At 33.6% G+C, this 121,896-nt stretch overlaps 3 protein-coding genes and 1 long non-coding RNA gene across 6 annotated transcripts; 2 read left to right on the forward strand and 2 right to left on the reverse strand.

Moving 5' to 3' along the window:
* The first annotated feature begins 40,888 nt into the window (after nucleotides 1–40,888).
* LOC148601777 (uncharacterized) lies at nucleotides 40,889–45,396 on the forward strand. The gene is made up of 2 exons (XR_015917183.1): nucleotides 40,889–40,998; nucleotides 44,841–45,396. It is a non-coding gene; the product is annotated as an uncharacterized LOC148601777 (long non-coding RNA).
* Nucleotides 41,744–53,173, reverse strand: LOC148601778 (uncharacterized). The gene is made up of 4 exons (XM_088555775.1): nucleotides 53,018–53,173; nucleotides 44,907–45,395; nucleotides 43,377–43,638; nucleotides 41,744–42,207 (listed from the first exon to the last, which is right to left on the reverse strand). The coding sequence occupies exons 1-4, from the start codon at nucleotides 53,058–53,060 to the stop codon at nucleotides 41,790–41,792; spliced, it is 1,212 nt and encodes a 403-aa protein (XP_088411901.1). The 5' UTR covers nucleotides 53,061–53,173; the 3' UTR covers nucleotides 41,744–41,789.
* A 12,982-nt stretch (nucleotides 53,174–66,155) lies between these two features.
* On the forward strand, nucleotides 66,156–106,737 carry LOC148601779 (lewis-type alpha-(1,3)-fucosyltransferase-like). Of its 2 annotated transcripts, none has more exons than XM_088554954.1 (3): nucleotides 66,156–66,253; nucleotides 103,043–103,062; nucleotides 105,553–106,737. In XM_088554954.1, exons 1-3 carry the CDS (start codon nucleotides 66,228–66,230, stop codon nucleotides 106,662–106,664), a joined length of 1,158 nt encoding a protein of 385 aa, XP_088411080.1. In that variant the 5' UTR covers nucleotides 66,156–66,227; the 3' UTR covers nucleotides 106,665–106,737. The 2 variants fall into 2 exon arrangements, with proteins under 2 accessions (XP_088411080.1, XP_088411079.1); XM_088554953.1 differs by lacking the exon at nucleotides 66,156–66,253 and adding an exon at nucleotides 84,533–84,621.
* Nucleotides 106,738–114,439: 7,702 nt separating this feature from the next.
* Nucleotides 114,440–120,541, reverse strand: LOC148601780 (uncharacterized). Of its 2 annotated transcripts, none has more exons than XM_088555852.1 (4): nucleotides 120,394–120,541; nucleotides 117,299–117,518; nucleotides 116,064–116,200; nucleotides 114,440–114,646 (listed from the first exon to the last, which is right to left on the reverse strand). In XM_088555852.1, the coding sequence occupies exons 1-4, from the start codon at nucleotides 120,494–120,496 to the stop codon at nucleotides 114,621–114,623; spliced, it is 486 nt and encodes a 161-aa protein (XP_088411978.1). In that variant the 5' UTR covers nucleotides 120,497–120,541; the 3' UTR covers nucleotides 114,440–114,620. The 2 variants fall into 2 exon arrangements, with proteins under 2 accessions (XP_088411978.1, XP_088411977.1); XM_088555851.1 differs by having other exon boundaries at nucleotides 116,055–116,200.
* Nucleotides 120,542–121,896: the final 1,355 nt, after the last annotated feature.

Below are 121,896 nucleotides of genomic sequence, written 5' to 3' on the forward strand. Positions count from 1 at the left end.
ATGGTGGAAAATTGATGATTTTATTGTTCAATGAATTTTCCTAATATGAGATAAAACGTGATGAATTTCAATATAATTGGAATATATATTTGAATGACAAAAATATTCTCTTGCATTATAGTTATTGGAATTGTTTTTAAATCGTTTGTTCGGGATAATCAGGATTTTTTAAGGGGGCAACTAACTGTGAAATATCAATATACAACACACACACACACACCCATCATTATCTCCTAATACAGTGAAACCTGTTTAGAACAAACCCTAAAAACCGGAAACCTGTCTATTCTACATTTTTTTCAATCACTTCGTGTTTTGAACATGCATAAACGAAACACATGCATAAACATAAATCACAAACTTTTTTATGACTTTGTTTAAATGTATTTTGCAACCAGATACAAATATGTAGTTCTTGGTAGAGATTCCTCACTTTAAGTAAAAATCAAATCAAATCATCTTCAAAATATACCGAAGAAGATGTTTTTAAAATGCTATAATTTTTTATCGACAACATATTTGTCCAGTGTGGTGGACGCGTTCTTCAACAAACGGTCGGAATCCAATGGAAATAAATCTTGCTCCTCTACTTGCTGACCTATTCCTTCTTATAAGATTGACTTTTATGTGATCTGGTCCAAAAGAAAGAATATTGCTGATCTAGATCCTTTAATCTCAGTTTCCGCTATAAAGATGGTGTATTATCGTTAAAGAATTATAAATTTGGAGATTTGATATCTACCCCCAAAGAACTTGAAATATAGGATACTACGGACACCGTGAAGTCAGCCTCATATCTTGACCTACCCCTATAGATCGATGGTAAAGGAAAACTATTGACCAAAGTATAGGACAAACGCAACGACTTTCCGTATAGTCATTTTCCTTTCATCTGCGGCAACATCACTATAGCACCTGCATATGGAGTTTAAATATCACAATTCAATGGTTATGCCAGAGCGTCTCATAACTTCGTAGTCTTTCTTTTTTCTCTTGCTAATTTACTATTGCTACTTTGTATGTGTTATTTTGGTTATTATATTTTATTTGTTGTGTGTGTCTGTATTCTATGTCTGGTCTTCATTTCCGGATTACAGTTTTTTTTTTAATTTCCGCAGGAATTTTGGTTCCCTAGATAAGTATTTTTGAACCTGAGTTAAGAAAACCCCTACATGAACCGACCAAAGTGTACACTCTAAAAGAGTTTGGTTAATACAAGTTGAACTATACTGGCAATATCGAATTCTGCATATTTGATAAATGCTAGTATATTCTTTTTAAAATTGTCCAAAAAAAATATTCTCTGATTACATTGGATATGATGAATTTGTTGAAAATGTTATTTGAAAATTCATGAATTTATTTGCGCGTTGTTAATGACTTTTGATATACAAATGAGATCCTTTCAAATTAACAAATGACAACACTTGTCTAGTTTAGTATTCTATTTGAACTAAAGAGATACTCTTTCATATTTAATGGGCAAAAATTAATTTGACCAAAAAATGAAATAGTACATAATGTAATTGCATAACAGACATTTAAAGGTTTTGGGAGATACCAAAAATGGCATTTAAAACATTGCTTTTTGTACCGATGATTAATTGATTATATGTATACCAGTCATATAAATAGCATTATTTTAGTAAAATAATATCAAATTTAGTGTTCTAAAATTGACTTAGATTACTCTCCTTTAACAATGTAATGAAAATGCCCACATGAGTACAAAAGATGACGACCAAAGTCTGTTGGTAATTTACAAAGATTAAATGATGAATGAATAATGAAGGGTAATAACACAATTACCGAACTGATAAAATGTAGGCAGAAGTAAAAAGGACCAGTCAAACGTAAACTATGTATGACAAATGACAATATCTGGGTAAAACCCAGGACGTTAGAAACCATTGCAATGGTCCTGACTTGTTATTGACATCTGAAAATGAACTTTAATAGTGTGCTTAACCCCCGCTTCCATTTCGGTTCATTCAATACAAATGGTATTAAAGTTCAAGATGAAATAGTAATGAATAAGTAAAAGCTAGAGAAAATAGATTTGTTGACATTATGAGAATCCGCCATCCATAATCTGTTTGTCAGAAACAAAACATTTTTTTCAAAAAGAACAAAACATTCTTTATAATAGCCATCGTTGCCTATCCGTGACAACATGAAGCAGGCGTTACTAAGGATGTCCACAACTATAAATATAGTTTGTAATATAAGTATTTTTACCTGAAAATGCAAGAAGTAATTTGGGAAAATCGTACTTCATTTTTTATTAATTTACAACCTGCAATTTTATCAAAATATCGATAGAAATCAAGTAGACATTCTTCTATGCCAGGTAATGTACTCGGATTTTAACATTGAAAGTAGCAAAACGTTTGTTTTTGCATTATTTCATATAGTAATAGCACAATCCGTGAAATAACGCGAAAACATTTTTTCCTATTTCTTTTTATTTTATTTTTCTTTTTGTTTTGTTTTGTTTTGTTTTTGTTTTATTTTTGTTTTTGTTCTTGTTTTTTTTGTTAAGATATTTCAGAACATCAACTGCCACTGTTCTCACTGTTTCCTCAGGAGTCTGTCGAACGGAATTTTTCGCTGGAGAATATATATGTTATGTGGGTTTTTCAATGGCGGTTTATCTCTATTTGGAGAGCGTGCCTTGGTCGTTGATACGGGGACGACCTTCCTATGTTACATGAACACTCGTAGATAATTTTTTTATTCATGTAACTGCTTGGCTATTATAAATCTATCATTTTTATTGAGGTAACTGTTTGGCTATTATAAATCATGTATATATATTTAGAAAATAATAAATACTGTCAACGTTTTAATTTTCGTGGTGTACATATTTTCGCTATTGTCGTGGTTGACAAAAAAATAGCACCAACGAATTACGCTGAAAAATGCTTATTAATATTATTACTAGATTTTTTGAATTTTACTAATTGTAAAAAATGTTCACTTGATAGATTCTGCGAAATTCAGCAACCGCAAAAGTTCCGACGTGAACAGTGAATCCTGGGCTAATGTGCAAACTAAAATCGTCTGCTTGCGTATTGTAACAAAAAATGTTGAACATGTGTTAGAATTTAGTGAATACTACACTATCGTAATGTATACCTTTCAACTATATGACATGAGTCAATTCCGTTCTAAAATATTCACGATAATAACAATTTAGCTTAGGTACCATTCTGTGTAAGAGGGGTTACACATCATTTTTCTCAATTAAGTTTCTTCTGTCTATAATACATTCAATAAATCTAGAAAACAACCGAAAACTTAAATTTATAATTTTTTCACAGTACGTGCATTTCAACTGAACATGACGAATCAATATCTTATGAAGGCAAACTTTTATTGTTATTTCTGAGATAAAAATACTTGGTAAATGCAATAAAATCTCTGCGTTTCCTTTCTTTATATGCCAAACCTTATACATATTTTGCCTGACTTTTAAACAGAGAAGTACTTAATTACATAAAAACATGTGTGGTAGAAAATATAAATGATATATGATAGATGAAAGAGCGAGAGCAGGCGTGTACGTTTCTTTTCGGCAGATAATCATACACAAATGAAACATAGCTTTGAATTTCATTTCATGCGTAGATATCATTCTATCAGGCATTTTGTTGTATGGTAAGGAGAATCCATCCAAATTTACTTTTGAATGCCCGTAACTAGGCCAATTAGAGTTCTACAAAAAAAATAAGCTAATTAAAACAGTACAAGAGTCCGTAAATTATCAAAATAATGAGGAAAAGACGTGAAAAGGTGCCATATAGTCTATTTTTGGAAATGCTTACTCGTTTATGTAAGTCATAACTTAAAAGGAACTAATAACTAGCTATCTTTATGGAATCACTAAATCAGCTTTTAGCAATTGTTTAATGTCAACCACGGAAAATTGTTATATAATGCATATTTTTCAACTTAAAACTAAATGATACATATCAAGTATTGTCAGACATTATAGATAAAAATATATTATGAACTAAAAAAATCGCACCATATATTATTTTAGTCGTCAATAAGTTCTGTAATTATCATATGTCAATTTGTTTCTCTTTTATTCAAATGTAGGTTCCGACCCATTAACCACACAGCACGCCGAAAAGAAAGGATGTAAGAATTGAGGTTTCACAAGTCACAATCCACAACATTCCTTGTCGAAACGATTATTCTTTGCATTCGTTCTGGAACTGTCCTAAGTGCATCCTATTATGTCATTCAACACAAAAGCACGTGTCATTTTGTGGGGGAAACTATTTAAAAACAACATATTTTAAAGTGAATCCTTTTTCATATTGCCGACCTTGGCTTCATATTTAAAAGATTTTAAGCCAAGGGAATAACTTTCTACAAATTTGTCATCCATCGGACTGGTTTACTGTCAAATTGGAGCAATGGACAGCAGTTGACTTCAAATTCAAATATTTAATAAATAAAAGCCGCGGTAAGTACTTGGATAATTTTCAATGATTTATTTCAAACCATTCAGGTACTTACTGAAATGAAAATAGTTTAAGTTTCAAAGAATTTTTTTACTGTTTTCCCTTTCCCCAATATGACCGCCAACCAGGTTGTCGACTATTGGTGGGTTGCGCCCCTTTGAAAAAAAAAAAACTTGCTTAAATGGCTTACATTCCGTAAATATGAAAAAAAAAACGATTATTGCAGTTCACATAAATGCCAACATTTTTTATCATAAGTACGTGTACAATTGTCTAAACTACTTTAACCGACACATTGGATATGAAGGTTACAGATATTCACTTTTCGAAATACAGACATATTTTTGTGCGGACGTTTTTATGCTGTGTAAATTTTTTCATATCATTTTTTTTTCGTTTAGTATTTAAAACGTATGGTGTATTTCAATAAGAGTTACCAACAGACATGATAACACACACAAATACTAGTACTTAAAAACACAATGTCAAACATTGTCTGTGTACTTAACAGCAATACTTATGCCTGTTTTTTGAAAGACATAGAACAAGCGATTTTTATTTTACTTGTTATATCATGTATGTAAATCGTCTTTATTTTCTGTTTTCATGTTCAATTCACAAACACAAACGCGGAAACGGGAAACAATGGCAATCTACATATATAATATCGCTGACATGATAAGATTAACTGAAATTTGGATTTTTGCGACGTTACTAGACTTCCATGTGATGCAAGGCGTTAAATTATAATTATTTGTTATAATAAGTAAATATGAATATTTTAAAAAATTGTGAGTTCATATATATATATATATATATATATATATATAGAAGGGTCTGAAAAATTCCCAACGATGTTAGCACTGTCAAATTTGCGATGCAAATTTTTGGTCGTTCCCTCGGCGGGACTCGACCTCGTACCGCTGTGACATCTATGGCAACACCGCCTGCACTTAATCCAGCGCCCTAGACCACTCGGCCAGCTAGGCTATATAAAATATAGCTTTCGCTGGCCGGGTCATCCCTCCTCGTAGGATTAATCTAGGGCTGTAACTTAGTACACGATGTATGGTAGTACGGGACAGTTCATCTAGGTGTTATTATGTAAGATAGAGGATCAAATTAATGATGCATGTCACAACAAATCAATATTATACAACGTCTCAGAATGTGACGACTCTATTCGCTATACTGCTCCATCGGATCAAATTGATACAGGGAAGATAACGTAAACTTATAGAAGGGTCCGAAAAATTCCCAACGATGTTAGAACTGTCATATTACTTTAGAGGAAACCCAATGAATTAGACGAATAGATCAATTACAGTACACAATGATAACATTTTATCGGGTGGTGTCGACAAAACTAAGACAGTATGCATGGGGATATTTTTTTAAATATGAAGAGGCAGTACATTTAATCAATCTGGATTAATGGCACGCATTATGATTAAATGTTATCATTAAATTTTTATGTAAATTTTTAAAATTTAAAAGTAAATTCCTATAAACAATGATAACAGATGCTCGTCACAAAGATAATATTCTGGAAATGAAGTTTATTTGCGATGAATAGAACTTTCCGTACACTTTCTTATTCTGAACGACTCATAGATTGCTTCAAATGGACTTGAAAGTAAACCGCTTGCCGGATTATCTCCAGGCACCCAACAGTAATTATATTCTTTCATGTACGTCTACAAATGTACATATGATGCCCAAACCATGCTAAAAAGAACATTAGAGTCCATTTTGCAGCCTAGGGGGAGTTGCGTTTACAGGTTTTAACATGTTAAACCCTTAAATTGGATTATCTTCCTTTGGGGTCACCCGAGATTTATTATTTTTGTTTTTGATTTTTGTTTTTTTTTTGTTTGTTTTTTGTTTGTTTTTTGTTTGTTTTCGTTTTTTTTTTTTTTTTTTTTTTTTTTTTTGCAAATTAACATATAAAACCCAACCTTCATCAAAAATTCCATTAAAATCCTTTCAACGGCTTACGAGGTTTTAACAAGTAAAACCATAAATTTCATGAACAAATTTCTACAAATGTACATATGATGCCCAACTATGCTAAAAAGAACATTCGAGTCGATTTTGCAGCCGAGGGGGGGGGGGTGCGTTTACAAGTTTTAACATGTTAAACCCTTAAATTGGATTATCTACCTTTCGGGTCCTCCGACAGTAATTATATTATTTCATGCACATTTACATATAATCCAAATGTACCTTACCGTCATTTAAATTTAAATCAGAATTATTTGATATGTTAAGGAGGAGTTGAACTTACAAGAAATGTGGACAGACGGGCGGACGGACAGAGACAGACAGGATTATTTCTATTTACCCCAAAATGTGTTTGCGGGTAATAATAATTGCACGAATTGATGAATACTGCATATATTTTTAAACAGATATGAAATTGTTCAAACGGGTTGCACTGTAGCCAAGTTAAAAAAAACTGTCATGATGTCGTTACCATTTTATAAGTATTTTAGAGTTTATTTTCTTGCTAAAGCATAATTACGGTTTAATAGATCTAAATATTAATTGTGCTATATGGTTAGTCATTCATCTTAATCTAATTTTTACTGTCCTGATACACGATCAAAGTTTTTTTAGTATTAAAGTTCAAAATTATGTTAATTGGCGAATGTTCATGTTTTGTTAGCGTAAATAATTGGAAAGAGTGAATTACTAAAATACTATCACGAGTACCGAAGAATGCATAGATTTAACGAAAGTGCGGAACTTGTTCCCCACACGAGTTAAATCCCCAAGCGTTCTTGGCACGAGTGATAATATTTTGTTTATTCACGATAACCGACGCCCAATATCTATTGATAAGGTCCTTCTAAATTATGACAGCAACCTATTGCAAAATACACTTGCATAATATTAAATTGTATATATTGGTCAATGTTAGAGGTTTTCATGATCGAGAATCTATAATGCATTTTATGTTTTAAGTTTTAAAAACCATTTCATATAAACTTCAGACACTGCCAATGGTAAAGTGATTCATGATCTAGAAAATCCCGTGGATCAGACGATTCTTTTTTGGTATACATAAGCTATATTTTCATGAGACAATAGTCCTTTTTGTATTTAGATCTGTACATTTGAAAAAAGTACACTTTAATATCCCACTAAAATCAACCAAATCAAATAAAATCAAGACCGATAACTCGTGCAAAGTGCTAATTTCATGTACAATCTATATAATTTTTTTCTCAAAAGCGCAACCCCCAAATGAAAAACTAAGACTGGTTATGTGATCTATAACGGTTTCTGAACAAGAAATAAAACTGAATTCGGTGAGATTCTGATATGCATGAATTACCTCCAGTCTAATTTTTATAAAGGCTGCTATTTAAATACTGCTTTTTAAACATGGTTTAGCATTATAATAGGTAGTGCTGTATGGTTTTGAATCTTTCTGTATGCAAATCCACTTTTTAATTTGTACGCCATGCCTAAAGTGCACAAGATGGTTCCTTTTAATTAGTTTTTTTATATTAACTTATTTCTTGGTTGATGATTCGTCTTTTTGTCATTTGCACTAAACTTTCGACAAAAAATAAGTCAACCACTTTACGTAATCTCATCGCCTAAACTACAATTTCCAAAGAAATGTCGGATAGTATGAATGATAAACTGATTTTCTACATTGGAAAATAACTTGCTTTAGTTTTTTCCTGGAAGAAATAAATTATTAGTTGAGTTCTGTCAACCGACTTCACATAAATCAGTCAATCGTTAATTTCTATTGCTGATTACAAAAGGACATAATTTTAATTTTTTTTCTAAATTCGTATGAATGTTTAGTTCCAACGCTGGAACCGATGCAACGTGGCAGGATTCGCCCCCTTCTCTGCTCTGACATCTATGACAACAATCCAACGCTCTGTACCAATCGGCCAACTAGGCTATATAAAAACAGCTACTTTTAATCGGGTGATACTTCCTCCTAGGTAAATCTAGAGCATGAACAAAGCACATGATGTGACTGGGTATGACAACCTCTGGTGGTATTGGGTCAGACAGTGGAGCATCTGCAACAGTATACAAATACATTCACACCAAGTAATATACATATAATTAGTTTGATGGAATTTGAAAACTCTACCATATTACTTGTTATTACCTAATTATCAGGTTTTATCTTGTTTATTAAATATACACATATTTTTCTCTATTTTCAAAATTTATTCAGGACAGGGCGATCTATTGTACTGTCGATGTACTTTTGCACGGTGCAATAGTCTCCTTGAGGAGTCTATTGCACTGACCCCATAATGACCTCTATATAAGCCTTTTGATTGGTTGAACTTTTTTAAGCGCTTCATTGAATTGGAATTTACACACAAAAAACTCGTGTGTAAAAACGTAGATGTGACTCTCGTCTGCCAATTAGTAAACATGGAAAGGTCGATTTCCTATTCCTGGTCGAATGGTTATCTCTTTGACATATTCCCCATTTCCATTCTTTATTATATCTCATAGACAAATTATGTAATAAAACAGTTATTAAATGGGTTGGATGCAATTGACCAGAACATTTGATCATTCTCAGTACCTCAGGACAAATATTCTGGTCTATTGCATCCAACCCATTTAATAACTGTATATTAGTACATTACTATTTAGACATATGACATATAATACCATGAACAACGTAGTATACAAGGATTCAAGTACATATATAAATAAATATAAATACAAAGTTCTTCATACATCAAGACAGAAATGTTTTCATAAAAAAACGAACATGCGCTTTTTTACTATAATTCAAATATCGTTAATTTTGATGTCACGACGACTAACTCATGTCGATTGTGTGTTAAATATCAACGGACATATTGATCTTATATATTATGAAAATATAAACGTTTTGTGAAAGAGTAATCAAGGGAAACAATGTAATAGCGGTAATCAAAATAATGTAATTTCAGGCACAAAGACCAGACATGAAAAACAGACACACACAACAAAGAACATAAAGTAACTAAAATCATACATACAAAGTAACAAAAGTAAATGAGCAACTCGGACTCCACTAAAAACTGGGAGCATGGACCAGGTGCACAGGTAGGGTAAGCGTCCTCTGCTTTTCTAGAAACACCCGCCGAGTTGCTCATAAAAAGTCAAGTCCGGGGTAGACAAACGAGGAAAGGAAAACTATGACCCGTTGAATAAATCAGTTTTCATGGTGCAGATGGATACATCATAACGATCCACGAGTTCATGATGACGACCATAAAACTTCTGTAGTGATGACTTCAATCTTGTAGCAACATAACCCTGAAGAAATGGATTTAAGAAGTCAACATCACTAATGTATCTGCTAGGAAAACTGTATCAATAAAATTAAGGGTCATAATTTTTATATTAGGTCCTACAAAAGTTTTAAAACCATTTACAACTGTAATAAAAATGATACATCATTGGTACCATTATAGATGGATTTCGCTATACGGTCGACAAAAGGGCCTTTCGATTTCTAGCAAAGGTTCTAACGAACAATACATAGCTAGTAAATGATTCATGAATTCAAAGTGTGGTCATATTATAATCGTAATAAATAACTAGCACAACTGCTCTAGGTGAAGGGTAATAACAAAACTACCAAAATTGATAAAATCGCGACAGTTGTAATAAGGAATAGTCCAGGAGGACAGTCTGTTTATTAATAAATGACAATATCTGGGGTAAAGCCGGGTTAGAAAACCACGGCAATGGTCCTGACTTGGCACATGTATTTCAAAATGAAAGGTGGGTTAAACAATGTTTTATAGCGCGCTAAACCTATTATCCATTATTGTTCATTATTTCTGGTATATTTCAACACAATTTGACAACAGTCAATATTGGTAAAACCAGTAGTCAAAACAGTTTACAGAAGATATGAACAATACATAAGTGATAGTAATTAACTTAATACATAATAATGATGTACAATTATATTAAATCCTAGCCCATGTTTTAAACAGTCTTGAACTTTGAGTGGAAGGAGTGTCAAGTTCAAGATCAAATAGTACCAAAAAGTACAAGAAGAAACTACAGAAAATTAATTTGTAGAAATAATGAAAATACATCTATAACATGTTTGTCAGAAAAAGGATATATTTCGATAAAACATCAGATATAAAACTTTTTAGGCAGCGTAATGAGACGTATTTTTTATAACCCTGGAAAAAGACGATGAAATTAGGATAACAACAAAATTACCGAACACTATTCCGATTCATAATCAAGTCAAGTCCAAAATAAATCTGGCAAAATAGATATTACACTACCGGAGCAGCTGGTACCGCAATGGTCCTGACTTGGTACAGGCATTTCAAACGAAATGTTGGGTTAAATCTAGATTTTACAGCGACTTAAACCTCCCTCTTCCCATGAGGCGTGAAATTCCATTTGTGATTAAATAGCATTTGCATACTATTCTGTTATAATCGGTTAATCAGCGGTCACATCATTAATCATTATTTTAGAAGAAACTGAGCATTTTCAACTACGAACTAATATCTTAATACGAATTTGGTAAGAGACCTTTTGAGATGCATATCCTCATACCCCTGATTCACGAGTCTGTTAAGCATATACACTCAGCACAAAGTTATAAAAATGGGATTTTATACAACTGTTAGTTTTATGGTCGTCATCATAAACTCGTGAATCGCCACGGTGTATCCATCTGCGCCATGAAAACTGATTTGTTCAACGTGACATAGTTTTCCTTTCCTTTTTGGTCTACCCTGGACTTGACTTTTTATCAGGAACTCGGTGGGTGTTTCTAGAAAAGCAGAGGACGCTTACTCTGCCGGTACACCTGGTCCATGCTCCAAGATTTTAGTGGTGTCTGAGTTGCTCATTTGCTTTTGTTACTTAGTATGTATGATTTAATTATTTTGTGTTCTTTGTTGTGTATGTCTGTTTTCCATGTCTGGTCTTTGACCCTTGATTACATTCTTTTGATTACCGCTATAACCTTGAGTCCCTTGATTACTCTTATTGATATGTACAAGTTTCGTTCGTGATGCACTTACACAAATAAGAATTCCGTTTTATATGTTGTAAAATAAATCTCAACCTTCAACGCTTCATTAAAGAACGCTTATACATTCTACTCCTTTTATTGCCCGCTTAGCTTTTATGGTTGACTTTAGGTAAATAAGGTGAAAAATAAGAGATATCATTAATCGAGTATTTCAAGAGTCATTATTATCAACCTCTGAAGAGACCAAGGGAAATTGCTTGTTTTTTTGTCGTCGTTAAATCTCCAGATAAATACATAAAACGGAAGCTACTGGTAATTATCTTCATAATTTGTCCGGTGTTTCCAATTTCACAGACTATTTTTTGCCGATTTTACTATAAACTGTAACTTCAAGTTGTTTAGAATTATAGAACGACTTCAAAATATAAACGGATTAAATTATTTTGTTTATATCCAACACAGACCGTAGACGTGCGGAATGTATGTTAAGTGTAAGTATTTGTAAGTATCAGGCAAAATGGGAAAAATCCGAAACATGCAAGTCAAAAACTCTCTGGTCCGACAATATAATTTTATGTACGGGTGACTTCTCTAAATGAAAATTATTCTCTACATCAGAGTTCAAAACTGTTGTATTCAGTGTGTACCTGACATGATAAGCTTTCAGATTTTACCCAGTTTGCATATACTGGCTAAATCCTAAGAACTACTTTGGTTTTTTTTACGGACTACTTTCTGGTATGTGCAGGCGACTGGTTCTTCTTAATAGTGGTATTATACCTAAACGCTCTATTCATTTTTTTATCTATAAAGTGCAACAACCGAATGACACAATATCACTGCTTATCAATTTTAGAAATAATAGTGAATTCTCAGGGGCGGATCCAGGATTTTAAATTAGGGGGCGTGCATAGTAAAAAGTAACATTTTTTTAGTTTAAATTTTTGAAATATTCTTGTACAGTGGGTGCAATACAGATATTTTTTGTGGTACAATTAACAAGAAATTAAAGTTTCAACCTAAAACCGCCCAAACCTACCCTGTCTACCCATGCTTTGCAAATTTTAGGGGGCGCACGCCCGCCACGCCCCCGCCTGAATCCGCCTTTGATTCTGTGGGTTTTCCACAAATATTAACTGCTTTACAATACATATAAGAAATCGTGTTGTTTTTTTAATGTATTAAAAGAAAATTCACGAAAGCTAATTCGTAAATCTCATGGCATTTTAATTTGACAACATAAGCAGTTTACTTTATCAGTTTGGTGTCATCGACAGTAAACAAATTAATCCCTTATCTTCATGTGTTTTCTGCAGTCATGTCACTGTTAGGTGACATTTATCAGATTGACGTTAGAATTTAGAAGAAATGTAATGAATTAAAATGATTGATTAAATACGTAATTAAGACAGCAAAACAGATTATTCTCAGGAAGGCGAAGTACAAACAAATTAACATTCTGTAGTTAAAGTTAAATATCAAGATAGATAAAAGTGAATTATTTACAAAGAATATGGTGCAATTATGGGATATAAGATTTACGCATGACACTACAATCAGTCCCTGAAAGATAAATAAAGAGTCCGAATTGAGGATTGCAGAAATCTTTCGTTTTATCAAGTAAAATGCAATTCCTGTAGTTCATTGATCCATTTGTGTAATTTGTAATGTTTTGCCTGCTTTATCGTCGTCTTTTCCTTGTCTCCATATAAAGAATCTACTGTTCTTTGTTCTAAACATGGTATCATTATATATAGTGTCTCCAAAAAATAAAATAAAACAAAACAAAAATAACAATACAAAATAATACAAATTTGGATTTGATGTATTCATACTTCTATCTACAGACATTCCGTGCCAATAACTAAGATACATTTGACAAGTGCAAATACAGGAATAAACTAAGGCCTTTAGCATAAACACCTATATACTTCCTGACTGTAGAAGAAATGAGTTCAATGATTCAGACAAACGCGGCATGAAACTTTAATACGGTCTGGATAAAAACGAAACATTTCGATTATTTGTGTTGATGAACAAAACCACACATAAGTTACCGGAAAGGTATCTACTGAGATGTTTCGTGCTTCCGTGCCGTTTATAATAGCGAAATCCAAGTCAATAGAATAATATCTGGAAAGCACCGCGTTCCGTGCCAAAAAGTACATGTACCAAAGCTGTAGGGAATGTAGTGTGAAGAAGTAAAATGATAAAACAGAGCAGAACACCTCCTTTCAGACACAAATTACCACAATCATTGTATTGAACATCATTTAATATCGTGTAAGAAAGAATTTCGGATGCTCATAGCAACACTTCTATTGCTTGGTGGTATCCTTTACTGAAATGATATAAGATTCTATGTCTAACCAATTGCCAGACACTAAAAGGTGTTTGCATAATCTTGTTTGTATTCGTTAGTTTGTGTTAAACATATTAATACAACCCTAGATCATATGTAATGTGCTCAAACCGTACTCTCTAAAGAAGCGTTTATGTTTTCTACACCCTTTAAAATTGATTAAAACATATATGTTTAGCTTTAATCACAATGCATTTTATACATAAAAAAATTCATGTTACTACAAAGAATGAAGTTTAATATATAATCTACTTTTGATATGACTGGTGTTGATTATTTCTACATTCGTGATGGACCTTAATTACCATACAGTGTAATTTAAGACAATGGTATGGGAAACGGAGTCATTAATGAAATATGAAACCGCTTACTAAAAATGTAACATTAATTGTTGTGTAAGTAGAAAAAAATCTTTTTTTTACACATACATCGTTTGGGATATCGATTTATGCATTAAATTACAACTGAATTAAACATTTTAGTCAAATAACTGAACAGACGAATATGACAAAGGTTAATTATTTTTCGATTCAAAAATATCTTGAAAAAACTACTGACCAAACGTTACGACAAACGTGATGATTTTTTTTCATTCAGAATTGTCAACTTTCATCTGTGACAACATCCCTTCAGCACCTGGGTATGGAGTGTTCATATCACAACTCATACGTTATGCCAGAGCTTGCCGAAACTACACAGACTTTTTGTATCGCGGTAGAATTCTAAAAAAAAATAGGCTTCTGGAACAAGGTTATGTTGCTACAAGACTGAAGTCATCACTACAGAGGTTTTATGGTCGTCATCATGAACTCGTGGATCGTTATGGTGTATCCATCTGCATCATGAAAACTTATTCAACGGATCATGGTTTTCCTTTCCTCATTTGTCTACCCCGGACTTGAATTTCTATGAGCAACTCGGCGGGTGTTTCTAGAAAAGCAGAGGACGCTTACCCTCCCGGTGCACCTGGTCAATACTCCCAGTTTTCAGTGGATTCCGAGTTGCTCATTTGCTTTTGTTACTTTGTATGTAAGATTTTAGTTACTTTATGTTCTTTGTTGTGTATGTCCATGTCTGGTCTCTGTCCCTGGATTATATTCTTTCTGCTTACTCTTTGATACAAGTAGATATTACAGGAAAGAATTATTAGAACTAATACACGACGACAATAAAAATGATGATCGACTTATTGGTTTAAAACAAGTTTAAATTTCGTTAGATTATCCTGTTGAATACAAGGAAAAGAAAAATAACTCAATTATATATCGAAATATGTGCTTTAGAATTAGAAGACTTTCTGCCAGGGATTATCAACCTGGTGTATGTATACCAATTTCCTGGCAATGATCCAACCTAAACATACGTGCAGATGCGAACAGAAGTAGCCATTTCTAATAGAACTTGGAACTAGTCAGTCGATTCCCATGCATTTTTTTACCAAGCGACCCTACACTAAGACAAACATGTTTGTACTCAATTCGTATAAATATTTCTGTCGTTATGTTACATCATATTAAATGACCTTTGAGGAAATACCTTTCGTTCGCTTTCTGGAATTATCTCTCCTTTCCCTTCAACCACGTTCAAAACCGATCTATACGGAGTTAACACTTGAAATGTCTGCAAAGATAACACATTTTAACTAAGTCTGGATATTCACAGAAATTCATAAAATATTGAAGAGTGAGAAAAGTAAGTTAATTCTGACATAAGAATTGCGATGCAGTGATACTAATCATGTAATGGGAATCGAACTCATGCAAATACTCCATAGACTTCTTCTCATTTTGTATGGTTGTAGTTTCTTCCACTTCTTTATATTACAGATTTACTTGTGAATGTGAAGTGTATTTGTACCTGCATAAACGTAATACATTTCAACTTACAACTGAATTTACGTGAGTTTGATTTAAATCACCTATTTTATCACTGTATTCCATGCCTAGTCTTTGTCACTAGAGATTGCATTCATTAGATTTCCGATGGAGTTTTGCTACATTTTGTTACTCCTTCAACTGAAGACTGGTTATTGTATTATAGATCTAGTCTGAGAACAATTATTTAGCAAATATGCTCAGATTATTAACATGCATTTAAACGAGTGTATATGTGAAAAAAAACTTAAAATTCAATTAATACAGATCTATACACTATTTATGGTATTTTTGTTTTATGTTAAAATTTTACAGTATGTTCCAATTAAAGTCGTCTTTAAGTATTATTATGATCTGCCTTAAATGGTCTTCACAAATATCAGAAAGAAATACATGCATGTCAAAATCAGCAAACTTATCATTTTCTAAATCGGAAAGTGACAGGCCATATAGTTCGTCGTAGTTTGATATTCAATTGTTGAATTTTATATACATCATATAAATTGTACATGTAGACTGCAGTTTGAAATATTTATTGATGAATGCATGATTGTTACCAAACTACAAAATGACCTGCAATTACTATAAATTCGGTCAAGTATGACATATGTAGACCATTGTTTGTTGATTTTTTTGCGTCTGGTTTCGCCGCTGTCTTTGTTACCGTCTGCATTTTACAATGGTTGGTACTTAACAACTTTGTAAATATATGTATACATAAATTACAAACACATATATTCATATACCACGATGCAGTAAAGCCAAAGTGTTAAAAAAATATCTGTCATGCCTTGGATTTTCCTAAATGTCTCCTACAGATAATAAAAATTACACTGTAAATTGATTAATGACTTCTTTTTAGGATACAAGTCTTTTTCTTCGTTCCTTTTATCGACGTCTAGACTCGCATCTTTTTGATGATATCACATTCAGAAGTTAATACATCAGCCTTAGTTCTCTTTGAAATAATGCCATTTAATTCTTTATGTTAACCGACATAGTATCACTCTTGGAGTAATAAAGATAAATTGTTTTCTTCAATGTTCAAACACATCTAGACATTGTTTTGTGTTGGCAAAATGTAACTAAGATTTGTCTGGTGTTACTATCGCAAAGCATTCGGACGAAATCGGAGATGTACCAAGGGGGTTAAATAAATATAATTATTTGAAAAAAAGCTATTTACGTCTAAGCTTTTCGTATACAAAAGTGCAAATCACTGTCTACGCTTCCAAACAAATCAGTTAATATTCTCTTCTCCTGATTAGATAAATGTTGGAGGTGTCTGTTGTCATTAAATATTATTTTTCTGAAAGGAAAAATGGTTTGACAGAATGCAATCTAATCAAAACACCTACACTCAACTTTACTAGAAATAAATAAACAGGTTATTAAAAAACTTAGTAGTATTCAAAATATATCATTAACAAAGGTATTTATGAAAGTGAAATAAAATGCTATAGAATAATTCGATTTACATTACTTGTGCTTGTGGTGAGATTTCACTCAATTTTTTCCTGTAGAACGATTCAGAATTGTACTGCAGTTTAATTAACATTTGTTTAGTAAAAAAGCACTTTGTCGCAGGCCATGCTTAATTGCTGTCCCTTAATCAACTTTTGGTAAATCGCAACTTATTCCCATAGCATGTACTCACGCCCCTCATGATCTACCATAGATTATGATCCAACCCTACACATTATTGCGTTTACTTAGAACAAACACTTTTTGTTTACGTTGATCAGAATCATTTGTTTTACTATTTAGCTATTTGAACTTAATTGAAGGATTAAAAGGGCGCCAGTACTATACCATCCGTAGAAAATGTCCATTGTCATTTTTTTCTCATTAGTTAAATTGAGTTTACAGTCATCAAAAGAATAATGTACTTATAAAATGACTTCTTCATTCATTATATATTTAATGTGTATGCCTGTTTGTATATATTTCCGGCGAATTTCTAATGCTCTTCCGTTTACTTAAGACAAAAGTTCTTGTTTAATTTTATAGGAAGTGCCATTTTGCCTCCTTGCAATCTGAGTTCAATATTTGATAGCAAACAACCTGGGTTACCATATATATTGTTTATGACAGAACTTATTGTGTCTTACATAGATGTTGTCAAAAGGAACATGTAAACCTTGTATTTATTTGCTACGGCAGATTTCCCCATACTTTATTTTCCTTTCCCCTTTCTTCCACCCCGATCTTGACATTTTACAGTTGCCCTTTTGGAACATCTGGTCCATGATCCCAGTTTTTAATGGCATCCGAGTTGCTGATTCATTTTTGTTCCTTTTAAAATGTTATTTTGGTTATTTTATGTTCTATGTTTTGTATGTCTGTTTCCCTATCTAATTTTTATCCTTTTTATATATTCTTTTGATTTTCTCTCGAATCTTTTTTCCTTTAATAAATCTTTAAAATATGATGTTTCCGTGCTTTTAAGTTCTGCCTGGTGTGAATCAAAATATAAGAAAGGTACAAGCATGAAACTTATACGAACATAACGAAAATGAAAAATGACACCAATCATTTATGCAGTTTCGAAAAGATATATGATACTTTTTAAAGAGGAAAAAGACAGGACAACAATAACAGGGAGAGAGAAAAAAACAATGCATACACTCGATTGCAAAAGTAACCAATTTCAACCGTCTGTGAAATGGCTTCATTAAATACGAACCTTTCGTACTGTTGCCTGTGTTTATCGATTAACTATGATTAATTGATTAATTGTAGGGGTTTAACGCATGAGCAGCAATAGTTCCGCTATATTCAGGCGATGAACATGAAGTGGATGATATAATGACCATGAAATGATGATGAAATGAAAAATGGGATGGGACACAAGGATAATGGAGTCGACAAATTTTGATTGCCACTGAAAAAAGGTGGGTAGGATCGGGCAATTTATCCTCCTGTGGTGGAGCCCTATGGTTCCTACTCCGGGAGAATACCACAGTAGGGTTCTTTAACGTCCGTGGAACGTGGCATCTTTCCCATCACGGTGCACCACTATTGTTTGCGGTCAGGTTTTCCGTATTATAGCCTGACAACCCCAGCATGTAACACGCTAAGGGTACCCCATTCCAGAACCTTGGCCACACAACCCAGTTGCTCTATGGGCAGAGCACTATTTAGTGGCCTTTTACGACAAGCCTACCGCTGCCTGGCCTATGGGCTCGATTAACTATGTATATGTTACATGTAGGGAAGCCATCGACGCATTTCTTTTCTCTAAAAATGTCTGGTAGTTTATGCAAGCATTCAAATTATAACTATTCACTATTGTATATGTAGATCATATCTCTTTAATGTGTTCACGTTCAGGAAATGTTTAGTTTTTATTATTATTTTGACGTGTTTGAATCATCCCACTGCCGTCGCTAGAGATTTTTGTCTTGGCCGAAAAAAAAGAGTTTTGCAAAAGCCAAATAAAGTAAATATCATACAATTGTATCAAGCTCTAACGACCCACCCGTCTATAAATGATACTTTGATTTAATGCTTATGGTGTACATTTTGTTACAAACGATTGGGCGTACTATCCAGTTTTTAATGTGGTTAGAAAAGTGTGTCGTCGACCTCGAACTTTTAACACGAAACTTCATTAAAGAAACATGAGGATGAGTACTAAGTTAATACAAACCTCTTCAGAATGCAAGCAGTTTGACGCCTAATTTCTTTCAAATAGTTAATTTACGCTGCTTTGAAGACGGACTTATTTGCCCATGTGCTTAAGATAATTGGTAAAATCGATCGTTGTAAACTAATTTTTCAAGCTTCTAACTTCTATTCGCATCATTGTACTTAGAGTCGAAATCGTGACATTGGATAAATACGTAACAAAATAAAATGCAACAGAGTAATTAAAACATACTCAAAAATACATTGTAAAAAAGAAATAACGAAATAATTATCACGCACAATGTCACGTTCTGAGCTGTTGTGACAAGTGAAAGTCCGAGAGTAAAATGCAGAATAGAATCACATGTGAATCATCAAAATTTATTACATAGGGAACATTCAATAATTGGTTAATAATTGTTTCTATCTTATATCTGTTGTCATTCAAAATATGCTCAACAGTCCCATTTTTAATAAATCAGGTGTATGAATGATGAATGGTTACAGCCAATGAAAATATTCACTCACTTAGATGAGTTACGTAATTTCAATATAGAGATTGTTCAGATCGCAATAATATGCACTTAAGAACGACAGTAATACAGACTGAATCAGATCTATATTTTAAGATCTCGTTTTATTTCCAAAACAAATTAATCACATGCCTATCCGTTAATGATCGGAAGCTTCTTCACATCAGTCTTCGGGTATGACTGGATAAACATTTTCGACAATTAAGACAAACTGTTCTTGTGATGTTTCATTAAAAAACTCAGAAATGAACATACATAAAGCAGTATTCTGATTTGCATCAGTATGTAACAGTACTACAGTCATATACATAGAAAAACAAGCAAATAAATCATACAAAAACACTTTAAATAATATAATAATCTTTTGCTATTTTACAATTATTCGGTTCATCACATTGTGTATTTAGATCGTCTTTATTTCATACGTTCACATTTATGCCATACTTTTGGATTTCGACTGATTTGAAATATCCCATCCCTGTCGCCTTGATATTTCTTTGCAAATATGATTACTAAATAACACAAAAAATTCTAGTAAATGAAATCGTAAATAAATCATTAAACTTTAAACAGTAACGTGAATGTACTTTTAATTCGTGGATTCAAATTTTCGTGGATTAGGGAAGTAACACAAGTTCGTGGATTCTTGAATTCGTTGTTTGGTGGTTTTCAGTTTATATATCAATGGAAATCTTTCTTTTTTGGGTAACAAAAATTCGTTGTTTTATCTACCCGCACAATCCACGAAAATTTGTACAGCACGAACAATAGAATTTTCACAGTACTTCATGGAATAAATGAAATCAGTTCAATTCAGTCTTATTACATCTTTCTTTTTAAGTAGCACTCCAGCTAATGATCATGCAAAATGTGATTCATGGGTAAAAAGCCTATACTCGGCGTCACATAAATAACATACTGTTAAAATTTGAATAAGAATATTTTCTGCGACTTTATTGACACCTACCGTCGTTTAAATTGTCTTAAATGACTTGCTCATTCGTTTAGCCAAACGGCTTCTCCCTAAAGATTGAATCGTTAAATTCCGGTCAGATTTTAATTCTCGGTGCCAATATTTACATTGTAAAAAGTCGGCCATGTTTACAGTGATCGGGTTGCTAGGAGATGTTGTTTACGTTTAAATGGTTTGTCCAAAAGCCGAAGAACCCAGAATGCATTTCGGCGTTATTTCGGATATCTCGGATTTATTTTAGGCGAACAACGTACAATACCGAGAAGTTGATCAAACAGACGATTGTCACCGGAGTTCGACGGGAACTTACGAACTTCGTTTGTAAACAAATCGCCCCGTAATAACCAACATGGCGGATATTAGTATGGGATTTTCCCGTAAGGATTTGTTACACACGATTTAAGCTAATAAGCGACTTGTTTAGGGAGAAGCTGTTTGGCTAAACGAATGAGCAAGTCATTTAAGACAATTTAAACGATAGTTGGTGTCAATAAAGTCGTAGAAAATATTTTTATTCAAATTTTAACAGTATGTTATGTATGTGACGCCGAGTATACATATTTTTATTTTTGATCTTTTGATTGAAATGTCATAGTGAACAGAAATTAACATGTGGTTTTTCATATGACCCGTGCTCTTAGGAGATAAAAATTGTATAGAATGCACTGTAGATTTCAAAATTAAGGGAGATAACTCTGTAAATGACGCTTAAATACAATAGAATCTACTGGATTTTTAATGTGGATTATCTCCTAAGAGCAGGTAGATTTGAATGAACAATTACACATTTCATTACACAGACCCATAAAACAACTTAATTACAAAAATAAAAATATGTAGCCTTTTTTAGGGTGTATCACATTTTTCAGATTTTGCATGATACTTACAAAGACAGCTACTTAATTATGTAGTTTTCTTGTTTTACTTTTCCTTCTTCTTGATTATCATCCTTTATCGAATAATTTCTTCTATACTTGTACTTTAATTTATTTTGCTGTCTTTCCGTATGTGCATGTAAATCTGATTTATGGTTTGTCCTCTGCATAAATGTTGTTCCTATGATATGATTACTGTTAGGTCATTCCTTTATTACTGCTTACTTATATATTCAATGTTATTATATAGAAAGCAGTGTTTTATCGAATGTTCCCAGTGAAATAAATGTCGATAATTCACAATGTGAAATAAATTCAGTAATTTCACCCTCGGACTTTCTCCCGCCAAAACGACACAACTTTGAAATCAATCCGCCGTTCACAAAATTCGAAATATGTGGTGAATATAGCAACAAATAATTGAGGAAATCTATATAATAAATAGGATGATCAATTGGTTATCGTGAATTTATGAAAACAAAAACAAAACAAAACAAAATAAAAAAAAATACATACACGTGTTATATGTTCCTGTCCCTGCGAACTTTAGATACTTAACGCTTTTGATCACGATTTATTCATTTAAATCTAGCTGTTTTGCAAATCATTATGATAACAAAAAACAATGCATACACGTGTTATATGTACCAGTCCCTGCGACATTTAGAAACTTAAGCCTTTTGTTCACTATTTATTTCATTCCTGATGTTTGGCTAATCGTTAAGTGAAAAAAGACTTGCCTGGCATATTGGCTGAGAAAAATCTTCATTTCTGGGCATCAGTAAAAATGATGTACATGTATACATAGTTTCGTTTCATCAATCCTGCGTTAATAATTTTTTGTTGTATTTGAAAGAGTAATCAAGGGAACCAAGGTTATAGCGGTAATCAAAAGAATATAATCCAGGGACAAAGACCAGACATGGAAAACAGACATACACAACAAAGAACAGAAAGTAACTAACATCATTCATACAAAGTAACAAAAGCAAATGAGCAACTATAAAGAATTAGAAATTACTTTTAAAAAAACCAAGAAAATGAAGTTGAATATTGCTTATTATTTTCCTTTACAACAATATTTCCTTCATTAGTTCGGGCCTTCAGATAATCGTACCAAATATTTCTAGAAGAAAAATTTTCATAGTTTTTCGGGAATATTACATTGAAAAAACATAGTTCTTGAAAACATGTCATCGAACTATTTTTTTTTTTTTTTGTAATATAAAAAACTAAATATTCTCTTTACATTTCTATGGAATATTTTCCCGCCAATTATCTCAACATAAAAGATGCTTTGTAAAATTATTGTTTGTAATTTTACCATACAAATTTTTATGACAAAACTTCTTATAAAATAATTGAAACATACTGTTTTACTGTGAGGTGAGCTTATAAGTCAGAAGTAATTATTTTTGTTACTTTTCTACATTGAGTAAAACTATGTATTCCCAAGAATCAGAAAAAATATGTTTTGTTTGATCGACTTTAAATTATTCATATTGATCTAAGGGGCACCAAGTCAAAATTGTGACTAGTAAATTAGCACAAACATCTTTAGAATGTAAGCAGTTTTACATCAATTTCTTTCTCTAAGAACTAAATTACTGAGCTTTGTAGAAGTATTTGTTTGCCTTTTTACTGTAATCAATCTTCATAATTTGACTCGACCTATTTTAAGTCCTATCACAATCTTTCAATTTCCATTTGTGGCTGTGAATTCAATGTTTAAGTCACTTCTGAACCTAACATTAAAATCTAACTAAACGGGAAAATTTAATAGCAAAATGCAAAATAGCAAGCTATCTTAATATTACAGCAAAACGTTTATGACAATATATTGTGATGACATTAAATTTCACAATGTAACGATTAATCAAGGGAACAACGATTCGAGCGGTTATCAATAAAAAAATGTATATTCCAAGGTTGACGATTAGACAGGGATAAATAGGCACACACAATAGCGATCATGAAATAAGAAAAAAACACGGACAAAGAAATAAATGTAAGTGAGCACGTTTCGTCTTGAACTTAATGAAACATATCATCAATTTGATTTAATTTGTAATAAGCCTTCTGATTGATAAGGTCTCATTCACCATATGTATTAATTCAGGATACATTGTGATTGGGTACTCCGAATCAATTAATGTCGATTGATCCACAATTTGCAATTCAAATAAATGTTTTAATTAAAGATCTCAATCTTGATTTTGACTGGACTCGATAAGAAATATACATATGGATTATTTAAAATTCAAGACGAAGTTTTGATTGTATAACCAACTTTATGACAATTTACGCATTTTTATATAAAAGCGGAAACGTAAACTCTCCTGTAAAATTAAAGATGAATATATTGTATAACAAATTTTCGGTTTTTGAAGCGTTAACTGCCTCAAAGTTTGTTTTTCACCATAAAGTTGCTTTTAAGAAATTTGAAGTCATGTAGTGTATTTTTGTCTTGTTTTATACGATGTTTGAATGCTATAATGTTATAGAGAAGACAGGTTTGTTCCCTCGTGACCAGTGAAGCCTCTGTATAACTCCGCCTGTACAATGTGTGTCCCATGAGTTACATTATAATAGCTAAAAGTGAAGGGTCACAGATTACATACACCAGAAACTTCTGATGACTTATCTCTATTGTATTGCCACTTATAACATTCATTAATAAGATTATATGTTTCTTTGTCAAAAAATCCCCATGTTCACACCTGATATTACTCCATTGTCTCCTTGCATCAACTCAGGGACAGTGATTTTGTGAAAGGTACTACGCAAAACAGTAGATATTTAAAACCGAAATGACGTACAATTTCGTTTGTATGCAGAAAAGTGTGGTAAATACACATTATTAGACTCATTTTCTTAATATAATCAGGTTAGTTGCTTCTGGGAGTAAAACCATCAAAATGAATTAGCTATTGTCATTGAAAATAATACATAGTTCATGGTTGTTACTTCTTTATCAGAGTGTTTCAACTCTTTGTCTGCACTTGTAAGTAGAAAGTTCATACTTGGTGCGTCTATGTGTTTCATGCTAAGTTGGCCATACTTCTGCTGACTGGCCATAATGATTTAAGAATGTACTACCAAGGCTAACTATGGTCTACCCGTCATTTAGAATACCGAATTAAGCTAGGAATAATCATATTTGTGTAAGTTGTAACTTAGCCAAGTATTTAAATCTCTTGTTTTCGTTTTGAATGTGTCCTCATTATAATTGGTATATCAGTTGGCAAAAAGTCATGAAGCTATGAAGCATCAAAACAAAAGGACAATAAACATAATGTGTAAACAAGAAACGTTAAAAACAGACGTGAACAACAAAAGAAATCCATTCACATAAAAGCTAAATATAAAGGAAAGAAAGACTTCGCACGGCAAATAAAGTTCTTGCAATGTCAAATCCAACATTTATATAAAACAGGATCCGGGATTAGTATCATGTCCTCTATTAAGTATTAAAAGTAATAATAATAATGTCCTGCTCGACCAGCAACACCCGTCACATCGCAAGTGGGTAAAATCCAATAATCGTCAGATTCAGTGCACTTTCCACCTGGTTAGATGTGAACATTAAAAAAAGACATTATATCGGTCAATCGAAGTGACGACCATAAAACAAAGATGACAGAACATAACCATATGTTCGATTGTTTTACTACAGAAACTCAGTGTAGAAGTCAAAAATGGCACAACAAATTCGACAGTAACAGATCAGTTGCGATATCTATAATCCATAGCTGAGGATGTTGGTATATTGCCACGTATATAAGAATGTAATTTATTGCAATTATCTGTTGAAACACCTGTCCTCCACAATGTTGTCAACCAGGTCCCAACTGTTCAAATAAATTATCCGCTGGACAAACGAAATCAAAAGTAATCATATGTATTTATCTAGTACAAAATATAAAAGTTATCCAGAGGATAAACATTTATCCAGCAGATAAAGTTCTGGACAATTAGGCCAATTAATTTTACCAACATCTGACTCATGATCAGTCTTATTTTTCAATCAGTGTGTTATTCTTTTACATAATGTGCCTTTCCTGAAACTTATGCTAGATCAACATATCTCTTTGTCCCCTGTGTTACATAGAAACGTAAATGAATAAGATTCCACAAAACAAGCTTAAGCTTATAATGTGGAGCTGTGGTATATAAGGGCTAAATCTAGTCTGAAGACAAATAAAACGTAAGGCTACCAGAAGAGCGACGCTAGGTCTTTTAAATCCACAAATCATTCACGCAACTAATACTGAGCATCGCATGCGAGGCTAACCATATACGTCCAGCCATCCATAATAGGTATCACATAAGTCCGCAAAAGTGGGTCAGTAAGTGCCTTACTCATATTAGTATAGTTTATCCAATAATGTAGAATGTACATCAACACTTCAGTGATGACAGGACTATGATTGAATCACGGAGAAGGGCAGACACAACTAGATGATTAAGAAATAAATCACGGAAACTCCATTTTGTCATTGTTTTACCACGGTCTTGCCATTAATGTTGCATCGTTTAACCACGAGCGATAGCGAGGGGTAAATAACGACATAAATGGCCAGCCCGTGATTAAACAATCAATAGTTTTGAATAGACACAGCCTACACTGGCAAATGTGCCACACATGAAAATCATATGGGTTGCATCGTATGATTATCACATAAATATAACACCATATGGTTATCATATAAATATAGCACCATATGATTATCATATAAATAGAGCACCATATGATAATCATCTGTTTCTGTTTGCATATGATAATCATACTTTTATCACAAACATATTAGTGTCATATGTTTTCAAGCCAAAATTAACATCTGAAAATCATATGATAATCATATGACTATCATATGTTAAATATTGTATGATTGTCATATGATTACCATATGATTATCATATGAATCGAGCACCATATGATTATCATATGTGGCACATTTGGCTGTGTATGTGTTTGGCGAAAGGTTGGTCATGAGTTTATCATTTTGTTACCATGGATGTGGTCTAAAGAGCTTTAACCCACAACATAGAAGAACTTGTATTCAGTCATCAGGTTAGAGATCGGAAAGAAATAATACTTTCTATTATTCAATTTAGGGGCTGCTATTTGCTGAAGTATATGAGTTGAAATGGTTGTTCGTTGAAATATGGAGACACTCCATACTACTAGTAACTCAACATTTTTACAGCAGGTTGAGTATGAGAGGGAAATATGAATTTCAAAACTCCTACTCTGCAGTACATTTTTACACAATGCCTTAGCTTTTGTGTCAGTGTACTTGGTTTCCTTGTTAACCGCCATCATCTTTTAAATATATGTTGCCACCAACCTAGCAGTAAGACTTGTCTGACCCAGAATTATATCATGTATTATTTATCAAAATTTGCCGTAATACAAACTTCAAAATTCTTTGAACACTTAGGCTTCATTCCTTATGTTGAGCTTTGAACTCCTTGTTGATTGAATTGGCTGCCTATTTCGATAGTTTTGATTTCGGATGCTTCTTGTATGCAATAATTGTTTTGGATAAGGATGTATTTGACTTAATTATTATGGATGAGAATTTACTCCTTGAAACACGTGTACAACATATCGAAAATTTGAACATTGTTTTGGAGGTACAGTAACTCGACATTTTTTGCGATCTTCTCCAAAGTACTGTGGTATTTTCTGTCTGTAATCTGATTCCCTTGTCAATATCATAAGCAACCCCTGGATCACTACAAATAAAGACTCAGGTCACCAGCGACGAATATGCACATTATGTGAGTAAATGCCACTTATGAAATAAAGTGAAAATCAAGATGAGATTATTTAAATTAACTTTTAAATTGTGTATTTATATCAAAAGAAGATAAAAGTAATTTGAAAAAAATATTTAAATGCATTTTTATTTAAATTTGAATATTAAAACCTTTGAAAGTGAATAAAATAACGTCTTATTCGCTCAGCCAATTGAAAGACAGAATACGTCAATGGTGACCAGGGTATATATTTTAGACAAACTTGTGGAACGAAAATAATACCCGGGCTTCCAGGTTATTCTGTCTGCTACTCCTTTGGTGGTTTCAAATAATATTGCCTCTTACGCTTATACCACGTGAACCACATTTCACGAAATCTTATCAAGTTCCAATCTTTATATAAATATCACACAGGAGCAAGTTTATTTCTCATTCCGAACCAGCAACATGTTGAAGAAAAAAATATTGTTACATAAAATTATGGTGATTTTGGATTAAAAAAGCATTGCTTCTGTGAGGTTTCCTGTACTTTGAATCACTTCTGATATCAGTAGTGTTTAGAATTTGTATGCCTTGGTACTCTATTAGAGGTGTAGTACCCAAATCTACAATAGGAAAGGACGACGGACTACATTGGAAGTAGTTTTTTAGCTATCCAGTAAAATACCCCGTTTTGTTCTAATTTTTAACATTTTTGACAAGAATTTCAGGCATGGCATGCCGTATCAGGAGCTACACTCCTGTTCCTACTTTTAGCTCTTTAACTTGCTTTTTATCTGGTGATTCTTCATATAGTTTTTTCTGCTATACCTAGATCAGTGGTGTTCCTTTTGTATAATGAATCATAATATTTATAATTATGCAAACTTACGTTTGTCAGAACATGTATTATCTGAATGAGGTTTTTATACAGAATGGTGTGAGCAAATAGTAATTTCAATTAAACCAATTCGAAAATAATTTCCAATAATCATCTCTTCTGAACAATCAACCAGAAAAGCGATAAAAAGTCATTCTATAGTTATTTATCATGTCTTGAGCGTGTTTAAACAGATTTTCTGTTCAGGATTACGGGGATAAAGCCTATAGTGTCATATTCATGTCAAAACAAATAGCTATAGAATAATTAATCTTGTTGGTTATGTCAAAACTAAATGAACTTTACAACCAAAATATCGATATTTGAATGTAATTGGTTTAAAAAACAGCACAACAATTGTCAACCATCCATTTGAACACGAAATAATTTTAGTACAATTGATGCACAGTTTTTTTTTGTTTTTTTTTTGTTTTTTTTTTTTTTTTGCATAATGCCATCAGAAGGAAAATGATGTTACAGAATTCTTTTGAATTTAAAGTACTTCTGTTAGATAATTTAATCTTTTATTGTTTGTGTCGATCCTCGGAAAATGAGAAAATTTATAAGCGTTTGCAACAAAATTGGCAGACAACCTAGAGACAACGTGTTACGTTCCAGGGATAATGATATTATACCCTGAACTTTGACCTTAGATTCATATGTTTTGTGTTATGTTAAAATAACACATATCGTCTTTTGGGTAATATTTATTTTCGTTTTCCAAGTTATCTAAATATTGCAAGTAGGTAGACAACATCAGTTATTTGTGATTTATACCAGAGTTTGTGTCATTGACCTTGAAATTACAAAAAGGTTATTGCTTTTTGGGAGGTGATAGACAGATAATAGGTCTAAATTGTAATAATAGATAGAATTGAAACATTAAAAGTAGACTGATATTTACTTTAGTTAATATCTTTAGTTCTTTTCCACAGATGTACCTATAGTATGGACAAAACACAATGATTCACCAATGACTTTACTTGGCATGCGGAAGTGTTCATTGAGTTACTGGAAAAATATGGATATGTTTCTTTTGTATGATTACTTCAAAATTTGACTTTTATAGTAACATTTTTGATTCGAATATGGAATAAAAAGTCCGGGGTGGAAGAAAGAAGAAAGGAAAACAATGACACGATGAACAAATCAGTTTTCATGCTATATATAAATATTACCTTTTTTATTTCCCTTCCCTTAAGAATATATTTTAATTTCAACTTTTTATTCTTTCAAATTATATACCTGCCGCTAAAAGCAAATAATAACCAATTGTCAGTATGTGATTGACTACTGTACTTTATATATGCTAAAGATAACGAGAATAGGAATGGTGAATTAATGTTGTAATTGTGATAAATAAACAAGAAAAAAGACTTTTTAGTTAAATTTTGTGAACTTCTAGTATGAAGGATAATCAAGGGAACCATGATTCTTGCGGAAATCAAGACCAAACAGGCGGAAAAGACACACACAACTAAGAACATAAAAAAATAACAATACGTGTAAAGAAACAAAAGTAAATGAGCAACTCAATTGGATTTTACTTAAAACTTGGAACATCGAACAGGCGCACCGGTAGAGTAAGTGTCCCTCTCTTTTCTAGTAACAACCGCCGAATCGCTCATAAAATGTCAATTCCGGGGTGGACGAAAGAGGAAACTATGGCACGTTGAACCAATTGGATGGATCCATTTTCAGTAGGTATCGTATCAGTCTTGTACTACATATTCCCGAGCGGATATACGTCAAAACGTGGAGGCTAAAAGTACTGTGAGCCTTTTTTTTCTTAAATAGACCTAAAAATTGTTTTAAACATTTCCTTAATGGAAAATCATGGTCAAAAGTTAAATTGAAACTTCTTGTCTACTTTTTAAAAAAATATCATGAAAATTTAAGGTTTACTATAGAAGCCTATGGGGCAAAGAACACAAGACTGATACCTGTAGTGATGACTTCAATCTTGTAGCAATATAACCCTGTTCCAGAAGCGTAATTTCAAGAAGTCTATCGCGGTTCAAAAAGTCTGCGTAGTTACGGCAATCACTGGCATAACGTATTGGTTGTAATATGAAAACTCCATACACAGGTTCTGAAGGGAAGTTGCTATAAATGAATGGAAGTTTAATTGTCGATACGGAAAAAAGGTCGACGCGTTTGTCGCATAGTTTGGTCAATAGATTTCCTTTTCCATCGATCTTTAAATGTAGGTCAAGATATGAGTCTAATTGTGAAAACAGTCTTCAGATAATGTGTGCTTTTCATTTTTGTTTTTGTTTTGTTGTAATGAGAGAGTAATCAAATGAACCAAGATTCTAGCGGAAATCAAAAGAATATAATTTTTGGACAAAGACCAGACATGAAAAACAGACATACACAACAAAGAACATAAAGTAACTAAAATCATACATACAAAGTAACAAAATCAAATGAGCAACTTTGACTCCACTAAAACCTGGGAGCATGGACCAGATGCACCGGTAGGGTAAGCGTCCTCTGCCTTTCTAGGAATCATTCTTTGATCATTTAACAGATCATGTATACAGCTTAACAACGTTTTAATTGCAGTGTGTGAAGCATTATGCTTTAATCTTTCACTTTGGACGTAGTTAGACAGTAGTTACAGACCTTGCAAAATAAATGACATGTGTTCCACCCCATGAGACTAATTATGGTTCATAAACAAGTTTTTTTTTTAAATTAAAATCAAACCGCTTGATGGTGTAGAATGTATTTAATTTAAGCATAGTTGACTTGCCTTCTATATGTAAAATCACGCCTTAAGCTTAGTTTAAGGTGTCCTTGATTTTTATGCAAAATTAATTTCTAGGACGACAGCATGAATCATTTCAATTTGGAATATATTGCCTTAGGTTATTAACTCAACTTTTAATTTTCAATTATATATGAGTAGTAAATTTAAACATATAGACGATCAGAGAAAAAACACCCAAAGTCTTTCTGATCAGATTATACCAGATGGATAAACAAATATCAATGCATTTAGGAGTGACAAATGGAATACGACCACTTGAACAGTAGAATATGCTTATCCAGTACACATCCTCTTGGTTGCTCATTTTTCTAGCGCTTTTCTGTTAAATAAAGTTATTTTATGAGTATAACGTCTCCGTTTTAACCCACATAAACTGTTTGGAATTCCGCGAATGTTGTGCTTTTGCACATTTTAACGTTTAAGTCATAAAAACCCAGCTATCTTCTCTGTAACTACTGGACAATAAAACTTATGAGGATTGTTTCTAAGGATATTCATCATAAAATTTATGCTTCAGTTATTGCTACCTGGAAAAATCGGTCGCCGTTACTAAAATTAGAACATGGGGCCTAATAGCAGTTTTTCACAAGTATCTCTCAAACCGTTAGGTTTTGTGAAGTCATATTTCCTGGTAATATGTTCAATATAATGTCATTGTATAATCATTTACGCAACTGTTCACTTCATCTGTCATTCTCCTGTATTAAAGATATGTACATCTGCCATAAACGCAAATAGATTCAGTTCTAAAAGGTTGTGCTGATATTTATTTGTTTAAATGAAAAAAGTTCGTTGACAACATTTTTATTTTTATTTTTGTATTCCCCATAACCGCAGTGTATCAAACATTTTCAGTTGGTGTAGCCAGTTTAATTTACGACTCAAGACGGATGTTTTGCATGAAGGGATGAACAATCGAATCAATAAGAGGTAAGGATTCAGCAGAATTATAACTAGTGAGTATTTACCTCATGGCAGGGCGAAATGCCAAAACAACTACAGAATTATAATGATAAAAATAGTAATATAAGCAAAATTACATTGTATGATGTATATTTTGTTGGTTTTAGGTGAGAAAAGGTTGGCAAATTAAACTAATATTTTTTTCCACAGCTGGACGTTGATGACTGTTAGATGATACTTAAGAGTTATCCATCTTAAGTCACTGAGTTGCCATTGTCGAAGAAAGAATGTCAAAATAAAATTATAAATAAAGAAAATATGTTTCTACCAAGTAGAGAATATCGTGCTATTTTCATTTTTCCTATTTATTTTTTACTTTGATTGTTCTGTCATAACCCTTTTAATTCCTTCCAGAACATATATTATTTACTAATTGAACAAATTGTTTTGTATTCAAACTGAATAGTTTTTTTAATACAAAAATACCAATCATATCGCAATTTCCTATATGTTGCACAAGTGTTTCAAGGGATAGCATTACACTCAAATATCCAAATATCTCAATCCAAGCCTTAATTGTATGAAAGAAGTACTCAAAACCAAAATAACAAAATATGAAGCCAAATCCATCATTTAGAGGTTATAGCATGTGCAATGCAAGAATGGAGTCTCAGTGTCTAGGTATTTTGAAATTTGTCATACTGCAAATTTGGATCAAATATGATAAATAAAAGTTTTATTGACTGAGTTTTGTTGTTGTCTTTATTCTATATTTAAAAGAATCAGATGATTTGGGACGAGAAAATCTTTTTAAAATATTTTTCTTCGAAGTTCCATACTACAGAAGCCAAGTGAAAACAAAAACAGTGTAAGTTTTGAAGTCTGTTTTTTATTTCATTTGAGGCCAGGATAATTGATTTGAACAGTGAAATGAAAGCCACTATTCATATACGCCATATTTTATGCAGTTTTAATGTTTTTTAAGAAACAAATGTTCATAAATGTTTTAAGGCCAGTCAAAATCTGATATATAACTTTATATTTTCTATGTTTCTATTTGTTCATTTTGTTTTGTTTTGGTTTAGGTTTCATTCTATTCTACTTTATTTTGGTAAGTTTCTCTTATCATAAATAATTATTTACATTTTGATTTAGTATAGATTTGAAAAAATAAAACAATAAACTTTATTACCAAAAAGAGATAATCATCCTGTAGATTTCAAAGGGTTGAAATAAGCTATTGCAACAAATTGTTATTTGAAAAAAAGTTCATTGGGGTGAACTTGGACGTATTAATTTTGGGCGTAAAATCTATCTGAAACAAACAAATCCTATGTATTGGTAGTGTAACATGAAAGAACAGTTAAGAGTAAGTATTTGTAAGAATCGGGCAATATCAGGCGAAATCCCACCTATCTGACATTGTAATATCACTCAAAGATACTTTCTACATTTGAAAAGACCATTATTTGATCTCTGCATCATTGGTTTTGCTCAGATATTTTTCAATAGAATGTTAGAAAAACGAGCTAGGTTTTTGACAGAGTAACCTGTCCTTGAAATGTGTATTTTCAGTGCATGTCAATGAAATTAATAACTCAACATGATATTGAAAGCATTGTCTTTTTTTTCCTTGATTCTGATGGTGCAAATAGTCAAATTACGCTGTCAAAATGATTTTTTTTCATACCATGCTTCACCCACTGCCTGATTCTCATAGAGACTGACACTTATCAGACTGTTTCGATATTAGTAATTTCCTTTTTTGTACGTAAATGAAACCGTAATTAGAGGTATTTAAGCCTCGGTGGGGGGGTAGTTTACTTCCTATACATCAGGAGATAGGACGTACCGCTGGTATTATGTAGGTACCGTTTGCCAGCTTTCAAAATGTGTGATTAGCAGGAAGAAACAAACAAAATTATTTCAATAAGTTTATATTAAGAATTACATGTATAGGAAAAGGGAGCACTTCTTATATGGAGTCATAGACATGTTATTTTCTGACACAATATATGAAAAGGTCTACATTTGTTTTTCAAAAGCAAACAAAATATGAATAGGGTGTGGTCACAGAATACAAGCTGCACCCTCTATCGAAAAAGTATTTAGTATCCCCCCCCCTTAAACCCCACCGGAGATTATTTAAAGCCGATATGAAAAGGTCTACATCTGTTTTTTTTTCAAAAGCAAACAAAACATGAATAGGGTGTGGTCACAGAATCCAAGCTGCACCCTCTATCGAAAAAGTATTTAGTATCCCCCCCCTTTAAACCCCACCGGAGATTATTTAAAGCCGATATAACCACATTCGTACACAGGCAAATAAACACGTAAATTTCACATGAATACAAGATGACTTTAATGTGATATTCATGTGACATTCACTTAATTCACATCTATTTCGTTACAATATTTCACAGGAACTCTTTCAGAAGATAAGCAATAATTCAATCAAGGAAAATTTCAGGAATTTTGAAAAGGAGGGTTCCAAGTTAGATGTATTTATTGCTCATTTCGCCCAACTTCGGATTCGCCACTGTTAATGTTATAAGCTCATTGCATGCAATTACATACAACATTCATTATACTCTGTTTACAAACAATGTATGAAGACAATTGTTTTCTGTAAATGGTGTCATGAGAGATTTGTGTCTTTAAGATATGTCCATGCAGCGTCTTTACCAATGAATAAATCTGTATAACAACATGTTTTAGCTGAAGTGTTTTTGCTGTGTCATATATTTAGTTTTAGATGGTATAATAGTTGTTTTGTGTACAAGATGTATGGTATACAAGTGTTTCATTTATGTTGTTTATTTTTTATATGCAGTAATGTCATTTAAGAGAGTGTTTCTATCTTTTTATACTTTAAATCCTTGTGTTCTACAGCGTGATTCAACTGTTACTGTAGTATTTTGTGTTTATTGAAAGTTGACGTGACCCAGTTTTGATGGAATGAGTAGCAGTAATATCTGAGCTGTAAAATAAAGGGCAAACACCATATGGTAGACATTCTGTCATGTTCTACCCAAGTCCAACCTACAACCTGTTCTCGCGTCAGACTCTATCTTTGTCCAACCAAAAGTTAGTGCAGTGCTATTTTTCGACGATATTGGTGTAAGCACCTGTTTTAAGTAAGGAGACGCCTTTACGATGAAAACAGCTCGTACGTAATCAATCCAAGCCTTGTGATTGGAAACATTGAGAAAGGGTTTTCGTTCGGAAATTCTTTATTTAACCACAGGTTATGCTACCCATATCAAATATGCATCCCCACTACTACATGTATTATGGCAAGCCGCTGTGGAATTTCTTCCCCATTTATTGATTTCAATAAATTATTTATTGATATCAATAAATTATTTATTGATATCAATAAATTATTTACTGATATCAATAATTCATTTAATTAATAAATGAATTATTGATATTTAGGATTAATTATTGATATTTATATCAATTGGTATTTATTGATATCAATAAATCTTTCATATTTATTACCTCCTGTTAATAAATATATATTAATATCAATAAATGATTTATCAACATGTTAATAAATATTTATCAACATATTGATAATTAATTATTGATATCAACAAATTGTTCAATTTATGAACATGTTATTAAATCATTAATTGATATCAATAAATAGCTGAATTAATAATTAATGTTGATAAAGAGGGTGCCACATACGCTCTTCAATCGTGATTAGAAAAGTGTTTGTAATTCTTATCATTTACAAGGTAAGCGAGCGGTTATTTGGGTTATATACTAGTGGGCTTCATAGTTTACAGTTGGAGCAAGCCCCTATGATTTAACGCGGATGTATTTATCGGCAAACTGTAACTCGCTTTTAAAAAAAAACTATTTCTTTTGACAATTCTATGTACAAATTTCTTTTAAAATACTGTATCAAATGACATGCAAAAGGTATTATTATATTTATACTGCAATTGTTCTCGTTCTGTTCGATCAACCACAATGCGTTGACAGTATATTTGTTATGATATTGATTGCAGGATATAGACAATAACAGTATATTTACTAGAAATAAACATGAGTCAGTTATTTGTAAATAATTAGCACAATTTGTCGCACTCCAAACGATCGCGAATAGATGAACAAATTTACACCTGTCTACGTCATCTATATTTTTACACCCGTGTGGGAGGCGCCATACAAGGAACTTATACATGTATTTATTTCGTATTGGGAATAACATTCCCATTCATAAAAAATATTTTTATTGCAGTATAAACACTATAATAATGTCTAGATTGAGTGCATGGTTCTAACCTTTATCCCTTGTTAAAAAAAATATCAGTCAAATGTGCAGAACAAAATAATCCATGGTGAATAACGGTCTTATTTATTTGGTTAATTTGAAGGGGGTTGCAATTAATACATATAAGTTATACTCAGAGTAGTGTGATCACTTTGAGTCACTCGTTCTCATCCTGAACTGCCTTACATGTAAATATTGCCATACGATTGTACAAATGTAAATCAATAAATATATCAATAGAAATTGTGTCTTTGTGGCGTAGTCGTAATAAATATCTATTTTTTCTTGCAAAGCTGTAAGCAAATTATGCTTTCTTGGTGATACATGTATCCCCTCTACTTCCTTCCCAGAATATAAATAATAGGTGTGTAATGGCATTATGTGTTAAAAATTGTGGACGTTTCGATAACTTTTATAAGGTGGTGTCAGAGGAGGTGGAGAATAGAAGATAGACGTACCCTTATCGACCGTGAAAATACAGTCCATGTATTGCTCAAAGAAACCCCACATAGGTCATCCAGATGAAAATACGATATAAGAGGTGAAAAATGGCATCGTGTTATGAAAAATTTGGAAAATTAGAACAAGTTCACGTTATATTCTGCCATTTTAAAGGCCTTTGTTCGATCAATGGCTGAAATTGTGAAAGCATAATTTATTGTCCAAATATGCAAATATGGAACTTAGTTCCATGGATTATCTTAAGTTATGAAAACCCTCAACTCCTTCAATAGCGTTATAGACATGTATGATTTTGTAAATCTCAAAAAGACCTACAACACAAACTTCCAGCAGAAACAAATATAAATATATAAGTTTGACATTTTTGCAACAGTTTGAGAAATTTGACATTTTTATTACATTTTGCGGATTAACGTACAAATTCTTTCCTTTTTCATGAGAGACTGACATACACATTTTATATTTGCTTAATTTTTGTGAATCGGGCCGAAATTATTAAATTGTATCTGTCCCAACATTGGTGTTTGCAATTGACCAATACGGTAACATGCCATATTATGAATTACAGACTAATTTTTTATCGAGTCGCAGCCTCTAATTCCAAGAATGTAATTTCATTATTCATGTTGGCCTGTATATCATATGAAACCAAATGCTTTGCTTCTGGAAGCGAAGCAAATGCATGTTGACCACTGTCAACCGATTCTAATCATAATTCCCATTTTTACTAGCGAGAAAATATACAACAGTACGAAAAAAAAGGCTACATATTTTTATTTTTGTAAAATCATAATTCCCATTTTTACTAGCGAGAAAATATACAACAGTACGAAAAAAAAGGCTACATATTTTTATTTTTGTAATTAAGTTGTTTTGTGGGTCTTAACTATGAAATGTGTAATTATTCATTCAAATCTGCCTGCTCTTAGGAGATAATCCACATTGAAAATCCAGTAGATTCTATTGTATTTGAGCGCCATTTACAGAGTTATCTCCCTTAATTTTGAAATCTACAGTGCATTCTATATAATTTTTATCTCCTAAGAGCACGGGTTATAAGAAAAACCACATGTTAATTCAAACAAAATATCAAAAATAAAAATGTGTAGGCTTTTTACCCATGAATCACATTTTGCATGATCCTTAGCTGGAATGCTACTTAAGTGGTGAAATAAAAACTGAAGATTTTTTGTTATAAGGATTCCAAATCCCATTCGTAAAGATAGAAACAGACATGGCAGGGGTGTGGCTATCTATGTCAAGAACAGTCTACATATTCGTGAGAGACAAGATTTTCATAATACTGATCTTGAGATTATTTGGGGTGAGGTTAGTACTACATCATCTAAAATTATGATTGATGTTATGTACAGACCACCAAACTCACAGGTGTCATATTGGCAGACCCTTGAGAATAATTTACAGTCCATTATTGATATGAACATACTTATTTTTCTGGGAGGGGATCTAAATGTAGATATGTTAACGAACCATTCTGGACTTCTTGGAAACCTTTTGAGTAGACTTAACTTAGAGAATATTGTTCTTGAACCAACAAGGATCACTGATACATCCGCTACATGTCTATATCTACTTATTACGAATCGACCAAATCTTATCTTATCTGTTAATGTTCTACCGAACTTCTGTAGTGACCACTGTCCTGTAAGTGTAGATATAATTTTTTTAAAAATCAAGTAAAAATGCTACAAACGTACGTTGCGTAGATATGACCAAGCAAACTATATTGCTATGTCAGATGATATACAAAGGAATGATTGGAATATACTTTTTGAGAATAAGACTGTAAATGAAGCATACTCAATTTTGCAGTCAAAACTTATGGAGGTTTGTGACAATCATATTCCTACCAAAACAGTAGTTATACGTCCAAAAGACAAACCATTTATGAATAATTCCATACGGCGAGCAATTCGCAAACGTGACCGAGCTCACTATAGGGCAAAAAACACAGATAACCCAAATCATTGGGCTTCGTATCGACAACAGCGAAATGACGTCATTAAACTTGTGAGAGATGTTAAGGCATCGTATAAGCAATAGTTAACATCGCAATTGACTGATAAAAATATTCCACCAGGCAAATGGTGGCGTATTGCGAAGTCTGTATGTAAACTTAACAAGTGTGATAATATTAGTCTACCATTAGTAAACAGAGGACGGATAATTATACACCCGTCTGAAAAGTGTGATATATTTAATGATTTTTTCATTGGCATTACACAAATTGAAGACGAGCCGAAACTCCTAGCTGAGATTCAGGAACCGGTTAATGAATAGCCGGATTTTGTAATTGCTGAGCAGGAAGTTAGAGATCAACTTAATATATTAAATATTACAAAACCAAGTGGTCCAGATGGTATTGCACCAATTATACTTAAAAATATTTCAGAGTCGTTGGTGCTTCCACTGACATTACTTTTTAATAAGTCTCTACATTCTGGTCCGATCTCATGTTACACCCATTCATAAGAATAAAGGGTCTTTATCTGATGTTTCCAATTTCCGTCCTATTTCCTTAACATGTGTTCTTTGTAAGATGGTGGAAAAGATCTTGGTTAAACATATGCATAACTTTGTTCTAGAACATCAACTTATAACAGAACATCAGTATGGATTCATGCCTCAACTGTTTATCAATTGTTAAATATTTATAATACCATACTCAGTAACTTAGATGTAGGTAGGGATGTTAGATTTGTATTTTGTGATATATCTAAGGTTTTTGATCGAGTTTGGCATCAGGGACTTTTACTCAAATTACAAAAAATGGGTTTTCTGGGAATTTACTTAATTGGATTACCGATTGAGAGAAAGTAGAGAGTGGTATTGGATGGATATAATTCTGGATGGGGAGATATTGATGCAAGGGTCCCCAAAGGTTCTGTTTTAGGTCCTTTCCTCTTTCTTATCTATGTTAGCGATATTATAGAAGGTGTAGACTGTCATAAAAAACTTTTTGCAGACGATACATTACTATTTGTTATGGCTGATGATCAAAATTACAAAGACGCTGCAGAAAGGTTATCGACAGACTAATCACATATACATAATTGGTCTCGAAATTTGGCTATAAAATTTAATCCGTCCAAGACTGTCTTTGTTGTTCTCTCGAAGAAATGTAGAGAACCATTCTGTATATTTTGGGGTCCGGAAAACCAGGTAAATGATGCCAATGTACAAACACACCTGGATCTTGTCTTTCGGAATAATGCAAAATGGAATAGTCATGTAAATAAGATCTACAAAAAGGCTTGTGACAGACTAAAATTGCTTAGAATGTTGAAGTACCAGGTCTACAGGAAATCTATGATTAATATATACTTTTCCTTTATAAGACCAGTCTGGAATATGGGGATATTGTTTAGGATAACTGTACACTATATGAATCGAATTTGCTCGAGAATGTATTTCAAGTAGAGGCCGGTAGAATTATTACTGGTTTGCGGATCAATTCCTCAAAAACAAAGATGTATGAATAATTAGGGTGGGAACCATTATATAAGCGCCGTGAGAAGCATAGGCTAATCTTTATGTACAAGATAATTAACGGCCTTGCCCCAGAGTATTTATCAAACATTATACAGCCTTACATCCTAAATATACATGATTATAATCTCAGGCAACAAGTCAACAGTAATAACATACGTTTGCCAGTTTGTAATACTATGGCATATTCTAAGAGCTTTATACCCTTGACTATTTGACTCTGGAATCAACTTCCTACACCAACAAAAAATAGTCCCTCTGTTGATGTTTTCAGACAGAGGCTAAATTCAGCCAACCCTGGAACTCCTGAATACTTCAACACAGGCAACAGAAAAGAGAATATATGGCATTGTCAGTTAGGGTATGAGGCTAGCAATATGAATCATCATTTGCAGCTTCATCACCCAACTGACAATCCAAAACTGCCCACACTGTTGAGACATGATCGAAGATAATTTTCACTATTTTATGTTTTGTCCACATTATCAAATTCAGAGGTGGTCGCTGCAGAACGTTTGTGCTGAACTACAGATCGATTTTAACTTACATAACATACTTCATGGTAATGAACACCTGATATTTAATAATAATGTCAAGGTGGTGTCAGCTACTCAAAATGTTACTAAGAATACTAAAAGATTTCAGTAGTACACAATTGTAATGTATAATGCTTATAGTGCTGTGCAGGTGGTAATTTTGTTGACAGACTCAGGTATATATTGCGTTTTCTATTATGTTTAATTAAAATTATTTTTTGTTTCATAATAACAAGAAGAAATTTTGATACACTTTTTCCAAATTATTTCCTTCCTGCTTTTTACATGTATTTAGATGACAAAGTGTAAAAATTTAAAGTTTTAAAGATAAATCAATTTGGCATACATATATTCACAAAATTTTTATTCTTTTAATTTATGCGATAAACAATTTTAAATTGTAATTTAAAGTAATTAATTATTTATTTTAGAAGAATAATAATAGTACGATAAAATTATTAGCCAACTTCCAAGAGAAACAGAGTTATCTTTCTTTCTATGTATTCTTTTCTAAATGTGTTATATGTTATACATTATGCCATCATGTAAATGCCTTGTATGGAGATGATATATACAGGCCTAGCCTGCTATTCAATCTTATTCATAATTTGTGAATAAAATATGTTTAAAACATAAAACATAAATATATTTACATGTACAATTGTCATTCATTGTCATCTACAGTGTATTTAGACCCCAAACTTTTATTTCTATTCATTTAGTTGATCTTCTTTGAAAGCTTATTTATTATTGTTTTTTTTTATTATTATTATTATTATTATTTTCATGATAAATGACTCGAATAAGTTTTCATAATCTCCCAAAAAAACATTTTTTGTTAAATTGCCGACAGCAAAAATGAAATGAGCAAATAATTGAATGGTGATGGTGCAAAGGTCAATGAAACAATAAAAAGACAAATGTTTTGGAAGTTCATTATTTTGTTTTGCAGTTAACATTTAAAATGTCACACGTTCGTCTGTTCATCCTCCGGTTCCGAACCTGAAAGTTCAGGGGGAGGTAAATCATCGTCAATATCCGACGATTCACTTTCTTCATCACTGTCTTTATCCCTGCCATCCTTCTCGCTCATGAGTTTATCGGTTTCCTTTATTTGTTGAAGCGATTCAACAGAATCTCCTGAAGATGGTTCCATTTTTATTCCTATCATCGCAGCCAGATCTTTGTTTTCGTCCGATTCCAACAAATGTTTTTCTGATTCATTGTCAGTCAAGAGGTTGTTCGTTGACCCAGCATCAGCAAATTTAAGTATTGGTGGTTCAACTGCTTTTATTTCCTTCTTTGGTGTACCAATAGTGCTCGCTTTGGTATCAATTTCATCGATATTTGAAAATGAAGTTACCCCTGCTCCGCCACTGATTTGTCTAGAATGAAAAATTATACGACCGTTTAACTTATATCATATGAATTATAATTATGACTATTTATATTATTAACTTGTGTAGTCTTGTCTTTTTTCTTATGTAAAAGATTGAAAGTGCACAACAACCACATTCAATTACAACAACATTACAGATGACGAAGTCCCCATAATGATACATGTAATCAAGATGAGTTTAACCTATCCCCTTAAAAGGACTTATCTCAACGATGAACCAGTCGGTCTGTTGTGTGAGTTATTTTCCTTTGCATGAAATATCTAAGAACTTGTAACTAGAAAGTGACTATTAAAGTGGATTAAAGGATGTTCGTACATTTACCAGTCAATGAAAATCGCATTACTAGATGTGTGTGACTATCATGATAGAATACATGTCAATTTAACCAAAATTATGACCTTATAAACATTGCAAGCCTGATTTTAATCTGACACGAAATTACATCTTTTAGAACTATTCAGGTATTATCGTTTAGGTGTCGCTGCAATGGGCAATTAATTCCGAATAAGTCATGAGAATTTACTCTTGTAACCAAGTGGCTAACATTAGAATGCGTAGTAAAAAAAACCCAAACGCCAACCTCTAACACCGATCTTTACTAAATGTTTGTAGTTTCGTTTCTGCAACAACAAATGTTTATACAATGTAGCTCACTTCTTTAAATTTTGTTAACTTGAAATGGAGATTAATAATTATTATATAGATACACTGTAGCAGTGTTTTATGGAATGTTCTCGGTGTAATAAGTTTTTTTTATAATTCACACTGTGAAATAAATTCGGTAATTTCACTCTCGCGCTTTCTCCCGACAAAACGTCACAACTTTGATATCAATCCGCCAATCACAGAATTCAAAATTCATATAAAAATATTGATAAATTATGAAGAAAATCTATATAATAAATAGGATAATCAATTGGTTATCGTGAATAACCAAAATATGATCACTCGTGCCAAGAACGCTTGAGGATTTAACTCGTTAAATCTAGGCATTCTTCGGCACTTGTGATCATATTTTGGTTATTCACTCCTTCCCAATAATCATAATATTAATCTTTGTTAATGTTAAACTGTAAAAAGAATATCATTTTTTTAAAATACTATTACATTCGTCTCCGTCCTACTTCGGGAAACATTTTGCAAATAAATGATACCTTTCATCATTATCTAGATCTACTGTCTCTAAGTTGTCGAATCCTCCATTGTTTACTTGAAAGGACAAGTGTCCATCGTTATTTATCCTCTTCGACCCTTGTGCTTCACCTGTCAAGTAGGTTCCTGACTGTCTTCGATTTCTGTAGATCACCAGGATTAAGGCAGTTAATAAGATAACCGAGATTGCGAACATGACGCCAAATAAAACTAACCCAGAACGCCCAAATTCTGACTCCTCGGGTGTTCCTCCTTCATTAGGCTCTGTAATTGAAATAGTATTCGTTTATTATTCATTTGAGGATCGTGTGAACCCCGATATTATAAAATTAAACTTTCACAACCACCATCTTAAGCGATCGCGGTGAAGTCGGTGTAGGTAAATACAATTATAGCGTCATAGTTCCAAGGAGAGTCATTTTAAAATGAAAAGAATGAAAATTTTAAGAAGGCATTTGAACATTTTTTTCCTATAGACTCAGTCACTATATTTTTGGTAACTATTTCGCTGTCGTCCTATAAGATTGTTGGCGATCCATGACATTTTAAAATGATATATTGGTTTGTAGTAAATAACACATATATCAAGGACGCATTCCGATCATTTGGGCTGGTATTTATCATGTCTTAGGGTGCCTTAAGGTTCAATATTGGAAACACCTATCTTCAATGTATTTTTGATTGACACCTTTCATTTTATATAACTATGCAGACGAAAACCTTGCTTATACTCAATGTTACACTATGTATATCAAATGCAGGCCAACCCTGACAAATCGCCAATTGACATGAACCCAACATTAATTGACGTGCAAAATTCAAAATTGACCTGAAAAGTTTTAAAACTGCTCATGTGTAGTTAAAGGGTTAGACCCATTCTTCTCTTGGTTAAATAAACTTATAATTTCTTACACGTTAATCATTTTAATTTCTGCCGTTTGGCATTGAATGCTTGCTAAGAAACAAATTGATTGGTGATGACGATCGAAAGATCGTTCTGGGCGGCCATTTCCTCGCTAATTTATTTTACTTCAAGGATAATTAGTTAATATAGTAAACATGGTCTCCTGACATGACTGGTGAAGATGAAAATGTTGGATAGCCATGGTTTAACTTCATTTTATGTTTTTTTTTTTCAGCAAATGTATACTGGGCTAATGGCCCCTTCAGACCCAGTGAATTAATAGGGCATAGGGGGCTCTTGCCCAATTTTTTTCCCGAGGTTCCAAAACACTTTGAAGGCATTTCCAACATTTTCCAGTGCATAAGTACTCTTTTGAACTTACACCATTCATCAATATATGCTCCTTTTCAGCATTTTTTGTCGAATATGGTAGATGTAACAAAGCATGATAACTTTACTTTCTTAGTTAATAGGGTATGGTTTGCCAGGTGATCGATTCAGGCTCTTCGAAAGCCTCTTGTTTACATTTATTTCTTTTGTAATTTATTTTGTTTCGTTGCAGTTGTGATCTGTCTTTTGAGCGAAACAGATCACCCATGCAATTCTAGTATATAAAAGTGCTTCCTACCAGTTGGTTCGGGTCTAGGTGCAGGAGTCATCGTGACGGTAGACGTCATCACAGCACTGCTTGAAGTCGGCATGATTCTAGATGACGGGCCCGCACTAGTTGTTGAACTTATTTGACTTTGTGACGTCGGCATTGTATCGGAAGTCGTCATTGACGTTGATGTGGTTTGACCTGTTGTCATCGAACTTGACGATGGTGTACTAGTGGACAACGACGACATCGTAGACGACATAGGCATAGAACTTGACAACAAAGCAGTAGAAAAAGAAATAACTGACGATGACATCTGCATCGAAATCGATGACATCATCATGGAACTTGACGGAATTACCATGGAAGAAGTTGTCATCTTTGAAGAGGACATCGAAGACATCAACGAAGTTGTGATTGCAGATGAAGCTACCAGCGAAACCGACGATGAAGGTACTTGGCTGGAAGTAGCAACCAGGGAGGTTGAACCGTTTGTGGCATGTCTGCTAACAATGACACCTGTAAAAAAATGCTATATATTAGAGCAGCTTGAGGACAATTTTGAATATAGTTTCAGCCGAAATTCAAGAACCAGGATTTTAGTTTATCTGTCTGAGTGTATTAAAATGCGGGACAACAGACTTCATAGCGATTTTAGTTTTAACATTGAGCGAAAATTGTAAATACAAAAAGATCTACATTACTTGCAATGTTTCCAATTACGCAGTTGGAATTGATTGATCGATTTGACATCACATACGTGACATCAACATTATGATACTTAACCATGGCAACCTGTGGACGTACCTTACAGCATCGCATTTCACTTGACAAATGTAATAGCAACCTTAAAGTTTAAGGTGGCAATGGTGTTGGAATCTTTTCGATCATTTGTATGTATTGAATAATCTTTTATATATTGAATAATTGGTAATAGTTTACTTGTCGAACCTATGAAATACGAAACATAATACAGTGATCACACAGTTCACCAAATAAAATCTTAATCAGATTTGGGAATAAACAAAACGAGCATATGCGTCGGCTATCTTTTTTCAAAATAGTTGACTAAGTACTTGTTTTTTTTTCTTCTTGTTAAGGAAAGGAATTTCATGCCAAATAGTATGAGGAAATAAAGGATAATTCATCAAAATTCGTTAGTATATGTCAACCACCTACATATATTTCTATTTCAATAATTTTGGTTTAATGAACGTCTTATATACATTAATACCCTTTCTATTTATTAGATTCTAATGCTGCTGATGAGAGGTTACTCCTTAAAACACGTGTACAATATACCGTTTGTTTGTTTGTTTGTTGGGGTTTAACGTCCGAGCATACAACATATCGAAATTGGCAATTATATATATTATACTTCATACAAAAATCTTGAATTCTGATTGGGTGATGGGTGATGAGTTATTTTAGTCTATTCCCTGAACATCCTTACTTGCCCCGCCCTCACTGAACAGTGATTTGTGGATTGATATATCACCGCGACGGCAGCGATATATCACGCTATATATTACCATCGACGTCACGATTTATCACCCTCAACATCATGATATATCACACTCTCGTATTCATTATAATAAAACACATACTGCCTGTAGTAGAGGATGTTACGCATCGTATCACACTCTGTAAATATATCGCCCTCGACTTCGTCTCGTCTGATATATTTACCTCGTGTGATACTGCAGCGTAACACCCTCTACTACAGGCAGAAAGTGTATAATATCATACAACGTATGATTGATATATTAGTATATTTTTTTACCACTTGGACGGTGTCACTGCGGGTGGAACAAAGGTCCCGAGGGTAATCATTAGTGGCGGATCCAAGGGGTGAAGGGGGAGGACACTCCTCCTTTTTATTGGAAAATTTGCTATTTTCATGTGTAAAATTGACAAATACGGTAAAATAATATCCTACCACCCCCCTTTTCCCTTGAACCCCGGCTGGCACCCCTCCTCTTCTAAGTGTATGGATCCGCCTCTGATTACTAACCCTGTAGTCAGATTTGTCTGACCCTGAATTGTATGTACATGTATATCAGTTTTCGTTCATTATATTAATCAAAATTTGCTGATTAAATTTTGAAAGCACTTATATCTCTGAGGCTTAATCCATTGTATTACACATGGTAGAACCTCTCAGTGATGGATTTGGCTTCCTATTTCGATAATTTTGCTTTTGTGTACTTCTTGTATACAATGTATTTTGGATTGAGCTCTTCCTATATATTTGATCTTAATGCTGCTGAGTAGAGGGTACTTCTTGAAAAACCATGTACAGCATATCGGAATTTGCAATTTATGAATACAATACATGTATATTGCCGGATAATGTCAAATTTATTTGACAAGCTTTATGAACAGTAAGATCGCAAGGGTTCCCCGAGCCATCCTGACCCCGAGCTAGTACAAATAAACATGTTGAAATTTTCGGCAATGTTCATGTACAATTTTTATACTGCATTCAGATTTTCTAAATTAAACATTGGAAAATTGCCCACAATAGTTGATTTTTCAGCAAATTTTTGAGCGCAGTGGTTGGCTCGTGACCTTTAAACTCGTTACATGTTTCCTGTTTTTGACGTTGTTCATAACTGAAAAGGTAACCAGGAAACGTTATTCTGAACAAGCGGATTTTATAAAGCCTTGCGTTTTTCGACACCCTTTATTTGTGTAAGGCCTTGCTGCAGGATAAGTGATTGTTTTTTTTATCGATATGCCAGTGCTGGTGGATCAAAGGTCACCGAGTGTATCCACCAATCCTGTAGACAAACTTGTCTGACCCTAAATTATATTAGCTTTTATTCCTAGTTTTTATCAACAGATGCGGGTAAATGTACACACTGTTGTACAGTATTACATGTACAAATTTCAAAATACCAAACATAGTGAGGCTTTATATCTTGTATTGCACATAGTAGAACCGATCAGTGATGAATTTAGCTTCATGCAAAATTTGACGTTCTACGGGAGAAAACTCATAGACAATTAAAAGTAAACCAACTAAATCTAAAGACCAAAAATCCACCAATCAGTGGAAAGATAGACAGAATGAAATATACCTCTGATACCAAGTCATATTAAATATAGTCCATTTGATTTCTACAGGATTATGAAACTATTCTTTAAAAATCCAATTTTGTCGAAATTAAAAAAAAACTTGGCTAACACATTTTCAATATCATACATACGAACTCATGCATCATCTACTTAAACAGCGTGTACATTTACATGAAAAGGAAAACATCTAGACAAACACATGTACAGTAACATATACAACAAGAAAGAAGTTCAGTTCATGAAATGAAAATCATCATAATTATAAATTATGTACTACATAATTTAAAGTTTATGTAATAAAAGCTATATCGATTTAGTCTATTATCCAAAGGAATCCATTTTGTAATAATTTTCTCTTTTTGTGTAGGGGATAGGTAACAAGTAGAATATATAACATTCTTAATACAGTGTTTTAAGTATTCTATTCCACCATTAACACACGGATTAACATTTTTACATCTGCACTTAAATATATAATACTTCAAAAACAGTAGCTCATGGTTAACCATATTTTTAAGAGGATGTTCCTCATCTACGGTAACCCCAAAAATAATTTCTTTTGCATTGAAAGGTATTAAAATATCTAGCTCATCAAACCATTTTTTTAAAAGAAAGCCAAAAGTTTTGAACCACATTACACTCCCAAAAAATTGGAACAAGTTTCTCTTTTGTCTCTGAGCAAAAAGTACAGAGCTCAGTTTCTTTTAAGTTACATTTATATAAAAACGAATTACATGGAAGGATCCTATGAAGTAACCTGAACTGGAAATTTTGTACAAAGGATTTTTCTTGTGGCTAAAAAGGCCATGGAATAATAATTATGCCAATCGTCAAGTCCAGAATTCAAATCATTTTCCCATTTTTGTTGGGAATTAATATTATTGTCCTTTTTCTTCTCTAAATATAACTTATAAAAATATCTACATTTTTTGGGCATTTTTCTTGATAAACTCTAACACTTTATCTTAAATGTTTGGCAATTTATTACAATTACCAATTAATGCTTGACATGTGCCAAGGTATGGCACTGATAATTCCATAATATTCTAAAAGGTAACATTACATTGTATTCCCTTTTAAATTCATCATAAAAATAAAAACTATTCTGATTAGATATTAGATCATTTATGAAAAATATACCATTCTGAACATTGCTAGTGAAATACATCAGTAAACTCCCTGAGAACTTCAGGTTAGGGACGGCGTTAATAAAACTGAAGTTCGAGGTGAGCGAAACAAGAACACTTTTCAGGGTAGAATAACATTCTTCCAAATTTGAGAACATGTGTCCGACGCATTGCAGTTTCGCTGGATCCGTACAGGACACAGAAACAAAACGAAGGTTTATGTTTTCTACCAATTATTTACTAAATACATATGTAGCTGATTTAAAATGGATGTGTGCACTAGATACATTGAAATGGGCGGATCCAGCCACTTTGAAAAGGAGAGGTGCCAGCTGGGATTCCTCAGAAAAATTGGGTGCTAGGACATTATTTGCCATTTTTTGTCAATTTTGCACATGAAAATGACAAATTTTCCTATCGAAAGGAGGGGTTTCAACCCCCTGCACCCTTCCCTGGATCCGCCACTGACTGAACAGCAATGAATATGCAGTTATGTTTCCATATCAGGATCTACATGTATCATTAATTTCATGTAAAGGGCAGATTTTCGTACATGCTAATAATCACATTTTTATCAATATTATAAACAAACGATACTTATGTTTCTAAGTAGGGTTATCTAAACAGTCAATAGGCTTGGCTTCCGACACGGAAGTTGAAAATACATAACCTTACACACAAATGCTCATACTGTCTATTCTCGTAAAGACGCTCATTAGTTATTCATTCATTCATGTCTTTAATTCCTCAATAATGAGATGACAATGAACATAGATATTATAAAATCAGCATAGCAAACAACAAACCAAAAAAAATTGAATCCATACTCATGTATAATCCAGACACTACCAACGGTAGAGCAGTTCTAGGTGGTTTATGGTGTTGAATAACAAGCCCAACAAATGATGCCAGTTAAACTCTTCATAGATTACGCCATTACTAAGCATTAGCCCTTCCAGCATACAAATTTGCATTTTGGAGATAACCGTGTTTTCACGTCTCACTTTGAAAAAATCAAATCAAGAACGGTAATTCTTGCATAGTGACAATTTTTTGTTTAATCTTAAATTTGGAACAACCGCGTGGAAAATTACAAGACTTGTAATGTGGCATGTAACTGTTTTTGAATGGGAACGATAAGTGAATTTGGTTGGTTTTGACGTGCATAAATCATCACCTATCTGATATTTATATACTATATAAATATCAGATAAGGTATTCTATAGACTTATCACGTTTGTTTTGGGTAATTGAAACATGACTATCATGTGACCATCCAAAAAGAAGCATGTGGCATTAACTCTATTCTGGGAGTAACTAAAGGAAGGAAGTTGTGGTCAAGACTATATTTGAAATATTAATTTCTTAAAAATATTGGATTCTCATTTTTAAATGTGTGGCATAGTCGGATGTTGTTATATAGAAAGAAAAGAAAGTGGAAGCAGATATCCCACCAAATAGTAAAAAAATCCCTTCAAAGCTATCTTTACGGTGTGTTGACACTATTGTCGTTGAAGACTTTCTGGTGACCTCTGAAGGTTATTTACTCTATAGGATTAAAGAGTCATACGTTGATTCATTTGTTGCGTCTTTCCTGTTTCAAGTTTTGGCCATTAATTTATATTTTGGATGTCTCTGAATTAGCCTTCTAGTTTATGCCTTTTTTGCAAGTGATTTCTTTGAAGAGGCTTTAGTACATACCATTATTGTTTCGGATAAAACTTGCTTCACTTCATTAATTATTTGAGACACGTGTGATGTTGCTTATTATTTAAAAGAAATTGTCATTGGGCAGTTGGGATAGAAATGATTGTACAATTAGTCATAACTGATGCATAAAATTTCTAACTAATTTTAGGCGTTCCTCTACTTATGAATGCTTATATATAATTCTTTTGATGATACTTCAGTTACTTTACATGTCTGTATTTGTCCAAAAAATGTGTTTAAAACTACCAAATCCTACTACTTATATAGAAGGAAATTGACATACATGTGTATTAACTTCCCCATAGTTTCGAATAAAACATGCATCATTTAATATCATATTTGGGCAATACTTATCGTAGAGACACGGGAAGAAAACATATTTTTGAAAATATATAAAACCTTCTTTCCCCCATTCAGCTGGAAAATGTACACCATTATGCATACATGTACACGCCTCTTTTTTCGAACGATCATCCCGTATATCTTTACCCCCACCCCAACACAACACAACCATTCTGGCCCCAGCGCCACTAAAGTAAAATAATACTTAAGTCTGAGAATATTCTTAACTTCCATGATCTTGATATTGATAACGTCTCAAACAATTAATAATTTCCGCAGACATAAGTAATGTTTCAAAGCTTTGTAACACTCGGCCTGGTGTGTATATGGTGTCTGAAAGATGCACGTACATATACACTTTGTTTCAAAAATGTGAATAAGGCGAAAATGTATCCAAGACTTCTTGTCAATGTAACGGAAGAAACCTACCAGTCCACATAAATTCAGACGCTACTAATGATAAAGTGATTCTTCGTGTAAAAAAACACCATACAAACGATGCTTTTTTCAGTTTATATATGCTACACATTGACATAACGATAATCATTTTTGAATTCAGATCTGCACTTTTTTGAAAATCATACATTTACAAATGTATATCCTAATCAACCCAATGGAACCAAATCAAGAACTCTTGCAAAGTGCAAATTTCATGTACAATCTATATAATTTTATCTCAAAAGCGGAACACCCCAATGAAAACTTATGACTGGTAATGTGGTATATAACGGATTCTAAATAAGAAATAAAAGTGAATTCGGTTGAATCACCTCCTGTCTGAGTTTTATAAAGACTGCTACTTAAAAGCACGACCCAGGCTGACCGAATAGTTATATATGAGCATAGACGTCATAAATCCTCCATTACTTTCAGAATGACCAAAGCAAGCCCTGGCATTGAACGTAGAATTTTGTAATTTTGCCATGGCAGCGAAAGGGCTAGTATAACAAAAGTAAACAAGAGACACTGTTTATTACGAGTTTGGACATCGAATAGAAAAACAATTATAAAAGACTGATTTACGAAAAGATTTCATATAATTGGTGCACCAAGAAAAATGCATAACATAATCCAAACGCTGAACCAGGTCTTGCGACGCCGCAATCAATTTACCCTTCTCCCTTTCCCCACTGCATATGTCGCATAAATAATTTCTATACAAAAAATGTATTTCTCATCAAACAAGAGGTCTAAGGACTTCATGTTTCTCAATTCCCCAAACTGATTGAAAGTTCATTGTATAAATTAATTCAAAACTCTAAAAATTGTCATTTTCTTATAATGTTGAACTAATTGTTTGGACACACATGTTCATGTATAAATTTGAAGCATACTTTTTTCAAATGGAATATGTCAGTTGATCCAAATTATATAACATGTAGGCCCGTCATGATCGGGAAATTTTCGACGACATCCAAACCATCCATTGGAAGCAAAAGAGTTTTAAAAACTGTTTAAAAAGATCGCTGACTAACATTGTAACAAAAACTACTAAAATTAAAAATTGAAATGTTATCCTAGTCAACTCCTTCGGACTCTTCCTATGATACTCTGGCTACTGCGCATGTAGGCCTGACCTGCATCAATGAAGAGTACATTCATGTTCTTGGGCTACTACATACTGATTGTAAACTGATTTTTATCAAATATCAATTCAGAATATTATAGACTGATCTGATAAACATTGCTTAAAGATCAGATTCTTGTGACCTTTGATAGCCCCTCGAAACCACTTGAACAATAAACTTGCTCCAAAAGCCTTTCGATAGTACATAGTAATACCACGTGAACTCTTTACACACAAAGCGTTGTGTTAGCGTTTTATACTTTGTTAAAGAAATAGAAAAAATGCACCAAAAAATGTAGTTATCTTTTACTTACCAAGAAAAAAGATGATAAAGCACAATTTCCTATAGTCTCTCATATCGCTCGTTCTTTACAAACCATTTACAGATTTAAAAAAGCTTCCGCCTTGGAAAAAAAAATCTAGCAAGTACAACTTAATGCAAGATCCTTCAAAACCGGAAGTTGCTACGAGCCGGACGCTGAGATTTGTAGATATACATACCTAATCTTATATATTTTACATGTATATTTTGATTGAAAATAAACATGTTTACAAGTACTTGTGGGATACAAAATCCAAATCATGCTTCATGAAAATAGAAACATGATTTTCTTTGTCCGCAGTGTGTATATATACACTCTCTGTTACTGATATCCATTGTTAGATTTTTTTGGAAAACATACATGTACACGTAGTTGAAATCTCTCATTCTGTCTATATATATATGCCTTATTGTTAAAGTCCTTTTATGATACTTGTTCTACATATATTTGATTGAATCCGACAAGGGACTACGGAAAAGATTAAATGAATGGTAAAGTGTAAGGGAGATAATCAATTATGACCAAAATACATGTTTTTTTTTTAAGACCGGTAAATTATTGATTTCTATGGGATCAATGATTTAAAATAGAAAAATTGAATCTTTAACAGATTTTAAGAAAGCACATATGACTCAGTAAATATAGGTTATTAATTTTAATAAAACAATAAAATAAGTGAGTGAGTTATGTATAGTTCAATGAATAAGACTACTCAGCTTTCGAACTACATGTACTGTAACATATGTACATGTATGTATGCAAGCATACGGAGCTATAAAGTATTGAGTTGATTTGAAATTTCATGCTTCTGTCTGGTTTACTGTTAACTCTGGTTTAAAACAAAGATTATTATCATTCACAGATATATGCTATATATTTTTTTGTTATCAACAAATGAATTCATATAATTCTAAGAATTCAACTTTAGTTAGGGGAACAACCATTTTAATTTAAAAGGGGCATTGGAAGAATTTACTTTAAAGATGGGAGAAAAAATATTTTGATCTTTTTAAATCACTCTGATTCAATCAACATGATGCTTTTGTATAATGAAAATAAGAAATGTACTTCGAGGTAAGTCGAAAAAGAAAAGCAACTGTTTGATCCGAACAAATCTACCAACTTGTACTTTCCAATTTAAGGACGTAGACCTGGGATAAGGGACATAAATCAGTGATACGTTTGTATCATATTTAATTTCACTAAAGCATATCAAGATTTTATTCGAAACAAAATAGAATCTATCCAAGTTACTTCGATGATTACATTAAATTGATGTAAAATGCTGAATACAAACGTACCAATGATTTGTAAGAGTTGTGTCCCTTACTATAGTCTTACCTCCTTAAAAAAGAAAATGTTTGTCCCAGTGGAGCATTGCACTTAATGTATCACTATAAGTCTTCAAAGTATTCTGAATTCTATTGAAAACAAAAATTAAAAAAAAAGATTCAATACACAAAATGTACCTCAATCAAACCTTCTCTAACACTACGTGATCGATCCAAAATTAAATGCAAACCATATATTTCTTAATTTTATATAGATGGCTGTGTTTTCTCGAATGTTCCCAGTGTAGTAAATATCAATAATTCACACTGTGAAATGAATTCCGCGCTTTCTCCCGCCAAAACGTCACAACTTTGATATCAATCCGCCAATCACAGAATTTTAAATTCATATTGAAAATATCGATAAATTATGAAGAAAATCTATATAATAAATAGGATAATCAATTGGTTATCTGAATAACCAAAACATGATCACTCGTGCCAAGAACGCTTGAGGATTTAATTCGTGCGCGGAACAAGTTCCGCTCACTCGTTAAATCTAGGCAATCTTCGGCACTCGTGTAATATTTTGGTTATTCAATCTTTCCAATTAATTATCTCAGACGAATGATCTCCACAGTTAACTATTTTAGCATCTAAATAGTAATGCCTTTTTAATCATCAATGAGCACTCGAAAAAGTATATGCTAAATCGGTTAAACTACGGCTAATCATTGGGTATGAAAAAAATACTATCGGCTTCGCCTAGAGTAAGCCCTTTAGACACTGATTTGTTTACATGGAAACGATTGATGAATTGATTTTTACTATTTTCTGCATTTATTAGCACTTAAAATTGACTGCATGTCTTTATGTGGAATATCAAAGCAGAGGTAGACATATTAACTCATGTTGGGGCGGGAATAAAATTAAATGCTGAACTAAGGAATGCAAGAAAATCTATCGGGCAGAATTTGTGAAAATTCTTTTATCCCCAAATTAGGGGATGCGCGTCAGGCACGACCCTTATGAATTCGCGCCCGCACAGTGGAGGACTCAGATGCATCTTATTTTAAAGATTGGGATATCATGTTATCTTGTAATCCCTTTTGTCTGAAATTAACAAAATGCTGCGAAGAAGTTGATTTCAAACCCGTAACACTTCCTAGATCTACTACGGCATGTGAATTCATTTAACTTATGCAAGGGCGGATCAAGACATGTTGGAAAAGGGTTGCAGATAGGTTCCAGAATATTACAAAAATGTTTATGCACATTTATGTCCTAATTTTACACAAAATTAACATATTTATAACGAAAGGGTGTCAAACGCCGAAACCTGGCCTCAGCACTGGAATATGTCAAGGGAATATCATGCAAATTATTTTAGCTAGGCGCTGAAATATCTGTCGTCGTCAGGTCAACTTTCCAGATTAGAAATGATAACTATCAATGAGGTTACATGTACCTGGACTTTGGAAAAATTTTAATTCTTGATCGACAACATATTTGGCATTCCAATGGGTACAAATTGTGCTACTTTACTTGCTGACCTATTCCTTTATTCTTATGAGGCTGATTTTATAGCTGTTCCAAAAGAATGAACATCATTTAACTAGATCTTTTAATCTTAATTTCCGCTATATAGATGACGTATTATGTACACTTAGAGATCGATGGTACAGGAAAACTCTTCACCAAAATATACGATCGAAAAACGCGATGACTTTTCATTCTGTATTATCAACTTTCTTTCCATCTGTGGTAACATCCCTTCAGCACCAGCGTATGGAGTTTTCATACATTATTCCATTATTATTGCCGTAACTACGTAGACTTTTAGTATCGCGCTAGACTATTTACAAATAGGCTTCTGGAACAGGATTATGTTGTTACAAAATCGAAGTCATCATTTCAGAAGTTTTATAGTCGTCATCATGAACTCGTGGATCGTTACAGTGTATCCATCTGCACCATGAAAACTTATTTGTTTAACATGTCATATTTTTTTTCTTTTATTCTTGCGTCTATCGTGACCCTGACTTTTTAAAAGCAACACGACAAGTGTTTCAAGAAAAGCAGAGGACGCTTATCCTATCGGTGCACCGGTGTTTGTTTTCCACGTCTGGTGTTTGTCCCTGGATTACATTCATTTGATTTCCGCTAGAATCTTGGTTCTCTTGATTACTTTTATTTATTGGTTGATATAGCGGCATCAATAATTAATAATTAGCTACAAGTTGCGACAAGAAGCTACACGTTTTACTTAATCGATATTTTTAATTTGATAACGATGAATAAAAGGGAATCATTTAGCAGTTTACAGTCTAAAAACAAGCAGTAGTAGTAAATTGCCAAGAAGTCCACCGCGTACTTATAATACCAGATACCTTACAACTAGCTCCCATTTACGGATCAATTTACTGCCAAAGAACATTCCGGGACATATCTACCTTATTCTATGACTTATGATGTACTCTGCTTCTCAAACCCGCATGGGAAGAATCGGGATTGATTTTACATACGATGAGAGCATAACTTTGTGGTTTAAACTGGTCTGTAGCTAACATGTCAGTTAACTGCTAGTAGTTGTTTGTTTGTGCTTTTGTGTAACGTATAATCAGTTTTTTTATTCCTGTTTCACAATGGATTCGTACCTTTTCGGACTAAATTTTAGGTGCGTTTATTTGTGTAGTAATTTTTCAACTGTGGCCAGATTAAAAAGATGTAGGGTTGTAATTACGCCGGGAATTTCTCGCCTCTGTACGTCTTGCTTCGTTTTCGCTTATGTCACTGGAGTATACAGGAAAACTATTTCGCTGTATCTGTGTAAAATATTATTGGGGGCAGCTGCAGCCTGCCCTGTGGTGTGAGGGTTTCCTTGTCGTTCACTGAAGACTTGAGTTGATATTTTCATCCCTTTGAGGTCGTTGTGTCCTTGACATAATCACTATATCCATTCTCGTTATATATTGTGTCAACAATTTGTTGATGCAATTTGTATAGACTGTAAAAGATTAATCCGGAATAATCTTCGCTGTAAATTGATTCGTAAATGAGAGCTAGCCTTATCGTAATTAGGAGTTGATGTGTGTGTGTGTGTGTGTGTGTTGGGAGTATACAAATGTACGATTGACCCCTAGGCCATGGGCTACTACATATCTCTTTTAGATTTTAAAACTGTTAAAAACTTTCTTCTTAATCAAAATATATACAGTTCGTAACCGAAATAAAAATATCGATTAAGTAATACGTGTAAGTATTGTACATGCACAGCACAGTGACCCTACTTAACCCGAACAATGAAGGAGTATAGGCTATTACTTTCAATTGTCAGAATTAAGTGTCAGTGTCTGTTGGTTTTTTTTTTTTTTTTTTTTTTTTTTAGTTTTTTTTTTTTGTATTCGGATCTGAAGCTTCTTGTCGCTAACTTATGATACCACTATCAGCCAAACTGGACGATAATACCCATCAGAGCGCCTTCTATAGCATCAATGCAATCGGAAAACCTCGGGTGACTCCGCTACTGGGTACGGATTCAGCCGAAGTTGCGTCGACGGAGCTTCAATGCATATTGATATAAAAAGATGAAATATTAGTGCAAAAATTTTACATATCAATAAAAAGATTTTTTCATTAATATTATAATAAAACAATCTTCCAGATTAATGAAAAAAATCTTACATACATGTATTGATAACCGATTCTTGCACTATGATAACAGAATCTTGTATTTTAGTGAAAAAATCTAACATGTTAATACATATTCTTGCATTTCAATAAAAACAAAATCTTGCATTATAATAAATAATCTGGCATATTAATGACAAACTCTTACATTTTAAAGAAAAAAGATATTAATGAAAAAAAACACTGCATATTAATAAACAAAATCTTGCATTTATTAGAAAATATTGAAAAAGATTGAAAAGTGGTGAATTTTGCAACTCTTCAGTTGCCATACGGCCAGAGACAAAGGAAAATGATCGCAAACACTGCCATGTTCACCAAATTAAGACATCAAAATGATATTCCATAAAAAGGTGAAAATAAATACATATATGTAACCCTGATAAATGTTTCGTGAATCATCTCTCTGGTTATTTATAAGTGATGCTCATGTAGATGTAAGTACGTCTGTCTAGTATACTATTGGAGCCTTGGATACATGAATGTAACGTGGTCCTGTTTTCTTCCGTATCGGTAACTTTAAATGTAAATATTGTTTGATGCGTCTTAACACGAGTAATGTGTGCATAATGAAAAGTCAAATGAACACTTTATTGACTTTACATGACTTTCAATTAGTAACTTCTCAGTAATTATGAAGTTATTCTTGGTTTGGCTCAAAGGCTCTTAAACGGTACTCTATCATAAGACATGTTAGGTTCCTTTGTAGAAATGGGCTACATAATTTGTAACCTGGAAGCCCGGACAATATTTTCGTTTCACATGTTTCAATCTATATTTTTTAGCGATTCTAGGGTCGCTTATGATATATATTGACCAGGGAACCAGATTACATAATTTGATGTTGCCTTTATTTTGCCCTTTTTAATTTCATGTGAATTCCGATCTTGCAAAGTACTCCTTGTGTTACATGTATGAAGACTTAGTTTGGTTTGCTTGTTATGTGTAAGTGTTTGTAGGAATCATTCAAAATGGGAAAAATCAGAAACATGCATGTCAAAACCCCACCGATTTGACCATATAAATTCGCTCAAGGATGCTTTCGCTCTTTGCAAAGACCATTATTTGATCTCTACATCACTGGCTTTGCTCAGATATTTTCCAAAATAATGTTACAAAAATGAGGTTTTTGACAGTGTTATTTGCCCTTGAAATGGTCATTTTCAGTGTATTTCAATGAAAGTATAACTCAATTTACCATAATTATATGGAAAATCTTCTCATATTTTCTGATGGTGCTTACAGTCAAATTGCACTTTCAATTTAGTGTTTTAACACCATGTTTCACCTACTATCTGATTCTTAAAAAGACTTAGAGACTTATATCTTAAAATGTAACTAAGACATAATTCATGGAAGGGGTAGATTTGTACTCATTTTAACATGATGGGTACTGCATTTATATTCGATTATTTAACATCGAGCGATAGCTAGGTTTTAAATGAGAAAATAAATGCCAAACCCATGTTAAAATGGGTACAAATCTACCCACAGAAGGAATTATTTCTTTTCTAATATGACAAACACGGTAATTTTTGTGACAAAGCTTTCCCTAGGCGAAGCCAAAATAACGGCTGTTCCATTTACCCCCGCCCCCCCCCCGTATGGAAGTTGGATTAATTAAGAAATGAACCACATATCCAACTAAATCATCTATTGTGTAAATGTCAGTATCACTATAGTATTAGATAACCTCTCAGCCGTTAAATCATCGCGTAAACGTTTTTAAATGAGTGTTTGTCTCGAAGCGACAGCGAAAGAAAAGAGACAGTGCACAGGTGCTAATGGTGGGGTTGTACTGACATATACTGTTTCACGATACGAAGACGTCATATTAGAAGTTGAAATAAAATTTAAATAACATGTATTATGAACTTCGACTGTGACGACTTGTTTATTCGAGTGAATGCATTTAAGGGATAATCGGTTAAAGGTCATTTTTTAATGAGATCGTTATTATATCAAACCAATTGTTTATGTTGTACATGTAAATTGATGCTGACGTTTAACGTACATTGGGAGTTAAGTGTTAGTCTTTGTAAGAATCAGGCAAAAAGTTCAGAAACATGCATGTCAGATGCCTACTGATCTGACAATGTAAAAATGGAAAATTTCAGAAATATGCATGTCAGAAACCAACTGATCTGACAATATAATTTCACTCAAGGATGATTTCTCTATTTGAAAAGATTATTTATTTATTTTTCTGCATTACTAGATTTTTTCAGAAAGTTTGAAAAATGAGGTTTTTTGGCGAAGTTATTTGCCCTGGAAATGTTTATTTTCAGCGCATTGCAATGAAATTATAATTTGATTCACCAAAATGGTATGGAAAATCTGGTCTTTTTTACATGACATTCATCACATTACACTTTCAAAATGGTGTATTTTTTTCAAACCATGAATTTATGTTGTGTTCATCGTTTTAATAAAGGTCAAAACACTTTCTAAATATAACAAAAGACAGATGCATAATTGGGACTTACTTTTGAATAGTACTTTTGTGTGACAAGTTACTCGTAATACAACTAACTACATCTAAATTTAAAGAGGTAGACCTAAGATAAGCAATATAACTCTTAAAATCATTGATACGCTTGTATCATATTCAATTTCACCAAAGCCTATCTAGCTTTTATTTGAAACGTAATAAAATTAGTCAACATTATTTTGATGCTTAGACGAGATTTACGTAAAATGTTGAATACAAATGTTCCAATGATTTGTAAAAGTTATTTTCCTTACCCTAGGTCTACCTCCTTAAGCCAATTGATAAAAAGGGATCATAATATTAGACAAAGAATCTCGAAATAACCCCAGTTATTGATTTTTATTGTTGTCTTTAGTAATTACAGATTAAAAATAAGAGAATGTTTTTTTTTTAAATCAGTGTTTGAAATTAATTTTTGTTTTTGTTTTTGTTTTTGTTTTTTGTTTTTTTGTTTTTGTTTTTGTTTTGTTTTTGTTTTTGTTTTTTGGTGCAAAGAGATGCACTAAACAAAAGTAATGGGTGAAAATTGGACCAGTTTACTAGCTAGAATTTCAGACCCAGTTCGGATATATTCCGTATAGATTCTTCCGCCTAGTGGTCTCAGTCTTATATTATTCGTCCCATAGGCTTCTATAGAAAAACTTAAATTTTCATGATTAAGAAAAAGACAAGGGTTTCAAACTTTTGACCATGTTTTTTTTATAAAGAAAATGTCAAAAATCAGTTTAGGCGTATTTTAGAAGAAAAAAAAGGCACGAAATTTGGTGCACCAGAACAGGTCGAACTAAATATAAAAATAGACTTTTTCTACTTTCACTTTTATTTTTGAATTCATCAAATATACCCGTTTTCTGTACATTATTTTTTCATGAAAATACTGTATTTCTTCAAAAACAAGCTTTTATTGTCATAGCTTGGTATTTACCCTGTACATCTGATGAAAAGTGATAATCATTTCCAAGAAAACAAATCAAAACAGGAAAATTAAGGCAATAAGAAAGCGCACTATATTTTTTAGCCCCATGTTTTACCCGCTCAGGAATTGGTACCCAATGCAGCTTTCTTTCCAGAGTTATCGGTCATTTGAGATAGGAAAGGACCGATAACTCTGTTTAAAAGTATGATAGTGCATAGGAGGTTTTTTCTCCTGTGTAACGAGAAAGGCTGAGTAGTAATGATCGGTATATTAGATTACACAAATAAAACAAAATCAAATCAAATAAGCTTTATTTTAAGTCCGAAAGTTCATCACAACAACACAACATAAGCACTTAGAAGCTTCTATAACCGACATCACGTACATAAATAGCTATACAGTGCATGCATACATGTAATATACATTGACAAAGCAATAAAACATCCAGCTATGATAATACAGGTATATACAACACACAAACATAAATATAGCATTTTTGTAAAGAGCAAATCAAGCAATGGAACTAAAATCAAAACAGGCAGAAACAAAACTAAATGAAAAATGCTGTCAATCGGAAAGAAATTGGGAAAAAAAATTCGGGGAAGTGGAAAAAAATGGATGGGGAGGGGATGAAAATCTAGGATATTTTTTTTTATTTTGGCCTGAAGGGAAATCAATGGAACAAATTATGGATTGTTTAAACGATTAGTTGACACTGTTACAGTACATGTATGGGATAAACTTCCCATTTTATGGATATGTGGCAATGGGGCATGGGGGAATGGGGTATGGGGCAATGGGAAAATGGGGGATGGGGCAATGGGGTATGGGGCAAGTGGGAAGTTTAGCCTATACAGGGACTGTATTACACAGCCGCTTGATGTGAATGCTTCTGGCCTCTGTATGTTATATTTCGTTTTCACTTTCTGTTAACTTTTATGTTTCTAGAGCATATAGGGACAACTGTATCTATGCATAATGTTGTTATGGGACCAGCAGCAGCCTGCCAAGTGTTGTGAGAGTTTCCTCGTCGTTCACTGAAGACCCATGGTTGGCGTTAAGCTGATATTTTTTCATTCCGGTTGGGATCTTATCTCTTTGGCATATTCACCATTTCCATTCTCGTTATATTATGTACTATAAATTATGGTAACATAAATTTTCATAAGATCAATTTCCTCAGTACAAAGCTTGTGAATTAGGGTAACAAATATTCTTTTCTCAACGCAAAATCTTAGAATCTTTCACCATTTTGTTCGGTAATCTGAACGAGTGCCTATGTAACAAAAACGTTTCACTTGATGTTCGATATACATTTGCATAGCTTTAGTTGGAATACACGGGAAGATTTACATTAAAAAAAAAACAATCGTATACAAGAAGTAGTCAAAACCTATCCGTTAACAAGCAACATACACAATAATTACAGTGAAACCTATCTAACGAAACGAACTCTGAGTAAATCAAAAACGTGACTACCGAAACGAACTCTGAATAAACTCAAAGCCTGTCTAACGAACCGAAATCGTAATAAACCAAAAACCTGTTTAACGAACCGAACTCTCAATAAACCAAAAACCTGTCTCATGAACCGAACTCTTAATAAGCCAAAAACCTGTTAAAGGAATCGAACGAACTCAAGTAAATCAAAAACATATCTCAACAAAACGTTGCATTGTAGTTCTTCATTTGAAAATATATGCAACTTGAACCTGTGCAAATGATGATGGTAATTTTAAAAATCTAGGGTTTAAGCATGAGTGAACCTACTTTACGTTATATGTGAATCAGTTCGGTAATGTTTTCTTTACAATTTGTTCATGTCCCGATCTCATTCTAAGACGTTATAATAATTCACCGATTTTACTTTTTATACCAAGAAAATGAATTCGTCTTAATTAATTGACACACATGTGTATATCTGTAAGGAAGTAACATGCAATATAATTATAGTAAAACCTTTCCAAGCAAGGTTGGTAAAAAACCGGTTAATACTAGTATAGACCAGGCCGGTGGTCAATATTGGTTTTAACCGGTCAATACTGGTCAAAAATATAAAATGGGTGAATCTATCTTTAATGTATAATGTATGCATTTAATTGCAAAATGACCATTTATTATTCTTAAAATTTGCTAATAATGGAAATTGTAATAAAATTATGATTTTAGGAAACCCTGCATAGGAGAGACCATCAAGAGTAAACCCCCATAAATTTTTCATTTCCGGATTCAGCAGAATCTTATCTGAAGGTATGTTATATGAAGGGACCCTGAAAACACATTATATTTCATTGTTTTAAGAGACTGTACATGCAGAAACCAGGCAGTTCCTACTGTATTGGTAGCACATTAAAAATTATCGCAATGAATTTTTTTGCTTCAATGTCATGCTTAGATGATATGCATGTCAAATACTAATTAGTATAAAGGTTGTTTTGAGTCGACATTGGATGGCTCAGAGAATGATTCCAAAGTGATAACAAAGCAACAATATTTTTCACAAAATAAAGAGTTATCTCCCTTCTTCAATGAGTTGCAATGCTTTATTTTCTCTTTAATCACCGCAGTTAATCAAAAAACAACATTCAACTTTGACAAAAGATACATTTATTATATGAAATATATGCAACGTGAACCTGTGTAAACCTAACATCTGTCTAAACCGCTTGTATCATATTCAATTTCACCAGAGCCTATCAAACTGAACAAGTTAATCAATACCATAGGTGTTCCGGTGGCGGGTCCAGGGGGGGGGACGGGGATGCAGGGGCCCGCCCCTTTAGAAATTGCAATTTTTAAACATTGTTGAAAAAATGTTCAAGATACACTCAAAATGCAGGATTTGAGGTTTAATATTTTCTGGGGGTGAGGGTGCCCCCCAAACCCCTAGCAAATTCGGATCACATCGTATCCTCACCGGTGATCCTGTCAAGATTTTTTTCCCCTCCCCCCTTACCTAAAACTCTGGATCCTCCACTGGGTTCAGTTTAAACAGATTCAACTGTATATTCACGGTATAATCTCTCAACAATTCATTAGAATTCACCTGGATATTCTAATGGTTGTTTTTAAAGGTGACGATGACTGACATGCTCCTTTATATTCTTTTCAAACCTATTTACTTGAAAGGGGTGTAAAATAACCAACCTTATATATATAGTATTTCCATGAATTGTTACACAATCATTTTTGAAACGTACCGCGGCAATAAATAACTTCGATACAGGCTATTTTCAATAGTCTAATTATAAGTACCATTCGGTGTAAATACATTATCCCCGCAGACATGGTTCAACATGTTATTTTATTGTGTTTCTCAACATCTAATGAGAATAGTTTTGATCCGCGACTGCGCAGAAATACAGGTCGGACTATCAATTGCTATGCGGCAAAAACATCATCACTGATTAAAAAAAGAAAATAAAAATATATTGCCCGAGGAATCCAATACATGTTATGATAGACGAGGCTACACCCCCTCCCCAGAATCGGTAAGAAAAAAATTTTCACCACAAGTTTAACCGCATAATATTTTTTGCTTGCTTTTCACGGCATTTAATTAAATTTACGCCCCCCCCCCTAAACTCAAATCCTGGATCCGCCCCTGATCTGTACCAGTATGCCCAATGTTGGATAATATTTGGAAACAAAATATGTTTCTCCTTCTCTAACCACCAAAGGCACCGACCATTTTAATACTGAAAGGCCAAGGATTATTTAAAAAAAATAAAAATTTCTAATATTGAGCATTTTTTTTTACTCAGCCATGAATAAATAAAAGTTATGATTCAATTTTCCCCCATTACATCACAAGATTTCCAAAATAAATATTAGAACTTTAGCTGCTGCTGAAAACAAAATTGCGCTTGTGCAAAGCAACTTTTCTAATTCAACATAAAATCCTAGCTGCATCCACCCCATCCCCGAATTGTAGAAGTAAGTAACATGTACCATGCATATGTAGTACATGTTAAGTATAGAAAGATTCTCATAAGTACTTTTCATTAACATTTGTTCGCGAACGACAATTTTCTTCGTTTTTATCCTGTAGTTTATACGTTTTTCAACTTTAGAAATAAATCAAATTTATCATTGTTTCACCACGGGCTGGTCATTTATGTTGCATTGTTTTACACCGAGCGGTAGCGAAGGGTTAAATAACGGTATAAATGGTCAGCCCGTGTTAAAACAATGATAAATGGAGTTTCCGTGATTTATTTCGACTCTGACAGGACCAATTTCTTCATATTTTTAATATACGCAGACCATGTGTTGAACGAATGTTGATAATGTATTCATCACTTTTTTTCACCATGGTTATGGTCAAAAGAGCTGTGCAGTATATCATATCGGGATGTAATTTTAACACTCTAGTACAATTCTTGCACATGTAGAGAAACCTCGTTAGATATGTACAGAGTGTGGGTCTGTTTGATCGAAAGCCAAGCAGGGGCTGATTCAAGATAAATCGAAGAAACTGATCAAAAACATTTGTTACGTCCTAAAAGCAACTCTTACTGTGTTCATCACATTGTATCTGCTGTTACAGGTTATCGCGAAATAATTTTGTATATCTTATTTTATAAACTCCAAAAATTCGCAGGCTTAAGTGTATATGTGTGTATTCTCATTGCAATCTTCGCTGAAGTTTTGCAGAATGTTTATAATATTTGGAATTGTTAAATAACATATCGTACTTTCCCGGTTACTTTAGTTACCCGTTATTCAATGTGACTACTCAACCGCAAATATTTATTTTAATTCAACAGCTCTTACGGTGCATTATATTCAAATCAGTTACCATGGGCAACGCTGACAATACACCTTCCCTGTATGGACTTTCTCTTGATGGTCGTGTGGTAAGTTTGGTTTTACATTTATTTATTTACAATGTTATGTCTGGTATTTGCGGTTATTATGAGATATCCGTCTTGCTGTACATTTGTCCGATTTTCTTAAAGTTGACCTGCAGAACTGATTTATGCCTATGATTTGTTTGTTATGATATCCAATATAGATATACTATATGTCCATAGAGTATGTGCATTTCGTATAGATATGGTAGGATTTGTTTAGCACTAAGATTTGAGCTTACCTGGACACTTGGCCTATGTTATGCCATTTCGTTTGATCTGACGTCATTTAGTTTTAGGTTCCGAGGATAGTCACCGGCCCAGTTACATGTATCAGTCTGAGACTTGAATTACTTTATTTATATTAAAGATTGTGTACCTTTTTGGTAGACTCATTAAGATTGAAGGGTGTTTTCCTATTTCGCCTTAGCTGTGAATTTCAGGTCAAAAAGGTAAAAAAAAGTACTAAGGCGAAATGGGAATTTACAATAAATCCATTATAAAACACAGTTATTAATTTATGGCATGTTTTGATAACTAAATAAACATAATTAAGAAAACATTTAATTTTTCTTTACTTTTTGTATATTTTAATGTGATTTTATACATTTTTTGCATATTTTTCTGCAATAAACATAAAATATTTCTATGTAGAAAGTATTTTTATTTCCAGTGAAATAAATATAATTATGATTAAATAGTCATTTTTTCTTCAAAATATTAAGATTTTATTTGATTTATTTATGTTCTTATTTAATTAAATGCAGAATTCAGAATTATATTTTAGATTTATTGTAAATTTTCTAAGTTTACCATAATACATTTAATCATGTTTAATTAAATAAAAAATAAATTTCACAAAAAGCCTAAAATAATATAATTAGAATATTTATTAAGGACAATATTAATCATCAATTATCTAAATTAAAATTCTGATTTCAAAGCTTGTATAGAGCTTCTGTGATAATTATGAAATAAGCACAATTTCTAAAGAACTGAATCACCTTGTAAGCTTGCTTAAAGCTTTGACACTGTTCTCATTAGAATCATATAAATTATAATTAATTGAGAACAGTTCAGAATGCCAACATTTGGTATAAATACCCAACACCTACCAACCAAAACATCAGTTAAGCAAATAGCAATGGCTTGGAGTGCTACTACACGTTGACTTTATAGAGACCAGGCAGCGAACGAGATCAAGATCGAGCAGTACGCAGCAGGTGGCAAAATAAGATTACCAGAGAAGAAGTACCGTGACACAGAAGACCGTCTACACCAGTTGAAGAACCAACTTACGACCGGCGAGAAGAACTTTGTGGAGTATGGTGACGCAGCATCTTACATCTTGAAGCTTGATTAGATAACAGTTTAGTGACAATTTAGTGCTATGAACTTTATGAGTTTTGTGATCATGTTGTGATATTGTTTTATTCAGATGAACATTTCATGCTTATTAATGCACTATAAAATAGTAAACACTATTGTGCTATTTAAAAATTAATATTGTGCTAATTTTAAACTTTCTTTCGTCACTGTTTGTGAAAATATTCCATTTTGCTTATTTATTTAGCTTATTGTTTTCCAAAGACAAGTTTTGATGTAATTTTGTTTGTGTTCAATTATGATTATGAATGAGTATGAGAATGATGTATGCTTTTGAATGGATTTTTTGTTATATCTATCACATTAATTACATGCCAATAAAGCATAGAAATTGTTACTTTAGTTATTTTGTGCCTATATGAAGTTGAATAAGATATGGTGATATAAGTAAAATCTTGAACACTTAAAAAACATATAAACATTACACAAAAATATACAATTACATTTGTATTAAACAACAAATTAACAAATTAAATCTATGTTTATATAGTCGTATAAACACTAATTATTTCTTGATTAGATGTTTACATAGGTTCCCATTTCGCCTTAGTTTATACAAAATTGTACTAAGGCGAAATGGGAATATTTTTTAGTATAAGAATTCAGAGCTAAGGCGAAATGGGAACAAGCCGATTGAAGTTCACCAAGACCATCGGTCCATGTTAGTTTAGTGAATTTGTGTCTGTCGTGTCATGTTTTATTTCTCCAAGTAAATTCACCAGCCCAGTACTCAGACTTGTCAAACTTGACTTATATCTTAGACCATTTACCAAAACTGTAACAAATGCTTTTAGAGTAGTACATAGTACTGAACACCATTTTTGTTCTCACTTAGGAGCATGGGATTTTTTTGTCCGCACATGTAGGGGCGAATCCAGGATTTTTTAGGTTAAAGTTTTGAAATATTCTTCTAGAATGGGTGCAGTGTAGATATCTTTGTGGTAAATTAGCGAGAAATTAAAGTTTCAACCTAAAACCGACTAAATCTACCCCTGAAAACCCATGGTTTGCAAATTGTAAGGAGTGTGGGGGGGGGGGGCGCACGCCCGCCACGCCCCCGCCTGAATCCGCCCCTTAGTCATGTATTTTACATTTAATGTAGATCTTGATGAAACTCGTGCAGTATCATCATAACTTTATTGCCACACGAACTTTAAACGTACTCCTCGTAAGTGTCAGCTGTAAATCATGTTAAAATAAAACTATGCAGGTCTGCATTTTCACTCTGTTTTCTATATGTGATTGAATTAATTTGTATACAAGTAATACAAATGTATCTTTGTAACTTTGGACTGTTAGGGGGAAACGAAACAAGAATGACTTTTGATACAAAATTCAATTACATGAAAAATTGTCATTTCAAATACAGTCAAACCTGACTTCCAAGAAAGAGGTAAATCAAGGATATGCGTCTATAATGCATTAATTTTATCTTTTATCAAATATGTTTTCAAATTCATAGTAAATGTTTTGAAATGTATAACCTGAATTAACCTCAATCATATTTATAAAGGAATCACATATGTGATTAAATTCAGTAAACCAATTTTACACAAAGAAGACAGAGAAGTGGAATGATTTTGTCATTTTTTTTTAAAATTTAATCCTTTCTTCTTTATTAGATTTTAAAATTTACCAGTGCATAATTATGAAGGTGCAGTGAACCCTTTCTAACTGACTGCTTGTATTCATCAAGATCCTGTATTAAATGACTATGATTAAAATATTTCAATGTCGGGCATTCTATGTAAAATCTAACAGTGAACAAAGAACACCGTCAAGGCTTTCCTAGCGAATTCAACCAAGATTTGTGTTACTTTAGACAGGTCTTATATGCATTACTGTTTGTCCAGTTTAGTGTCAGTCTTCGTAAGAATCCGGCAGTGAGTAAAACATGGTTCAATTTTCAAAGATTTAGTTTATAACTTGACAATTAGATTTCAAATTAGTAAATTGATTTAAATTCCAATGAAATGCACTGAAAGTGAACATTTCAACGGCAGATAACTCTGTCAAAAACCTCATTTTTCTAACATTCTGTTGAAATATTTCTGATCAAATCCAGTGATGCAGAGGTCATCACCTCTGAACGTGTACATATGTTTGTATAGTTTGATTAGGATATTATCATTTTGCCACAAATGTATGCAAATGGCTCTCATATACAACACAACAATGACGAGGTACATATCGTCCTACCCTCAAATGTAAATGTAGACAAGTACATGCAATTATTGCTTTTCATTAAAGCTGACCGTGTCTTAGCTTTTCTAATTTTGAGAATAACATTTTTTAACGAAACTATTGTTTTTTTGGGGTTTTGTTTTGTAGGCAAACGTATTAGTAGCTTTTTTTTATTCAGTTGTATTTACAGACGTTTAATGTGGAAAAAGCCCGCGAAATGTAGCTGTATTGTGTATTTTCGGTCGATCCCGTGTATCTCCGTAAAATATTTTTGTTTTTGTTTTGTACGTCGTAAATATCTTTAAACATACATGTACACAAGGTATTTCTGTATTTGTAAGTTACTTTGTCCTCTTAAGTAAGTTATAACATTTCTTTCTTTTATTCATTTGCTATTGTGCATGTGTGCCTAATGTAAAAGTCGCCTTCCCGTGACTGGCACGAATTCCGATCCACATTCAAGACAATCAAGTGACTCGACCAATCAGCAACCGTTATTTTCTCAAATGTTACCAATGTTACGCAACCGGTTGCCGATGTTAAGCTTTAGAATGTTGTTAGACCTTGAAGGTATATTGCTAAAAAGTTCATCCTGTATAGCGAGCATTTCATTCAATCCGGAATGGGTATCAGATAATCCCGCACAATTTGACCAAAGAGATGAATACAAAGTGAAAGTAGCCTTTTAATTGTTTTAAAATTAAAATATGCAATGCTAAAAAACAAAGAAAGCATAAAAAGAATTAATTACAGTATCTAGATCTGTAAGCTGAATATCATTTTTTTAAACATGACTCCTATCTCACCCCTTTCAGCTATCGTCCCATTTTCAATGCCTTGGCAAACGTAAGAAAAATGTATAAGTGCGATGCTCGGTTGTAGGCTGTGTCTAACTCTTATTTACACTTCATTATACAAACATATGATATAAAACAATACTTGAAATTGAAAAGATGCAAGAACTGTTCAATATAAATTTAAAGAATTATTTGATTATTAAACCGAAAGTTGGGGAATCCTGGGATACAGAGATTTCCTGTATCACTGTCAGTTAATGTTGAATAAGTATAATCTGTATTCTTGTTGTTGATACGGATAAACTGTCAAATAAATCACTGAATATTTAACCGGAAGTGTCAGAATGAAATGTTGGACCCTGGGGTACAGAGGTCCAGTTATACTGTTTCAACGGAATTCTGTCACTGCGCGAAGTACCCTATGGTTGTACTTTGACGAATCGTCAGCTTTGTGATTCCTTTAGACCCCGGAGTGAAGAAGCTAATTTTGCAGTATGAGGTTTCGCCTCTGAATATACACCTGATTGTTTTTTTGGCAACATTATTAAAGAATGCAGAGTCTATTGAGTTCCATCCTATGCATCTAGTGTTCTACATGTCGATAACGATCAGTAATTGTCTATGGTAATGGTCGAGCTTGAATTTACACAGTACTTGTTACATCTACTAGGCACCAAACAGTGGAAACTCAGCTGAAATTAGAAAAAAAGTAAACCCAAACAGCAGTATCTGTTATATTAAATAAGGGCGTGTAGGCGGGTTTTTAATAATCTTCAGTAAATAGTATGCTTCCACACAGCTTGAAATCTAGCGTGAAAGAGAAATTACGCCAATTTGACGTCACTAAGGATGCATACAATTACCAATTCCAACGTCAATTTAGCATATCAAGACACGATATCGAACCACAAATACCAGCCCTTGTATAACTCAATTTTTGTTTCATAGTACAAAAATTGTATTAAGTAGTGTCCTCTTTCAATACTAAAATTACAATTACTAATACGAATTCTGGTTTTAAATTACATGAATGCGAAAATGATTTCTTCATTTTGAAACGTATCCTTTTTCAGTTTTAAATTGACATTTTATAAGAGCATAGAATTTTGACAAAAATAGAACTTTATTAGAAAGCAATCTCGTGACGATCGGTAGCCTTTATCAATACACTTCAAGTTATGTAATTGCGCCAGTATTATTTAACCCGTTTACACACGATGTCAGCCAATTGTCCCGCTCATTGTGCAAATAAAGACATTTGTATTTTAAATAGCTGTCTTTGTAAAAATCATGCAGCCCCCCCCCCCAAGAAAATTTTTAAATATTCAATCTCAAATTCTGCATTCTGAGGATATCTTGAACGATGTTTTCAACAATGTTTAAAAATTGAAATTTTTTAAGGGGGTCCGGGCTCCCCGACTCCCCCTGGATCCGCCACTGGGCATTTAAATGATACTCGTACATACATTACAAAACACTCATATATGATATAAGCATAAAAGTATCATAAATATCAAATATTCAACACAAAAATAAAATGAATGAAATATAATTGTTTCTATAGACCTTTAATTATAGGTTTCTGTTGTTTTGCAGAAAGTCCGCCGCAAAATGGCAAGAAATAAATAAATTTATTCTGCAAAGAATAGGTAAGGGCTGGAGACAAAATATACAATGTACAAAAGCTATTTAAGAAGTAAAATCCCCTTATAATCGAAGAGAAATTTATAGTGCCATTTCAAAAAAGAAAATTTAATAAACCAATGACATCTCTGGAAGTGGACATTGAGTAAAATTTTTAAAAAACAAAAACAAAAACAAAAAAACAAAAAGAAGTTTCTCTTTTGTTTACTCGATTTAAAAATTGTATACACAATTAAAGCATTTTTCAGTTAGAAAACTTTTGAGGACTTTCTTGTAACTTGTAACCTTTAAGTTTCTTTGTCTTTGCATTTCAATCTCAATATCATTGGACATTACACTGGAAAATACTGAAATATTGGTGGTTCCTTCCGATTCTGAGACAAAGCTTCCTCGATATCTCTCTTTAATATCTTTAGAAAATGTATGTGTTTACTCAGCATACATATAATTCGTGTTTGTTATTGCGGTTTTACCGAGATCTACATGTTCTAACTTCTCATATGGGCTGTCAGAAGAGTCGGCTCAATGACAGTTATAAAAGTGACATGGATGATAGAACATTTCTGCAGCTGGCTCTAAAACTTTTCTCGTAGAGATGGCACTCGTTGAATTGTTATCGTAGAGCTGGCCCTGCTATAATTGTCAGTTGTGTTGGCTATATCAGTAGAGCCTCCTCTGCAAGAACTACCAGTAGAGCTGGCTATTCTAGTAGAACTGTTCTCATAGAACCAGCTCTTCTAGAACTGTCAGAAGAGCTGGCTATACTTGTAGAACTGTTCTTGTGGAACCAGCAGTGTTAGAACTGTCAGAAAAATGACTCTTCTATGTCCGCATCAGTTTTGAGTTGGAAACTGCTGTTAACACACGTGCTAACATGTACATTGTATCATGCCTCGGCTCCGCTCATTGTGAACCGACTGTCGGACTATTTCATGCAACGCATCTTAAATCCACGTTAGAATGGGAAGACTTAGTTTCTAAACCAATGCGTAACGAGAGGTCTCATTGACACAAAAGTAAATGGCAGTAAACGGAAACATCGAAATAACAATACTAGTACTACAGTTTCAAATCTAATTACAATTTCTAAAAAACAGTGGGCATCATCGAGTCTTAACGGACTATATTCAATAGTCTCAGTTCCCATGTTATTAAGGTAATCTGAATGTCGTTCAAGACGGAGAGCTGAAAATATTTCTTTAAAAGGTGACCTAAGTACCGTCATCCAGCCACTGTCAATTGGAATAAATGTCGTAACATTATCCAGGATTCATTCCATTCGTATTCTATAAAATGGATAATACGTGAGAAAGTAGTCAAGGAGTAACCAAGGGAACCAAGGTTATAGCGGTAATCAAAAGAATGCAATCCAGGGACAAAGACCAGACATGGAAAACAGACATACACAACAAAGAACATAAAGAAACTAAAATCATACATACAAAATAACAAAAGCAAATTAGCAACACGGACTCCACTAAAAATTGGGAGCATGGACCAGGTGCACCGGTAGGGTAAGCGTCCTCTGCTTTTCTAGAGATACCCGCCGAGTTGCTCATAAAAAGTCAAGTCCGGGGTAGACAAACGAGGAATGGAAAACTATGACCCTTTGAATAAATCTGTTTTCATGATGGATATTAGCATTAGATTCTTTCTTCAATAGTTTTGAAAATAGTTGACATCCGAAAAGAAAATTTCGAGGAACACTTTACTCCTATTAAACAACATCCAAACCGTATTTCCCGAATACAACACAAAATGAAAGAACTTGGCAGGAATTTCTTTTTGTTCCTGCTGATAATGCTGCAAATAATTTTATTGTTATTTGATGTAAATATTATATTGAAAATCTGCAAAAAGAAATTACGAATGCGCAAACATTACAACTGACTATTTTCAGAAAGTGAAACTATGAACAAACACAGACTCTCTCGCTAACATTTTACAAGCTGAGCCTAGTAGCATGGAAGTCCCTATATTGTACTGGCTTCCCAAACTTCACTATTCACCTTATAAATATAAATTCATTTCCTGATCAAGACATTGCTCTACAACTAGACTTTCTATTTTACTTACTAGAGCTCTCAACACCATAAAAATATGATTATGATTTTTTGTAACAAAGCTTATAAAAATGGTGGAATTAACTATCTTTGGAGTATTAAAAACTCGTTTGAAGTGCTTTGAAAAATGCATGCTTATGTGCGGTATTTCAGATCCTCAAAGTTTTGATTTTACAACTTTATACATTGCACTTCAATATAATCTCATAAAGACATAAAAATGCATGCATCTTATCAAATGGTCGTTCAATAAAATGGGACGTGAATATATTTGTTCGAATTCTTTAAAATCATTTTTAAGAACAAAAAAGAACATAAAAACTACGTTAACTGGACTTCTTTTAATATGCTTACAGCACTCGAATTCCTGTTAGACAACAATTTCGCACGCGTTGACGAAACCGTTTATCGTCAAGTTATTGGAATTCCCATGAGGACGAATTGTGCCCCACTTATTGCTGACCTCTTTCTGTACTGTTACGAATCACAATTTATGGCTAGGAGAAATAAAGGCCTTTCCAAACAACATTTGTTAGACAAATTTAATAACATCTTTAGATATTTGGACGATAGTTTGGCTCTAAACAACAATAACCAACATTTATACTAAAGATATATATCCTGTAGAACTGTCTTTGAATAAAGCTAATATTGACAATAAAGAATGTCCGTTTCTTGATCTTAGTTTTCATATTGAAAATGGTAAACTTAATACTAAAATTTACGATAAGTGGGATGATTTTCATTCCCTATTGTCAACTATCCGGTTTTTAGATGGTGGCGTCCCCTTGTCACCATAATACATGGTGTTTACATATCACAATTGGTTCGATTTGCTCGTATTTGTAGCAATGTTTTGGATTCAAACGAAAGGTAACTTTATATAATCGAGAAATTACTACATCAAGGTTTTCGATATCACAAGCTCGTAAAAACATTTACAAATATTTCCAGCCGATACAAGGAATTCATCATTCTCAAATACAGATGTAAATGATTAATACGTGCAGCAAGGAAAGCTCGATACTCGTAGCTCGTTGTCAAATCGTCAAGGATAACAATTTGGATTCGCTCAAAGGGTCTTTACATAGAAATTAAAACACTATATTTAGAATATTTTTTTTTGGCATGACATGGGTTGTGTACTTATTGTGTATATGACTTATGATAAGCCATGATTCTCAACCCCGCATGGGAAGAATTGGGATTGATTTTACATACGATTGGGACATAACATTTTGCAGGTTTAAACTGATGTGGAACTGGCATGTTACTTAACTGCTAGTTTTCATTAGTTTGTATATTTGTATAATTATTATTGTTTTTCTTTGTTTTTGTTGTAACAAGGGATTCAAACTTTTTGAACTGATTTTTAGGCGTGTTTAATTGTGTAATTTTTGTCCACAGAGTACAAATATTAAAGAGGGAGAATTGTAATCACGGTAAAGTACTCTAACCCCGCCGCATTTGTTTTTTTGCAGTCTGGAATTTCTGGCATCTGTATGTCTTGTTTCGTTTTCAACTTCAGTTTTTATTTTTTTTACTTACTTTAGTACATGTATATTGGGGTAACTCTTTCGCTGTACGTACCTGTGTATAATGATGTTTTGGTATCGCGCGAATCCATTGGGAAAATTTACGCTTGATAAGGGTACTTTGGACTGTAAATGACAAGTCAAAGTTAAAGTCAAATCAAAAGCTTTATTTGAAGTGGATACATATAAAACATATACAAACATAAGCTCTGCTGAACTTTTAAAATCGACCTGCTGAAGATACCTAGACAAAAGTTGCTTAATTATACCAACTTAGCATATAAATACGAGAGAAACTACAATGATGGGGAAATATTAGCCCAGGAACTCGCTGGCGTACTAAATGGCCGATTTAAGTGTTAGCTCCCTATACGCCAACCCGCACTTGCGTGCACATCGGAGATTAAAAACACTCTTCTATCAATCTTTTTTGATGATCTTTCCACTGTAACATTGCAGTTCCATTCACCATATATGGTAGCTAGATACACATTATTTGATCTGGGTTATGTCTGACTGCATATACGAAAATTTATTCGATTCCGTCAACGTATACGGCGTTATTTCCGGTACTGTCAGTTTTGTGTTGTCTCGTCATATAAAAATGACGTCGAAACGTGAGAAATCAGAAAAACCTAAATGGAAAACAATTGACAGTTTCTTCGCTACTACGGCGACAATTTCTAATACAACAGAAGGTGTTACACAGGAACCAATTTTAACGGAGATCTTGTTAAAGTCAGAGAGAAATGAAGGCGTTGCTCAGTGCTCTATAACAGCTATATCATCTAGCAAAGCTGTTGTCCCTGAGCCACTTTGCCCAGATGTTTCAGGTCTATAAGACTTCCAGTAAAATTTGACCAAGGACAAGTTGAAATTACTAAAAACAGAATGGAAAGATGGAAAGAAACAATTTTGTTTTCACAGCAAGGTTGACTTTTTAAATATTAAATGAGTTGATTTCCAATATAAAAGTAATTTAAAAATGTGTCATTTTAATGATTTATTTTCGCTAAGTACTAATGAGATTTTTTTGTTCCGTATGTCCGTGATATCCATCTGTCCGTTCCACGCATTTTGCTTCTCTGAACTGTCAAACAAACTAAATTGGATTGTATTTCAAAACGTGATAAATTTAATACACACCAAGCTGGAGCTCTGAAAATCCATAACACTTGTGCATTACGGCCGTAGTCCAACAAATTAAACTAAATAGTAAATGACAATAACATCCGTCTGTCTATTTGCTTTTCCTATCCCGTCCCCATAACATTGAAAGCACCAATTGTCTATTCATTACTGTAAAATGGATTTCGAGAAAACTTTACATGCAGCGCAATATCTTCCAAGTTTTGGCTATAAGCGTGTTTGATCAAGATTTATTAAGAAAAGTCCTTAAATTTCACATGCAACAATATTTCATGTTATAAAGATGAAGAAACATTTGGGTCGGCATGATTGCCAAATCTTTTTCTTTAAATAAACATCTTGCAGTAGCTATTGCGTAATTAATGCATTCTATTTTTTAGGCGTATGTCCGAAAAACTAAACAAACTTGTAATGGTAAGGGGTTTGTGACAAAAACTTGAGAAAAGTCGGTTTTAATTTTGTCTAATTTGAAACATTTTAATTCTTGTTCTGATAATCTATAAGAGAAATTATTCATAATAATGTAACAGATTGGTCGAATTTGTCTTGCTTTGTAAAGCGCCAAACCAGAGTTGGATCACCTCACTTCAAATACCAGGCAATGGCAGATGACTTCGTACGAATAAATTCGCAAGATTCCGCGATGAAGCCATCATTTGTAAGCTATCAGAATTTAAGAAGGCTCAAATTCAGAAAAATCGTCACATTCTTATGAAAATAATTGAAACCTTGCTGCTTTGCGGAAAGCAAAATATTGTGATACGAGGACAGACACCCGAGATTATAGTAATTCCATGGCCATTTTACATTCTAAGGCACGCGGCGATGATATTCTGACAGACCATTTAGAGAATAGTAACAGCAGGGCTAATTACACATCGCCTGATATCCAAAATGAACTTATTAACATTTTTGGAGATCAAATTCGCACATGGATAGTCGAAAGTTGCAACAAAAGTTGTTTTTTTTTTTTTACATTAATCGCAGATAAATCAACCGATACATTTACCCGAGAACAGGTTTCTGTCTGTCTCCGCTACTTGGTAAGGGACGATATCGGCCATAAAATATCGATAAAGGCAGATTATCTTGACTTTGTAATGGCAAAGAGTACTAATCAGTACTGGTAAACATTTCGCCGAACTCTTGATTCAAACTCTTAACAATGCTGGTATCGATACTATGAAAACAAGAGCACAGGGCATTGATGGCGTCGCGAACATGTCTGGAAAATATAACGGGGTTCAGGCTAGAATTCAGTAAACTGCTCCAGGTGCAGTGTATGTCCACTGTAAGTCGCACTGCTTCAATGTGGCAATAGTCCACAGTTGTAAGGATGCCTCAGTGAGACATGTTATGTCTACCGTTCAGGACGTTGCATTTGTATTCGATAGTTCTTCGAAGAAACTTCAAGCATTTTACGAAGAATTGGATGCAGATGCAGCTACGAACAACATGGACAAACGAACCTAATTACGCACTTTATTCGAAACACGTTAGACGAGTCGGGCCGATGCACCATATACTTTTAAGGCATCATTCCCAGTGGTCGTTCGTGCACTGGAAAACCTACAAAGCCTAGGAGATGATAAGGCCGGTCAATACTTCGATTTCAAGGTTTGAATTTGTGATGGCTCTTGTTGTGTCGGAGCATATTTTGCAGAGCACCGTCTACTTGTCTAAATTTTTGCAAGGAGTAGAATGTGACTAGCTAGAGGCAACAACAAAGAGCAAAACCGTAATTGAGATATAACGTATGGATGACACAGTTTGGGACACATTGTACCAGACGGCTCTGGATATGTCTGAATCGCCGGACATACTAGAGGGTATGCCAAGGCGATGTGGACGGCAAACAACTGGGACAAAACACCCTGCAAATACACCAAAACAGTCTTTGTACTACCCATTTATCGATCATATGATCATGGAATTAGAGACTCGTCTTATCAAATCCGAAAATCGCGTCCATGCTCAATGTCTTCTTCCACGTTGTGTAAACAACCTTACAGATTAACAAATTATGACATTGTTCGAGACCTACCAAGTGGACCTTACTTGTGACTAGGATGAAGTTAAGAGAGAGGTCGCCCGTTGGCGTACGCGGTGGTCAATAACTCCTCGGAACCAGATGCCCAATACACTTCATGAAACACAAGACACAGTTAATCCTGTCTTGTATCCTTCCATTGAGACAAGGATCATGTATTATAGTGCTGCGGACATATATTAAAAAGTGGTTTAGTTTTCGAGTTTAATGGCCCTAGAGGATATACGACCATATCATATGTCAATGGAAAGATAAATCAATGTAGTTATTGAAGATCGTACTTAGCAAAGTGAAAATCGGTAAAGTGTTCTGCTATTTTGCATTAGTAAGAGAGGGTCAAAGATCAATCGACCCATTCCACTTTGATAAGTAATTTAAGTGAAATCGTTTATTTTAGGTATTGGGAAACATGTAACATGTAAAGATTACAATATAGAATTTCAAAAATGTAAAAAAAAGAACTTTTTCCGACAAAAGTTTACTTTTTAAATGGCATTCTCTGTACGAATCAGGCAGTGGGTAAACATGGTATTAAAAAGAACCACCATTTTGAAAGTTTAAATTGACTATTTGCACCATCAGAATCAAGGAAAATATCACTTAGGTAAATTGAATTATAATTTCATTGAAATGCACTGAAAATTAACATTTTATGGGCAGATAACTCTATCAAACACCTAATTTTTCTTACATTCTATTGAAAAATTTCGGAGCAAATCCAGTTTGTTTGTTGGGGTTTAACGTTCGAGCAGCAATATTTCAGCTATATTCAGACGATAAACATGTAACAGATAATAAAATGAACATGAAATGATGATGAAATGAAAAAAAGGATGGGACACAAGAATGATAGGGTCGACAAATTTTGATTGCCACTAGAAAAAGGGAGGGATGGGCAGGGTCGGGCAATTTAGCCTCCTTGGCGGAGCGCAAAGGTTCCTACTCCTATCGAATACCACAGCAGGGTTCTTTAACTTGCGTTGAACGCAAAATGAGCTCAATGGGCTTTTGTAATGCAGAAATTAAATGGTTGTCTTTTCAAATAAAGTTTGTTTGTTGGGGTTTAACGCCCGAGCAGCAATATTGCAGCTATATTCAGACGATGAACATGAAATGGATGATAAAATGAACATGAAATGAAAAAAAAGGATGGGACACAAGGATAATAGGGTCGACAAATTTTGATTGCCATTGTAAAAAGGGGGGATGGGTAAGGTCGGGCAATTTAGCCTCCTGTGGCGGAGCGCAAAGGTTCCTACTCCTATCGATTACCACAGCAGAGTTCTTTAACGTGCGAGGACCGTGGCATCTTTCCCAACACGGTGCACCACTATGGTTTGCGGTCAGGTTTTCCATGTTATAGCCCGACAACCCCAGCATGTAACACGCTAGGGGTACCCCATTCAACCACCTTGGGCACAGCCCCCGGCTAGGGTCCTGAGCACTATTTAGTCGCCTTTTACGACACGCTTAGCGCTGCTGCAGGCCTATTCTTTTAACACCCGGACCTGCACGGGGCTTTTCAAATAAAGAAAGTATCCTATGAGTGATATTACATTGTCAGATCGGTGAGGTTTTGACATGCATGTTTCTGATTTTCCCCACTTTGCCTGATTCTTACAAATACTGGCACTTAATCTCAGAACAAAATTGCCCTTAAGAATGGTTGCAATTTAGTGCATGTTCAGTGATTAAGAGACAATAAGACACCAGTGTATTATTATCTCTAAATAATAATAAAACGATTTTTAAGAGCATTTTTTCTGACAAGACAAGACAAGACAAGACAAGATTTTATTGATAAACCTCAGACGGACGGGTGTACAAGAGGACACAGCACATACATATATAAACAATACACATATTTATACAAGATATTGCATATTAGCCGGGGGCTAGGTGCCCGGCCCACAGAACAACTGGATTGTGTGCCCCAGGTGGTGGAATGGGGTACCCCTGGCGTGTTACATGCTGGGGTTATCAGGCTATAATACGGAAAACCTGACCGCAAACCATAGTGGTGCACCGTGTTAGGAAAAATGCCACGTTCCTCGCACGTTAAAAAACCCTGCTTTGGTATTCGATAGGAGTAGGAACCTTTGCGTTCCGCCACAGGAGGCTAAATTGACCGACCCGACCCATTCCTCCCTTTTTCCTTGTGGCAATCAAAATTTGTCGACCCTGTTGCCTTTGTTTCCCATTCCTTTATTATTTCATCATCATTTCATGTTCATTTTATCATCCATTTCATGTTCATCGCCTGAATATAGTTGAAATATTGCTGCTCGGACGTTAAACCCCAACAATCAATCAATCAATCCTATCAACTTGTATTCTGTCGGGTTTTCAGTTCAGCTAAGAATCATGCAAAATTTTATTCATGGGTGAAAAGCCAGTTTTTTTTTTATTTTTGAGAAATCAGTTTGTATTCTGTAGAGTTTAAAGTATAATACCTAGGTATTAACTATTGACGAATGGTTTTAACTTCTTCCTTTTGACATATAAGCAGATTATGGAATTCATCTCCTATCCCCTCCCCGTAGAGATTGCTAATTTTCTCCTCCTTTTGAACCGCGTTCCATCTCCCCGTTTCTATAGAAACTTTATATTGTATTAAAATTGTATAAAATACATACATGTTGTCAGACTGAGACAAAAATACGTCATGATCTTTTAAAATAAAAAAGTTAAAGGTTTCTTAAAAACTCAAAAAATATCATAACTTAAAATTTACAAGATCTTACTAAGACAGTTTGAATAATCTAAAAAAAATATATATATATGGTCATATCAGATTTCAATTACAAGTTAGCCCTCTTAAAACTCAAAAAATAAATCTAAACTCATATCGTACATATATCTACAAAGTGTGAAAGAAAATGGGTGGATGCCAGAAAAACATGCACATATACATGGAAGATTCGTACAAATATATCACATTGTCCTATGGATATACGGGAGCATGTTAACAATCATTAGCAATCGAGTTCTGAAACAGAATCAGTGCTTTGGTTTTGGTTGTGTTTTTTTAGTCTTGCGAATGAGAAGATGCTGCCACTGTAGACATGAGCTGCACTAAAGGAGGCAGACCTAAGATTAGAGGCATACCTCTTATAAATCATTGGAGCGTTTTTAGGCAGCATTTTACATCAATCTCATTTAAGCATCAAAGTAACTTAGACGACTCATTTCATTCTGTTTCAAATGAAAGCTTGATAGGCTTTGGTGAAATTGAATATGATGCAAACATATCACTGATTTCAAGAGTTATGTCCCCTACTTTAGGTCTACCTCCTTAATGCTAGTCTCTTTTCCGTCGGTCTCGCTTTTGCAAATATTGACATGTTTGTCTTTACAAAACGTAGAAACCATTTCAAGACGCGTTTTTATGTGCTCTTCTTTAATTACTAAACCGTCATCGATCGCTGCTTTTACAATGTGTTAACCGACAAACCAATCTAAGATGATAAACTCTTCTTTTGACGATTTTTGATCAAAAGGTGTACACTTCGTTTTTATGATTAGTTTTTTTAAACAGTCCTATATTGGTATTTACAGTTTTTCTAACTCCTTTTGGACTTCCTTGCTTTTTCCTTATACTGGTGGCAAGAAGATATATAAAACCGTTTCGGTAGAGTATAAGGTCATTATCGTCCCTCTCTGATTCAAACTTGAGTATTTTGAATACCAATTTTCGTATTTTCGGGGATCTTCTTGTGTTAGAAGAATAAAGCCACTATCTGACTCTATCCGTTACCATCTACATAAATAATGAAATAAATTTAATTGCATCTTCAGAGTGTTTTGTCTTGTACGTCGCAACAACCAATATGACTTTATGAAATTGTTGAAACGTTGACTTTCTTACTTCGTCTTAAAAGATAATTGCCTTCAAATTGTTATCGTCGTAAGTGATTGCATCAGGACATTCCGAGAAAATAAATGCATTAACTTTTTGCAAAGGTCCATCTGTTTTACTCGCGTCTTCCCGCTTCGTTTCAGTCTGTGTATTATGCTAATTTCTGTCCTGTTTTTTGCATGTATTTCAGCATTGATTTTTATCACATTTTAAACATTTTGTTTTTCTCAAGTGGATGTGTGTCTTTGTTGAGGTAAGTATCAAAATAATTTTTGGTTTATTTCATGACGATGGCCCAACAAACGTTCCCCAAAAAGACAAACTATTTCATGAAATCTTATGAGTATGCCACCGCTAAACCCTACGGATATTTACAAATCGACATGAAATATTGCATCCCAGACACATTGAGATTGAGAAGCAACATTTTCCCATGGGAAATTCAAGACGTGTTCTTGGATGAGGAAAAGTATAAATAGAGATGAAAAAGAATATATGGTCACATCTTGGTCGACTCCAAGGGAGATGGGCGCACGCGGGACAATAAAGATTTACAAGATAGTCCCGTGTCGAGGGATTCGTTTGGAAGATGTCCCCAGACGTGATGCCGTACACGTGCAATTGACGAAAGAATGTGTATAATGCAAACCAAAGAATGAACTGACAAGAGAACTTGAGGCCCCAAAACAACCTCGTGGTAGACCAGCTGCAGGAAAGAAAAAAGCCGACCAGAAAACCTATAAATGGAACTGTACAGAAAGGATTTCGGAACGAAGATCGTGCAGATGTATTAATAATGTAGAAAAAAGTGGTACAAAGTCAGAATATCAAATTCTAGTGGAAACAGACCAATAAACCGTGCAGAAGTCCTTGCATAAAAATCAATGACGTTAATAGATCAGAAAAGGTACAAAATTTCAACTAGATGAAAGATATTGATCTACGATACCAGGATCTTATTATGAGAGGATATTTCATAAAAAAATAGCAGTAGCTTTATGGGATATACAATGAAACCTAGTCCACAGACCAGAAGTCATATTACCGATTAGCAAAAGGAAGTGAAGGTTAAATTGAGTGGAAAACAGCCTTGACGCCAACGATACTTGGACACTGATTAGTTTTTTAAACAGTCCTATATTGGCATTTACAGTTTTTCTAACTCCTTTCGGACTTCCTTGCTTTTTCCTTATACTGGTGGCAAGAAGATATATAAAACCGTTTCGGTAGAGTATAAGGTCATTATCGTCCCTCTCTGATTCAAACTTGAGTATTTTGAATACCAATTTTCGTATTTTCGGGGATCTTCTTGTGTTAGAAGAATAAAGCCACTATCTCACTCTATCCGTTACCATCTACATAAATAATGAAATAAATTTAATTGCATCTTCAGAGTGTTTTGTCTTGTACGTCGCAACAACCAATATGACTTTGTGAAATTGTTGAAACGTTGACTTTCTTACTTCGTCTTAAAAGATAATTGCCTTCAAATTGTTATCGTCGTAAGTGATTGCATCAGGACATTCCGAGAAAATAAATGCATTAACTTTTTGCAAAGGTCCATCTGTTTTACTCGCGTCTTCCCGCTTCGTTTCAGTCTCTGTATTATGCTAATTTCTGTCCTGTTTTTTGCATGTATTTTAGCATTGATTTTTATCACATTTTAAACATTTTGTTTTTCTCAAGTGGATGTGTGTCTTTGTTGAGGTAAGTATCAAAATAATTTTTGGTTTATTTCATGACGATGGCCCAACAAACGTTCCCCAAAAAGACAAACTATTTCATGAAATCTTACGAGTATGCCACCGCTAAACCCTACGGATATTTACAAATCGACATGAAATATTGCATCCCAGACACATTGAGATTGAGAAGCAACATTTTCCCATGGGAAATTCAAGACGTGTTCTTGGATGAGGAAAAGTATAAATAGAGATGAAAAAGAATATATGGTCACATCTTGGTCGACTCCAAGGGAGATGGGCGCACGCGGGACAATAAAGATTTACAAGATAGTCCCGTGTCGAGGGATTCGTTTGGAAGATGTCCCCAGACGTGATGCCGTACACGTGCAATTGACGAAAGAATGTGTATAATGCAAACCAAAGAATGAACTGACAAGAGAACTTGAGGCCCCAAAACAACCTCGTGGTAGACCAGCTGCAGGAAAGAAAAAAGCCGACCAGAAAACCTATAAATGGAACTGTACAGAAAGGATTTCGGAACGAAGATCGTGCAGATGTATTAATAATGTAGAAAAAAGTGGTACAAAGTCAGAATATCAAATTCTAGTAGAAACAGACCAATAAACCGTGCAGAAGTCCTTGCATAAAAATCAATGACGTTAATAGATCAGAAAAGGTACAAAATTTCAACTAGATGAAAGATATTGATCTACGATACCAGGATCTTATTATGAGAGGATATTTCATAAAAAAATAGCAGTAGCTTTATGGGATATACAATGAAACCTAGTCCACAGACCAGAAGTCATGTTATCGATTAGCAAAAGGAAGTGAAGGATAAATTGAGTGGAAAACAGCCTTGACGCCAACGATACTTGGACGCTCATATTAAAACCAAAAAGGAATCATAAGAATATCGGATAGTGAAGTGTTACTTAAAGAAGGAGAAATAATGAATAGTTTATGGAACAGACCATGAAGGAGGACCCGAATTTGAAAAATAGACGACTTCTCGGCGAATAGAACAATATTGTAATAAAATTGTTGTGCTATAAAACTTTACTAAAGAAAGACCTTCCGATAAAGTAGGGATTGCTCAAAACCGATAACACCTGTTAAACCCGTTAGCGACAGCTAATCAAAAATAAAAACTTTCACAAGCGTTTACCTGATAGAGCCTCATAACACGTGTCGAAGTTTGAATGTAAGTAACTTCAAATCATGGAGAATACTATAGCAGTAAAATATCCAAAATCCTTACAAAAACAAACGATAATATAAGGCTCAAATTAAAAAAAAGGGGGGGTAGGAAGCTACGAATGAAAATATGGAGAGAAAAAATGTCTGCAGGTCAATGGTTTACCCAATAGATCCCATAACGGATCAAATCAAGTACACGCGACATTTAAACATTGCAAATATATATTGAAAAAGAAAATCGGTTTACTAGAGCCCCATAACACGGATAAAATCGATGATTAATTGAGTGAATTGAATGGCGGACAATAAAAATCTAATCATAGTAAAAATGAGAGGCAATACACCATTCAAAGGCTCTTTACGTTCCGAATGTAAACAGCAATTGTACAACGTGCAAACCTTACAATTGTCAGTATAATCTTTACATATGAAAAAAAAATAATAACGACATTACTTATTCAAACTGAATTATACAAAAACATAATTAAACAAAAATAATTAAAACCACAATGAATATTAATGTCCGAAAAACAAACATTGCATAACATGTTACAATCTCCTTACGCATATAATGTAGTCAAAAAGCACAATAAAAAGCTATTAAAAATCAATACATGGGCTAATGAAATCACCGATGAAATAGGAAGTTTGAAATATCTGTCTAATCCGTGAGACATGTATTTAGATGAATTACACAATCAGTTGAACATCATAAAAAGAGAATCAAATCACAAACAAATAATTCAATCACACACACACACACACACACACACAAAAAAAAAAAAAAAAAAAAAAAAAAACACATAATTTACAAATATAATTATAAAAGCAATTAACATTAATGAAAATGTGGAAATAAAGAAATATAACTCTAGTCATAATACCCTTCCCGCTTCTTTACACTTACCTGTTTATAGAATACAATACCATTGTATAACACTAATTAAAATATCAAGGGGGATACCTACGGTCTACTTTGGTACCCCTCTCCCCTACCAGTTACTTCCTGTCCATGGCCACTGTGTATGACGGCACTGGGGTGCCTGCACCTCCCGAAAAATGATATACCTAGAACTCATAGTATACTATTGATGACCATATCATGATCTCTATACTTGGTGGACTAACAACTTTGCTCATTTGCTCATTTTTTTGCACTGCTTGAGGAATTATTTACTTACTTTGTACCATAAGTCTGTACGTTTTAATTACAAGTATTACTTTGGCAGCGCTTGTGTGTGTTCTGTGACTGATATATATATATAATTTGTTTTATGTAAATTTGCTATTTTTTTCTGTAACAGTAAACATTTATTTATTTATTGAAATGTTCATTCTGTATTGGAGAAAATGAAGAAAACCAATTAATCAATTTCCTGATACTTTTGTAAAAGGTGAACTTTGTCTTCAAAATCATCAAAAACCTTCGGAATTGAATTTCCTTTTCATTGACCCCATTCTCGTAATTAATGGAGGTGAATTATACAAGCGGTATAAATATTAGCGCCAGTTATATTGTTTTACCGTCCTTTGGTTGTATGCATACATCTATAGCGACATTATGACTGTTTGTTTCAAGCCCTGGATTAGTTAAATTCAACTGCGCCTAGCTATTTTGTTTGTACCGTACATTCGTTGCTCACGTGACAATGCCATATCGCACACTAAGTCTTGGTTTTACAAGTATTGGTCCACCTTGTTTTTAAATGAGTTTACTAAAGTTGCATTGATGATGTTGTCTGATATTTCATTCCATGTTCTTACTATTCTAACAGCAAATGCATGTTTCCTCATGCTCGTATTTGAACTTTGGTGGAATCTATTGTGATATTTCTTGTAATGATTTTTTAATTAGTGTCTTTCATTAATTTTAGGAATAAGATATTTCTCTGTCATAGTACTTGTGGACAATTTTAGATACCTCGATCATGCCGCCTCTTATTCTTCTATACGATAAAGTTTGCAAGTTTTGTTTCTTATTTTAGTCTTTCTGGGTATGACAGGTTTTCATCCCGGGAAGTTGTTTGGTTATTTTTTTAACACCTTTTGTTTTCTCAATTGGTTTGATCTTGTAAGGCGCCAGGCTAAATGGCATAATCAAGAGTGTTCGAACTAGGGTTTTGTAAATGGCTGAGAAAGATAAGATTTTTTGTCCACATTTAAAATGTCCTTCTAACTGTTTGCTTTATTGACTTCATTATTTCTTACAAAGTATGAGGAATCTCTACCAATAACTATATATTTGTATCTAGATTGAACCCCTTTATAAAACCAGTACCCTGGTGAAAGTTGTATATAAGGTCCTGTTGAACCCCTTTTAAAACCTGTACACTGATGAATGTTGTATATTAAGTCCCGATGAACCCTTTATAAAATCTGAACCCTGGTGAATGTTGTATATTAGGTCCTGTGGAACCCCTTAATAAAACCTATACCCTGGTGTATATTGTATATTATGTCATGTGGAACCCCTTAGAAAACCATAACCAAGGTGAATGTTGTATATTAAATCCCATTGAACCCCTTTGTAAAATCTGTACCCTGTTGAACGTTGTATATTAGGTCCTGTGGAACCCCTTTATAAAACCTTAACCAAAGAGAATGTTGAATATGAAGTCCCGTGGAACCCTTTTATAGAACCTGTATTCTGGTGAATGTTTTATATTAGGTCCTTTCAAATGCCTTTATAAGGCGTTTACCCTGATGAATGTTATATATTAGGTCCTGTTGAACCCTTTTATAAGACATGTACTCTGTGGAATGTTGTATATTAAGTCCCAGTGAACCTGTTTCGAAATTGTGTAAACTGGCGAATGTTGTATATTTAGTCCCGTTGAACCTCTTTATAAAATATGTACCCTGGTGAATGTTGTATATTCAGTCACTTTGAACCAGTTTATGAAACCTGTATCCACACGAAAGTAGTATATTAGGTCCCACTGAACCCCTTTATAACACCTGTACCCTGATGAATGTTGTATGTTAGGTCCTGTTGAACCGTTTTATAGTATAATATTAGCACCGTTTGAACTAATTTATAAAACATGTACCCTCGTGAATGTTCTTTATTAGGTCCTGTTGAACCCCTTTATAGGACCTGTAACCTGGTGGATGTTGTATATTAGGTCCTGGTAAACCCCTTTATAAAACCTGTACCCTGGTGAATGTTGTATATTACATTGTCTGTTCAGTAATTCGTCTTTTTTTGTCAGAATTAAATCTTTGCATATTATGAATAAGAGATACCCGCCGTAAAAGGAGTGACTACGTGTCTTTAGATGAAAAGATGAAAGCGTTTAAGAACTGATGTCACAGGCAAACATCTTCCCTGTATCAATTTGATCCGATTGAGCAGGGTAGGGAATAGAGTCGTCACAATCTGAGACGTTTGTATAATATTGATTTGTTGTGACATGTATCGTTAATTTGATCCACTATCCTACATAATAACACCTAGATGATCTATCCTGTACAGCCACACATCGTGTACCAAGTTACAACCCTAGATTAATCCTACGAGGAAGACTGGTCCGTTCAGCGAAAGCTATTTTATAGCCTAGTTGGCCGAGTGGTCTAGGGCGCTGGACTTTGTGCAGGTGATGTTGCCATTGATGCCACAGCAGTACGAGTTCGAGTCTCGCGGGGAGTACGACCAAAAATTTCTTCGCAAATTTGAAAGTTCAAATATCATTGGGAATTTTTTTTTTCAGACCTTTCTTTGCTTACATTATCTTCCTTGTATCAATTTGATCCGAAGGAGTAGTGTAGTGAATTCATTCTGAGACGTTGTATATAGATATATATATATGTAATTAATCGTCTAAGTAAAAGTCAACAATCACTCTTACTGTTGGGTGATGGATCGTTAAAACCGATGAGGAACATAATAATAAATTAAATAAACGTCTTAATATGTTTAACATCATCAAATGATGGTAAACATTTACATTATATATTTTGCATCAGCGATATCCTTTTGCAACATAAAACCAATAAAGTTCAAGATCAAAAATTGATTCAGAAGCTGAATCACGCACGCTGTTGGTGATAGTACTTTTACCAAAGGCACACATCAGCAAATGATAAGGAATCTGAGTAAAAAAGAAAGGGGAAGTTTTTATCAAATATAAGAAATGAATGAACTGTGGAAAAATATTAAGAAAAGTCGAAATATAGTACGGCGTATTGATGTATAGCATGTAGTGCTGTACCAACCTTAGACCAAGACCTGAAAATGAATTATTTTTTCTGGTTTATTCCATCTGGAGAAGTTGTTTGTATTGTTTTACATTTTGACCAGTTTTTACTACCTTCTTTAATTGTAACAACAATGTTGTGGAGATCCTCCTGGGTGTTTCCGGGAGATCTAAGATGGCGACTTAAAAGGAGGTCTGGTTGACATTTGTAGTCACTGCGATGACCATTCATGCGCATGTTGAAAGGCTGTTCTGTTTCGCCAACGTACTGCATACCACTTCGGCACTGCCATTCTGTAGACCTAGGAGTCTACGAGATGCTCTAATAAGAGCATCTCAACCCAAAAAATAGAACGGGCCAGTGTCGACCATGCGGATTTTAAAGATGTAAGACCTGTACCCAGATACGGCACACCAAAACATTTAAAAGCTACTGCACTGGAAATGAATTTGCAATTTTTTGCGCCGTGACTTGCAAAACCGAAAACACCATATAGCTTCTCCAGTGCCGGTGTGGTATGTGGTACGTTGGCGAAACAACCGCCTGGCCAGAACCTTGTCAAATTAAACATCAATTCCAACTAAATAAACTTTCAAACATTAGCAGTATGATACTTAACAGAACAGAATGTTAAATAAATATCGCAATCTAGCTATAATGCGAAGAACTTCTTTTTTCCGCTGTGTGTATGTTAAAAGGGTTATTTTCGTTAATATTTTGGTACAGTTTTGTTAAGTAAAAGTAACAGATTTTCAGCTTTAAAATAGTTTAAATATATATTTCTTTGGTTCATTTGAAAGCGTAGAAAATATATATGGCAAGTGCTATCAAGCATTCACTTGAAACGAAATGAAATCAGTCCAAGTAAGTTTGATATATACATGACATTGATGTTAAATGGTTTACATAAGCGTACCAAATATTTGTATGAGTTATGTCCCTTAGGATAGGCATATTTTACTCTTCTTCATACAATTAGTTTTGGGTCTTATTGTTGTATATTTAATATATTTCCGTTGAGAGGTCTTGCTATCGCGTGAGTTGTTTATAATGAGAGGTGTCCTGAATCCGATACAATATCATGCATAACCTAAAGTAAAAACTGAATTTAGTTACATGTAAATTTTGTGGTCTTGGAAGCTGTAAACCGTTTGATATTTGTATGCTTACTGGAATGAAGGAACTTCCTTATGCTCCCAACAAAAGCATTCACTGGTGCGTATATATTAAAGACGGTTTACATTAAACGCAATAACATAACAGATATCGTACATTTATATTTCGGTTTTAATTCATCTTACATACACTAATGTTTGGTTATCAAAGATTATCAAAGTTACTACAATTTTGGGGACATGTAGACAAGAAAATAGGGTAAGTATCTTTCGAACGAATATTAACTCATGTAACAACGCTTCATCTGTCAACCTTTCCGTAGAATGAAGTAATATATCTCGTTGAATAGTATATTGAGCTATTTAACATGCTCCATGCATGCCCAACGACTATCCCATAATTAACACGAAAGGGTTTATAGCATCATTTATTATCCTTATAAAGTCAAACTCTTTTATGGTGTTTCATCCCAAGCAACACTGTGTATATATGTGTGGCGGATCATCTCCTAATAGGGATATTTCTATTGGCTTACCTTTAACAAGTATCGGCTTTACTTTAATTTTGCAAACTATGTCAGTCAATGAAATCCCCATTTACATATGGTTTAAACGCAATGGAAAATAACTTACTTAAATGTGAACATGGCTAATTCTGATTCGAGCATGGTGAATACTTTGTTACCAAAAGTAAATTTTGATATCATTATATTCTTATCGAAGGAAGCTTCTTCACCGTGTTTTTACGAAAAATGAACGCATTAATCAATATGATTATACGTGTAATGGTAGCAGGTTTGATATAAACCAGTGGTTCACTTTTCACGACACACGTGAACGATGTGGAAGAGATCAGGAAGGCAATACTCAAGTTAAAAAATGATAAATCACCTGGCCTCGACTCTATAACTTCACAAATGTTGACGGTAGATCTGGAAACCAGCACAGAAGTATTTTACAACTTATTTCAGCACGTCTGGAAATACGATACAATTCCTAATGACTGGGCAAAAGGACTTATTACAAAGCTACCCAAAACAGGCGATTTAAGTGACTGCACTAACTGGCGGGGTACAATCTGACTATCAGAACCCAGCAAAATACTGTTAAGAGTCCTATGATAAAGAATACATGATGCAATAGATGATCTGCTAAGTAAAGAGCATACAGAGTTTAGATCAGGCAGAGGATGTATTGACCACATTTGTATCATCCGTAACATTAGAGCAGAGTATTGATTACCGCTATAACATTGGTTCCCTTGAATACTTATTCATTAAACATGACTGTCATTATCTGGTTTGCTTTTATACTGATTCTCGTAGTTACGTCTCTCCTTCATAAAATTCTAAAAACTGAAATAATACAAAGTAACAATAGTAAATAAGCAACTCGGAATCCACTAAAAAACTGGGAGCATAGATCGGGTGCACCGGTAGGGTTAGCGTCCTCTGCTTTTCTAGAAACATCCGCCGAGTTACTCATAAAAAGTCAAATCCACGGTAGATGAAATATTAAAGGAAATCTATGCAACGTTGAACAAATCAGTTTTCATTGTGCAGATGGATACACCGGAAAGATTCACAAGCTCATGATGACGACCATGAAACTTCTGTAGCGATTGATCTGTTAATTTACAGTGGATTTTATTGAAATCATAACTCAATATACCAAAGTGATGTTGAAAATCTTGCTTTTTTACTTGTTATACACATAATGCATAAGGCACGAGATACACTTCATGTTCATGCAATAGGACACATAGAACACAATACATATCAGACACTCACGCACACGTAAGACCGTAAATATAGCTGAAGCTAGCATACATACAGCACAAATGTATTTAGACATATTCAAGCACTAAATACTAGTTAGCATATGCATTATCTAAAATGTTCAATAAGCCAACATAAAATACTAATTATAATAAGAGAACCGATCGAAATAAATACATACAGGAAATGAAAAACAAGTTTTAAGATCTGCAGGAGCCACATCTGCGAGAGTTGCCATCCCAGTTGTTAATTGAACGTTTGAACAGGCTTAGGTCGGTGTGCGCACGAATCTCTTTAGGCAACTTATTCCAGTGTGGCCCAACATATCTTACTGAATGCAATCTATAACTGGTTGTTCTACTCTTGGACTTCTGTTATATTGTCTTATTTTGACAGGCCCATAATTTCTTACTTGCAACTGGCTATTTTTCTTATGTAGTGGTATTACCTTTGCTTGTTTACAGCGTCGGGAATAATAGATTGTTCGAATGACATATTGACAAAATTTGTTATAGGTTCTATCAGGGTTTGTTTTCCAATTTTTAACATTTGGAAAACAAACCCTGATAGAACCTATAACAAATTTGTCCAATTGTTAACATTTTGACACATATACCATCTATGCCAGTTGTTACAACAAAAACGTCAAGATCAGAAATGACCTCTTAAAAAATTCAGCCAACAAGAGACAAATTACAGTCTCAATGATTTGAATTAAACTGAACAAGTAATGTGGAATAATGTACAGTAATTATAATTACAAAAAATACTTATCAATTTACAGTCTGAAAAGTTTGCTAATCCGTCCAACTTTTGATGTCCACTTTTGAATTTTGTTATGTGGCAAGAATCCCAAAGTTAATTTAAATAGTATTAGTCCGGCACAGAATAATTTCAAGGACTTCATCCAAGTTGTCCTCAGAAGTCCCGTAGTAAAGAATGAATCTACTCACAAAACAGCATTTATCATTCATCAGTCAGTTTTTCAGATGTCCAGTATTTATATAAACTATCATAAAAATGTAGAAATACTAAGAAAGTTATAGAACAATTTAAATAACAATTAATCATTAATGAGTCAAATAAGGAATACTTGTTTGTTTGCACATTCTAGAAAGTTCTATTATTGAAATAACATGTTTGCAAATGTGCCATTTATATACTTAGCAATAAAGGTCAAACAGATCAAGCCAAACAATCTTATAATTATTATAAATATACGGCACCTTAACACCACCCCCTTAAAAGAAAAATTGAATGCAATGAAAAATTTGAAACATACAACAAATACTGTATACATATAGTATGAAATATCAGTTCAAGATCAAGATAGTACATCAGGTGTATTATTTTATTTTCTTTTAATATGTTCAATTACAATGTCATATTATTGTAGTAACAAACTCGATCTGGTCAGTCTCTAATTTTCATTTTTCATTCTATTTAGGAATGTAATGGTATTATGATCCATTAAAACAAAGATTGAATGTCTATTGAAACTTAAATAAACATCAAAATACTGTAAAGTTGACAAAATTGCAGATCATTCTTTTTCAATAGTAGAATATTTTTTTTTTTATGTTTATCAAATATCTTAGAGAAAATATGACATTGGTTTGTCAACTAGATCAGAGGTCTCCTGGTACTGCACAGCTTCATTCCAACATCACTGACATCGACAGTTTGAAAGGTTTTTCATAATCAGGAGTGTTAAAGACCGGTCTGCTGATTAAAAGTGATTTGCTATTTCCAAAGATAGCTTCTATTTGTCAATCCACAGAAATTTGGAATATTTCCGAAGAAGTTGTGTTTTCAACACATAGGCGAAATTTGAAGAAAATTTTCGGTAAAAAACCATTCATGCCCAAATGTCTCAAAAGTCGCCTTTTGTTGGTAGGAGTAATGAACTGAACAATTGCTTCCACCTGAGCCATTAGGGGTTTAACTTGCCCTTAACCTACGGTGTGTCCAAAGTAGTAAAGTATAGCTTTACAAAAATTTTTTTCCAAGATTAATCGTAAATCGTCAATGTAAGCATCACAACAATAACATTATTGATCATTCTCTGAAATGTTGCTGGTGCATTTTTTATTCCAAATGGCATAACGTTGTAACGAAACAAGCCATCTTGTATACCTCCGAGTTCTCTTTGTCAGTAGAAATTGCCAATAACCTTTTAACAGGTCACATTTAATGACAAATGTGGCATTACCGGTTCTATCAATGCAGTCGTCTATTCTGGGTATAGGACAGGAGTCAGATTCCGAAACAGAATTTACCTTCGAAAATCTGTGACAAGGTCTTATCAGGTGAAAGAAACAATACGCTAGGAGAGTTCCATTCACTTGTACTCGGCTCAATGATGTCATTTTCTAACATATATTTGACCTCTTTCCCCACGACGTTTAGTTTAAAGGATTGAGCTTGTAAGGATGCTGTTTTATAGGAGCAGCTTGAGCAACATCAACATCATGGCAAGCAGCAACTGTCTTTTTTAGGTACATCTGGGAACAATTGTTTTGTAAGAATGTACCAAAGTTTTAATTTCAACTCTTCGATCAAAATTCAGACGTACTAATCGTGAATCTAAATTGGTCAAAATGTCTGAAATGTTCAATTTCACATGCCGTTCAAAAACTCTTTCAACTCGCTTACCTCTGAACTAGTAATATAGGTACAATTGTGGAAATTGGTTTACAATTGTCAGAGCGTTCAAAATACTTTTTGAACATATTAACATGACACACTCTAGTATTTTTACACCGACCTGGTGTTTTGACAACATAATTTAGATCATTTATCTTACTATCCCACAGTACATAGCTTGTAATGGATGACAAGGGATTGGCAAAATTGTCACCAGGTTTAAAAACTCTGTTCCTGGCATCTTTGTCATAACAATTTTCCATTTTAATTTGCGAGATTTGCGAATTTTCAAATAATTCCGAGCTAGTTGTAAAGCATTAAACAGCCTTTCTTTAGAGTTAGATACGTAATCTAAAAGATTTAAATTCGTTTGTTCACTCAGTCAGTTTTCTTTAAACAGTTTCAAAGGTTAAACATAAAATCAGAACCTATAGACTTTGGAAGAACTTAACCAAAGCCTTCACTATGGCTTGAGTCTTAAATGTTCCTTAATGGAATGTCTTCTTGAAAACGAGTCGAGGCACACATTATGGTAAGTAAATATGAATTACCAGATTTATTTTTTGAAAGTGGCCCAACACAGTCAATAATAACTCGACTAAACGGTTCTTTAAGAGTTTGGATTGGCATGAGTGGTGCAGGCTGGATACGTTAACTAACCATCTGACATTCATGGTAGGACTTGCAAAATGCATTAACTTCTTTGATAAGTCTTTACCAGTACAAATTTTACAAGATCTTCAAACCAGCCTTTTTTACGCCAAGATGACCTGCCATAAGGGTTTAGTGGGCAAGCTTTATGATGTCGTGCCTGTAGACCCGTGGCACTACTATCTGGTGTACCCCATTCCGCCACTCATCATCAAAGGTTGCTTTGGGTGGTCTCCACTTCTTCATCAGGACTCCTTCATTTAGATAATAACATTCTGGAACCTAGCCGGCCTCCTTTGGCAGTGGAATTTTATCTCGAATTTGCTAGAATTCAGGGTCCTTGAACCACTCCTCAATGAGATGTTTTCTAGTATGGGAATGGTTTTCCAGAGTAGGTAGTGGATTTGAAACTGTCTTTTTAGATTCTTTTTCATTCTTTAATATACTTTCTATATTGCCAAGGAAAGTACCAGAAAGATCTACTAAAGTTGATCTTGATTGCGGTTCAAAATTTTTGTTATCTTGCTCTTTCTTTGCCATAGATCTGGAAACAACACAAGCAGGATACAAGTCTGTTCTCAGACAAAGGCAAAACACGTTCCAAAAACATTCAGAGAAGCACTGGTTTCCCTTAAAATACGAATGAGTTTGGGAGCAGGATTTTTATCAAGTGAAACAAATGCCTCTGTCATAAAGGGCACAAGACACGCACTTTTTATCAAAAGAATCCTTTTTAGGACTTGGCCTAACTGGACTTGACTGAACTATACCTTGGGAAACTCCTGTATTTGTCACAACAGTGTTTCCAGAATTTTGATTTTTCAAACTACCAACAAAATTATGACCAATATAATATGGACTCTTTAAACTTTTCTTATGTGTCAAGCTGTAATTATCAGAAGCAAGAGCTGCATCTTGTAATGATTCTACATTTTTGTCATTTAAATGGGCCTTTAAATCAAAGTGAACACACTGCTTGAACAGTTCAAAATCAATTGTCCTAATCTATCAAAAGGTTTATCTACCTTCTTTGACATCAGATAATCTTCCATTTCTCTAGCAAACTCTACATAAGTTTGTGAATCATATTTCTAATAAGACCTAAAATTATGTCTATAAGCTTCAGGCACTAACTCATAAGCCTTCAAAACTTCTCTTTTTACAATATCATAATCAGAACTTTGTTCAGATGAAAGAGCTGAATAAAGCTCAGCAAATATTCCAGTGAAAACACTTTGAAGCATTGAAGACTAAACAGGTTTTTGCCGTTTTAAAATTCCGGCAATTTTCTCAAATTCTCACTAAAATTAGTGTGCATTGTAGTTGTGTTTTTGCCACGCGGTGATGTATGCCTAACGGAAAGGAAAAGCTGACAAAAAACGAGAAGAACTTCTCGCTTTCTAAACACGATTATGGGACTCATACACAGATCACTGTTTGCTTCAACGAACTGCCTAAAAATTTAATTTGAATGTTTGTATGTTTTTTTTCTTGTTTTTTCTTGTTTTTTTTGTGTTTTTGTTTTTGTTTTTTTGTTTTGTTTTGTTTTGTTTTTTTATAAGTGGACAGGCGTAGTCTTTTTCATTGCCCAGTTATTTGTCTCAGCCAATACTTTTTTGTGTATAGTTAAATTCATATAAATCGTGAAATATAATTATTTATAATTTTCATGAAATAACAAAAATGACTAGCAAAAGTTATTTATACAATTATTTTGGTGAAAAGAGATACAAAAGGACAGAACATTTTGTCCTAAGGAGAAACCAAAATGTTCGTTCCACCAAATTCTAAGATGACTTTTAAGTGTAAGTGTTTGTAAGAATCAGTCAGAATAGGAAAAATCAGAAACATGCATGTCAACATCTCACCGATCTGACAATAAAATATCACTCAAGGATACGTTCTGTATTTGAAAAGACAATTATTCAATCTCTGCATTAATGGCTTTGCGCAGAAAATTTTCAATACAATGTTAGAAAAATTAGGTTTTTGACAGAGTTATGATTCATTTTAAGTTTTGTTTTAGTTTGAATTGTTTGTTTGTTTGTTTGTTTGTTTGTTTTTGCAACTTTTGTTAAGAGCAGAACAAGCAGTATGGGTCCTTTAAGGTAGACATATTGCCTGGTGTTTGTAGTTATGACGATAGGGATACAATGGGGAAGATGTAATGAATAAACAGGCGGACGGCCATCCTTCCTCATCAAAACTGCCTAAGTATCAGCGGGTGCTGGTACAATTGAAAGTGCGTATCATAATAATTGGTTCAAAATTTAAAAAATATCAAATGGATAATTATCATTATATAATTGACCGATAATGAACTCAGTAACCAGCTTCAAACTACTTTTGTCCTACAAATATCCTGATATTATTTCTAACATTTCTCCGGGAAACGCGAAATCTATGATACGGTGCAAGATAAAAAAATATTCGTGTATTGTGCAAAATAAAAACAAAGATAAAAAACGCGCATTTAAATAAATAAAAAAAAACTTGAGGTTATTAAAAAAAAACTCAAAATATTTTAGCCTCATATACAGCAGTGGAGTTTTGAAGATTTGTTGGAATGGAACTCAACAACACTAATTACACTGACTAGAGGCAGACGTTCGATAAAGTAAACAGATAAACAAAAATATACAATCAGAAATATAAGTATAAGAATGGGCGTTGGAATAGGCGTGTTTTTTATTATTATTTTCTAGAAACACTTGGTCCATGTTTACAAAAGAATGTTGATGTTTTATTTTTGTCTGCTCTCAACCCTTTGATTATTTGGTTAATGAAACCTTCAGTCGTATTCAAGACCAACTTTCAGCCCTTTCAAAGAACAATTCTTTTGTTCTACTCAACCTTTACACCGTGGAGGTATATACATTTTGTGTCGCGCATGCTCATCGACAACACGAAGAGTATATAAAACAATGCATGATATTTTGATAGAAGAAAAACTTTAATACATGTTTGTTCACTGGGACAATTGTAATTTTACCACCTCAGATTCAGATTAAAACATGTTTTTTTTTTCGATGGCCCAAGTGAACAATTGGACACAGCTTGTATTACTTGTTCATGTAGAACCAAGTCATAAAAAACATTAATTGTGATTTTTTTACAATGTAATTATATGATAATATAACATGTAAATTGCAGTAGGTCTTGTATTTCAACTTTGCTTATGTTAGACGTACATGAGTTTTGTATTCTCTAACAATTAAACCGTTGAGTCTTTCGGGATAAACCCATTCCATGAAGAAGCTTCCAAATGTAAACAATGATATCGGTTTCCCGTATAGGAACTGCAAACTTACATATCATTGAATATTAAACTTAGACTGGTAATTTTGTGTTGGAAAATCTTAACTTTAACTGACGTTTACCCTATTCATCAGCCTCAGACATATAATTGCTTTAATTTTCAATACTAGTCAGTTATTGTTTATTTCCGCAACGAAAAAGCGATACAATTGTTTGTTTGTTTGTTTTATTTTTGTTTTGTTTTGTTTATTTGTGGGTTTTTTTAATGTTTTAGAATTACAATTGTTTTTTTTTCTTCCATCGAATACATGTGGAAACCTGGTCTTAAAGTAATCCTAGTCTATAATGATGAGACCCAAAACTTTAGGCAAAAATGTACATGTTCGAATACACAAGTACAACACATCTTTTCGTCATCTATATATATATGTGAAAACGATGAAAATAAGATTAACTTTTTTGACGCTCTGAGGCAAAACTTTTGACGAATTATTTATCTTTGGTTAGATAAATGATCAACTGGTTTTTGCTTCACTATATTTCTGTTTTCCTTTTGTTTATATACATGTATTTCATAATTGTATTTTCATATGGAAAAGAAATCGTCTCTGATTCCTGCTTGAATAACGTTTTTTGCAGTATATTTGGGATAGGATGTCACTCAATGTTACATGTATTTCAAGATAGCAGACGAAGTAAAAGTTTACCTCTAAGTTTCCACATTTCTTTGAAGAAAATAAAACATGGCACGCAATTTAAAATGTTCGATACTTTTCGAAAAATGTCTTTCATTTCACTATCAACTGCATTATCATTTTTCCAAGTTTTGTCGAACTACACTGTATCGTCTAGTATATTAAGTTTTCTGGTGAAATATTAGTGGATAGTCTTGAAATTCCGAAATGGGTAACTGGCCTAAGAGTGTGGGCGCTTTTCAGTGATTTTCAATTTTTACTATAATATAAATTAAACATTTCATGGATATGATGTTGTATACCAATGATTGATATAGAAAAAATGGGCACTTTTTACTTTCTTCTCGACCAAGCTGTATACAGCGAGAATCTTCCTTTATTTAAGAGTAATCATGGGAACCAAGGTTATAGGGGTAATCAAAAGAATGTAATCCAGGGACAAAGACCAGACATGGAAAACACCAAATACACAACAAAGAACACAAAGTAACTTAAATCATACATACAAAGTAATACAAGCAAATGAGCAACTCGGACTCCACTAAAAACTGGGAGGATGGACCAGGTGCACCAGTAGGGTAAGCGTCCTCTGCTTTTCTAGAAACACCCGCCGAGTTGCTCATAACAAGTCAAGTCCGGGGTAGACAAACGAGGAAAGGAAAACTATGACCCGTTGAATAAATCAGTTTTCATGGTGCAGATGGATACACCATAACGATCCACGAGTTCATGATGACCATAAAACTTCTGTAGTGATGACTTCAATCTTGTAGCAACATAACCCTGTTCCAGATGCCTATTTGTTAGAGTTCTAGCGCGATACAAAAAGTCTGCTAGTTTCGGCAAGCTCTGACATAACGTATGAGTTGTGATATGAACACTGCATACGCAAGTGCTGAAGGGATGTTGCTACAGATGAAAGGAAAGTTGACAATTCTGAATGAAAAGTCATCACGTTTTTCGTAAAGTTTGGTCAATAGTTTTCCTTTACCATCGATTTCTAAGTGGAGGTCAAGATATTAGGCTGACACCACAGTGTCTGTAGTATCCTTTATCTCAAGTTCTTTTGGGTAGATGCGATGAATCAAAACCCCGCAATTAGGATTATTTAAAGATAATACGTCATCTATATAGCGGAAACTGAGACTGAAGGATCTAGCCAAAGGATAGTCTTTCTTTCTGATCAGATCAGCTATAAAGTCAGCCTCATAAGAGTACTGGAATCTGAAAGAAAATTGAAAATTAAAAAATAATGAATCATGCTCAGAAAAAAATACAAACATTTGACAATGTCATGATATGTTGTCTATTATCATAAGATATTTGAACATTGTGTGTTTTTCCATATTTACAAAATTGTAGCTGAGTGTATATTTGTACATGTATACCAATGAAATGTTAACAGGGTTAACAGAAACAAAACGATTTCTCTATGAATGGTGGCAGTGAGACGTGCTCATGAAGAAGCTGTGTCTCTCTTTTGCGATACTCCGTACTTCCTGAATATATGTTAATATACGAGGCTTCCACGTCCTTGATGGATTTTCAATTTGAACCAGAAATGTGAAGACACATTTAATCTCAGGTCCATCTTAACTAATATCGACAGTTTTGTTATGTGTTCCTGGATTACGACTGCAAGAAATCGCCAACAATATTAGCGACATCAAAAGGATAGAATGTGTATACGTACATTAAAAATGAGAAACTTGCCAAATTGTAAATTAAGTGTCAAACTTGATAGAATGAATACGCTTAGGCAGACTACTTTAATTTGTATATGATGTGTAGTTACATTAATAAGGTAGCTCAGAAAACTATTCAGTTTAATAAATGATTATGTACTGCTTGGAATGTATTCATGTTTAAAATAGTTTTAGTGCACAATTAATTCTTATATTGTATGGCAAATGATCTATAAATAGAAATACACACAGTTTTTTTCATTGACTGTGTGTTGATGTTATCAATCAAAAAAAAATATTTATCATCTAAATAGAATTGTTGAACTTTTGTATGTCGTTTAAAACATTTTTTTGAAAGAGGTTTGCACATAGAATTGTCAAAAGAGATTGCTTTTTTTCTTAAGAACCGAATTTTTTGCTATAAATTTACAACAGTCGCTTTAAATACAGAAGGATTTCCGAACGACAATATTTATGACACAGCGAAGCACTCCATAGCCTTTTAGAAAGCTATAATACTTGTAAATTTTATGGTTTTAAGAACAGGTTTCTTTGTAGATTGTTAAACATTGTCTGAATGTAGTATCTAAATATTAATTGGCGGCAATCATGTACTTTGACATAGGGGGTTTATGATACACGAAACTTTAAATATTTGCAAACTATAAAAGCAAAAAAGTATTTAATGGTCTTTTCCTTTAATTCAATTGAATTCAAAATTGAAAGCATAAATCCTTCGTCAAGTTAAATTCCAACCAATCAAAATTAACTTGGAAATGAAAATATGTCTCAATTTGCGATTTTTTTATGAAACCGAGGCCGGAACAATTTCCCTACTTTTTCTCTAGGCGTGCACGGGAAATCGTTTTTCTCTAAAGAGACAAAGCAGCTTTCTGTCTTTAGGAACTTAAGGAACTTACTTTTTCCAAGTTTTCTGGATCCATCACTGGACTTAACTTTTTGTGATTTCTTCCAATATTTATCTTTATCTAAGTAAATTCATGTAAGCTATGAAAAAACAAACACTCCTTATCCGTATGTGTTGCAATTATTTCTTCTATTTAAAAAGATGTAAACTTGTAATGCTGCTCAGTTGTTTTATATGTCTTCGTATTAGTATTAAAAACCTAGAACGACTAAAAGGGTATGGCTCATTGTACACATTTTCGTTTAAGTTTGAATCTTTAATTGAAATGTTGTTTCTGTTTTTTGTTACAGGGTACATGCGAACATGAAAGGTATGTTTATTAGAATAAAATGAAAACGGCTTTTTAACCTGCCTCGATATGACTACTAATTTATTAAGAGCACCCCGTTCACGCTCACTGTATAACGCGCACACCATTAGCGTTTAAGTGTAATACGCAACCCGTTACATGCAAATGAACTAGTACATCTTTTGTTATATGTGTACGTTACATTCTATTTAAAATGTTCAGGGTACACAACATGTAAGGTAACACAACAACATAGACGACACGTTTATGTAAAAGAGCAATTAATGGAACCCCTCACTTTTTCTCGATCTTTTTGTTGGTTGCGTACATAATAATAACGTAAAACCGACTTTTTTTCTAAATCCCCCTCCAAAGTTTCTTTATCCGCCCCTTAAATATATAAAAATCGATTATATATTTTTTTTGCATTTGTCGGCTTCAGCAAACTAACGATAGTAGACAATCAGATCGTGCATGCTTAGGTAGCGGTCCTATCAAAAAAGAATTAGACAGGAGGTGATTCATGCATGGTAGTTCATACCCACTACATTCAGATACCGCTTTAACCAGTTTTAGATTGTTATTCCGTTGAAAATTGCACTTATCAGATACAAAGTATATCAGATAATGGCCCCGTGCAGGTCCGGGTGTTAAAAGAATAGGCCTGCAGCAGCGCTAAGCTTGTCGTAAAAGGCGACTAAATAGTGCTCAGAACCCTAGCCGGGGGCTAGGGCGCTCTGCCCACAGAGCAACTGGGATGTGTGCCCCAGGTGGTGGAATGGGGTACCCCTGGCGTGTTACATGCTGGGGTTGTCAGGCTATAATACGGAAAATCTGACCGCAACCCATAGAGGTGCACCGTGTTGGGAAAGATGCCACGTTCCTCGCATGTTAAAGAACCCTACTGTGGTAATCTCCCGGAGTAGGAACCATAGGGTTCCGCCACAGGAGGCTAAATTGCCCGACCCTACCCACCTCTCTCTATTTCCAGTGGCAATCAAAATTTGTGGACCCCATTGTCCTTGTGTCCCATCCCTTTTTCATTTCATCATCATTTCATGTTCATTTTATCATCAATTTCATGTTCATCGTCTGAAAATAGCTGAAATACTGCTGCTCGGACGTTAAACCCCAACAAACAAACAAACAAACAAATATCAGATAATGTATAAAATTGAAACCTTGCAGAAGTTATCGTTCTTGATTTGGTTGATTTTAGGGATGGGTTAATGAGGTTTTCTCAAAACTTCATATATGTAAGCAGATAGTTAAGTAAAAACATATTGTGTGTAGATTGAAAAAGTGTCGTTAAAAAACTGGCCGGGTTTTCAGTTTTTCAGTTTTTTTTTAAGTTTAAACAGTATTTTATTATATAATTACATGAGCGATACAAGCTAGTATACATTACATTCTAAAAAGGATTCAGAACAAGTTTAAATATATATAAAACCATAAATTAATATTTGCCTAAAATGGAAGAGTGAAAGACAAACCAAGTGGTCCGGTTTTTCGAAATATTCAATTAAATCTCTTACTGTTTAAAAAAAATGAGACGTAAAAATATTTTCGTCTTTATTCATAAGGTCATTTCCATTTAGGGCAGGTAGGAGATTAAACCATCCTGAAGATTGTTTTCTAATAAACTTGAAAACAGAATCTATCTGACCACATGTGCATATATTAGAGTTTACAATTTTGTTTGAGTACAAATGTACATTTAATGAACTACAGTCCAGCCCAGCCCAGCCCATTCTGCAACGGATAGTTCGTTAAATTAAAAACATTTCTAGTTCTATGTACATGTAAATCAAACGTTTGTGAGGAAACTAAGGAAAATAAATATTCAGGGCTATTACTATAAAACATTTCATGAAATGAAAGGGTTTTCCATCCCGTTTCGGCAGGCAGCAACCGTCTCAAAGCGATTTTTGATCCACCCGTTAGAATCCTGGTTTTCCCTACCATGAATCACCTCTAGGGTTGACAAAGTCTGCCATTTATGTTGGTAGATAATTAGAAAAAAAAACTTTACGATATGATTTTACAGCCATAGTACAAAATATCCACTGAACCGCGTGGGCTTACTTGTGAGTTCTGGTCGCTGGTTATATTTCCTAAATTACAATCTCCTTCGTGAAAGGGGGTATATTCGCAATTTCGAAGGTTTAACATTACTGCCACACTAAATACTACCCCCACCTCAACCACTACCACCCTAATGCAATCCAGTACAACGAAAACAACTTCGAGGATTAATGATGAGCAGTTTTCACATCCTGCTAAACTAAGCCTATAACCTAGCGTAGTGAAACATGTACCAAGCGTCAACGAGGAAGAAGTTATACATGATGTAGGTCTGCAGAAAGGAATTAGCCCGGTCAATGACGAAATAGTTATTAGTTTTTTTCCTTAAACGACCCGAACATTAATGTTCCTAAAACGACCCGAATATTACGTTTCGTTAGGTATGTTCCATAGAACTTATAGCTAATGTCAATATTTTTATTTCAGATAAACCGATTTTGATGGTTTTCTTCATTGCAACATTGCTGATATTAGTATTCTTAGTTGTAGCAATAGAGTATATGGACCTAAATTATAATTGGTCAAAAGACTTTCGTTCCTTAAAAATATCAGGACTTTGGTCTAAATCAGTGCAGGGAGGTGATAATGTTTCAAAACTGTCAAAATCTACATACTTGATAACTTGGTTCAAACGTCCCGAAATTGTTAATTATAATCGTAAGACAGTTCAGGTTTTAGAGTGTGAATTTAATAATTGTTACGTAACCGATGATACATCTCAAGTAAACAATAGTGATGTACTGCTCTTCTATCATAACGTGATGCCACGTAATCCACCGGAAGGTTTATCTCTGACTCCAAAGTGGGTATTTGTTACGTACGAAGCTCCCCATAATACACATCGTGGTTGGTTGAGCTCGAAATGGAAAAATAAATTTGACTGGACAATGACGTACCGTAGCACGTCGGAAATATTTTCTCCATATGGTTTGATCGTAGCCACAGAAAAAATACCCATCAAAAATTATTCAGAGATTTTCAGGAAGAAAACTAAAGATGTATTATGGATAGTTAGTCATTGCAGTACTGAATCTAAGCGTGAAAAGTACGTCAGACAAATGAAGAAAATCATTCAAGTGGATATTTTTGGATCTTGTGGGAAAAAAATTGACTGTAGAGAAAGATGCAGACGACAATATTCAAAAAACTACAAGTTTTACCTTGCGTTCGAAAATTCTTTGTGCGATGACTACATGACTGAAAAAGTTTTCGATTTGTACACCGAGGGTGTTGATATGTTGCCGGTGATCAGGGGTGCTCCGAATAGTAAACTTTACCTCCCGAACGACACGTTTATATATACGTCTGATTTTAAATCGGCGTCTCATTTAGCGGAATATTTGAAGAAGCTGGGGAATGATGAACAAAAATATATTTCATACTTACGAGAAAAGGACAAATATATAAATCGACGAAAAACATCTGATATGTGTAAAATTTGTAAACTGTTAAACAAAAATGAATTTTTACCCAACAAAAAATTGGACGTATCCACTTGGCTTTGGGAAAGTAAATGTTATTCTCCAAAAGATCTTTGATGGAAGAATACAAGAATACAAAACACTAGAATCCTTGGAGTTTTTAGGGGTATATATAAATTCACTTTTTGAGTATGTGTCTTCATTATGTGTAAGTATTTGCAAGAATCAGGCAAAATGGAAAAAATTTGAAACATGCATGTCAAAACCAAACCGATCTAACAATGTAGTATCACTCAAGGACACTTTCTCTATTTGAAAAGACCATTATTTAATCTCTTACTACAGTACATTGAGCTCATTTTCGTAGACTATAAAATGTTATATCGCGAAACTTACGCATGGAACCACTGAAAAATATGACACAATATGGTCCAACGCAGAACTATAGGATATTGACCCCTGGGTAATCTTGCTAGATTCCGCCCGCCCATCACTACAACAATTTCATTGTATTTACTTACATAGCATAAAATGCAATTTAAAAAAAAATGTCATACTATGTAAAATACGCATTCTGAATATGCGTAAGCAGAATCGAAAAATCAAATCACCAATTTATAGAAAAAAAAAACAGATCTGCTGCCTTTCAAATGTTTTGGTAGTTTCGTTCTATTTAGAAAATGTTACCGATCATGTCATATTCTATACATATCGCCAAGAACAAACACGTGCAGTTTGCTATTCATTACATGAGCCATGTTGGATAATAAACGAACAATGGCAAATATCACTACAATTCAGTGTACACTGTAAGAATCAAATATGTTGAATGAGAACGTTTGGTAATATGTGATGTAACTTAGACGCTTGGAATGACAAATCCAACCTCTAAACAACGAGATTGATGCACCTTGCAATTCTAAAAATAAATGAATGTTTTAAAAGATAGAATCTGGTCTGCTAGTCTTTAAATATTGAATAATAAACCCTACATCATGAAGATAATAAAAAGAAACGTATGAAAGTTTTAAGAAGGTCAATGAGTGTCAATAGTTTTCAAAGACCCAGATGAAGCAAAACATTGTCTTCTATTTATGACGAATATGTTGTCGTACCAGCAGACAAAGCCCAAAACAACATTGCTTTTGTCTGCAAAATGTATTACATCCAATGTTTATTATCAGTGGTAGACGTAGAAAATAACGGCAGTAATTACTCAAAACGAAGGTACAACTAGATTCAAATATGTAGTTCTTGGTAGAGAATCTTCATACTTTGTAAAAACAATTTCATATCATCTTCCATATATACCGAAAATGTTTTCAAAATGCTGAATTTTTTTTATCGGCAACGTATTTGTCAAGTATGGTGAACGCGTTTTCAAAAAGGGGTTGGCATTCCAATGGGAACAAATTGTGTTCCTCTACTTAATGACCTATTCCTTTACTCTTATGAGGCTGACTTTATGGTTGATCTGATTTACAAGAAGGAACATCGTTTAGCTAGATCCTTTAAGCTCAGTTTCGCTGTATAGATGACGTGTTATCGTTAAACAATCCTAGTTCCGGGGATTTTATACATTTTATCTACACCCGAGCACTTGAAATAAAGGATACTATGGACACTGTGAAGTCAGTCTCATATCTTAACTTACACTCAGAGGTCGATGGTAAATGAAAACTAGTGGCTAAACTATACGACAAACGTGATGACTTTTCATTCCTTATTTCTCGACTTTACTTTCATCTGTGCCAACATCCCTTCAGCACATGCGTATGGAGTTGTCTTATCACAACTCGTACGTTATGACAGAGCTTACCGTAGCTACCTTATTGTATCGCGCTAGACTTCCTACAATTAGGCATCTTGAACAGGGTTATGTTGATACAATATTGAAGTCATAACTACGGAAGTTTTATGATCGTCATCATGAACTGAACTCGTAGATCATTACGGTGTATCTATCTGAACCATGAAAGCTGTTTTGTTCAACTTGTCACAGTTTTAATTTCCTCTTTCGTCTACCCTGGACTTGGTGGGTGTTTCTAGAAAAGTAGAGGACACTTACCCTACCGGTGCACCTTGTCCATGCTCCCAATGTTAGCGGAGTCCGAATTGCTCATTTTCTTTTGATACTTTGTATGTATTTGTTTTGTTATTTTATGTTCTTGGTTGATGAAAATAATGTTGATATACTAAATTTGGATTGTGATGTTTATGTAATGTCTTATATGTACAATTATGAAAATCTGCCTTTTCACAAAATACCACTTCAAGGAAGTAGTGAGTGCTTCTGTAATGTAAATTATTATGGTCATAAGTTAATTCAGTTCTGCCGAAGAAATGATGTTTATATATGAAATGGCAAGTTATGCAATGTTAAATGTATTGGGATAAGAACATGCAACGATACAAGTGTAATTGATAAATATCTACTGTCATCGTCAGGTACTTAATCATTTATCACAGAATTCTTGTTAGACTATTTTAATTCATACATTTCAGATGAACACTGTCTTTTACATATTGAAATTCAATGCTCAAATGTTTATAACATTGGTGAAAAAGATTGTGGTCGAGAAAATGAAGGGGTTCTCAAATGGAACGAGAACAAAACGATCAGATTTTGTTAATAACATGAGGAATGGTCATGAGGGCATGTTAGATGAATTAGAAATAGAGCTTGATATTTTTGCATCAGTTCGGAAGAATTATGTAAATAAAAGTAACATTGATAATATAGGTCAGTCTATTCAGTCTATAGTTGTACAAAGTTAGAAGTAAAACAAATCCAGAAAGATAAGGACAAATATCAACCTTGGTTTAATGATAAATGTGAAGAGAGTAGAAAGAAATTCCACAAAGCCAGGAAGCGATATGGCTTTTTTCTAATTGGAAAACAGAAAACCAATGAAAAAGACAAGTACAGAATAAAAAGGTTAAATGAAAAAAGAGTGTGAAACCTTTCAAAATAAAATTGGAAATAATGTATGGACAAGAAGGCCTTTTGGAAAATATTAAACAGCATAGACAAAAAAGAAAAAGACAAAAGAGATATTTCTTTAAATATATTGTAATAATTACAAGTGTGGACACAGACTGTTATTGCCCGAGGGGCAAGTGTGGACGCAGACTGGTATTGCCCAAAGACCAAATTTGAACATACATATGTTTTGTCTTGAAAAATTAACCAATGGAACCAAGATTCTTGCGGAAATCAAAGGAATGTAATCCAGGGACGAAGACCAGGCACGCAAAACAGACACAACAATGAACATAAAGTAACTAAAATAATATACAAAGTAACAAAATTAAATGAGAAACTCGGACTCCACTTAAAACTGGGAGCGTGGCCCAGGTGCACCGGTAGGGTGAACGTGTTTGCATCGTCCAGAAAACTTCTGTATTAACTGAAATAAATAATTGAATTGTGCATATGTTTATAAATACTTATTAACATGTGTTACTAAATATATCAACTGATATCAATAAATGTGTTGAACTTGCTATGGCATGTTAATTAGGATTTGGCATTTCACTTTATGTAGGTTAGCTTGGTAAAATTCTGGGCTCTCAGTTTTTTTTAGATTAACAGAAAACGACAGTGTGGTATCGGTCAGTTACATGGATGGCCCTAATTTTAAAATGGTAGGGGCCATAAACTGAAAAAATAAATAGGAGCAATCATTAATCAGTAGTTAGTACAATCATATCACAATTTCATAACAATTGATCAACCATAACCATTAAATCATGTACGATAAGAATTTACATCTATAATATCTTTGTTTTTACATTAGACAGTCAAACAGTTCTCTTGCAAAGGAGAATACAACTGCATAGTGGAAGAAAATTCCCACTTACAGTAATGTACTCAATGAAAAACATTCGAAATTTTCTTATGAAACAAAAATACAATACCGGTATATAAAGGACTTAAAGGCTAAATCCATCGATACTGACTCAAAATTATTACATGTACTTTAAAATCAATATTTCAACTAAATCTTGTATCAAACGTTTTTATTTAATTCTAGATAGTCACTTACATTTGTAGCCTGAAAATGTTTCCTTGGGCAAAAACGGTATACTTGGTTTGCAGCTGTATAAAATATATCAAGAGGCAGTGCCAGTATCATTTGGTTTCAGAATCAACATAACGTGCATGTACATTCAGCACTTCACAACACGGTCATTTAACTTTTCTTTAAAATATTGAGTTGAATATAGATATATTCTTTCATACCCCAAGCCAAGTCAGAAAAAAGCTTGCCAGACAATCTCTAGCAATACCGGAGTAATAAAAAGACCATCCGTTTAGGCCTACAAAATGTTTCCGGTCATCCTTCTGACCCTCCTTCAGACCCCTTACAGGTTTTTTATTTGAAATTTTGAAGAAAAAAAAACGTAAAAATTCTGCCGATTGTCTTTCAGAAAAAAAAAGTAAATTGAAAACACACATGCCATGAGTGTGCTCTTGGTCGTGGATAATCCCTTTTTGGAATTCGGCACTTGAGATATTTTGTTTTTTGTTCTTTTGTTTTTTGTTTTTTGTTTTTACCACCTCTGTCAAAACAAAACATTACTCGTGCACCGAATCCCAAAAGGGATTAGGCTGTGGGCAAATCATTACATGTTTAGTCTTTGCATATTCGGTTTTCATTGTATATTTATGACTTATTTTATTTCAAAAATATCCAATGAAAATAAAAATCAGTATCTACCGACCCTACAAAATGTTTAGAATAGTGCTAACATAACATTATTTTTTTCGGCCTTCGACATTTCTCATCAATTGACTGGCATGCATCAATATCTGTCTTACATGCACTGGAAAGTGTTGATTTTATCTCAAAAAGTATTTTGCTGGGTCAAAGATTCAGCAAATGCTGCTGCAGGCTATACAACGCTGCATATAGCGTGCATATTACAAATTGAATCACTAGGTCACCGATCGACATAAAATCACGTGATAATGCATTAAATTTAATGAATGATGAAGGTCACATGACAACTAATTTCCCCAAATACACAATGATCCAAATCACGGGTTTGACTATTCCCGGGGACTGGGTGAACACTTTGATGCTTTACACCGTCCGCGAGAAACCCCAAACGATAGCCAAGAACGTCAAGGAACACCTCAGTCCGTCATGTATTACACATATAAGTGCAAACCGGGTCTATCAGTATTGAGTATATGTACGTTAGCACGAAAACGAAAATTAAACCCAGTAAAGGAACAGTCAGCTGATTGTAAGGTCACACATATCGTTCAAATGATTATGTGGGGGATTTTAGTGGTTTATATCCACAAAGACAGTCGAATTATCTCCTTGAAGCAACGTTGTCATAGCTTTATGATGCACGAAATGAAGGATGTAACGGATAAACGGAAAGTGCTATCATTTTCAACTTTATTGTTAAAGTATTATTTGATAAACAAGTATAGAGAAATTACACTAAATTCATGCTTAGGGAAAACGTTCTCATCCATTTTGAGTGAAAGACTTACTAAGGTTTAATCCTGGTTTGCATCATTTAATTACATGTTTTAATAAACATATAAGAAATTGATGTTTTAATTATTATAGTCTGTTCTTTATTGATTACCTTAATTTCACCTGGATTTTACAGGGGCGTAGCTGCCTGCACGCAAATGCGCAGTTGCGTACTTTCGGAAAAAGTAACAAAAATAAAAACACACTTTTTGAAGATGAAATAAAGGTTATTTATCACATATGCATACCATTAACGCAGAATAGGCTCTGAAAAACTGGCTCCAAAATCGTTAAAATTCAGGAGTTTCCCTCAGGGCTTTGCCTTGCCGGACTCACTGGGGGCTTTGAGCGACGCCCCCCGCCCCCCCCCCCCCCACCAAGACCCCTCGCCGTAATTTTGCGTACAACTAAAACAGGTCTAGCTACGCCCTTGTTTTACCTGCACAATTATAGTTAAAATTGTAAAAGTACTGCTATAAACTAAGCTCATTTTAGAAAAAAAGTACTTGTTATCATATAGTAACTTAATGGTGCTTTAAGTAAAATATTTTAATATTTTATTACATGTGTTTGAACATTGGGATTATAGTACAAAAATATGATTATTTACATGTATATATGAACTTAAAAAATTGAAAACTTTACTCTTAATTAATACGTGTTGAAATGTATCATGTTCCGTAATGTCAAGCTTCCACGCTAATTACATTCACGGATAGATGCAAGTTAAGCATCTCTATAAAGTATTCAGCATCAAAGCTAAGAAGAATAACATACTTTAATGGAACCACTACCAGACAGAAGGACCTTGCACTACTTCTGAAAAAAAAAATAGATAGTAGTGCCACGTGCACGTATTGTAAAGTATTGAGTAAGAGCGGATCAAAACAATTTTGAAAGTGTGTCCTGAAAATGGAGACAATTTTGCACACAGTTACCATCAAAACACTATAATGAAAAAAAAACTGTATATTCCCGTTTAATTCAATAATAAGATAACAAGAGCAGTTTTTTTTTTTTTTTTTTGGTACGAAATGGTTTGTGTCCTTATTGTATGACTTATGATGTACCGTGATTAAGTACCCCGCCGCATTTTTTGCGCCTGTTCCAAGTCAGGAATTTCTGGTCGATATATGTCTTGTTTCGTTTTCACCTGTTAATTAGTTCATTTTTTTATGATAGTTGAGTATATAGGAACAACTCCTTTGCTGTACCAGTATATAATGGTATGGTGTTTTGGGCTATCTGCAGCCTGCCCTGTGGTATTAGGGTTTCTTCGTCGTTCATTGAAGACTAACGAGTGGCCATGGACTGACATGTTCATTTCTGTGGGGTTGTCTCTTTGACATATACACCATACCTATTCTCGTTATATTCAAATGTGCATAAAATCATTAAGATTCGGATATGATAATCACAATTGTAATATTATTAAATGTATCTATCTATTTTTGTTTAGAAATTTTTCCCAATCATGAAATTTTTGAAAGAGGAACAAGAAATTAATGCGTTAAAATACTAGAAAGGAAAAAATTCCATATTGAAATATTAAACTCAAAAGGTGTGCACAATTTCTTCTTTTTTTCCATTATTATATACGGGAAGTCCAAAAGCCAAACCATCTTTGAATCTGCAAATGTTAAGGTCTAGATTGCCGGATTTTTTAGATGCAATCTTTTTAAGAATTATTTTCTAGTTATGTACAAATAAATGGCAGCATCAGCGTGATGCCGGTTTTGTAGTGGAGTCCAGGTAACACATTTACATTTGTTTCTATATGCTTATTTTTATTTTTTTTTCGTGTGTTTGTCGTGGTACGGGACACAACTCTTAAAAATCATTGGAACGTTTGTATTTAGCATTTTACATCAATCTCATATAAATATCAAAGTAACTTGGATTGATTTCGTTGTGTTTCAAGTGAAAGCTTGATAGGCTTCGGTGAAATTGAATATGATCCAAACATATCACTGATTTCAAGAGTTGTTTCCCTCACCCTAGGTCTACCTCCTTAAGTTACTGGTACTTATTCAACTGTAACATAGATTTGTATTTGACAACATACAAAAGACGCTGCAACCTACAATCTGATTTCTTTTAAAATAATTTGTTCCGTTATAATTTTATTGTGAGTACAATGTGTTTCGCTGTATCGCGTTTTAAGCTCGTTCAGAATAGTATCTCGTTATTTGACAGAGTAATTCTCTGTAGTCTATGTCCGCTTCAATTCTTTTCAGCAGTTCTTTCACAGGGTTAAATAATAGCATTGAAATAAAAAATAAAATAAAATCCGGTTAAACACTTGACAGAGAATAATTGGTCACGCCCATTATCTTTGTTGCTCCTTTACTCAGAGTGATATACCTACTTTTTATTTTATGACAAGAAACGCACAGTGTAAGTAACTTTATTATCATAATCCTTTCTTGATTACTAAACACATCTGTTAACAGTAAGCCCGTTTCGAACAATGGATTAAAGTAGCAATTTCTGAACCTCAATAGTAATTTCATCTTTTTTCAGTCATGCGTAGATAACTTCTGTCAGCCTCTTTACATTATTTGTGTTAAATTTATCCATCGGTGTCCTGTTGATTTTCTGAAACCCCAGAAAAAAATTAAGTTAAAATCATATACAGAGTTATCTACCTTAATTTGAAATTCTATAGTGCATTCTATATAATTTTATCTCCTATGAACAAGGGTTCTATGAAAATCCACATGCTAATTTCTGTTTACTATAAAATTTTAAACAAAATATCAAAAATAAAAATATGTAGGCTTTAATTCCAAACAAGTATCACATTTTGCATGATTCTTATCTGAACTGGTACTTAAAAAGCACAAAACCTAAACCTAAAATTCGGGATAAAAGAGAGCCCTAATTTTCACGAGAGAAAAAAAAATGAAAACCGAGAATCTGAACGAGAAAAGTCAAATGACCTACCTATACATGCGAAGGTGCAACATATGTTTTGAAAACGTATGAAGAACATATGTTTATCATATTTATAGGACCGCTTTGAAAAACACATGTTTCTGACGCGAATTAATTTAATAAAAACAGTTGAATCAGAATAATAACTACGGTACTTTTATGCTTTTACTAGGATTTCAAATAAGAAAAAAAGTATTGTTTTTCTGTGATTTTTTAAAACAAAAATATGATATCATGTATATGTAAAAGCACAAATATTTGTACTATACTGATTCCAAACACATGAAAACGATATGTTGCATTTTTTTTTCTATTTATAGAGCGAATAATTAAATACTAATATCTGAATTGATATTGCGATATTTAAAAACTCTGAGCCACTCATTACGAAACTTAAACATAGATCGTTCAGTACCAATTCCGTTTGTTTGTTATTTTTGTTGTTGTTTTTGTTTTGTTCAGTTGTAATAAATAAAAGTTGAATGTCCACTTTAGTCAGCATGTGCCCTATATATATATATCACAATCCCTCCAGGTATGGAGATATGTTAAGGAGGTAGACCTAGGATAAGGGGCATAACTCATGAAGTCAATGATATGTTTGCATCATACACAATTTCACCAAAGCCTCTTTAGCTTTCATTTGAAGCAGAATAATATGAATCCAAGTTAATTCGATGCTTACATAAGATTGATGTAAAATGGTTAATACAAACGTTCCAGTGATTTTTTAAGAGTTGTTTCCCTTACGCCAGGTCTACCTCCTTAAGCAATGTAGTAAAAGTAGTTGTACTGTTCGATTTTGAATTTAATCCGTTTTCTATAACAATCATCTACAGTTCCACGTGAAAAATATATCACAATGTATATGTAAAACTAAAATAATGAAAACAATTCATTTGTTCGCTACATTTTCATTTTTGTGTAGAAATTATGAATTAGATTACTTTTTATTTGAATGCTATGAAAAACAATACTGTTCCACTTTCGTCTGAAAGTGCTACGAATGACATAAAATTTTTAAGACGATGATTAAATCCAAACAGATCTAATAGTTGTTTTTCCTAACCTAAGTTACCAATTTGTACATCAACAGTTGCATCAGTCCATCGTCCTGTCCACCCCCTACAGTGGTACACGCCAACATCTTCGTTACTTGTGTCTTGGATGTACAGGCTCTGTAGACGATGACTATTCATCGGGGACGTAAACAACCTAAGTTAAAGAGTAAACAAGGGGACGAAGGTTATAGCGGTAATCAAAAGAATGTAATCTAGGGACAAAGACCAGACATGGAAAACAGACATACACAACAAAGAACATAAAGTAACTAAAATCATATATATAAAATAACAAAAGCAAATGAGCAACTCGGACTCCACTAAAAACTGGGAGCATGGACCAGGTGCACCGGTAGGGTAAGCTTCCATTGCTTTTCTAGAAAGATAAAAATTCTAAGTAAACAAAGTGCGAAACAAAATAAAAGGAAAATATAACTACATTTAAATGAATGAGCATGCGTAATATATATTCCTGCGAGGTACGGCTTGTGTAGAAAAAAAATATTTCTTTGCGGAAGAGTGTATTGAGCCTGCTCAAAAGTTACATAATTGCATTCCTCGGACATCGTAATAAAAGCGGTAAAGACGCCACTAAATACGACATCGATACGCATAGATATATATACAAAATATCATATGATACAATATAATAAAGAAATCATGAATTATAGATCTATGCTAAAATACAATACCATTAAAGTTCTAAGTATCAGTCTTAGTGATAATTGTGCAAATTCAGTAATATGTAATACACCCCCAAAAAGGCTACACATTTTAATTTTTGTTATTAAGTTACTTTATAGGTCTATATGATGAAATGTATATCTATTCATTCCAATCTGTCTGCTCTTAGATCATCCACATTGAAAAAATAACAGTTTCTATTGTATTTGAGTATCATTTACAGAATTATCTCCCTGCATTTTGAATTCTACAGTACATACTATATAACTTGTATCGCCTAAGATCAAGTGTTATATGAAAAGTCACATGTTGATTTCTGCTTACTATAACATTTTAAACATAATATCAAAAATCAAACAGTTTGCATGATTCTTATTTGAAGTGCTACTAAACCTGTATAAGTTAAGTTTCTGAGGAAATTGCCGGACTGTCCTTCCTGACGCATTTCAAACAACTTTCCTCAATTCTACAGAAAACCGTATCTAGAGCTTTCGATCTACTAGGCATTTTTAACGCCCTTGACTAATACCATTTCGGGCCTCGAAGGGCGTGGTCTATATAGCCATACCTTCCAGGAACATCCCATACTATCATTTCCCTTGGATTAATCCACCTTAATACAGGGGTGTAGTGTTCATTAGTACATCGTGCGTCGCATACTATGTTTATGGTATCTCCCTCTAGGACATTTATTCTTTGGTGAGTGACGTCAGAAATTCCATGCCATATAGTAAGGTTACAAGTTGCTGGTGCCAACTCAGGTAACGGCACTCTGCCGCATTTAACAACTGAAAAGAAATAAGGTTTTAGAAATGGTTGTTTCTACAATAATATCTTGAACATCAATAAAGATTGGGTGTCAGTACACATCTCCGTCCCCACCCCATCTGTATTTTCTTTTCTACTCTGATCATAAAATGTTGGTACATGTTTTGTTCGTTTGCTATTTCTATCTGTTAAGTCTAGCTGTCTTGTGATCGAGCGACTCACATTATCGATAATCTGCACAATGTTTTGACATGACAGTTACCGTTCTTTGACTGTTTGATAAGCTGGTGGTTTTGCTACTCTCCGACACCTAACATATCGAATGTTGACAGACTCAGGATATTTTTAAACGGTTAACTTTAAAAAAGTATTTTAATCCCGGTGTATTTAATTTGAAAATGAAAATACACTAGATTTAATTAGATTTGTATTATAAAGGTAGGAGATATTATATGATTGCTAATGAATCAGTCATTCAACAAACAATTAAACTTCTACAGATCACCACAGAGTCTTCAATGATGGGCAAATCCCATGCCATAAAGCAAGCTATAAAAGCCCCCCCCCCTCCACCCTTCCACACACACACACATCCCAAAATGATGTGAAACTATTAATAAAAGACGAAACCGACCTATAGAAAAAACGTAAAACGAGAACATAAAAAATAACGACAACCGTTGGACTACAGGTTCCTAGCTCAGGACAGGCACATAGAGTATGTGGCGGGTTAAACATGATTGTGGCGCTCAACCTTCCATTAACCTGGAACACTGGTTGGAAAATACAACAATAAAACGAACTATTAAAACTGTCGAATTCGGGATCTATACAGAATACAAACACCTTAACAAATAGGACAAAAGACAACAATCTGTACCTACCTCGAGAGTTTTTACTCGCTGTTTCACAGGCAACTGGTAAGCATACCTAGTTTACTCAAACAAAAGTACCAATAAAACACGTCTTACAGTTAGGATTTCGAGTAAGTGAAAACATAACATAAAATAAAGAAAAACAAGGCCTTCGTGCAAATGTCAATAGAAAAAGTAATATTGGGAGAAAGTGGAACGAAATGTAATAAAGGTAATTAATATTTAATGTATTAACAACAGAGTCAATATTAGAACCAAGAATAACATAATTTCATGATTTAACAATGATACGATATTAAGTTTATTCCAATATTTTTTTTCAGAAAGGATTCTGTTTAAACTTTCGAGCTTTAATGGCTTTATAACATATATTTATTACCTTACCATAAAAACTAGGATGTGAAATTCCATTTTCGTTTTGGTTATCACAAGTACACAGGCAAATATTTTTCACGTGAAATTCATGTTAATCGAGCTTCACGTGAAATTCACGTGAACTTCACATGAAATTAACATGATTTTCACGTGAAATTCACTTAAAAAGAACTGCATGTGAGCAAATCCCGTGAGTTTCACGCGACGGCTCGATCCACTCGAATTTCACTTGAACTCTTTCACTAAGTTTATTTTAGCTCAATTTAAGTGAAAATCATGTGAAATACTGTTGTCTGTATACAACCACAGTTCAGCATCAAATCTCCATATTTATGAAAAGATTCGTAAAAGTCTTTAACAATTTATGGTAAAAAAACGACTTAACAATTTTACAGTATTACAGAGATTTCGTTCATAAAAGTCTGAAATATCGCTACAAGCTCAGCCATATCGAACTACTAATTGCGAAATATATACCACTAATTATACCGTATGGTTGAACCAAAGGAACGTCCCCGTCATTAGGAATTGGAAACGAGAAATCTCCCTCTTGTCGTAAATTCTAGTTTTGAGTTATTCATTGTGAAATGGAAAAATCAAAATAGAAAATGACAATTAAAACTGCCCTTATTAGCTTTATCTAAAGTCAGGTCCTTGGGGGTAAATTTCAACAGTGTATTTGAAACAGTAAGAGTTATTCAGCGCAAAAATATCATCTAGGTACATGTAGCGATTAGTATTATGAAATTTGTCTATTAATTTAAATTTGCAAGGATCTATGTGAAGTTTGGCCTTAAAAGGAGATTCAAAACAATACGAAAATAGATCTGCTGTTAAAGAAGCACAATTTGTGTCCATCGGAATTCCTAATTTTATCTTATAAAGTTTATATTTTTAGAAGATAAATGTTATCGCCGAAACGAATATAATTCCTCCTATGAAATTCAGAAGGGTGTAAAACCTTTATTTTGTGAAAGCTTTCCATTTGAAATTAGATATTCATCTATAATGAATGTTAGCGAATGTCTGTTAAGTTATCGAACAACTCAAAAGGGCTCGTATTTAAGCACATCATCACTGAAGGTGCCAAGTGTTCCACTGAAACCATTCGCTGGTGGCAGTAGTCGTAATAAGACCGACGGAGAATCAGTTGCTTTCAAACATGTATGGCTCAAAATCGATCTATCAGAAGTGGTGTATCCCATAAAAGAAGAATGTTATTAAGACTTTCAACGCAGACGTTCAGCGTGTAACGTATAGGAAAGCTCGCATATTCCCGTTGGTCGACATTGAGACAAATGGTATGATCTAAAATGTGTAATCCGTACCAACTGTTCCCCGTAAAGGTACCCAAATAATACCATGGAAATTATTCAATTATGACGGAATGTTAAGTTCTGAAAATTGCAGACTAAAATCATACACATTGAAAAGATTTTCATGAACTACTTTTATTCTCAATTAAAATTGATAGTCATTTGGTTATTAATACAGAGCAAACATTCAACATGAAAATGTTAGCGTTAAGCAAGTATTAAATAAACAGTGTATGTAAAAATAAATGAAATTATTTCAAATACTCTCACATTCTTTATTTTTTTTTTATTCTGAAAAAAACAAAACAAAAAAAGAATATGTAACTTACGTGTAAAGTACAAAATGCTAAAAACTGCTGCTATTTTCAACAAAACCTCCATGTTGAACTGGTGTGACATTTTATGTATGTATTTACATCGGAAATAACACATCTCATTGATCTTAGTGAGTTTAATATGGACGGGAATGACGCTAACGAGGAAATTAAGTTTTGGTTTTGTAGCGAGCTTCAACACGAAAAGTTAATTAAACAATAAATTTTGACCAAAAATAAACAAAATCAATATTTGTGTTAATAAGTGATGAGACTACAACATTATTAAAATGATTCTGACATGTAGATTATTAAAGGCAAAAAGATACCCTCATTTTGCCTCCTTTGGTATGTTTATGCGTAGGAAATAGCTACATTTAACAATTTTAAGTGATTATGAATAACGAAGAAAGTAGGACACACTTAGTCTACAAATGTGCTCCCTTGTCTGTTTTTTTATTAAATCCTAATATTTTTGGTACGGGTCGAGAAACACATTTTTGTCTCATTAACATACTACTGAGCAGTCTGAATATACCGGCAATTTTAAGAGCGAAAAATTGGTCCTTTTTCAATATAAAACAGATGCAGTTTCATAAAGGCTAAACCATAGGCCCTAGTTTTTTTCATATCTGGTATTTGCCCTTGGATTAAATTCTTTTGATTTCCGCTAGGATCTTGGTTTACTTGATTACTCTTTTACAGTCAGCCACGAATTAATCTGTTTTGACTTCCAATTAGGTCTTTTGTGTAACTTTTGTGGGCATATATTGGGTATTTACAACATTACTGTATTCATTCGTTTAAAAGACGTTTCGAGTGGAACCATGACCTACAGCAGCTTTGATCCATACCAAGATGTCGATATGTGAACAGTTGATGATACGGAGTTCCTATGACATGGCCGGACCCTAAAGCTAGGTAGTCCATTTGACTTCTTTTTCGAGTTTCGGAGTCACTTTCCGATCGGCATTTCTATCATAATATTGTTTTCCAATGAAAAAGCTAAAATATTTGTCTTTATTTCTTTCTAATTTTGAAAAAAAATCATTTATACATATCTGGTCCTTAAAAATGACTATTATATACAAAATGAATTGCATGTACTCTTTTTCACGTGTGGTTCTATTTACAAATGATACAATAAAAATGGTTTGTATAGTAGCCGAGCAAGTAAAAACTAGAGAGTGCTTGCAATTTCTCATGCATTACTTTGCCAAATGTCCATCTAATTTTTCGTAAAATACTTGTATGTGACATCAAAGTTGACAATGTATGGTTACATGTAAGTACCAGTCTCTATGTAGTGACCACACAGTGTGTGTGTCAAATATGTCATGAAACAACCCATCATTTAGACACTGTAATTTGAAAATTGTACTATCAGTATAAAACAAAAGACGCCATTTTTTATTTTATCTTGTTAAAATACATTGAAATGTCATTAAAATGCACTGCAAATGAACATTTCAAAGTCACGAAAAGCTCTCAAAAACCTCAATTTTCTAACGTTCTATT

The sequence above is a fragment of the Perna viridis genome, chromosome 12, assembly GCF_037379345.1.
Source record: "Perna viridis isolate PV_CMFRI_1.1 ecotype Kerala chromosome 12, ASM3737934v1, whole genome shotgun sequence".
In the NCBI taxonomy this organism is placed as follows: Eukaryota; Metazoa; Mollusca; class Bivalvia; order Mytilida; family Mytilidae; genus Perna; species Perna viridis.

Bases quoted from the DNA above. Each gene is read 5' to 3' on its own strand.
- LOC148601778 (XM_088555775.1), bottom strand. From the start codon at position 53,060: ATGAGAGACTATAGGAAATTGTGCTTTATCATCTTTTTTCTTG. The intron at 45,396-53,017 runs GTAAGTAAAAGA...ATTTTTTTACAG, and splicing joins CTTTATCATCTTTTTTCTTG to GTGTCATTGTTAGCAGACAT. The intron at 43,639-44,906 runs GTAGGAAGCACT...TTTCAATTACAG, and splicing joins ACCTAGACCCGAACCAACTG to AGCCTAATGAAGGAGGAACA.
- LOC148601779 (XM_088554953.1), top strand. From the start codon at position 84,548: ATGTATTTTAGCATTGATTTTTATCACATTTTAAACATTTTGTTTTTC. The intron at 84,622-103,042 runs GTAAGTATCAAA...TTTTTGTTACAG, and splicing joins GGATGTGTGTCTTTGTTGAG to GGTACATGCGAACATGAAAG. The intron at 103,063-105,552 runs GTATGTTTATTA...TTTTTATTTCAG, and splicing joins GGTACATGCGAACATGAAAG to ATAAACCGATTTTGATGGTT.
- LOC148601780 (XM_088555851.1), bottom strand. From the start codon at position 120,496: ATGTGTTATTTCCGATGTAAATACATACATAAAATGTCACACCAGTTC. The intron at 117,519-120,393 runs GTAAGTTACATA...ATTTCTTTTCAG, and splicing joins TAGCATTTTGTACTTTACAC to TTGTTAAATGCGGCAGAGTG. The intron at 116,201-117,298 runs GTATGGCTATAT...TCTTTAACTTAG, and splicing joins GTATGGGATGTTCCTGGAAG to GTTGTTTACGTCCCCGATGA.